The sequence below is a fragment of the Bufo bufo genome, chromosome 6, assembly GCF_905171765.1.
Source record: "Bufo bufo chromosome 6, aBufBuf1.1, whole genome shotgun sequence".
Taxonomy (NCBI): Eukaryota; Metazoa; Chordata; class Amphibia; order Anura; family Bufonidae; genus Bufo; species Bufo bufo.
In genome coordinates, this window is record NC_053394.1 from 119,720,822 (window position 1) to 119,865,000 (window position 144,179).

The window sequence follows — 144,179 nt, forward strand, 5'->3', positions numbered from 1 at the left end:
AGTGAGATATCTTGCAGAGGGATGCAGCACTCTTAAAATTGCAAAGCTTCTGAAGCGTGATCATCGAACAATCAAGCGTTTCATTCAAAATAGTCAACAGGGTCGCAAGAAGCGTGTGCAAAAACCAAGGCGCAAAATAACTGCCCATGAACTGAGAAAAGTCAAGCGTGCAGCTGCCAAGATGCCACTTGCCACCAGTTTGGCCATATTTCAGAGCTGCAACATCACTGGAGTGCCCAAAAGCACAAGGTGTGCAATACTCAGAGACATGGCCAAGGTAAGAAAGGCTGAAAGACGACCACCACTGAACAAGACACACAAGCTGAAACGTCAAGACTGGGCCAAGAAATATCTCAAGACTGATTTTTCTAAGGTTTTATGGACTGATGAAATGAGAGTGAGTCTTGATGGGCCAGATGGATGGGCCCGTGGCTGGATTGGTAAAGGGCAGAGAGCTCCAGTCTGACTCAGACCCCAGCAAGGTGGAGGTGGAGTACTGGTTTGGGCTGGTATCATGAAAGATGAGCTTGTGGGGCCTTTTCGGGTTGAGGATGGAGTCAAGCTCAACTCCCAGTCCTACTGCCAGTTTCTGGAAGACACCTTCTTCAAGCAGTGGTACAGGAAGAAGTCTGCATCCTTCAAGAAAAACATGATTTTCATGCAGGACAATGCTCCATCACACGCATCCAAGTACTCCACAGCGTGGCTGGCAAGAAAGGGTATAAAAGAAGAAAATCTAATGACATGGCCTCCTTGTTCACCTGATCTGAACCCCATTGAGAACCTGTGGTCCATCATCAAATGTGAGATTTACAAGGAGGGAAAACAGTACACCTCTCTGAACAGTGTCTGGGAGGCTGTGGTTGCTGCTGCACGCAATGTTGATGGTAAACAGATCAAAACACTGACAGAATCCATGGATGGCAGGCTTTTGAGTGTCCTTGCAAAGAAAGGTGGCTATATTGGTCACTGATTTGTTTTTGTTTTGTTTTTGAATGTCAGAAATGTATATTTGTGAATGTTGAGATGTTATATTGGTTTCACTGGTAAAAATAAATAATTGAAATGGGTATATATTTGTTTTTTGTTAAGTTGCCTAATAATTATGCACAGTAATAGTCACCTGCACACACAGATATCCCCCTAAAATAGCTAAAACTAAAAACAAACTAAAAACTACTTCCAAAAATATTCAGCTTTGATATTAATGAGTTTTTTGGGTTCATGGAGAACATGGTTGTTGTTCAATAATAAAATTAATCGTCAAAAATACAACTTGCCTAATAATTCTGCACTCCCTGTAGTCAGGAGTCTGTGGAGACAGAAGTGAGAAGGAACCAGCCAGAGATATGTTGAGGGCCTCCTCCTGACATGCAGCTTGATAGCCCTGGCTGCTAGCTACGTCCAGGAGGCTAGTGAAGAACCCTAGCCTGCCTGTAGATCAAGTGAGCCTCAGTTAGCTCAGAAGATTACCCCAGTAGTAGGAATGTACCTTCTGGGAGAAACCTGCAGCTCCCCTACCAAGTAAGGACAACACAGCAAGGTCAGATAAGTAACCTGATGGGCAGAAGTACTATAAAGTAAAGAGCAAGGGTCAATACTGGAGGAAGAATTTATATACCAAGGATTAAAGCCAGCAATTAGGCATCCAGGCCTTGGGATCCAGCCAGCTAGAATAGCTGAAGGGGATAGAGCAGCATTGTACTGCAAAGCATTAACTGTTTGCCCTCCAAGTATCTTGCATGATTAATACCTGCCATTATTGAAAGAGAACCTGCTTGTGGAGTATTGTTCAAGGGACTGCATCATCTTTATCAACTGTAACTGATTGTACAAAGTTGGACTGGTTTTCCACCAAGTAAAGCAACGTTTAGTTCACCAACTGTGTACTCATTTATTACTCCTATAAATCAATGTGCCACCGTTACAGGCACTGGCGTCACGATCCTTAAAGGGACCTTACCTAAGGCACCCAAAACACCTACAACATCCAGGGCACCTCACATACCATCAGGTCTGGTCCCTATCTACAGAGTGTGCCCCAGAGGAACTAGTGTCTGCCTCTCCTTTCACTGTTGCATGCCTGCCCAGGGTTCTCCTCAGAAAAGTGAGTAACCCTCGATTGCCCATACCGTGACCTCACTGTCGCTATATCCTGCAGGTCTGGCGTGCTGCACTTGGGGTTTTGACCCGTACTTCTGTTCCGCAAAAAGATAGGACATGTTCTATCTTTTTGCAAAATGGGCGGATCGCCGACCCATTAAAGTGAATGGGTCCGTGATCCACTGCATCTGCCCCATAGTCGGTGTTCGTGCATTGCGGCCCGCAATTTTCAGGCTGGAGCACGGCCACGGGGCGCACACAGGAGGCCTAAATCTTTTGTTTTGGCTGACAGCTACTCCTCCTTGCCCCTATACACATGCACACTCAACTTAGGCTACTTTCACACCAATGTTTCTATATTCCGGTATTGAGATCCATCATAGGGTCTCAATTCCAGAGAAAAACGTTTCCATTTTGCCCCCATTCATTGGCAATGGGGACAAAACGTAACTGAACATAACGGAATGCTCCAAAATGCATTCTGTTCCGTTTGGTTGCGTTTCCATACCTGAGAGCAAACCACAGCATGCTGCGGTTTGCTTTCCGTCCTGGGATGCGGAGTAAAACAATGCAAGTCAATGGGGACGGATCAGTTTTCTCTGACACAATCTGACACAATAGAAAACAGATCCATCCCCCATTGACTTTCAATGGAGTTCATGACGGATCCGTCTTGGCTATGTTAAGGATAATACAACCGGATCCGTTTATAACAGATGCATATGGTTGCATTATTAGTAACGGAAGCAATTTTGCCGAACCCTGCCGGATCCAGCAAAAACACTAGTGTAAAAGTAGCCTTAGTTGAAGGTGCATGGTTTTTAACGCAAGAGTGGGGGGAGGGGATAGATACCTCTGGGGGCCACTTATTGCCCCTGAAGACAAATAATTGGCATGTTGAAACACAGCATGCCTGATCCTTCTTTCCCTCTGACATCTGCTCCCCGGGGAGATTTGGATTACCCAGATATGTAACATCCCAGAGTTATGTTACTAAACTCTTTCTCCCCGCTACATCCTGTTAAGTGTATCTGCATTGTCATCCTGTGTAATTTAACATCACATCCTTAATAATGTGCATATTCTAAGCCTGTTACATGTAATTTGCTGTAATTTCCATGTACACCAGCAGGTGGCAGCAATGTGTTACCAGGGCCTTAGTAAACAGTTTAGCATATCTAGACTGGAATAGTTCATTCCAGTTTAGCTCCCCCTCTTTGAGGAGATGTGGAATGTTCCCACATCCTGCCTCATGGGGAGAAAAGGAAGTTACAGTTAGTGTGCCAGCCACCCCGGCTAGGGGAAGGCTGTGCTAGTAGGAGCTCCCAGTTCTAGGGATCCCAACCCAGGATCGAGTCTCGGCTGAGACCAAAGATCTTCATCCCCAGTCTGAGTCCTTCAGCCTCAACTGGTTGACAAGCAAGCAGCACCTACAGAACTCCAGGAAGAACCATTCCCTGTGAGCGAACTGTGAGTAACCATCCAGAGACCAGGAGAAGCCAAATTCCTCCTCAGCTAGTCATTCCCATACACAGCAGAAGATAGACAGAGCAGAAGATACATATTCCTGCCATATTCTCCAGGCATATGATAGAAGCAGAAGAGATATTGATCCCTGCCATACATTGTCAATACCTGCTGGGACCCAAGACTATTGCTGTAACTCATATGGATTAATGCTTCTTCCAGTAAAGAAAAGTTGAATTATATTCCAAGTCTTGATCTCATTTACTGCTACCAAAATCCCTCAATTACTCCTAAAAGCAATACACTCATTTATTGCAAGTGAGTCAGGATCCAGGAGTCCAGCCGTACCCAGGTAGGAGACACCGTTGACACTATACCTACTTCCACACAGAGACATTACACCACTCTGGCATTCCTAACCTGGTACGTGAGTTGCAACACCTTAAAGGGCCCTGAGACTGTACCCTGCGCACGCTGCAATTGGCGTCACGAAAAAAAAACAATAGACTTCTATATCCATATCCGGACCCACTGCATTATTTTGGCGTCCGCCTAACCGTACCACGGTCCGGCTCATTGCAGATACACATTAGATCAGCCAGCCCTGCCGACATTGGTGGGTTCAGCCAATGTTAATCTAATGTGCTTTGGCACCATTAGGATGGCATATCCCAATTAATTACCGACTATAAGATGCACCTAGGAAAATAAGAAAAAATATTTTTCATCAGACCCCCAATCCTCACCAGACCCCCAGGCTCCATCAGACCTCAAATCAGAAACCAAAAATCAGACCTCCAAGCTCCATCAGACCTCAGTTCAGACCCTCATCAGACCCCAAGCTCAATCAGCCTCAGATCAAAAACCCCAACCTCCATCAGCCTCAGATGAGACCCCCATCATACATTAAAACAATTAATAAACTTACCTTGCTTGCTGTGGACGGCGCTGCCTCCCTGCAGATCCAGGACTCACCACTCCCTGGTCTTTTTATGGCCTGCGCTGCACTGTGACCTGATGTCGTAGAGCATCAGATGATAATGCATGCCAATGTGCACTACATCCTGATGCTGTATGCAGTCAGAACAAAGTGCAGAGCGGGGCCCGGGAGAAGACCAGGGAGGGTGAGTGTCACGGAAGGTGAGGGAAGGAAAGCAAACTAAACACAACTAACAGGTAACAAAACACCAGGCTAGGCCCCACAGCTAGGGAATAGGAAAAGGTCACCACCTGACAATCCCTAAGCCTTTCCCTGACTGCTAACAACATGAACAAGTCCCGATAGTAGAAGTGTTCATGCACTGGAACCTAAGTCTTGCTGCAACTGACACAAACCCTCAGCTAGGGAGCAGGCGATAAGACAACCGGTTCCTTGCTTAAGATAAAGGAACTAAGGCCTAGCCAGGAAATACAACGAAAGGGAAGATATGAGGACTTATCTCAAGACGGACTGGGAGCAGGAGATGCACCAAGCACCAGCAGAGAACTCCAGAAGAAACTATAAACCGCAAGGGCTATAGTGAGAGGCGGGAATAAATAGCATCACTTAATAACTAATGAGCAGAACCTGTGAGGAGGTGTGATCCTGCCCAAAACCACAACAAAGCAAACTGTCAGATAGGCTCACGTGCTGCAAGTCTGACAGATCTTCTCAGATCACTCACAAGGCAGCGCGTGACAGTACCCCCCCCCCCCCCCCCGCCCCCTCCCTCTACTGGTGACCTCCGGGCACCCAGGACCAACTTTATCCGGGTGTGCCCTGTGAAAGGCCTTCACAAGGCGGCTAGCATTAACATCGGTAGCCGGAACCCACATTCTTTCCTTATCCGCTCCAATGCACAAGGTACTGAAGGGAGCCCCAAAGAACACGCGAGTTGCGTATTCTGGAGATCTGAAACTCCAGATATCGATCTACCAAAACCGGAGGAAGAGGCAAAGGAGATGGTTCAGCAGGTTCAACATACTTCTTCAACAAAGATCTGTGAAACACATTATGGATCTTCCATGCCTGCGGAAGTTCCAGATGAAACGCAACCGGATTAACAATGGCCGAGATTTTGTACAGACCAATAAATCTTGGGCCCAACTTCCAAGAGGGTACTTTCAGCTTAATGTTCTTAGTAGACAACCACACCAAATCACCCACACACAGGTCTGGACCAGTCATATGTCTCTTGTCAGCCATACGTTTGTATCTTTCGCCCAATTTTTTCAAATTAATTTGAATCTTCCACCAAATAGAAGACAACGAAGAAGAGAATCTCTCCTCTTCAGGTATACCAGAAGATTCAGTCCCAGAAAAGGTACCAAACTGAGGGTGAAAACCATATGCGCCAAAAAATGGTGACTTATCAGTTGACTCCTGTCTACGGTTATTCAAGGCAAACTCAGCCAAGGACAAAAACGAGGACCACTCCTCCTGATTCTCGGCGACAAAACACCTCAAATAAGTCTCCAGGTTCTGGTTAGTGCACTCAGTTTGTCCATTTGACTGAGGATGAAAAGCCGAAGAGAAAGACAACTGAATACCCAAACGAGTACAAAACGCCTTCCAAAACCTGGAAACAAATTGGGTCCCCCTATTAGACACCACATCAGAGGGAATGCCGTGTAATTTCACTATGTTATCAATAAACACCCGAGCGAGAGTTTTAGCATTGGGCAAACCAGATAATGGTACAAAGTGAGCCATCTTACTGAAGCGGTCCACCACCACCAAAATCACAGTTTTCCCAGAGGAACTTGGTAAATCAGTAATGCAGTCCATGGACAAATGTGTCCAAGGACAAGATGGAATGGACAAAGGAAGAAGAGATCCTGTGAGCCACCTTAGCGCATACACAGGTCTCGCAAGCTGCTACATAGCCCTCAACACATTTACGCAAACCTGGCCACCAGAATCTCCGGGAAATAAGATCCACTGTGGATCTACCTCCAGGGTGTCCCGCAAGAACAATATCATGATGTTCCTTGAACACCTTGTGTCGTAGTTCTGAAGGAACAAACAACTTACCTGGAGGACAGGAATCAGGTACCTCATCTTGAGCCCCCAACACTTCCGCCTCCAGCTCAGGATAAAGAGCGGATACCACCACCCCATCAGCCAAAATCGGAGCTGGATTCCGAATCTCCCCCCCCCCAGGAAAGCTACGTGACAAAGTATCCCAAATGATCCCAGGACGATAAGTGACCACAAAATTAAATCTGGTAAAAAACAATGACCACCTGGCCTGCCTAGGGTTCAGATGCTTTGCTGATTGCAAGTAAGCCAGATTCTTATGGTCAGTAATTACCATAATCGGGTCAATCGCTTCTTCTAGCCAATGACGCCATTCCTCAAAGGCCAATTTGATGGCCAACAACTCTCTATTCCCAACATCATAATTTCTTTCGGCAGCAGAGAGTATCTTTGAGAAAAAAGCACACGGGCGCCATTTGCTAGGAGAGGGACCCTGCGACAAAACTGCTCCGACTCCCACTTCTGACACGTCAACCTCCACAATGAAGGGTTGAGACACATCAGGTTGCATCAGAATGGGAGCGGAAGCAAAACATTCCTTTATAGCAGAAAAAGCCTGTAATGCCTCTTCCGACCAGACAGAAAAGTCAGCACCCTTCCTAGTCATATCAGTCAAAGGTTTGACAACAGTAGAATAATTCAGGATGAACTTTCTGTAGTAATTAGTAAATCCCAAAAACCGCATCAGAGCTTTCTGAATCTCCGGCCGGTCCCATTCCAGTACCGCACAGACCTTTTCGGGATCCATGCGAAAACCTAAGGCAGAAAGTAAGTAACGCAGAAACTGCAGCTCCTGAACAGCAAAGACAAATTTTTCCAACTTAGCATACAATTTATTCTCCCGAAGGATCAATAATACTTGTCTTAAATGATCCTGATGAGTCTCCATAAATTAGAATGTCATCGAGGTAAATAACAACAAACCTCCCCACCAAATGATGAAAAATGTAATTGATAAAGTGCTGGAAGACTGTCGGGGCATTAGTCAAACCAAAGGGCATACCCAGGTTTTCGAAGTGACCCTCAGGGGTATTGAAGGCCGTCTTCCATTCATCCCCTTCCTTGATTCTGATCAGATTATAAGCCCCTCCTAAATCCAACTTAGAAAACACCTTGGCACCAACAATCTGATCAAATAGATCCGGAATCAAGGGAAGGGGATAAGGGTCACGGACTGTAATGAGATTCAGTTCCTGGAAATCTAAACACGGTCTAAGGGACCCACTACCATAGGTGATTTAGATGGTCTAATAAGACCTTTTATCAAACTCTCGGCAATATACTCTCGCATAGCTACTCTTTCGGGTTGGGAAAGATTATATAACTAAGATTTTGGCAATTTAGCTCCAGGAATAAGATTGATCGGACAATCATACTCTCGGTGGGGGAACAACTCCTGATCTCCACCCTCCGAGAATATGTCTGAAAAATCAGAAAGAAACGGAGGTAACCATGGATACCATGGAAATAGATGCACCGAGACAGTTGTCCATACAAGAATCACTCCAATTACTGATTTGTCTAGTTTGCCAATCAATGATAGGATTATGTTTGATCAACCATGGTAAACCCAGAACCAGAGGGGCAGGCAAACCTTTCAGAACAAAACAAGAAATGGATTCAACATGAGAATCACCCACCCTCAAATGGATATCCTGCACAATATGAGTTAGACATTTTTGCGAGAGAGGAGCGGAATCAATAGAAAACACTGATATCCCTTTGTTTAATGCGCTAGTTATAAAACCATGACTCTGAAAATATTGATAATCAACAAGATTAACCCCTGTACCACTGTCAACAAATACCTCTAACTCAATATTTTCAGAGTCTAGTGCCACCATGGCAGGCAGGAGAAAACGGGTACTGCAGGTAGAATACAAATATCCCTGTTCTGACTCCCCATTCATGCTACAAAGAGTAAGGGAACTTGTTTTTCTTTTGAAAGAACCCCCCTTTTGTTTTTCAATACCACTATGAGGCTTAATAAAAGGAAACACATTAATGAAATGTCCTTCTTTACAACAGAAATAACACAGTCTTTTCTGTACTCTAGAGTTCCTATTACCAGGGTGAGAAGAGACCTCACCTGACTGCATAGGCTCATCTTCAGACCCTGTTTCAAGCATCACTGTACCCCGAGGGACAGGAGGGACAGATTCCCCACATGACAGTGCCTCCTGCCTGAGGGGAACCTTGCCCCTCTCCCTCAAACGTCTATCAATCTGTACGGCAAGAGACATGGCCGCCTCCAAAGAATCAGGGTTTTCATGAAATGCAAGGGCGTCTTTTAGTTTCTCAGATAGCCCCTGACAGAACTGACTATGGAGTGCAGGATCATTCCACTCCGAGTCAGTCACCCATCTAAATTCAACACAAAATGACTCAGCAGAACGTTCTCCCTGACACAAGCTACGCAGCTTAGATTTAGCCAGAGAGACCTGGTCTGGGTCATCAGATTTCCAGATGAAATCGGAAGCAGACGAAAATATAATTTACAAGATTCCCTGAACCGGACACAGGCCTGGGACAAGGTCCACCACCAACAGAGGCTGAGCTGCCCAAGTGCGCAATTTAGATATGTATGTTTGTTATTAATCAGACATCAGCGGCAGCAGCAGCGACGTGGTCAGTGGCCTGCCTGCCGCCCAGAGGCTGGGGAGCTGGCCTGCGCCCTGAGGCTGGAGCCTCCCCAGCCTCTGTGTCGGCCCGGCCCTGACCGGACAAAGTTATCCCTTCCCCGGAAAACCAATCCGGGAGAGCGACCTTTGGTTCAAGGGTAACCTGCTTCCCATCGGCAGCTACCTCCCAAGATAATTCCTGCACGCGATCCACCAGTGCATCAACAGCTTCCATTTCTCACAGACCAAGGGAAGAAAAAAATAAAATAAAATGACGGTATTGGCGGTTTATAATGTCACGGAAGGTGAGGGAAGGAAAGCAAACCAAACACAACTAACAGGTAACAAAAAACCAGGCTAGGCCCCACAGCTAGGGAATAGGGCAAGGTCACCACCTGACAATCCCTAAGCCTTTCCCTGACTGCTAACAACATGAACAAATCCCGATGGTAGAAGTGTTCATGCACTGGAACCTAATCCCTGTTGCGACTGACACAAACCCTCAGCTAGGGAGCAGACGACAAGACAACCGGTTCCTTGCTCAAGATGAAGGAACCAGTGTCTTCCTAAGGCCTAGCCAGGAAATAGAACAAATGGGAAGAAAGGAGGACTTATCTTAAGACAGACTGGGAGCAGGAGATCCACCAAGCACCAGCAGAGAACTCCAGAAGAAACTATAAACCGCAAGGGCTAAAGTGAGAGGCGGGAATAAATAGCATCACTAAATAACTAATGAGCAGAACCTGTGAGGAGGTGTGATCCTGCTCAAAACCACAACAAAGCAATCTGTCAGATAGGCTCATGTGCCGCAAGTCTGACAGATCTTCTCAGATCACTCACAGGGCAGGGCGTGACAGTGAGTACAGCCAGCGCAGCGCTTCCCTCTCTGCTCCCCGCGCCTCCTGCATACTAATGACTGCTTCCATAATAGAAGCACTCATTAGCATTCGGACTTTAAGATGCACTGCCCTTTTTCCCTCACTTTTAAGGGAACAAAGGTGCGTCTTATAGTCTGAAAAATTAGGTCTATAAGATCCACTGACAATCTAATGACAGCCTGGTAGGTGACTGATGGGGCTTGTTGTCCTGGAAATGACTAAGACATCTGCCAAAATACTGAACCAGCCTTCCCAGATAAAAGAGAAAGAAAGTGTGAGATGGGTTTCTTATGGGGGCATTTACGACAAGTATTTATAGGGGCATTTATCTTTTATGGATCTCATTAAAGGGGTTTTCCAAGTTCTTCATACTGATGGCCTATGATCAAATCAGCAGGGGTCCAACTCCCAGCACCCCCCACTGATCAGCTGTTTGGAGAGAACTCTTCCTAGGCCAGTCCAAGTTTATCAGTCACATGGCCTAGGGGCAGCTCACTCCCATTGAAGTAAATAGGCCTGAGCTCCGATACCAAGAACAACCGCTATACTATGTACAGCGCTGTGATTGATGAGCTACAATAAGGCCGCAGTTTCCTCTTCTAACAACTAATCAGCGGGGGTCCAAGTTTTGGACCGTTGCCAATCTGATATTGATGACATATCCTGAAGATAGGTTATCAAAATAAAAATCTCAGAAAACCCTTTTAAGGCCGCTTTCACAAGAGCATATTTGAAATCCGTATATGGCTTAGTAACATAGTACATAAGGCAGAAAAAAAGACATTTGTCCATCCAGTTCGGCCTGTCATCCTGCAAGTTGATCCAGAGGAAGGCAAAAAAAAAACCCTGTGAGGTAGAAGCCAATTTTCCCCACTTTAAGGGAATAAAAAATTCCTGTTACGCTGAGCGCTCCGGGTCCCCTGCTGGCCTCGGAGCGCTCACAGCGTATGCCCCCAGGCAGCACTCCAGCGTCTCGGCGTGTGCGTCCTCGCTCTCTAGGGTGCGCGCGCGCCGGGACTCTTAGATTCAAAGGACCAGTGCACCAGTGATTGGTGCCTGGTCCAAAGGGGTTATTAAGGGTTAAGGTTGTGAGAGGCAGTGCTGACTTAATTAGGCTGCACCTGTGCACTGCCCATTTATACCTTCTCCTCCCACAGCCTTCTGCCGGATCTTTGTGCCTTGTGCCTCAGAGAAAGCGTTCCCTACGATGTTAGTTTGCCTTACCTGTTGCCGTACCCGTTGCTACCGTCCACTCGCCTTTGAACCTTTGCCGCCTGCCCTGACTGCTGCTACGTCCGACTACGCTCTTACCTTCTCCCTGTGTACCACGCCTTATCAGCTGCCAGAGAGGTTGAGTTGTTACTAGGGGACACGACCTGGTAGTTACCGCCGCGGCAAATCCATCCCGCCTTGCGGCGGGCTCTGGTGAAGACCAGTAACTGCTTAGAACCGGTCCTCTAGTACAACCCGCGCCATCGCCTCTCTGGTCCAGAGGATTCACTACCTGTCCTGCCGGTTCGTGACAGTAAGATCCGGCCATGAATCCCGCTGATGTTCCCCTGCCAAGCCTGGAGGACCTCACCACCATTGTGGCCCAGCAGGGTCAACAGCTGGCCCAGTTGACCGCTATGTTGCAGCAGCTCCTGCCTTCTCTGCAACAGCCAGCTCCTCCGTCTGCTCCTGCTGCATCACCTCCGCCTGCCATTACCACCGGTTCCAGAATCCGTTTGTCCTTACCAGACAAATATGACGGAGATCCTAAGCAGTGCCGTGGGTTCTTGTCGCAGTGCTCTCTCCACCTAGAGCTTCTGTCCGACCAGTTTCCTTCTGAGCGAGCCAAGGTAGCCTTTATTCTCAGTTTACTGTCCGGGAAGGCCCTGGCCTGGGCTACACCACTATGGGACCGCGCAGATCCTGCCACCGCTTCCGTCCAGAGCTTCTGCCTAGAGTTCCGGAATGTTTTTGAGGAGCCTGCCGGGTTACCTCCGCAGAGACTGCCTTACTAAATTTGACCCAAGGAGGTTCTTCCGTGGGTGACTATGCCATTCAGTTCCGCACCCTGGCCTCTGAGCTGAACTGGAACAATGAAGCCCTTTGCGCCACCTTCAAGAAAGGACTTAACAGTGAAGTAAAGGACGTTCTGGCTGCACGTGAGCTTCCTTCCACTCTTAGTGACCTCATCTTGCTGGCCTCTAGGATAGACAAACGTTTCGCCGAAAGACAAGAGGAACTCCTCCTTGAAAAGGAAAAAGCTCGTCCTAGACGCTTTCCTCGTCTGGCTCCCGTTTTTCCGCATCCACCTAAACCCGCTACTGGGTTTTCCGCCGTGGAAGCCATGCAGGTGGATCGGTCACCCTTGACTTCGCAAGAACGAAGCCGCCGCAGAAACGAGAACCTGTGTCTGTACTGTGCCAGTACCGAGCACTTCCTTAGAGATTGTCCTCTCTGTCCACCGCGTTCGGGAAACGCTCGCACCTAGTAAGCGTGGGAGAGGCGTTGCTAGGTGTGGATTCTTCCTCTCCACGTCTCATCATACCCGTGCAGTTGATCATCTCTTCCAAGTCCTCTTTCTCCGCAGCCGCCTTCTTGGATTCCGGTTCAGCTGGCAACTTCATTCACGCCTTCTTGGTTGACAAATACCGTATTCCAGTAATCCATCTACCCAAGCAGTTTTTCATTTCTACTGTTAACGGTGAGAGACTCTCAGCCACCGTGCAGTTCCGTACCCAGCCTCTGCAGATGGACATCGGAATATTTCATACCGAGACTATAGAATTCTTTGTCCTTCCCTTCTGTTCCTCCGAACTCCTCCTGGGTCTGCCGTGGCTTCAACGTCATAGCCCTGTCCTGAATTGGTCCACCGGTGAGATCCTGCGTTGGGGCTCCTTCTGTTCGGACCGCTGTCTCAAGCCTGCTCTGGTCAAACAGAACCCGCAAGTTTCTCCGCCTTCTGGGCTGCCCAAGCCATACCATTCCTTCACGGATGTCTTCTGCAAGAAACAAGCTGAGGTTCTTCCTCCTCACCGATCCTATGATTGCCCGATCGATCTGATACTCAGTTCTACTCCACCTCGGGGCAGAATTTATCCTCTCTCACCTCCTGAGACTCTTGCCATGTCCGACTATATACGTGAGAACCTACAGAGAGGATTCATAAGAAAATCTTCTTCTCCTGCTGGGGCTGGTTTTTTCTTCGTGACTAAAAAAGACGGCTCCCTCCGCCCCTGCATTGACTACAGAGGTCTTAATAAAATTACCATCAAGAACCGTTAATCTCTGAGCTATTTGATCGTCTCCGAGGGGCTAAGATCTTCACTAAATTGGACCTTCGAGGGGCCTATAATCTGATCCGTATCCGTGAGGGAGACAAATGAAAGACCGCCTTTAACACAAGGGACGGCCATTTCGAGTATTTGGTGATGCCCTTCGGCCTCTGCAATGCACCTGCTGTCTTCCAGGAATTCGTCAATGATATTTTCAGGGACTTACTTTACACCTGCGTGGTCGTATACCTGGATGATATCCTCATCTTTTCCTCCAATTTGGATCTACACGGGGTCCATGTGCAACAAGTTCTTACTCGTCTTAGGTGAAATCGCCTGTACGCTAAACTTGAAAAATGTCTTTTTGAACGGACCTCCCTGCCTTTCCTGGGTTACATTATCTCAGCCCAAGGACTTCAAATGGACCCAGTCAAACTCTCGGCGGTTCTGGATTGGCCACGTCCCTCTGGTCTCCGAGCCATACAAAGATTTCTGGGCTTTGCGAATTACTACAGGCAATTCATCCCTCATTATTCCACTCTGGTAGCTCCTATCGTGGCCCTCACTAGAAAAGGAGCTAACCCCAAATCCTGGCCTTCCCAAGCCGAGGAAGCCTTCCAGTCCCTGAAATCCGCCTTTGCCTCTGCACCCGTTCTCTCTAGACCAGATTCCACCAAGCCCTTCTCTCTTGAAGTGGATGCCTCCTCGGTGGGAGCCGGAGCTGTCCTCACCCAGAAGTCTTCCCGGGGCAAGACTTCAACTTGTGGCTTCTTTTCTAAAACATTCTCTTCCGCAGAGAGAAATTACTCCATTGGGGACAGGGAACTGCTGGCTATTAAATTGGCATTGGAGGAATGGAGACATTTACTCGAGGGCGCCACACATCCTGTGTACATCTTCACGGACCACAAGAACCTGGCTTATCTCCAGTCTGCTCAGAGATTAAATCCCCGTCAGGCTCGTTGGTCTCTGTTCTTCGCCCGCTTTAACTTTGAGATCCATTTCCGTCCGGCGTGTAAGAACATTAGAGCAGATGCTCTGTCTCGCTCCTCTGATGTGGTGGGCGACGAGTTAACACCTCGATATATTATCCCTCCAGAACGCCTTATTACAGTCGCTCCCGTGGACCTGCGCCTTCTTTCTCCTGGCAAATCCTACGTACCTCCATGTCAGCGGCTGCGAATTCTCAAGTGGGGCCACGCCTCCCCTTTTGCCGGTCATCCAGGGGTGCTAATGTCTCTCCAACTAATCTCCCAAAGGTACTGGTGGTCTTCTCTGGAAAAAGATGTCTCGGACTTCGTCCAGGCCTGTACGATTTGCGCCCGGGATAAATCGCCTCGCCAGAAACCAGCGGGTCTTCTCTTGCCTCTACCTGTTCCTGAAGTTCCCTGGTCTCACATCGCCATGGACTTTATTACAGATCTTCCCTCCTCCCATGGCAAGTCCGTTATTTGGGTCGTGGTGGATCGCTTCTCCAAGATGGCTCACTTTGTACCCCTGCCCGGTCTACCCTCTGCACCCATGTTGGCCAAACAATTTTTCCAACACATCGTCCGTCTCCATGGCCTTCCCAAACATATTGTCTCGGATCGTGGGGTACAATTCGTCTCCAATTTCTGGAGGGCTCTATGTGCTCAGCTCGGGATCAAATTGGACTTTTCTTCTTCGTACCATCCTCAGTCTAACGGTCAAGTAGAACGGTTGAACCAGATTTTGGGTGACTATCTGCGTCACTTTGTATCCTCACGCCATGACGACTGGGCTGATCTACTTCCCTGGGCGGAGTTCTCCTACAACTACAAACAATCCTCTGCCTCTAACAAGTCTCCTTTCCTTGTAGTTTTTGGCCGTCATCCTCTTCCACCTCTGCCGCAGTCTCCCACTCCTTCTTCTGTACCTGCCGTTGACAGTCTTGTACAGGATTTTTCCTCCATCTGGCGAGAAACCCACGCTGCTCTCCTCAGGGCTTCCGCCCGTATGAAGGTTCAAGCTGACAAGAGACGCAGATCTCCACCGGAATTTCGCCCGGGTGACAAGGTGTGGCTCTCCTCTAGGTACATCCGATTTAGGGTCCCAAGTTACAAGTTGGGCCCTCGTTTCTTGGGACCCTATAAAATCAAGAGTCGTATTAATCAAGTTTCTTATCAGCTCCATCTTCCTCCCTCCCTCCGAATCCATAACTCCTTCCATGTCTCCCTTCTTAAACCTGCTGTCTTTAACCGTTTTGCTCCCAAGCTTGTTTCTCCCACCCCTGTCGCCGGTACCTCCGATATATTCTCTGTCAAGGAGATCTTGGCGACCAAGATCTCCCGGGGGAAAAGATTTTTTTTGGTCGACTGGGAGGGCTGCGGTCCTGAGGAGAGGTCATGGGAGCCGGAGGAGAACATCCTGGACCGCAGTCTCATCCGCAAGTTCTTCGGTACCAAAAAGGGAGGGAGACCAAAGGGGGGGGGGGGGTACTGTTACGCTGAGCGCTCCGGGTCCCCTGCTGGCCTCGGAGCGCTCACAGCGTATGCCCCCAGGCAGCACTCCAGCGTCTCGGCGTGTACGTCCTCGCTCTCTAGGGCGCGCGCGCGCCGGGACTCTTAGATTCAAAGGACCAGTGCACCAGTGATTGGTGCCTGGTCCAAAGGGGTTATTAAGGGTTAAGGTTGTGAGAGGCAGTGCTGACTTAATTAGGCTGCACCTGTGCACTGCCCATTTATACCTTCTCCTCCCACAGCCTTCTGCCGGATCTTTGTGCCTTGTGCCTCAGAGAAAGCGTTCTCTACGATGTTAGTTTGCCTTACCTGTTGCCGTACCCATTGCTACCGTCCACTCGCCTTTGAACCTTTGCCGCCTGCCCTGACCGCTGCTACGTCCAACTACGCTCTTACCTTCTCCCTGTGTACCACGCCTTATCAGCTGCCAGAGAGGTCGAGTTATTACTAGGGGACACGACCTGGTAGTTACCGCCGCGGCAAATCCATCCCGCCTTGCGGCGGGCTCTGATGAAGACCAGTAACTGCTTAGAACCGGTCCTCTAGTACAACCCGCGCCATCGCCTCTCTGGTCCAGAGGATTCATTACCTGTCCTGCCGGTTCGTGACAATTCCTTCCCGACTCCAATCAGGCAATCAGAATAACTCCCTGGATCAACGACCCCTCTCTAGTAGCCATAGCCTGTAATATTATTACGCTCCAGAAATACATCCAGGCCCCTCTTGAATTCCTTTATTGTACTCACCATCACCACCTCCTCAGGCAGAGATTTCCATAGTCTCACTGCTCTTACCGTAAAGAATCCTCTTCTATGTTTGTGTACAAACCTTCTTTCCTTCAGACGCAGAGGATGTCCCCTCGTCACAGTCACAGTCCTGGGGATAAATAGATGAAGGGAGAGATCTCTGTACTGACCCCTGATATACACTCACCTAAAGAATTATTAGGAACACCTGTTCTATTTCTCATTAATGCAATTATCTAGTCAACCAATCACATGGCAGTTGCTTCAATGCATTTAGGGGGGTGGTCCTGGTCAAGACAATCTCCTGAACTCCAAACTGCATGTCAGAATGGGAAAGAAAGGTGATTTAAGTCATTTTGAGCGTGGCATGGTTGTTGGTGCCAGACGGGCCAGTCTGAGTATTTCACAATCTGCTCAGTTACTGGGATTTTCACGCACAACCATTTCTAGGGTTTACAAAGAATGGTGTGAAAAGGGAAAAACATCCAGTATGCGGCAGTCCTGTGGGCAAAAATGCCTTGTGGATGCTAGAGGTCATAGGAGAATGGGCCGACTGATTCAAGCTGATAGAAGAGCAACGTTGACTGAAATAACCACTCGTTACAACCGAGGTATGCAGCAAAGCATTTGTGAAGCCACAACACGCACAACCTTGAGGCGGATGGGCTACAACAGCAGAAGACCCCACCGGGTACCACTCATCTCCACTACAAATAGGAAAAAGAGGCTACAATTTGCACGAGCTCACCAAAATTGGACTGTTGAAGACTGGAAAAATGTTGCCTGGTCTGATGAGTCTCGATTTCTGTTGAGACATTCAAATGGTAGAGTTCGAATTTGGCGTAAACAGAATGAGAACATGTATCCATCCTCTGATGGCTACTTCCAGCAGGATAATGCACCATGTCACAAAGCTCAAATCATTTCAAATTGGTTTCTTGAACATGACAATGAGTTCACTGTACTAAAATGGCCCCCACAGTCACCAGATCTCAACCCAATAGAGCATCTTTGGGATGTGGTGGAACGGGAGCTTCGTGCCCTGGATGTGCATCCCTCAAATCTCCATCAACTGCAAGATGCTATCCTATCAATATGGGCCAACATTTCTAAAGAATGCTATCAGCACCTTGTTGAATCAATGCCACGTAGAGTTAAAGGAACCTGTCACCAGGATTTTGTGCATAGAGCTGGGGACATGGGCTGCTAGATGGCCACTAGCTCATCTGCAATACCCAGTCCCCACAGCTCTCTGCGCTTTTATTGTGTTAAAAAACCTTTTTGATCAATATGCAAATGACCTGATATGAGTCCTGTGTCCGGAGATGAGTCAAGCGGAAAGGAGCCCAGCACCGCCCTGCGTCCTCCGAATCTCCTCCTTGCTGGCTGACGTCACAGAGCTGGAGCGCCGAAATCTCGCGATGCGCGAGCTAGCGCATGCGCAGTGTCGGCATCATGTTCATTCCCTGTGCTGGCATCAGCACAGGGAACGAACTAGGCATGCGCTAGCTCGCGCATCGCGAGATTTCGGCGCTCCAGCTCTGTGACGTCAGCCAGCAAGGAGGAGATTCGGAGGACGCGGGGCGGTGCTGGGCTCCTTTCCGCTTGACTCATCTCCGGACACAGGACTCATATCAGGTCATTTGCATATGGATCAAAAAGGTTTTTTAACACAATAAAAGCGCAGAGAGCTGTGGGGACTAGGTATTGCAGATGAGCTAGTGGCCATCTAGCAGCCCATGTCCCCAGCTCTATGCACAAAATCCTGGTGACAGGTTCCCTTTAAGGCAGTTCTGAAGGCAAAAGGGGGTCCAACACCGTATTACTATGGTGTTCCTAATAATTCTTTAGGTGAGTGTATGTATACATAGTAATTAGATCTCCCCTCAATCGTCTTTTTTATAAAGTGAATAACCCTAATGTTGATAATCTTTCAGGGTACTGTAGTTGCCCCATTCCAGTTATTACTTTAGTTGCCCTCCTCTGGACCCTCTCCAGCTCTGCTATGTCTGCCTTGTTTACAGGAGCCCAGAACTGTAAACAGTACTCCATGTGTGGTCTGACTAGCGATTTGTAAAGTGGTAGGACTATGTTCTCATCACGGGCATCTATGCCCCTTTTGATGCAACCCATTATCTTATTGGCCTTGGCAGCTGCTGCCTGACACTGGCTTTTGCTGTTTATTAAAATTCCTAGGTCCTTTTCCATGTCAGTGTTACCCAGTGTTTTACCATTTAGTATGTACGGGTGACTTGCATTATTCCTTCCCATGTGCATAACTTTACATTTGTCAGTGTTAAACCTCATCTGCCACTTCTCTGCCCAAGCCTCCAATCTATCCAGATCCCTCTGTAGTAGTATACTGTCCTCTTCAGTGTTAATTACTTTACACAGTTTAGTGTCATCTGCGAAAATTGATATTTTACTATGCAAGCCTTCTACAAGATCATTCATAAATATATTGAAGAGAATAGGGCCCAATACTGACCCCTGAGGTACTCCACTAGTGACAGTGACCCAGTGGCTTAGATTTTATGTACCAGAATCCGCTGCTAATGTTAATGAATAAAGCTATTCACACAGGCATATAATTTCCATCAGTATTTGAAATCCGTAGCATGTCTGAGTTTTGATATACGTAAATACTACCGGAGCATCAAAAATGCAGGGAGGAAAGAATACGTAAGTATATCCTGAAGCAATACTGATGGTATATCATCAGAAATCTGTGCGTAATCCGGAGCCAGAATACTTACGGATTTCAATACGCTCCATGTCGTAGAGGATAGGTCATCAGTATCAAAATCTCTGAAAACCTTTGAAGGGATTGTCCACAATTCCTATACTGATGACTTATCCTCAGCATAGGTTATCAATAGCAGATCGACGGGCTCCTGACTGCCGGCACCTCTGCCGATCAGCGGTGTGTCCTCTTTACAATTTTCCTGCTCGCTGTCGACATCGCAACTGCGAGCCATGTGGTTACAGCTCCAACCCATTCACTTCAATGGGACGACGCTGTGTTCTCCTCAAACAGCTGATCAGCGGGGGTGCCTGCAGTTGGGCCCCCGTCGATCTGATATCGATACAGGAAAAGAGGAGAAACCTTTTAAGGAAAATTTTGACATGTATTATGTTGGTGCCACAGAAAATGAACCAGGTATCCATGTTTTGCGGAAACGCAATTTGCGGACCGCAAAACAGTTGCGAACGTGTGAATGGACCCTAACTGTATCTGTAGTTCGATCCGCAAACCACGAATCCACAAAATATCTGCCATGTGCACTCCACATTTTTCTCACTCCCATCAATAACAATGGAATTCTCACACACAATACGGACCAGTTCTATACTTTGCTGAAGTCATGGATCCACAAAAATAGGGATATGTGCATGGCCCCATAGAAATGAATGGGCAGGGGTGGACTGGACATAGATCCTACAGGGAAATTTCCGAGTGGGCTGATGCCCAAGGGGCCACCCAAGTCCTCCTCATGGCCACTGGCCAGATACATAACGATCTGATGTTCTCATTAATTAATGCTAGGAGCATCAGGTACTTATGCACTTGGCCAGCCAGTACGGTGATAGGACAGTATTTTATACTTCACTGTGGTATTTGGTTTTGCTGGGCGTTATTTTGTGCTGCTCTATGGTATTGCTGGCCCTACCTACTTCTGTTGTCCCTGCCTACTTGTGCCTCGTGTTTGCCATGCCTTCCTGTGTTGCTCCACCTTCTGACAATTTGGACCTGCCTACAACATTGGGCCACTTTTAGCTTTTTTCCAGGGCCACTTCAAGTTTCCAGTCCGCCCCTGTGAATGGTTCAGTGTGCAATGCACAAAAAATGCATATAGCGCACAGAGGAACGATACAATTGTCTGCATTAGGCTTTATGACCTGTTCACACAGTGGATTTCGCAAAGGCAGTTTCTGTTGCGGTTTTTCAATTTCCATGCCACAGACCAGCTCACGGTTTAGCCCCACTGACTGGAACTAAACGACACCCACCGTGACTTATAGTGGCGACCGCTACAAAATATGTCCTTTCTTGCTGTGGTCGGTCGCAGTTTTAACTTTTTCGCTACCAGCGCTGTAGATATATGGGCATTATAGCCTTTAGATCCCCTGATCAAGTGTGATCAGGGCATCTAAAGGGTGATCGGGTATGCCAGTCATTAATTCTAATAGGCTGGGTTTCTCTGAAGAGACCCAGCGTATTAGAGATGCAGCTCCTATAGTCGCTGGCAGGTGGCAGCCCAACATAGGAAATCAACAATCCATGTATTACTATACTCCTTATGGGAGTATAGTAATATTCTATAAGAAACAAAGTAGTGGACATTGTAGCCTCTTGGAGGGGCTACAAAAAGCTGAAAAAAAATGTAAAAAACGATGTAAAATTTTTTGAAATCACCCCCTTTCCTTAGAATACAAATAATAAATACATAAATAATAACAATATAATCATCATGGGCATCACCACGTCTGAAAACGTCCATTCTATTAAAATATAAAAATATTTTTCCAATACGGCGAATGGCATAATGGGAAAAAAGTTTCAAAATGGCCATTTTTTCACCGCTTCTCTTATCCAAAAGAAATTTATAAAATGTGATCATAAAGTTACACACACTCCAAAATGGCATCAGTAAAAACTACAGATCGTCCCGCAAAAAATAAGCCTTCACACAGCTCAGTAGATATAACTTTTAAAAAAAGTTATAGGGGTCAGAATATGGTGATGCAAAAAAAAATGTTTTTTCAAAATTTTAATTTATTATTTCAGTATTTAGACATTGTAGGAAGGAACAAGGGGTCGTCATTGATGGGCGGTATGTGTCACCGAGGTTCCTGGCCTCGGTGAGGTAAGAGCCGTTTTTCCCCCTGAAATGTCAATATTACAGTATGTAGTACAGAAGAGAGAAAAAGAAAACAGAGTGTGTCAGTCAACCATATTGCCCCTTTTGGTAAATTACCTCCAAGGGGAACGTGAGTGAAGGGCACAGGAGGGCGCCAGAGATCGGACTAAGGTTTGGAAGAAAGTCTAGGAGAGGAAGGAGTAGTTCAGGAAGGAGAAAAGGAGCAGGCTGCCAATATTGGTTATCAGTGTGAAGTATAGATACTATCACAGTTAGTAGTAAAATTGGAAACAAGAAAAAATAACCAATTTATTATTTCAGTATTTAGGCATTGTAGGAAGGAACAAGGGGTCATCATTGATGGGCGGTATGTGTCACCGAGGTTCCTGGCCTCGGTTAGGTAAGAGACGTTTTTTTCCCTGAAATGTCAATATTGCAGTATGACACTTCAGCTGGTTAGAATGGCTGTAAAGCTGATCTGGGACGGCTCTTACTGGGAGTAGCCAAAGTGCTGGGTGGGTGGCTGCTCCCCACATTCCAGGCCAGGTCTTGGGAGGCTTATAAAAAGCAGTAAGCACTGTCAGGTGGGGTGGACTATCCTCCATCTCACAGTGAAGCTGTGGAGTCTTTGTGTTTTGGGATCTGAAGATGTGTGCTGTGAAAAAGGGCTGAGAGCCGCATGCTGGAAAACAGGCCCCTAAAGCCTGCTGGGGACCGCTGATGAAAAACTGCTAAAAAGGTAAATGTTTTTGTTCTTTGGACTTTCCATGGTGTGAAAGAACAGGACCTGTGGTGACGTCACTCTGGTCATCACATGATCCATCACATGATCTTTTACCATGGTGATGGATCATGTGATGGATCATGTGACGACCGGAGTGACGTCACCACAGGTCCTGTTGCTCCACACAGCTAAGATGAAGACAGAAGGAGATGCCGGCTCCGCGATCAAGTGGATTAAGGTGAGTTAAGCGCTATTTTACTATGCATTCTGTATTCAGAATGCTATTATTTTCCCTGTTATAAGGGAAAATAATAATGATCAGGTCTCCATCCCGATCATCTCCTAGCAACCGTGCGTGAAAAGCGCACCGCATCCGCACTTGCTTACGGATGCTTGCGATTTTCACGCAACCCTATTCACTTGGGGGCCTGCGTTGCGTGAAAAACGCAGAATATAGAGCATGCTGCGATTTTCACGCAACGCACAAGTGATGCGTGAAAATCACCGCTCATGTGAACAGTCCCATAGAAATGAATGGGTCGGTATTCAGTGCGGGTGCAATGCGTTCACCTCACGCATCGCATCCGCGCGGAATACTCGCCCGTGTGAAAGGGGCCTAAGTGTTTTTTTTTATATAGGTATATGGATCATGATGGGGGGCCTACTGGAACATGATAAGGGGGGGCTACTGGCACATAAGGGGGGCTACTGGCACATAAGGACGACTACTGGCACATAAGGGGGGCTACTGGCATATGATGGGGGGGCTACTGGCACATGATAAGGGGGGCTACTGGCACATAAGGGGGGCTGCTGGCACATGGGGGGGCTATTGGCACATGATAAGGGGGCTACTGGCACATGATAAGGGGGGCTACTGGCACATAAGGACGACTATTGGCACATGATAAGGGGGGCTACTGGCACATGATGGGGGGCTACTGGAACATGATAAGGGGGGTTACTGGCACATAAGGACGACTACTGGCAGATGGGGGGCTATTGGCACATGATAAGGGGGCTACTGGCACATAAGGGGGCTATTGGCACATGATAAGGGGGCTACTGGCACATAATAAGGGGGGCTACTGGCATATGAGGGCGGCTACTGGCACATGAGGGCGGATACTGGCACATAAGGGTGACTACTGGCATATAAGGGGGGGCTACTGGCACATAATAGGGGGCACTCTGGCTACTGGCACATGATATGGGGGGCTCTGGCTGCTGGCACATGATGGTGGAGGGGCTCTTATTACTGGCACATGATTGGGGGGCATCTATGGGGGCACATCTTACTGGCACATGATTGGGGGCATCTATTGGGGCACTTATTACTGGCAGATTATTGGGTGGCACTATAGGGGCATCTACTGAGGCTAAAAAGAAGGGGTATTTTATATGGGGGGCTCTGTATAGAGGCATTTTATACGGGGGAGGAGCACTATGGGGTCATCTACGGGGGCACTGAGAAGGGGTATTTTATATTGGCACATTATGGGAACATTAGCTCAACTGGGGGCATTACAAATGGGTTTGTTCTGCACATTATAAGGAGAATTATTACTACTGGGGGAGGGGGGGCATTATGGTGGGCTTCATTACTCCCCCATGGTATGACCCCCTAGTAGCAGCACCAGCCTCTCCCTGCTCTGCTATCCCTCTGCCCCTTCTCCAAATCCTTATTATGAAATCTTTCTCTTTAGGATAAAACACATCAGCTCCGCCGAGCCCCCCCCACCAGTAGCCCCCCTTATGCCCCGTTTTCATGTGGAATTTGTTTGTTTGTAGTTGATCTTTATTATCGATTTTACATTGCAGATTTTTTATTTTTTTTGCAGCATATGGGTTAGATTTTATAAATATATTTATTATTTGGTCGAAAGGCTCATTGGGGGGATTGTAACAGGACTGCCGTAGAATATCTAAAATAGCTGGTCAAGTAAAATGCTGCATACAACAATCCTTAAATAGGTGGCCACACGTGTTTTAAAATGAATGCAAAAAAACAAAACAAAACTCTGGTATCCTAAAAAAATAATTTCAGTTGGCTGCTGATTACGTTTTTTTGTGCATTTTTTTCCCTGAACGGGCCTAACTAGCCTGAAATGGCTAAGAACAGAATAACAGCCTGCAACCAGGGGCGTAACGATCGCGGTCGCAGGGAGGGGGCCCGCTGTACTAACATGTAATGAAGCGCTGTGACGGGGCCCGGCATGAAGTACAGTGACAATGCCGGGCCCCGTCAGGGCGCTCCATTACATGTTTAATATGAGGCAAGGTGGGGGAGGTTTGCGCAGAGGGGGTGGGAGGAAGAGAGAGGACGCGCGCACTCACTCACATACACTCGGCCCGGCAGTTCTTGTCACTGCCGGGCTGTCTCCAGATCATCAGTGAAGCAGGAGCTCTAGCGCTCCCTCTGCTGGCCGCACATCGGGCTGCTGGCTGTGGGAGGAGCTCTGAAGGCCCAGGAAACTGCCTTCAGTACAGCCAGCAGTGCGATGTCAGTGTGGCAGCGCAACATCAGGGAAGAGGGTAAGTATGTGTTTTTTTTTTATTTTCCTAACACTGCAGACTGGGGGCAAAGGGGAAGGGGGGGGGGTTGATGGGCACAACTAGAGTGAGGGGGCACAAAAGTGGGCATCTCTACTGAGGGGGCACCTAATCTGCCATAACTACTGTGAGGGGGGCACATAATCTGGCATAACCACTGTGAGGGGCACATATGTGGGCATATCTAATGTGAGGGGCACATAATCTGGCATAACCACTGTAGGGGGGCACATATCTGGCATAACTACTGTGAGTGGGGCACATATAAAGGCATAACTATGAGATGGCACATATGAAGGCATAACTACTGTGAGGGGGGCACATAATCTGGCATAACCACTGTGAGGGGCACATATGTGGGCATATTTAATGTGAGGGGCACATAATATGGCATAACCACTGTAGGGGGCACATATCTGGTCATAACTACTGTGAGGGGCACATAGTCTGGCATAACTACTGTGAGGGGGAACATATCTGGCCATATCCACTGTGAGGGGCACATATCTGGGCATAACTACTGTGAGTGGGCACATATCTGGGCATAACCACTGTGAGCGGGCACATATCTGGGCATATCCACTGTGAGGGGCACATATCTGGGCATATCCACTGTGAGGGGCACATATCTGGCATAAATACCGTGAGGGGGCATATATTTGGCATAACTACTGTTAGGGGGCACATATTTGGCATAACTACTGTGAGGGGCATATATCTGGGCATAACTACTGTGACAGGAACAAAGGTGGGCATAACTGCTGTGAGGGGCCACAAGAAGGACATAACTTTTGTGAAGGGACCACAAGGTGGGCTTAATTACTGTGAAAGGCCACAAGATGGGCATTAGTACTGTGAGGGGCCACAATGTGGACATTAGTACTGTGTGGTAGCACTTAGGGGAAATGTCCTAAATTACCCTGCTATACATTGGCATAGCTCAGTCTACCAGGCCAGCACAGCGCCCCCAGCTGGTAGTTTCACAGGGGCAGTCACCATCCCTTCCTTATATGATTATTCTTTTTTTCTCTATCACCACAGGGACCTTGTTCTGGATCCAGCGGACATCACACCGACGCCAGCGACACCCTGGATGAGGTAGGACCAGATTTTATTAGGACTGGGTGAGTGTAGCCATGCATTGGGCTCTTTCACACGAGCGGATCCCGTGTGGCTAATCTGCTGCGTGAAAGAGAGCCAAGCCCCGCTCCGGACAGCAGAGACACCGAGCAATAACATGATTGATAATGCTCCATGCCTCTCTATGATCGTTTTGCTCTAAAATCACGGTGACCACTTTATCTCACTGTGATTTTTTTGTAAAAAGGTCACAGAGAGGCACGGAACATTATCAATCATGTTACTGCTCCGTGTCTCTGCTGTCCGGAATGGGGCTTGGCCCTCATTCACGCAGCGGACTAGCCACACGGGAAAGCCATTAGTAAGGAAATCTGCCGCTTCTTTGTAAAAATCGGGGGGTAGGGGGGCCCCGATACAAAGTTTGCACTGGGGCCCATAACACTCTAGTTACGCCACTGCCTGCAACGTTAGAGCAAAAATAACAAGACAGACTTTAGGTACAAGCTCAGCGCACACTGACAGACGTCAACCATTCTCACACAAAACAAAAAAATCCCTAAAATAAAACAACGGCATAAACGGTTAACAAAGAAGTGCGCATGCGCATTAAAGACAAGACGCCGCCTTTAGAAATCCCCAGTCTCTCAGGGCTGCCGTGAAGTTCGCGCATGCGCAAGTCGAGTTCCTGCCTGGCGCTGCAGAAGAGGTGACGTCATTAGGCGGAGAAGTTCAGTGTCTGGGAAAGCAGGAAGGAGCGGACCGGGGACCGGCGGCGCTGAGCTGTAAACAAACGTCTTGCGGTCGCCGGAGGAGCTGCCTGTGCCATGGGGGGCGTCCTGGGGATCTGTTCTGTCGCCAGTTGGGTAAGGAAATGGCTGTCAGTCAGTGTCATGTAACAGCAAAGCTTTGTTCACCAGGGCAGTGGTCTTCAGGGTGATCTCTGTCCCATCAGGGCTCGCCTTGTAGTTTGTAGAGCCGCATGTTGGGGCAGACAGTCCTTGTAGTGGGCAGGGTGGCTCCCTGTTAATGGGGGGGGTATTTTTGGGCCCCCCCCATCACAACCTCATCTTGCAGAGCCTTCCCCAGGATGACTGCTCTTACAGTGAAGAATCCTTCCTATGTTCTCCATGGACATGGACGCCTCCCTCCTTAATCTGCAGTGACCTTCAGCACCAAAACTACAACCCCCCAACATGGCAGCACATAAACATTTTCAGTACTCTGTATGGTTTCTAAAGTCCACCTGGTTGCGACTGCCGAGGTACTAATTGCAGTATTAGGGGGTAATGATTTGGCAGACAGGGGCATAAACCTGCATTAGGGTACATTCACACAACTGTGCCGTGTAAATAGTGGATCCGCAAAACACGGATACCGGTCGGTTTTGCCGAACGCGCATGGCCGGCGCTATATAGAAAATGCCTATTCTTGTCCATGATTGCGGACAAGAATACAACATGCTCTCTATTTTTTGCAGGGCCGCAGAACGGAACTACGTCTAAATCTTTTGTAGCCCCCATTGAAATGAACGGGTCCGCTTTTGCAGAACGGATGCGGACCTGTCCATACGGTCATGTGAATGACCCCTTAAAAAGGACCTGTAACTTCTCGTGACGTGTCTGTCTCAGTGACTACTTGTATTCTCTGTGGAATAATAATTCTGGAGCACTGATAATATGACTCTCTGGGACCTTCTATTATTCCTACTAGAAGTTTATGAATAAAGGTACAACTGGGTGTAACCAGCTTGGGGGGGGGGGGCGGCACTGTCCAATCAGTGCTGCCTGTGTCACCCACAACTGATTGAACACAATTCATAAACATCTAGCAGGAATAATGAAGGGATGGCAAAACAGAGTTATATGAAGAGATGCTACATGGACACGACCGTATGTTTTGCGGTCCGCAAGAAAAAAACGGATAACGTCCGTATGGCATCTGTGTTTTTGTTTTTTTTCTTCTGATCAATTGTAATAATGCCTATACTTGTCCGCAAACTAGAAAAAAATAGGACATGCACTATTTATTTTATTTTTTTGCGGAGCTACCGAACTGAGTGCTGTCCGCATATTTTGCGGATCCATTGAAAATAAATGGGTCCGCATCCTATCCGCAAAAAAAAAACAGAGCGGACACAGAAACAAAGTTACTAAATCAGACATCCAATGAGTGCTGTCAGTCTTAAAGGGATGCTCTGGTTAGGAGAGGTTATCCCCTATGCACGGGATGCGGATTACTATTAGATCGGTGGGGGTCCTACTGCTGCGTCTCCTGCCATTCATGAGAACGGGGATCCCACACTCCTTGGGGCCCCTTGAAATGATTGTAGTGGCAGGCTGGGCATGCGCACTGCTGGTCCATTCATTTCTATGGCCCCATTTACACGGCCTCAGTGCTGCCGTGCCCGTGTTGCGAACTGCAAACCCCAAGTCTGCAAAACACAGGCCCCCGTACGTATTCACTCCACATCGTGGTTCGGACCTAGTCGCTTCAATCGGTCCGCAATCTGCCAGAAACGGCAAAAGATAGGACGTGCTATTTTTTGCGAAGTGTAGGGCACAGATTCGGAAGGCCACGTAAACACACCAAAGGGCTTCTGGGGTCCGTGCGTCCATTCCGCAAAAGATAGCACATGTCCTATCTTTTGCCGTATCTTGGGGACCCATTGAACACAATGGGCCCACACTGCAATGCGGAGTTCACTCAGCCTGTGCACATGTTTTGCGGACCAGTGGTTTGCTGTCTGCAACAACGGGTGCGGTGGCACTGTGGCCACGTGAATAGGGCCTTAAGGTGGTTCCAGAAATACTCAAGAGCTATACTCTGGAACTCTCGTAGAAATAAATGGAGCAGCAGTGTGCATGCCCAACCTGCCGCTGCATCCATTTCGAGGAGCCCTGAGGGGAGTAGGGGGTCTCCTTTCTCATGATTGGTGGGGGGCCACGTGAAAGGACCCTAACCGATCTAATAGTTATCCCCTATGCAGTCGATAAGCAAAAAGAATTCTTAGTGGGACAACCCATTTCAAGTGTCCTTCACCTGATCAAGTAGTGTCACTCACCACACATATATGAGCCCCCAATTTTCAGGGGAGGTGCGGAGTGTTACCCTGCATACACGGTGCCCCCTGAAGGCCTCTTAGAGATGGCGGATCCATGGCTTTGCTGCACATTGGATCCTCATGTGACTTGTACTCGGGGCTGATCGCGTCTTGTGTGTTCCACTTGTGACTGTCAGCTGACCCCATTAATCCCGTCTTTCGTTATTTGCAGATACCGTGCCTGTGTAGCAGTGCCACGTGTATACTATGCCGCTGCTGTCCCAACACCAGCAACTCCACCGTCACCCGTCTCATCTATGCCTTCATCATGTTCCTGGGGACGCTGCTCTCCATCGTAATGCTGTCTCCAGGAATATCCGACCAGTTAAAGAAGGTAGGTCTTATTAAAGCCTATTGCCATCCTCCACGCCTATATAAAGGGGTTCTACCTCTGGTAACTGGTTGGGGGGATGGGGACCTTTTCCTGGATCTCCCACAAATGACTAGAACTATAGGGCTGAAAAACACCAGTGGTCCCATTAATAACTGGTGTGATGTGTATGGACGTCAGGGCACTACAGTGCTGCCGGTACTAGTGGTAAGTCACCCATCACCCTATAGGTGCTGCCATATTGTCCAGTGCTGATTGGTGGATTATGTATCTATAGAGGATAGACGATGGTGGACACCCCTTTAAAGGGAATCGGCTCTACAGAAATTACATACATGGCTCTGAGTCCTGGCTCGTAGAGGGAGGTCCGGAGCATGGTACTCCCTCACACTCTTTGGCACCCATGCACACGGAAAGGGGTGGTCATCGTAAAAGTGCACCTACAATAGACAATAACCTGTATAAATGGATCTGATAATATGACAGGAGCGGGGGAGTATCTCAAGTAACATGATGTCAATTGAAGATCTGGGTCTGCGGGAGGTCAAAATAAAGAGTTTTTCTATACTTACCGTAGGGATTCCTCTCTGTTCAGGCGTTGCTGGGACTCCCTGGAGGCTGTGTACTCTGATGTCATCCATACTAATGACACGTTGCAGCACTACAACTCCTAAAATATCCTGACAGCCCAGGCTGTCAAGATATGCTGGGAGTTATCATTTTAAAATGGCTTATGAGCCATAGCTTGAGGAACACGGCAGTCTTGTATCAGTCTTGGTGAAGCTCTGCCGGGCATCTCCTCGAACCTGTCTATTGAGGAGTAGAAGAATGTGATGACGTCATTTCAGTTAATGAGCGGACAATCTACATACCCGTGACCTGATGCTCCTCTAACTCCCCAGGTTGGATCTGTGAGGCCAACCATTAGATGTGTGTGTCAGGTCCTGTTTCCTGTTATCAGATATTACGGTATTCAAAATCATAACTTTATTTTTTATTTTTTTATAGATCTCTGCATAGTGTCAGTGAATGAGATCATTATTTATTTTATTTTTTATATTGAGGGACTAAAAACCTGTACAGACCTCATCGTTCTCGCATCTTAGCGTTTGGCGCCATTGCATCCAGTCTAGACAATCCTGCGGGAGCGCACTACATCAGCAGCCTCTCCTGCTTGTCCAGATGGATTGTGTGAGAGTAATGGTCAATGCTAACCTTATATGTATACATAAATCATAGGTGGATAAGGTTAGCATTGGCCATTACTCCCCTCTTTTTATCATCATTCCACTGGCTGCAAGAAAATCCCTATCTCCCTACTAACGGAAGACCGTTTTTATAGGATCATCGTACACAAAGTACAGGAATACTGATTCTCATAGATTGTGGGATAACCAGTTCCAGATGATCCCACTTCTATACCCGGCGGTGAAATTATTTTTACGAATCCAGTGGATCTGCCCTTGAGCAGATCCACACTCACCCTCCTCCAGCTGATTCCGGCGCGGCCGCGTCACTTCCGGGTATAGCATTCTGCCAGGTATAGGAATCTGTCAGAACACCGGCAATGCCTGTAAGAAAGTGTAACTAACTGAGATCACATGGCGCAAGAGAACGTCTCGCCCGACGGTGGAACACAATATGTGCGGTCACATAGGAAACTGGGTAATATCGCGATATCTACATATCTGGAACGGAGATGTATGCAGCGCCGGCACAAAGCGCTAACGCACTGCCATCATAACTTCAAGACCAATCATGACATATTTTGCAGCGCTAACATGCATGCCAAGAAATGGGTATTCATTAGTGGGAAGTACATGCCTACTTTTTCTATCATCAGAGGTTCAGCATGATCCAATTTAGTGGGGCACTTAAAGGGTTTCTATCACTTGGGATCACATAATTTGATGTCAGACACTAGCGATTTGCTAGTGTCTGCTCTGGCCAACCAACCTAATATAACAGCTTTTGGCCCTGTGGTTTTGATAGAAAACGAACTTTTATAAATATGCTAATGAGCCTCTAGGTGCTATGTGGGCGTCATTAGCACCTAGAGGCTCCGTCTACCTTCATACACAGCGGCCGCCCAGCACGTCCCTCCAGCCCGCCCATGTCCTCCTCCGTGTGACGGAGCGGCCGAATTCTCGCGCATGCGCCGTGCGCGGCTGTATTCGGCGCATTAGAGATGTCTGAGCTCGGAGCGGTCAGACATTCAATGCGCATGCGCCGAATACAGCCGCGCACGGCGCATGCGCGGGAATTCGTACGCCGCGTCACACGGAGGATCGCATTCAGGAAGACATGGGCGGGCTGGAGGGACGAGCTGGGCGGCGGCTGTGTATGAAGGTAGACGGAGCCTCTAGGTGCTAATGACGCCCACATAGCACCTAGAGGCTCATTAGCATATTTATAAAAGTTCGTTTTCTATCAAAACCACAGGGCCAAAAGCTGTTATATTAGGTTGGTTGGCCAGAGCAGACACTAGCAAATCGCTAGTGTCTGACATCAAATTATGTGATCCCAAGTGATAGAAACCCTTTAAAAATGAGGTTGCTCGGGCATATCAGGTATAGTAGGCACATCCCTTTTTTACTAGCATATGGCCAGGTAAATGTTGGTAAGGGATGTCTTCAGGTTTCCATGTCCAAGTGGCCGGCTCAAGTCTAGCTAGAGTACAAGTTCCGCCTTATTTCCACCTATTATATACACATCATCGGGTAATTGAAACGGATCTCTCTTTAATTTAGTGCATCGACAATGGAAATCCACATTGTAGTATGGTAATACAAACACCAGGATTCAGGGTTATCCTCATTAGTGACGAGCTTGTGACTAGCTTGTTCCTTGGGATCTATGCTCATGTCTGCTGCTCCATCTCCCTTACTGCTTTCTGTTTCTTCCTCTGAATCTATTCCTGCTTCCGTCGGCTGGTAAAAAGCACCTAATCTTCCACCCAATTGGGAACTGTACTGTGTAATTCTAATTTGGATCATGTAATTCTTCTTGCTAAATGATATTTATGGTTCGTTTCGTAGTCGCTTTCCTTCACCTCCTGACTAGGTACTTTTCCCACTTCTATTAGAGCAACCTGTCTTTCCCTCTGCCCATCCTCTCGCTTGTCCTAATTATACCAGGTGCCCACCCTTGTTACATTCACTTGCCATCAAGGATACTTTATCCATCCCGTTACTGGTAAAGCTAGTGCTGTTTCTTTATGGGAAAATTCTAATCCCAAAGGGAGTAAGTCCCAACAGGGCAAAGACAGTAGCTCCTTTTTCTAAAAGGGAATTGGCAGAAATGGGTGAATGGTTACAAATCCAACAATCAGATAAATTTCTCATTTGGGCAACAATTTTATGGTACCTGATAAATGTAATTCCCATTCACTATTGTCGTCATCATATGCCTCGGAAGTGCAATGTAATACAATGCATGGGACTAGATAGAATAAAAACAAATACTTCCCCAGAGTCATAGTTCAAGCAACTTTTTGCAGTGGGAGGTGTGAATCCAGGTTGGCCTTCCTTCCAGCTTCAGAGGTTGGACCTGGAATGGACCATCAAATCAAGGTTCTAATGCCCTTCTTATGTGCCTTTTCACAGTGACCCAATCTCCAGGGTTTAGTCAACGAGTCCCTTCCAATGAAGAGGGATCTGGAATAGAACTAAGAACACGATTATGAATCTGCTGTAATCTCCTGTGCCATGCTGTATTAAATCTGAATGCATGGTCTGGAGCTGCTGGGGGAAAATACAGCCCTGTCCTTGGCGCAGTGCCAAACAGTATCTCATAGGGACTCGGCTGTGTTTTCCTATGAGGAGTTACTCTGTATAAAGCTGTAGGCAAACATTCTGTCCATGGCTTGCCAGTCTCTGCCATGGCTTTCTGCATTTTTAGCTTCAAGGTTCCATTCAGGCGTTCTACCTTTCCGCTGCTTTGTAGCCTATGGGGTGTGTGAAATGCCTGCTCTATGCCTAGAGCATGAAGTATCTCCTGTAACACTTCTGAAGTGAAATGAGTTCCTTTGTCACTTTCAATCACTTCAAGAACTCCAAATCTACACACCACTTCGGACAAAATTTTCTTGGCCACTGTTTTTGCATTAGCTTTGGCTGTAGGCCAGGCCTCTGGCCCACCTAAGAAGAGGTCCACAGGGTTGTCTCGATACCACAATTTTGATTAGTTTTCGATGCCATAAAAAAATATTGCGATACTCGATCCCTCGTGAAAAAAATAAAACCCAAGCAGCGTGCATTCCACATTTTATGGAACGTCCGGCCCATAATCAAACAGCCCTATCCTATTTATTTATTTTTTTTTTTTTTGGGGGGGGGACAAGGTGACTAAAAAAAATTGTGAATCGTGTGTTTATTTATTTTTCTGTTATGGCGTTAACTGCATAGGAGTTTTTTAAAATATTTTAATAGTTTGGACTTTTCAGAAGTGCCGATATGTAATATGTTTATTTATTGTTTATATATTTTATATGTAAAATTGGGAAACCTTTTTATTTAATAACTATTTCCCCTACCTTAGGGGCTAGAACCTGGACATCCCTTGTCCTATTCACCCTAATAAAGCTCTATTAGGGTGAATAGGACTTCACACTCTCCCTGCTGCCCTGTCTATAGTATACACAGCAGCAGGGAGATTACCATGGCAGCCAGGGCTTCAGTAGCATCCTGGCTGCCATGGTAATCGATCGGAGTCCCAGGATTACACTGCTGGGGCTCCGATCACAACTGCCTCTGTACCACCAATGAAGAGGGCAGAGGGGACCCTGTGGCCATTGCCACCATTGATTTTAATACGGGGGGGAGGGGGGTGCGCACTGCGCCACCAATGATTAACCTTTAATACAGATACAGGAGGCGGGTGCTGGCCTCTGACAGGGCGCTGCAGTCAGCGGCAGTTAACCCCTCAGGTGCCGGCTATGTGATTCTGCTGGCGGCACCCACCTCCTGTATCTGTATTAAAGGTTAATTATCATTGGTGGCACAGTGGCCAGGCTGGGTACCTGCTATGCTGGCTGCTTAACTCTGGGGCTCGGGCTGATGCTGGGGAGGACACAAAACACTCAGGAGGAGGAGGCTGCCATTCGCCAAGCTCACTAGCTCAGACGGCGCAGCAGTTTATTAACCCCCCCCCCCCCTTCCCCAGTCCCGCCTCCTGATTTAATTAGCCACACATTTATTGGTGGCAGTGGCGCGGGCAGCTTCAGAGCCCGCTCACTTCATTGGGCTCAGCAGCGGCCGCATAATAGGAGGGAGGGATTCCCTCCCTCCTTCTCCACTGTCTGGCCTGAGAGAACATAGCGCGCGACGAGCACGATGTTCTCTCATAAGAGGAGATGCTAGACTGCGCAGTAGCGCAGCCTAGTATCGAAAAATACCGAATCAATACTGGCATAAAAGTATTGAAATTTTGATACCCGAAAGAACCCTAGTCCACACATACCAGAACATACTCATATGTGCCTACCTTTAGAAGTTGAATGAAGTCAATCTGCTGTATCTGAAAAGGGTATAGTGGCTTTGGAGTGCACCTGGGGAGCACTTTGACAGTCCTTGCTATGAAATGGCAAGCACAGAGCATGCACCACTGGAACATACTTGGCAGCAGCAGCAGCATTGTTGAACCCCAGGGCCACCCATCCTTGACTTACCACACTTACCATCGCTTCCTTGGACTGGTGGGTTAGGCCATGTGATAAGGCACACATCAAAGGGTATAGTACCCTGGGAAGGCACATTTAGCATCTACGGCATATAGACCTTTCTTATTCTTCTCGGCCTTTCTTCTTACCCACTCTTCCTTTTCTTGTTTTAGGATTGCCTCCCCTTTTTGTGGTACTATGTCCACAGTATGACCTGTCATTGGGAGGGGTAGTAGGGTAGCCTGCTTTGCAGCTGCATCTGCCCTACGGTTCCCTTCTGCCTCCTTTGTTTGCTCTTTGGTATGGGCCTGTACCTTGACAATGGCCACCATCTTTGGTAATGTATATCAGTATAGCTGAACCTTAATTTTGTTCTATTTGAGTTCTGTATGAACTTTATCATCTATTCCACTGTTCCATAACAACTTGGCCTTAGAACACATTCTGTGAAGGTCATCTGTAATTGTGCTGTGACATGGATATTTGTAAGGAAAAGGGAGTATTTCACTCAATTCGGCACACAATGCGAAAGATGCAGTGTGACCAGTTATACAGGTGAAACTCGAAAAAATTAGAATATCGTGCAAAAGTCAATTTATTTCAGTAATGCAAGTAAAAAGGAATTGCATTAATGCAGCTTAAAATTAGAATTTTGTGAAAAGGTTCAATATTCTAGGCTCAAAGTGTCACATACTAGTCCGCTAATTAATCCATACCCCCTGAGCAAAGGGTACCTGAGATTGTGACTTTGGGGTTTCATAAGCTATAAGCCATAATCATCCAAATTATAACAAATAAAGGCTTGAAATATCTCGCTTTGCATGTAATGAGTCTATCTCATATGTTAGTTTCACCTTTTAAGTTGCATTACTGAAATAAATGAACTTTGTACGATATTCTAATTTTTCGAATTTCACCTGTATATCAATGTTCTCAGGGATTCTAGGAAATGTTTGTTGCTTTTCTGCAATTAATGGATCCAGATGGTCAGGTCCAGTATTAGACAAGTGAACTTTTACCTAGTTTTCAAACCACAAGATATTGCCAATATGCTATCATGTGTAATTATGTAATCTGCCGCGTCTAATTTTAAGTATTGTAACCGCCTTGAAACGCCCAGTTACTCCCGTTATTCTAAGGTATGTTAATAAAGATATTTGGTAGTGGTCTCTCAGATCTCCTTAGATACAGCAAGCATTGTCTGTGTCTGTTATCGGCCGATTTTAATTAATTTTTACCTGAAAATTGAACTACTCTGACAATTGCTACAGTGTATCGGTGCAGCTATAATGTATCGGTCTGGAGTCCAAGCTGTTTAGCTGATATGGATTGTCTAGATACGATTGTAACAAACCCTCAGCTGTGAGAGGTTGAGATATTGTATAAAGCCTCTTATTTAGTGACCACATTAATGACTGGCACACACATGGCAGCACCAGGATTTTCCTGAACATGGGGAAAATAATGATAGAAACATATTAGTAGATGGGAACAATTGACATATTTCACAATTCTATAACTCTTCCTATGAAACGTCTATCCCTTATCTCTATCCCCACCAGTACCAGGTTTATGGAAATACCTTGCAATTAACCCTTTCATCACCCTGAACTTTGCAACCAAGAAAACTAACACAAAGAAAAAAAAAATGATACAATGAACTTTTATTGTAAACTTTTTTTTTTTTTTTGCTAAAAATTTTCTTTTAATTTTTAAGTTTTATGACTTGTACGTCACATGGCAGCAAATATTTTGCGTCACTGTAACATCCTGGGCAATACAGAAGATGGATTTATTTATACGGCAGAGTACAGTGGCATATGGTTAAATAAAACATATGTCCCTGCTACTCGAGGCTCCCAACTAGCACCCCCCTGTAAGTTTCCACTTTGGTCAAAGCAGCAGAGCCTCTGCGCTTGCGCAACAACTTGGAGCAGCAGCGCAGGCGTGAGTTTGACAGGGGTGGTTGAGATATCCGGCCCTGTCAATCAAGCTGTGGGGGGGTCTCTTTTTACGGATCGATTTGCTCATCTCTGCGTGGTATACATTATTTTTTGCGGTAGCCATATATCGAAGCGCAGTCCACTGCTTTTTCTTATATACTGATAATTTGGAGAAAAAAAAACACACAAAAAAGGTAAGCTGTTGCATACCACCCTGTTGGATGCCTCAATTAGGGCAGTGGGGGCCTATGAATACATTTGGCTCATTTTTGATAATTACCCCGTGTAAAAATGCCACCGAGCACCCAACAAATAAGCAAAAACTCGCTGGTTGACTGATTGCGTCAGCAACATATCACCCTGTGTAAACATCTATTGGGGAAGATTCGGGTGCCCCTCCATATACATTAGTGTCGGCCGCACCCACTGTTCTTGGCGGGGTCGGCCAACAAAACAATGATGTTTGTGGTGGCCCTTAGTCCCGTGACTGCTGCTCCCAATCGAATGGTATGTTACTGTTGACTGGACCAAAAAACACCCTGGTCCTGCGGGGAGCAGAAGCGGGTGGGAACGGGGCACTTTAGTACCGCAGAAAGGTGAGTGTTGGTCAAACGTTAGAACCATAGGGGTGTCTGCTCCCCTTTGATAAATCATTGTGTATAATGGAAGGAAGATGCCTCTCGCTGCTTCCGGACTAATAATAATCTCAGGAGGTTCTCTTCTGAATCTTAAAGTGACTGTCAAGAACGACAAAGCGCATCTCCTGCTGAAGCTCGTAGCCGCCTGCAGCAGACTCTGCGTCAGGCGGATTGCTCTCACCGCATCTCACGCCACCAGTTGGTGACCTCTTACACACCACGGTTGTCAAGGGGAGGAGGGTGTTAATATTTAACCCCAGGAGAGCATGGCTGCACCCTGCAGATCATAAAGCTTTTATGGGTTTTTTCATATCTATTGATGGAATCTTGTTGAACTGGCTGCTATGACAGACTTGCCGCTCAGGAAGAGTTGGGGTGACAACCTGTAATAGTGACAGTTGTTTCTCCCAGCATTTCCTCCACTTACCTCAGGGCTTTATTCACACAACGTCTGTCTGCGTAAAACGGATCTGTGAAAAACGGATAGCACATGGATAACTTGCATGAGTTAATTGGAACAGGCGCGTGTATTTGTGGAAAAAAACCTGATGTTTGAATTGCCCAATTGACTTCTAGGGGTCCGTGCGGTCCGTCTTAAAAATGGACAGTGCCTAAAAGAGAGAACCTGTTATGTGTTGTAGCTCCCAGACCCCAAAATAACACTGTATTGTAACTTGCAGGGGCACGTAAGGCTCAGATATGGTTTCATTGCATGTTCTATGTTTTGCAGGTTCCAGGGTTTTGTGAAGGAGGGTTTGGCACACAGCTTCCCCATGTGAACGGATACGTGAACTGTAATGTGCTGGTTGGGTACAAGGCCGTCTATCGGGTCAGCTTTGCCATGTCCATATTCTTCCTGGTCTTTTCCTTGCTGATGATCGCCGTCAAGACGAGCAAAGACCCCCGGGCTGCTGTACATAATGGGTAAAGTGGAATTATTTTGGGGTGAACTAGGGTGGGTATAACAAAAGACCATTGTCTGCTCAGTCCTGAGCTTTTATGGACGTGGAGCTGTGACAATCTCCCATCCTTTTCATGTCATTACTCCGCAGCTCTGTGACATAACCTTAAAGGGGTTGTGCAAAATTAGGACCACTCTTGTCTGTGGGCTCTGGTATTGCAGATTAACCCCATTGAGTACTGCAATACCTAAACCAACCCATGGATAAGAGTGGCGCTATGCTGGAAGGAAGCAGCTATGGTTTCTATTCTCATTTAACCGATGGTTTACATGAATAATATCAGCCTGTGTGGTTATGACTTTTCATGACCACAATGAGAGTGTAACTTTCAATTATTATTTTTTTTTTTTGTCTTTTAGGTTTTGGTTCTTTAAGATATTGGCACTTGTCGGTATTATGGTGGGAGCTTTCTACATTCCAGAAGGACCTTTCACAAGAAGTAAGTGTGACAAACTTTAGTAGAGTGCATTATGATTCCTGTGTTCTTGACTAGTGTTGATCGAAACAACATCTGAAGTGGAATTCGGTCCGAAGTTTAGGAAAACTTTCATTCTAAACTAATCAGAATTTCCTGACGTTTCGTGGTAACTAATCAGTTTTCCTAAAATAGCGGCTGCACAGGTTAGGAAGTGAAATTAAGTAGAGGAGAGAAGCCCCTGAACGCAAGATCACTCATAATGCCGCGCAGCCAGCCAATCCGCAGGTATCCATCCCCCTGTGATGTCACAGCTATGCAGAGCCCTATAAAACCCTGATCCCGCGCAGTCTCTGCCATTTTCCTGTGAGCTGATCATAGATGTGGCTGCAAATTCTTAAGAGTGTAGGACCGTGATAGCCAACCGTTTAAGAGGCCGAGTGCCCAAACTGCAACCCAAAACTCACTTATTTATCACAACATGGCAATTTAACCTGAATACCGATATAGCATATCTTCCATGTACTTTATCATTTAGCTATAATAGCCTGCCTACATTTAATGTGCTGCCTGTGCTGCTCATAGTGCGCTCTGCGCTGATGAATGGCAGAAAAAGTCTAAGGCATATTGGTACACCATAGACTTTTTCCAGGGCGTGGGTGCTCACAGAGATATCTCCGATATCTCCCACTGGTGTAGTACAATATTGGAGAGGGAGAGTGTCCAGAGATCCCCCTTCCATCACGGTGCCGTCCAGAGATCCCCCTTCCATCACGGTGCCGTCCAGAGATCCCCCTTCCATCACGGTGCCGTCCAGAGATCCCCCTTCCATCACGGTGCCGTCCAGAGATCCCCCTTCCATCACGGTGCCGTCCAGAGATCCCCCTTCCATCACGGTGCCGTCCAGAGATCCCCCTTCCATCACGGTGCCGTCCAGAGATCCCCCTTCCATCACGGTGCCGTCCAGAGATCCCCCTTCCATCACGGTGCCGTCCAGAGATCCCCCTTCCATCACGGTGCCGTCCAGAGATCCCCCTTCCATCACGGTGCCGTCCAGAGATCCCCCTTCCATCACGGTGCCGTCCAGAGATCCCCCTTCCATCACGGTGCCGTCCAGAGATCCCCCTTCCATCACGGTGCCGTCCAGAGATCCCCCTTCCATCACGGTGCCGTCCAGAGATCCCCCTTCCATCACGGTGCCGTCCAGAGATCCCCCTTCCATCACGGTGCCGTCCAGAGATCCACCTTCCATCACGGTGCCGTCCAGAGATCCCCCTTCCATCACGGTGCCGTCCAGAGATCCCCCTTCCATCACGGTGCCGCCCAGAGATCCCCCTTCCATCACGGTGCCGCCCAGAGATCCCCCTTCCATCACGGTGCCGCCCAGAGATCCCCCTTCCATCACGGTGCCGCCCAGAGATCCCCCTTCCATCACGGTGCCGCCCAGAGATCCCCCTTCCATCACGGTGCCGCCCAGAGATCCCCCTTCCATCACGGTGCCGCCCAGAGATCCCCCTTCCATCACGGTGCCGCCCAGAGATCCCCCTTCCATCACGGTGCCGCCCAGAGATCCCCCTTCCATCACGGTGCCGCCCAGAGATCCCCCTTCCATCACGGTGCCGCCCAGAGATCCCCCTTCCATCACGGTGCCGCCCAGAGATCCCCCTTCCATCACGGTGCCGCCCAGAGATCCCCCTTCCATCACGGTGCCGCCCAGAGATCCCCCTTCCATCACGGTGCCGCCCAGAGATCCCCCTTCCATCACGGTGCCGCCCAGAGATCCCCCTTCCATCACGGTGCCGCCCAGAGATCCCCCTTCCATCACGGTGCCGCCCAGAGATCCCCCTTCCATCACGGTGCCGCCCAGAGATCCCCCTTCCATCACGGTGCCGCCCAGAGATCCCCCTTCCATCACGGTGCCGCCCAGAGATCCCCCTTCCATCACGGTGCCGCCCAGAGATCCCCCTTCCATCACGGTGCCGCCCAGAGATCCCCCTTCCATCACGGTGCCGCCCAGAGATCCCCCTTCCATCACGGTGCCGCCCAGAGATCCCCCTTCCATCACGGTGCCGCCCAGAGATCCCCCTTCCATCACGGTGCCGCCCAGAGATCCCCCTTCCATCACGGTGCCGCCCAGAGATCCCCCTTCCATCACGGTGCCGCCCAGAGATCCCCCTTCCATCACGGTGCCGCCCAGAGATCCCCCTTCCATCACGGTGCCGCCCAGAGATCCCCCTTCCATCACGGTGCCGCCCAGAGATCCCCCTTCCATCACGGTGCCGCCCAGAGATCCCCCTTCCATCACGGTGCCGCCCAGAGATCCCCCTTCCATCACGGTGCCGCCCAGAGATCCCCCTTCCATCACGGTGCCGCCCAGAGATCCCCCTTCCATCACGGTGCCGCCCAGAGATCCCCCTTCCATCACGGTGCCGCCCAGAGATCCCCCTTCCATCACGGTGCCGCCCAGAGATCCCCCTTCCATCACGGTGCCGCCCAGAGATCCCCCTTCCATCACGGTGCCGCCCAGAGATCCCCCTTCCATCACGGTGCCGCCCAGAGATCCCCCTTCCATCACGGTGCCGCCCAGAGATCCCCCTTCCATCACGGTGCCGCCCAGAGATCCCCCTTCCATCACGGTGCCGCCCAGAGATCCCCCTTCCATCACGGTGCCGCCCAGAGATCCCCCTTCCATCACGGTGCCGCCCAGAGATCCCCCTTCCATCACGGTGCCGCCCAGAGATCCCCCTTCCATCACGGTGCCGCCCAGAGATCCCCCTTCCATCACGGTGCCGCCCAGAGATCCCCCTTCCATCACGGTGCCGCCCAGAGATCCCCCTTCCATCACGGTGCCGCCCAGAGATCCCCCTTCCATCACGGTGCCGCCCAGAGATCCCCCTTCCATCACGGTGCCGCCCAGAGATCTCCCCCCCCCCCCCCCCCCCCTTCCATCACGGTGCCGCCCAGAGATCTCCCCCCCCCCCCCCCCCCCTTCCATCACGGTGCCGCCCAGAGATCTCCCCCCCCCCCCCCCCCCCTTCCATCACGGTGCCGCCCAGAGATCTCCCCCCCCCCCCCCCTTCCATCACGGTGCCGCCCAGAGATCTCCCCCCTTCCATCACGGTGCCGCCCAGAGATCCCCCTTCATCTGTTCTGTGCAGTGCTATTAAGAAAATAGCAAGTTATGTATTTTGTACTTTTGCAGTAATGCAATTATGTTATTTACTTTAGTAAAAGATGTTTTATTTTGAAAAACACTGTGCATTTCAGTTCTTGAGTTGAGCATAACTACATTTCAGCATTATCAGTAATTTGTGTGTGCTTTTGCCTTGAAAATCCAAGCAAATAGACCTCTAGCACAAAAAATATCGCATTGCATATTATCGCAATTTTTTGGGCCCTAATCGCAATCGCACAAGATTCCCATATCGTGCAGCCCTACTTCACGCTAAACTTTTAAAGGGGGTGTCTGAGATTATTTAAAGGAGTCTGCTTATTTTTTCCGAAAGGTCACCACCGTGGACAATTGTTTCTGGTATTGTGGCTCAGCCGTGACTGTGGCCGATCTCCAACAGCAGACACAGCCCGTGGACAAAAGTGGCGCTATACAATCAGTCAGTCCTGTGTGTGTGTGTGTGTGTGTGTGTGTATACACACTGGTCTAAACCTGTAAATGGAGTCATACAGTCGGGTGGTGTAGTAATCTGCTGAGGCATCACTGTTGTCACAGCCACATCAGGTGACATGCTTGCTGTGACTTGGTTGATTCCTATGGGACTGAATTAGGCACACTTTACACATGATGGCGCTGTTGATCTTACGGAACTTGGCGCAGCTGCTGTAGGTGAAACCTGTCGTAGGATCATCACTGCATTCTTTGATATTTTTTTTCAGCATGGTGGTGGATTGGACTTTTGGGGGCTGGCTGCTTCATCATCATCCAGCTGGTTCTGCTCATTGACTTTGCTCATTCAGTGAACGAGTTGTGGGTGGAGCGCATGGAGGAAGGGAATTCAAAATGCTGGTATGCAGGTAAGGAGTCCCGAAGGAGACGTTTGTAAGGACTGGACTGTATGTGATCTGTATGGCAGATCTAATTCTTGCCATTATTTTCTGTGCCTCTAGTTCTGCTGATTGTGACCAGCCTTCTGTACATCTTGTCGCTCGTCAGCGTCGTCCTCTTCTATGTGTTCTACACCATACCCGGCGGATGCAATGAGAACAAGTTCTTCATCAGTTTCAACATGATTCTGTGTGTGATAATATCCGTCATCTCCATTCTGCCCAGAGTACAGGTACAAGCTATGTCACTGAGACATTTTTTTGTGGGGGTATACCCACCACTGTTTTTTGCTTTTGTGTCAAAAAATAGTTTGAGATGAGGAAATCGCCATTGCTGCTTCAACCTAAATGCCCTACTTTCATGATATAATATCACTGGAGCGGGAACTTTTTACGTTTTCCATAAATTTCACCCCAAAGCCAAATATCCCTGACTTTTTGTGAAGTGTGTGTGTGTGTGTGTGTGTATATATAAAGATAGAGGTATGTATGTACAGTGGATATAAAAAGTCAACACACCCCTGTTAAAATGTCAGGTTTCTGTGATGTAAAAAAAATGAGGCAAAGATAAATCATTTCAGAACTTTTTCCACCTTTTTTTAATGTGACCTATAAACTGTACAACTCAATTGAAAAACAAACTGAAATCTTTTAGGTAGAGGGAAGAAAACAAAAAAAACTAAAATGTAACTGGGGATGTAGCTGTGTTCAGAATTAAGCAATCACATTCAAAATCATGTTAAATAGGAGTCAGCATACACCTGCCATCATTTAAAGTGCCTCTGATTAACCCCAAATAAAGTTCAGCTGCTCTAGTTGGTCTTTCCTGAAATTGTCTTAGTCGCATCCCACAGCAAAAGCCATGGTCCACAGAGAGCTTCCAAAGCATCAGAAGGATCTCATTGTTAAAAGGTATCAGTCAGGAGAAGGGTACAAAAGAATTTCCAAGGCATTCGATATACCATGGAACACAGTGAAGACAGTCATCATCAAGTGGAGAAAATATGGCACAACAGTGACATTACCAAGAACTGGACGTCCCTCCAAAATTGATGAAAAGATGAGAATAAAACTGGTCTGGGAGGCTACCAAGAGGCCTACAGCAACATTAAAGGAGCTGCAGGAATATCTGGCAAGTACTGGCTGTGTGGTACATGTGACAACAATCTCCCGTATTCTTCATATGTCTGGGCTATGGGGTAGAGTGGCAAGACGAAAGCCTTTTCTTACGAAGAAAAACATCCAAGCCAAGCTACATTTTGCAAAAACATATCTGAAGTCTCCCAAAAAGCATGTGGGAAAAGGTGTTATGGTCTGATGAAACCAAGGTTGAACTTTTTGGCCATAATTCCAAAAGATATGCTTGGCGCAAAAACAACACTGCACATCACCAAAAGAACACCATACCCACAGTGAAGCATGGTGGTGGCAGCATCATGCCAAGGGGCTGTTTTTCTTCAGCTGGAACTGGGGCCCTAGTTAAGATAGAGGGAATTATGAACAGTTCCAAATACCAGTCAACATTGGCACAAAACCTTCAGGCTTCTGCTAGAAAGCTGAACATGAAGAGGAACGTCCTCTTTCAGCATGACAACGACCCAAAGCATACATCTAAATCAACAAAGGAATGGCTTCACCAGAAGAAGATTAAAGTTTTGGAATGGCCCAGCCAGAGTCCAGACCGGAATCCGATTGAAAATCTGTGGGGTGATCTGAAGAGGGCTGTGCACAGGAGATGCCCTCGCAATCTGACAGATTTGGAGTGTTTTTGCAAAGAAGAGTGGGCAAATCAAAATGTGCCATGCTGATAGACTCATACCCAAAAAGACTGAGTGCTGTAATAAAATCAGAAGGTGCTTCAACAAAGTATTAGTTTAAGGGTGTGTGCACTTATGCAACCCTATTATTATTATTATTATTATTATTATTAATATAAATATATATATATATATATTTATATTCTTATATTTTTTATTTTTTTTTCTTCCCTCCACCTAAAAGATTTCAGTTTGTTTTTCAATTGAGTTGTACAGTTTATAGGTCACATTAAAGGTGGAAAAAGTTCTGAAATGATTTATCTTTGTCTCATATTTTTTTTACATCACAGAAACCTGACCTTTTAACAGGGGTGTGTAGACTTTTTATATCCACTGTATATACAATATCTCACAAAAGTGAGTACACCCCTTTGTAAATATAATAAAATATCTTTTCCTGGGACAACACTGAAGATCTGACACTTTGATACAATATATAGTAGTCAGTGTACAGCTTATATAACAGTGTAAATTTGGTGTGCCCTCAAAATAACACACGGCCATTAATGTCTAAACCAGTGGAAACAAAAGTGAATACACCCCTAAGGGAAAATGGCCAAATTGTGTCCAATTAGCTATTTTTCCTCCCTGGTGTCATGTGACTCGTTAGTGTTACAAGGTCTCAGGTGTGAGTGGGGAGCAGGTGTGATAAATTTGGTGTTATCGCTCTCACATTCTCTCATACTGGTCACTGGAAGTTCAACATGGCCTCTCATGGCAAAGAACTCTGAGGATCTGAAAAAAAGAATTGTTGCTCCACATAAAGATGGTCTAGGCCAGTGATGGCTAACCTCCGGCACTCCAGCTGTGGTGAAACTACGACTCCCACCATGCTCCATACATTTCTCCGTGCTCCAGCTCCGTGATGTCATCATGGAGGATGGAAGAGGAGTCCAGTGGCAACCTGTGAAGCTCTGGTGAACTCCATTCCCAAGAGAGTTAAGGCAGTGCTGGAAAATAATGGTGGCCACACAAAATATTGACACTTTGGGGACAATTTGGCCCTTTTTACTTAGGGGTGCACTCAATTTTGTTGCCAGTGGTTTAGACATTAATGGCTGTGTGAGTTATTTTGAGAATACACCAAATATACACTGTTATATAAGCTGTACACTGACTACTATATATTGTATCAAAGGGTCATATCTTCATATTTACAAAATGTGAGGGGTGTACTCACTTATGTCAGATACTGTGTGTAATATATAATTTTCTCATTCCATACAAACCAAGAAGAGGCACCCATCATTAGACTTAGTGGCCAGTGTGAAACTACTACTTTTGCTTTTCTATTGTTAAAAAAAAAGAAAAAAAAAAGAGAAGAAATTACTAGAACTGTGCTTTTTTTCTTTGTGTTGCAGGAATATCAGCCACGATCTGGCCTCCTTCAGTCCTCCATGATTACATTGTATACCTTGTACTTGACCTGGTCTGCTATGTCAAATGAGCCAGGTGAGTGAAAACATGTGAGATACTTCTCTGGACCCTTTGCTGAATCCAACCATTTTTAATAGCTGTCCTCCTATAGTTGGTGATGAAAGTTTATTTCGCGTTCTGGCGGTTCAGTGATAGAGGGACGTGGATTTTCCCCTGTGATAGGATCTGTTTCAGTTTTTGGTAATGATGGCTGGGAGAGCAGATCTTCTAAACATTAGTGTTTTTTATTGGTAATCTAAAGGGGTTGTTAATCCCCCGAGGGCTTTTCGGGCAGGCCTCCCAGCATGGCTGAATCTGCAGTGGGAATCATACTTACCTGATCTGTGCCATTGGGTTCTGGCTTCTTCGCTCCCCCACCACTGGTCCCACAGGTCCAGCCATGCTGTTTGGTCTGCCGGTGGTGAACAACCCCTTTTAAATCCACATTTTGCCCCTACGACAACACTGGAGAATACGAACAATAAGTATTATCATGGGAGCACATTTTTATTTTATTTTTTTCTGAGGTCCTTTTTTAAGCACTGACAAGACGTTGGGTATTAAAGATAGCTCAGAGTGACAACCTCTCCTTGTAGCCAGGAAATTTGTCAGTTCCTTCCTTATCACTTATACTTAGACTGGAGGAGTTGGATTCATGCTTGAAAATGTAATTGAATTGTAATGTTGTTCACCTCCCAGATCGTACTTGTAACCCAAGCTTGATAAGCATCCTGAACCACTTCACTTCTCCAACAATTAGTCCTGCCAATGTGTCCGCATTGCCGCATATTCCCACACCTGAGCCGCCCAAGTCTCTGCAGTGGTGGGACACGCAGAGCGTCATCGGTCTTGTCATGTTTGTGCTGTGTCTCCTGTATTCCAGGTGAGCTGTGCTGTCACTCTCATTGCTGGCGAAGGTTTATCCTTAGCATCATGAGAAAATTAAGTTTTCTGGGGAAGTTTTTTATTTTATTTTTGAAAATGCCAAAAGATTCCCCTCTGCCTCGGTCCCCGCTGTCTCCCACCTCCTGTCTTGCTCGATACAGCCAGGAACACTAGGAGAGCAGCGGAGGATCGGTGGAGGTGATTGTTTATTGTTAAAATATATATATATATATATATATATATATATATATATATATATATATATATATATATATATACACATATACACATACACATACACATATACACACACACACACACACATCTCCCTGGTAAACCCCTTTTAAGTAATTTGGATTGTAGTTACCGCCTTGTCAGCAGTATTATAGTAGTCCTATTCTAATACATAGGAGGCAGTATTATATTATATTCCTTTACATAGGGGGCGGTGTTATTGTACGTTAATATATTTTTGCACATAGCGTGCAGTAATATAGCAGTTATATTCTTGTGTGCATAGGGGGCAGTATTATAGTAGGTTAATAATATATTTTTGTACATAGGGGCAGTATTATAACAGTTCCATTCTTGTGCATGGGGGCAGTCTTATAGCAGATCTAATTAATTTTATTTTTTTCTATAAGGAACAGAAATAAAGTATTTTTAGTGGTAGGATAGTCAGTCTTTGTCAGGCCAATGAGTGAATGGGCTTAAGCCAGGAATATGCACACATCAACAGTCACTTCCCGGTCCCTACTCTATTCCGTGAGCGTACTTCTGTGCACTCTTATGAGACATGTACTCTCACTGACCGCATTGTATATGTCTGCCAATCTTTGTTCCCTTCAGTATTCGCAACTCCAGCAGCAGCCAAGTGAGGAAACTGACCCTTTCTGGCCATGACACCGCAATGCTGGATGACACAGCTGGCGGAGATGCTGAGGAAGGCGAGGTTCGGCGTGTTGTGGATAATGAGCAGGACGCAGTCCAGTACAGTTATTCCTTCTTCCATTTCATGCTGTGCCTTGCTTCCTTGTATGTTATGATGACCCTAACCAACTGGTACAGGTGAGAACTTTATATTTTGTTAGACATCAGCTAAACTTTACATTTTATGTGGCATGCAGCTTAATTTATTGGATGTTTGCTGTGTCGTCCCAATAATGTACATTGCACCACAAGCCTTTGTAGATTGTGTAATGTCCAGGCTGTTAACCCACAAGCTCCATAAGTTTCTTCAGGGTATGGCCGTGTGCGGTATAAAGGCTTTGGATTGTCCGTAGTGGAATTCCATATGGAAAATCTGCAGCATTTAGGCCCCTTTCACACGGCGAGAATTCCGCGCGGGTGCAATGCGTGAGGTTAACGCATTGCACCCACACTGAATCCGGACCCATTCACTTCAATGGGGCTGTTCAGATGAGCGATGATTTTCAAGCATTACTTGTGCGTTGCGTGAAAATCGCAGCATGCTCTATATTCTGTGTTTTTCACGCAATGCAGGCCCCATAGAAGTGAATTGGGATGCGTGAAAATCGCATAGCATCCGTAAGCAAGTGCGGATGCAATGCGATCTTCACGCATGGTTGCTAGGAGATGATGTTAGTAAATTGAGAAGTCAATTTACTGTATTTTCTCTTATAACATGGTTATAAAGGAAAATAATAGCATTCTTAATACAGAATCCTTACTAAAATGTTGCTTGAGGGGTTAAAAAAAATAATAATTAACTCACCTCATCCACTTGATCGCCTTTTCTTCTTTCAGGACCTGCAAAAGGACCTTTGACGTAATTGCGCTCACCACGTGGTGAGCGTGGTGACATCAGCGCAGGTCCTGCTGAATGAACATAGAAGATCCTTCTATCTTCATTCAGCAGGACCTGAGCACGATTACGTCATCAAAGGTCCTTCTGCAGTTTCCTGAAAGAAGACTATGCCGGCGGCGCGAACAAGTAGATGAAGTGAGCTAAAAAAAAAATGTATATATATTTTTTTTTAACCCCTCAATCCACATTTTAGTAAGCATTCTGTATTAAGAATGCTATTGTTGGAGTGGAGCGTAGCGGTATGACGTAGCGGAGTAGCTGCGTGGGCGTACCGCACGTCCGTATGGGTACCGCCCCCTCACCCACCTGCCTCGTCCCGGCGTCTCGGCACCCTCACCGCCTCGCTCTCTCCAGCGCGGTCTATTGGCGTTGGACTGATGCTGTGAATTACCGCCACGATATCGGGCTGTGTGCAGTGTGAGAGGCCAAACGACCGAGTAACGACCTAGGCACGACCTAGGCGCACACCTGCATGCTGCTGGGTAGAAGTCATGTTGCTGGGTAAAAGACCTGCTACGTCCTGGAAAAGGTCTGCTACGGATTGAGGCGAGAACATCGTGCCGTGTTGACGCGGCCTCACGACTGTCGGAATCCGCTACCTGTTATCTGCTGGACCCTTTCACCCACTATACACCCAACTGGCCCCCGGAAAGGTGCCTGACCTTCGGTTGCATCCAGGTGGCCCCCGGGAAGGTGCCTGACGTCCGCTTGATGTCCGCTCATGTCCAGGTGAACATGGGAAACCGTGGAGAGCCGGGACCGCAGAGTATAAGACCACCGACTGCGGATTGTTGTATACCGGAAATGTACACTGGCGGTGATACACCCTCCCCTGGCCGGCTGACTGAAAATTGGGGAGATTGCTCCTGTCTTAATATACCCACTGTCACCCCTCCTTATTAATTAAGTCTTATATACTAACCTTGTGTGAAAGGAGGGTTGCCGACCGATTGATCCGGTGTGGGCAGGTTATTACATCCGCGGTGGCCACGGCCCCGGTGTGCCACATTGAAATGGCTATGTAGGACTGTTCTATACCAGCCCCAGTGAAGCGGATAGCCGGAAAATGAGGGTTGGAACCCCCGGTACAGGGGTACGAGCTAGCTGGGTCCTATGTGACTCTCCTATTTCCCAACCGCCTTGCCCTCTAACGGCTAAAGTCCACACACATCCCTCACTGTGATGCAAAATTAACCACACGGTTGCAGGGGTTTGGAGCTTCACGGGATTATTGCTTGTTATTACCCCCCATATCAAGTCAACAGGGGCTCCTTTAAGCAGAAGGGCCAAGATTGGCTGGACTGTCCCTGCGACAATCCGTGTTGCGGACTATATCGAACTATATTGGAACTTTTAAGGGAGATCATTACCCGTTGATCCCAATTGGGGGTCCAAATTGTCAAAAGGTCAAATTGGGGACTCAAATTGTTATAAATAGAGGTGTACGCAGAGAGCGGCGAAGAGGACCGTGACCCACTTGAGTACCGACCCCACCTGTACCATTGCCGCGAACAAGTGTCTAACCCATGTCAGCACCCCCCTCTGCACATTATTGCTGGGCAGGGCTCTGACACCTATTGACTTTATGTTATATGCATACTTGCCTTTACTTTGGATATTTGTATGTGTTTCAGTCCGCTAGGTTCTGGCCGGTTGGAAGGGAGAGGGGACCCTTGGTATAGGTCGATGTAGGTATACCCCTCCTAGACCGGTTTGGAAAAATCAATGCTGGGTATATATATATAACTCCACTCTGTAATTGAGTATAATATTAGTTAGACAACCAGTGGTCGACCTGGTGCTGGGAAATTTGTGACGGGGGCGACATTGTGAGATCGGCCGCTCCTGGGGCACTCCACCTCCCTTATCCCCCCCCCCCCCCACTTGTTTTATACGGCACACCCCCGTTCGCTAGTTCTGAGACAATATGCCTCCTAAATATAATAGGAGATCTGGGGGCATGGGATCCCCTAAGGCGGGTGACGGTAATAGTCCACAGGCGAGAATGGACAAATATTTGAAATCGCCCCCACCCAAACACAGGGGGGGGGGGGGGGAAATGCCAGAGCCGGTGGAAGCGCAGGCAGACCCGCCGGCACAGATAGAACAACATATGGGACTCGATTGGGGTAGATTTGACACCATAGAGAATAAGTTGGCGGACATATTGTCGGTTGTTCAGATCACCAACCAATCAGTCTCAGATATCTCCACCACCGTACAGACACTACAGGCGGAGTTAACTCTTATTAGAGACAACATGAACAAAATCAGGGCCGGCATTACGCATGTAGAAACCGGGCTATCGAAGGTCCAAACAGAACAGCGACAGATGACTATAAAAATAGACGAATTGGAAAAAGATAATAAACGGATCAATGCGAGATTAACAGATATGGAGGATAGAGCACGTCGCAACAACCTGAGAATGGTGGGTTTTCCTGAGGGTGTAGAGGGGGGGAACCCCGTGGAGTTTATGCAAAAATGGCTGACTGAGACGTTGGGAACCCGTGGGGACCTTCCTGCACTCTGTGTGGAGAGAGCGCATAGAATCCCCGTTAAAAAACCCCCGCCGGGTGGCCCCCCTCGATCCCTCTTAATTAGAATATTATCCTCTAGTGATAGAGACTGGGTGCTTCGGCGTAAGAGGGAATTAAAAGAGATTGCCCTTAACGGACATTGGATACAGATATAACCCTAGAATGGTTAGACACGGTTAGGGATTAGACAGCAAGATGTTGGCTGACGTGGTAGGAGGTTGACCCGACGCAGGGAGTGGGGGGATATTGGGGGCGACCCATGGACGGATTGGCGAAAAGCAAGAGGTTGACAATGATGCTTGGCATCAGTGAACCAATAAGGGCTCTTTCACACCTGCGTTATTGTCTTCCGGCATAGAGTTCCGTCGTCGGGGCTCTATGCCGGAAGAATACTGATCAGGATTATCCTAATGCATTCTGAATGGAGTGAAATCCGTTCAGGATGCATCAGGATGTCTTCAGTTCCGGTACGGAACGTTTTTTGGCCGGAGAAAATACCGCAGCATGCTGCGCTTTTTGCCCCGGCCAAAAATCCTGAAGACTTGCCGCAAGGCCGGATCCGGGATCAATGCCCATTGAAAGGCATTGATCCGGATCCGGCTTTAAGCTAAACGTCGTTTCGGCGCATTGCCGGAGCCGACATTTAGCTTTTTCAGAGTGGTTACCATGGCTGCCGGGACGCTAAAGTCCTGGCAGCCATGGTAAATGTAGCGGGGAGCAGGGGAGCAGCATACTTACCGTCCGTGCGGCTCCCCGGGCGCTCCAGAGTGACGTCAGGGCGCCCCAAGCGCATGGATCACGTGATCACATGGATCACGTCATCCATGCGCATGGGGCGCTCTGACGTCACTCTGGAGCGCCCCGGGAGCCGCACGGACGGTAAGTATACCGCTCCCCCGCTCCCCACTACTACTATGGCAACCAGGACTTTAATAGCGTCCTGGGTGCCATAGTAACACTGAACGCATTTGGAAGACGGTTCCGTCTTCAAATGCTTTCAGTACACTTGCGTTGTTACGGATCCGGCAGGCACCTCCGGCAACGGAAGTGCATGCCGGATCCCAACAACGCAAGTGTGAAAGAGGCCTAAGGGGGATACGATGGGGTGGGTGTGAGGGGGTGGGATGTGGGGGTTTGGGGGGGGTGGGTTCTGGCCTGGTTGCGGCTGCCTTTGAGGGGCGACGGACGCCTCTCTTATAGCTCCATAACATGACGAATAGTAGAGTTATGATATGGAACGTGCGTGGACTGGGTGATAGAACAAAACGGGTTGTGGTTTTTGATTTGATTATTCGTCACCTCCCAGCAATAGTTGCCTTACTGGAAACGCACGCTACACCTGAGATCCCAGAATATCTAATAAAGAGATGGTCGGAGTTCCACTCCGGCTTTTCGTCATATTCCCGAGGGATCAGTGTATACGTACACCAAAGCATTGATTTTATCCTACTGGACCAGTCGATTGATAGAGATGGGAGATTTATCTTCCTCCACGCTCAATGGAATGGCAGAAAGTGTGTCCTAGCTTTCCTGTATATCCCTCCACCATTCGCAATGACAGTCCTAAATCAGCTGACGGTTTTCATGCATAATAGAGAGCGGTCCCCGGTACTAATATGTGGCGACTTTAACTGCGTACTGGACCCGGCGTTGGCTAGAATTTCAACCGCGGGGAAAAGTTCGCAGGGAAAGCACGCCCTACTTCGAGGGTTTTGTGAGGAGATAGGACTAATAGACGTCTGGCGATGGCTTTATGGTAACAAACAGGTGTTCTCTTGCTTCAGTAAAGCATATAGTGCTATGTCCAGGATTGATATTGCCTTGGCCAATGGTGAGATGCTCGACTCCATCTTAAAAATGACATATGAGATCCACGGCATCTCTGATCACTCACCGATTTTACTGGTGATGAAGACTGGGCAACAAGCTGGGACTATTAGACCGTTCAGATTGAACGAGCACTGGCTAACCATACTAAATGACTCCGTAGGGATTGACAAAGAACTCGTACAATTCTGGCAAGAGAACATTGGCACAACACATATTCATTTTGTTTGGGATGCCATGAAGGCGTTTATTCGTGGGCTATATTTCTGCAGAATTAAAAAGAAAAAAAATTAATTTTTTAAAGAGCAAAAAAATTTGGAAGCAAACATTGCATATTTGGAGGGTTGCATCCGAATACACAACGACGCGAGCACACGCACTAAGTTAAAATCCGCTAAAGACCACTATATAACCTTTATGAGGAAAAAAGCTCAGAATCAATTATTTTTTATGGGCTATAAACACTTTTGTGAGGGAGGTACTCCGGGTAAGCTATTGGTTTCTATTATAGCGAATCAAAAGCCCCCCCCAAAAAAAATTAGACAAATACTGACAGGTGACTGGCGCAGATTGGAAAGAGGAGTGGAGATGGAGGGAGAATTTTTAAAATACTTCAGTAACCTTTACTGTTCCGGAGCGGATAATACGGAGACTAAGATAGACGACTTTCTAAAACAGGTCAAGATCCCGGTGCTGTCGGACTCTGACTCGGCACCTTTGAGCGCCCCCATTTCTTTGGGTGAGCTACAGGCGGCCTTGCATGAGACCCGGGGCTCCTCGGTGCCCGGATCGGATGGACTCCCGTTTGGCATATACAAGAGCCATGGGGGGGTACTCCTGCCCGGGTTGCTGCAGGTCCTGAACGAATCTAGCAAATGTGGAAAGCTGCCCCCGTCTTTGACGGAGGCAACTGTTACGCTGATCCTGAAGAAAGGGAAAAATGGAAACAAAGTTGATGCTTATCGCCCTATATCGCTGCTTAATGCAGATTATAAAATAATTGCAAAAGTTCTCTCTAACAGACTAAAAAAAGTAATAGCTGGCCTAGTCCATACAGATCAGACAGGGTTTATCCCCGGGCGACAGATCCAGACCAATATACGCCGGACCATTCTCAATATCCAGATTGGAGGGGGGGAGGACCGCTCCATCCTGTCCTTGGACGCCGCTAAGGCGTTTGATTGGGTGGAGTGGTCCTTCCTCTGGCGCGTCATGCATAGGATGAATCTGGGTCAAGAATTTATTGGATGGGTCAAACTGCTATATAGTGGACCAACGGCCAGAATTAATGTTAACGGGGTGCTTACCCCTGCCGTTTCCCTAAAGCGGGGGACACGACAGGGATGCCCCCTCTCTCCACTCCTCTTTTCAATTTTTATGGAACCCCTCGCCTGCAGGATACGGGCCGAACCTAGTATAGTGGGGTTTGGGGGGAGAGGGACGGACGATAAGATCTGTCTGTATGCAGACGACTTATTGCTTTATCTGAATTACGGATGGAGAAGCGTCCCAGGTGTTATGCGGATAACAGAGGAATTTGGTAGAATTGCCGGATATGAGATAAATTGGGCAAAGTCTGTACTCTTCCCCCTTAACCGGATGCCCCCCTGAATGATCTCAGGGTCAGAATTATTGCCCCAACAGCGCACTTAGAATACTTAGGGATAAAAATTGGCAGTACCATCAGGGACTACAATACATTAAATGTCACCCCTCTAGTCGGGAAAATAAGGGAAAAAATTAGGGTTTGGCAGAAACTTCCGCTTTCGCAGATTAATAGAATTGCGCTGATTAAAATGGTTTTGTTGCCCTGGATATTGTACACGGTTAGCTCCTGCCCTGTCTGGATCAAGGATAGTGTTTTTAACTTGATTGATCGATTGATCAATGACCTGATATGGGGCAGAAAAAGGGTCCGCATCAAGCTACAATATTTGCGAATGGTTTCAAGTAATGGCGGCCTAGGCCTGCCCCACTTTCAAATCTATTACTTGTGTTCACAATTACAATGGTGTGTTAATACGGGGGATGGAATACTATTATCCCATATCTTAGGGCAACGCCAACAGCATACATACAATATATTCAGCATACTGGAATCCGGGCTTCTGGAGCGCGCGGATATTTTCTGCCCCATCGGGGCAGCACTACAGAAGACCTGGAATAAAATTAAGGTACTTACCCAGGCCCCTCAAGTTCTGGATTTTACCCCGCTATGGGACAACCCTGCGCTAACAGAGTTCTTGGCCCTTAATGAAAATGACTATTGGACTCGGAGAGGTATTACGTTATTTTCACATATATACACGAAAGGGAAAATTAAATTAATAGGGGAACTGTTTCAGCAGACACCAATAACTGCACTAGAACACTATAGATATTTCCAATTACAACATGCATTAGCATGCACGCTTAAAAAAATACCTTTGATAACAACCACTCAGAGGTTTTTATCATTTTGTTATAATATAGTAGGGAATAAAGTTAGGGTTTCACTAATCTATAGGAGATTTATCGAGGAACTAAGCACGGTCACTAAATTCAAAAGTGTAGATAAATGGAAGGTGGATATAGGGGAATGTAACCCTTCACAATGGCGGGAAATATATCAAAACATTAAGAAGGCTTCCGTCTCACGACAACACCGGCTGACGCAATTTAAAATAATACACAGCTTATATGTTACCCCGAGTCTCTTATCCAAAATGTATAGTAACAAGGGACAAGAATTTAGTTGCCTGAAATGCTCTCTTGTAGCTGCAGGGTATGTTCATATGCTGTGGGACTGCCCAGTCATTAAGATCTTTTGGGGTAGCATATATCAGGAGATGGCGGCACTAACTGGGAATAGCCCCCCCCTTAACCATCCAAGCAGCTGTGCTGCGAGAAATACCCAAAAGAGGGGCATGAGCGCCCTACCGCCCCTCGTGTCGGCCGTACCAGGCCAGGTATGTTGGGTGGGGGGAGTGGGGGGGGTTTTGGTTCTTGGGGGGATGGGGGGGGGGGGGGAGGAGATGGTTTAGTTTTGATATATGTGACAGAGAATCGACATTAATTTAGGGTGTCTTTTGATTTAGATGCCCTTGTATGTATGTACGTTGCCCGGCATCAAAGTAATATATTGCTTAAATGTACTTGTCATATGTGCCTATTCTCTGTGACCAGATATCTTTTTGCATTGTTTTTATTTAAGAAAAGCAATAAAGACATTTATAATAAAAAAAAAAAATAAAAAAAAATGAATGCTATTGTTTTCCCTTATAACCATGTTATAAGGGAAAATAATAAAATGAACAGAACACCTAACCCAACCCTGAACTTCAGTGAAGACGTTTGGGTCTGGGTACCACATTCAGTTTTTTCTCATCCGCGTGCAAACCGCATTGCACTCGCGTGGAAAAAACATCGGAACGCAATCTCAGTCAAAACTGACTGCAGTTGCGTGCCTACTCATGCGGGTTTCCCGCAATGCACACTCGACGCATCCGGAGCAAATCCGGGACGCCCGTGTAAAAGAGGCCTTACAGTAGGAGCACAGTGAATGAGATTTTAACAAGTGTCATCCACAGCCTGTGAAAAGTTTCCTCCGTGGTATCCGCACTTGACAAGCAGGTTGGATTTTAAATCCGCAGTATGTCCATTTATGGTACGGATTTCACCCTTTCTTCTGCGGACCTACCATGTGTGGCCGTAAAGTGGATCTGTCAGCCTACTACTAGCCCACATGGTACAAATATATTGTCATGGCTAATAGCATCAGGACAGGAATACAGCAGATGTAGTTATGAGCGTGCTGTATTAATGAGGGGACGCCCCCTTAAAGAGGGAAACATAGTATGGCGACACATTATCTTCAGTCATATGTTTGTGAATAGATGCCATACAACTCCCACTATTGCTGCATAGTCAGGCGTTTAGTAAAAGTGGGTGACATTTTTTGCAGGAGATTTAAAACTCGACATATCGGCTATCACCCGAATGTCCCATAAGCAGATCAAATGATGTAAAGGCTGAATGGGATTTTCAACACTGACAGAAAAGCAGAAGTCAATGGGGGGGAATTCATTACACCTTGAACGTCCGAATTCCGGATTTAAAAACTCGCAAAATAGGACTTTGCAACTTTTTGGGCTCACTTGCCCAGAATTTTTGCAACTTCTGTGCATTTTTACACCACTCACTGTGACTTGCTTAACCTCCTCAGGACCGCCGTACGCAGGATTGCGTCTTTGCGGCGGTCCTGTTGTTCTGGGTGGACGCGCCGGTGCGTCCTCTCGCGAGACGCGAGATTTCCTGTGAACGTGCGCACACAGGCGCGCGCGTTCACAGGATCGGAAGGTAAGCGAGTGGATCTCCAGCCTGCCAGCGGCGATCGTTCGCTGGCAGGCTGGAGATGTGATTTTTTTTAACCCCTAACAGGTATATTAGACGCTGTTTTGATAACAGCGTCTAATATACCTGCTACCTGGTCCTCTGGTGGTCCCCTTTGTTTGGATCGACCACCAGAGGACACAGGCAGCTCAGTAATATGTTGCACCAAGCACCACTACACTACACGGCCCCCCCCCCCCCCGTCACTTATTAACCCCTTATTAGCCCTTGATCACCCCAGATCACCCCATATAGACTCCCTGATCACCCCCCTGTCATTGATTACCCCCCTGTCATTGATTACCCCCCTGTCATTGATCACCCCCCTGTAAAGCTCCATTCAGATGTCCGCATGATTTTTACGGATCCACTGATAGACTGATCGGATCCGTAAAAATCATACGGACGTCTGAATGCAGCCTTACAGGGGAGTGATCAATGACTGTGGTGATCACCCCATATAGACTCCCTGATCACCCCCCTGTCATTGATTACCCCCCTGTCATTGATCACCCCCCTGTAAAGCTCCATTCAGATGTCCGCATGATTTTTACGGATCCACTGATAGACTGATCGGATCCGTAAAAATCATACGGACGTCTGAATGCAGCCTTACAGGGGAGTGATCAATGACTGTGGTGATCACCCCATATAGACTCCCTGATCACCCCCCTGTCATTGATTACCCCTCTGTCATTGATCACCCCCCTGTAAAGCTCCATTCAGATGTCCGCATGATTTTTACGGATCCACTGATAGACTGATCGGATCCGTAAAAATCATACGGACGTCTGAATGCAGCCTTACAGGGGAGTGATCAATGACTGTGGTGATCACCCCATATAGACTCCCTGATCACCCCCCTGTCATTGATTACCCCTCTGTCATTGATCACCCCCCCTCTGTAAGGCTGCATTCAGTCTTTTTTTTGGCCCAAGTTAGCGGAATTTTTTTTTTTTTCTTACAAAGTCACATATTCCACTAACTTGTGACAAAAAATAAAATCTCACATGAACTCGCCATACCCCTCACGGAATCCAAATGCGTAAAATTTTTTAGACATTTATATTCCAGACTTCTTCTCACGCTTTAGGGCCCCTAGAATGCCAGGGCAGTATAAATACCCCACATGTGACCCCATTTCGGAAAGAAGACACCCCCAGGTATTCCGTGAGGGGCATATTGAGTCCATGAAAGATTGAAATTTTTGTCCCAAGTTAGCGGAACGGGAGACTTTGTGAGAAAAAAATAAAAAATATCAATTTCCGCTAACTTGTGCCAAAAAAAAAAAAATTCTATGAACTCGCCATGCCCCTCATTGAATACCTTGGGGTGTCTTCTTTCCAAAATGGGGTCACATGTGGGGTATTTATACTGCCCTGGCATTCTAGGGGCCCCAAAGCGTGAGAAGAAGTCTGGTATCCAAATGTCTAAAAATGCCCTCCTAAAAGGAATTTGGGCCCCTTTGCGCATCTAGGCTGCAAAAAAGTGTCACACATCTGGTATCGCCGTACTCAGGAGAAGTTGGGCAATGTGTTTTGGGGTGTCATTTTACATATACCCATGCTGGGTGAGATAAATATCTTGGTCAAATGCCAACTTTGTATAAAAAAATGGAAAAAGTTGTCTTTTGCCAAGATATTTCTCTCACCCAGCATGGGTATATGTAAAAAGACACCCCAAAACACATTCCCCAACGTTTCCTGAATACGGCGATACCAGATGTGTGACACTTTTTTGCAGCCTAGGTGGGCAAAGGGGCCCACATTCCAAAGAGCACCTTTCGGATTTCACTGGTCATTTACCTACTTACCACACATTAGGGCCCCTGGAAAATGCCAGGGCAGTATAACTACCCCACAAGTGACCCCATTTTGGAAAGAAGACACCCCAAGGTATTCCGTGAGGGGCATGGCGAGTTCCTAGAATTTTTTTATTTTTTGTCACAAGTTAGTGGAAAATGATGATTATTTTTTTTTTTTTTTTTTTTTTTTTTTCATACAAAGTCTCATATTCCACTAACTTGTGACAAAAAATAAAAACTTCCATGAACTCACTATGCCCATCAGCGAATACCCTGGGGTCTCTTCTTTCCAAAATGGGGTCACTTGTGGGGTAGTTATACTGCCCTGGCATTCTAGGGGCCCAAATGTGTGGTAAGGAGTTTGAAATCAAATTCTGTAAAAAATGACGAGTGAAATCCGAAAGGTGCTCTTTGGAATATGGGCCCCTTTGCCCACCTAGGCTGCAAAAAAGTGTCACACATCTGGTATCTCCGTACTCAGGAGAAGGTGGGGAATGTGTTTTGGGGTGTCATTTTACATATACCCATGCTGGGTGAGAGAAATATCTTGGCAAAAGACAACTTTTCCCATTTTTTTATACAAAGTTGGCATTTGACCAAGATATTTATCTCACCCAGCATGGGTATATGTAAAAAGACACCCCAAAACACATTCCCTAACGTCTCCTGAATACGGCGATACCAGATGTGTGACACTTTTTTGCAGCCTAGGTGGGCAAAGGGGCCCACATTCCAAAGAGCACCTTTCGGATTTCACTCGTCATTTTTTACAGAATTTGATTTCAAACTCCTTACCACACATTTGGGCCCCTAGAATGCCAGGGCAGTATAACTACCCCACAAGTGACCCCATTTTGGAAAGAAGAGACCCCAAGGTATTTCGTGATGGGCATAGTGAGTTCATGGAAGTTTTTATTTTTTGTCACAAGTTAGTGGAATATGAGACTTTGTAAGAAAAAAAAAAAAAAAGAAAAAAATCATCATTTTCCGCTAACTTGTGACAAAAAATAAAAAGTTCTATGAACTCACTATGCCCATCAGCGAATACCTTAGGGTGTGTATTTTCCGAAATGGGGTCATTTGTGGGGTGTTTGTACTGTCTGGCCATTGTAGAACCTCAGGAAACATGACAGGTGCTCAGAAAGTCAGAGCTGCTTCAAAAAGCGGAAATTCACATTTTTGTACCATAGTTTGTAAACGCTATAACTTTTACCCAAACCATTTTTTTTTTTACCCAAACATTTTTTTTTAATCAAAGACATGTAGAACAATAAATTTAGAGCAAAATTTATATATGGATGTCGTTTTTTTTGCAAAATTTTACAACTGAAAGTGAAAAATGTCATTTTTTTGCAAAAAAATCGTTAAATTTCGATTAATAACAAAAAAAGTAAAAATGTCAGCAGCAATGAAATACCACCAAATGAAAGCTCTATTAGTGAGAAGAAAAGGAGGTAAAATTCATTTGGGTGGTAAGTTGCATGACCGAGCAATAAATGGTGAAAGTAGTGTAGGTCAGAAGTGTAAAAAGTGGCCTGGTCTTTCAGGGTGTTTAAGCCATGGGGGCTGAGGTGGTTAAAAGAGTTGCAGAAAGTCTAAAATCACTCCAGGGTGGCATAGGAAAAACTGGAGAAATATTTCTGGACAAAAGGGTTAAGCTTGACCCCTTTGCGCTACCCTGACGTAATAGCACGTCACCAGGGTGTCATAGGTTTATTTAGCGGGGTCATCGGCTGATCCTGCTCCATACATGGCGGATGCTGGCTGTGTATTACTTGTACATCCTGCACTCACTCATTTAACCTCTCATATGCTGCTGTCAATAGCGACCTACGGCATTTGGGGGGGTTAGACAGAGGGAGTCCGTCAATTGGAGCCACCATGTCAAAATTGCAGGGCTCTGATTGGTTGCTATGACAGCCTTGTGAAGTCTCCCAAGCCTTTCATAGTGAGCTGCCTGCGAAGCCGTGCCCATAACCTGAATCCCGTAACCATCAGAATCCCCTGCACTGCAATAGTATTCTATTGCAGGCTATGGTACAAGGAACCAGATCGCATATTCAAGTCCCCTAAACAGACTAAAGTACAGTGAAAAAAAAGGGCAAGTTTTTTTTAAAAAAAGTCAAAAAAAAAAATTCTATTTAAATAGCCTCTTTCCCAATTTTAGGGTACTTTCACACTAGCGTTTTTCTTTTCCGGTATTGAGTTCCGTCACAGGGGCTCAATATCGGAAAAAACTGATCAGTTTTATCCTAATGCATTCTGAATGGAGAGCATTCCGTTCAGGATGCATCAGTTCAGTCCCTCTTACGTTTTTTGGCCGGAGAAAATAGCGCAGCATGCTGCAGTTTTTTTCTCCGGCCAAAAATACTGAACACTTGCCGGAATGCCGGATCCGACATTAATTTCCATTGAAAAACGTTCTGGAAAAACTGAACCGGTTTTGCGGTTTGCGCATGCGCAGACCTTTTTAAAGATGAGAAAAAAATAAATACCGGATCCGTTTTTCTGGATGACAACCGGAAAGACGGATCCGGTATTGCAATGCATTTGTGAGACGGACCCGCATCCGGCTCTGGCTCACAAATGCATCAGTTTGCATCTGGATTGCCAGATCTGCCTGCCGGAATCCTCTGCCGCAAGTGTGAAAGTACCCTTACATGTAAGAAAGAATAAAAAAATAAAAAAAACATGGGTTTCGCCGCATCTGCATCTGAAAATGTCCGATTTATGGGGCGAATACTAATGAAGCGCTTCCATTATGGAAGTCCTCATTAGTACCAGAGGACCGGGAAGCGGTGAAGGCTCTGTACTCGGCGCTTTCTGGTCCTCGGCTGTGCAGGGCTGCGCACAGTGTGAGGGCGCTCTGTGACCTCACGCTGTACGCGCCAGTTCAGGGCACAGCTGGACAGTAGGATAAAGAGGATCGCGATTGTGATGAGCGGTGGCGTCCAGGAGCAGGAGAGGCAAGTGTGTGTTTTTTTTTTTTTTGTTTTTTATTTGCGCTGGTGGCTGACATGAGGGCTGATGGATGGTTGACCTGAGGCATTGGGGGTCTGATCTGAGGTCTGATTAACATTGGGGGTCTGATTGCTGGTCTGACCTGAGGTGTAATGGAAAATATATTTTTCTTATTGTCCTGCTCTAAAACGTCTTATGGGGCGAAAAATATGGTACAACTTGTCCCACAAACAATAAGCCTTAATAAGGCTGTATGAACAGAAAAGTGAAGTTATGGAGGGAAAAAAATTATAATTGTCCCAGTCCTTAACCACCTCCGGACCGCCGAACGCAGCGACGCGTCCTGGAGGTGGTTGTTTCATTCCGCCTGGACGCGCCGACGTGTCCTCTCGCGAGACGCGAGATTTCGGTCACAGCCGGCCCGCGCATGCGCATCGCGGGCCGGCAAAAGTTCGAGGAGAATTGCATCAGCAACCTGCCAGCCAATGATCGTCTCTGGCAGGTTGCTGATTTTTAAAAAATCGAATCACAAGCCATATAACAGATCATATTAGTAAATATGATCTGTTATATGGCTTCTCTGCTCCTCTGCTGGTCCTTTTTCGTCAGTTGGATCCAGCAGAGGAGCAGACTTCACAGTGAGTAGCACCAACACTACACCTTAGCCCCAGATCACCCCCCTGCACCCCAATTAACCCTTTGATCACCCCTTTGATCGCCCCTGTCAATCACTAATGAAAGACAAAAAGTGATCAGTGTAAACTGTCACTTTTTTTTTTTTTCACTAGTATTGGCTGTTAGGTTTTAGGGATAGTTTAGGCCCCTTGGTTAGGTAGTTAGCGTCAGTTAGCGCCCAGCCCACCGCACCGCAGTCACTTTTATTCGCTGATTAGCGAATTCGCTGATTACTTTTATAGTATCTGTAAGTGATCAAAACTGATCACGGTCAGATCTATAATTGTATTAGTGTCACCTTAGCTCGCCCTCCACCCAAAACGCAGTGTTTGCCCGATCATGCCTGATCGGTCGCCCACACGTTCGTTCACCCACGCCCGCCCCACCGCAGTGACAAAAAATTATTATTTTTTGATCACTGCACATTCACTTTGCACGCACTGCGGCGATAAAAAAATCAGTTTTGATATTTTTTATCAACCGCAGCGGCCTCCGGTACTTCGCTAGCCTCCCCTTTGTAAGACAGGCTTGCTTTTTTTCTTGGGTAGTCTCAGGGAATACCCCTAAATTTTGTAGTCCAAAATGTCAAACAGGGGGTATTCTTCTGAAGAGGCCTACAGGATTCTGACCCAGTCGGATGAGAAATGGGAACCCTCATCTGACGAATCTAGCGGGTCAGAATATGAACCTGTAGAAAGCAGTGGCTCTCTGACCCAAAGTTCTGACGAGGAGGTGGAGGTCCCTGATAGAACCAGGCGTACCCGGCCCCGTGTCGCTAGACCACAGGTTGCGCAGGATCCGCTTCAAGAGCAGCAGAGTGGGGCTGTCGCTGCTGGATCACGTGGTGAGGCAAACACCAGCAGCGCAGCCCTTCCTGGACCTAGTACCAGCACTGCCGTACAACCTGGTGAAGTAGCGAGCACCAGAAGGGCAGTTGAAGCTGGTACGGTGGCACGTGCACTAGTTACCCCGTCGCAGCCACCGCACAGACAGGCCCGTAGAGCCCCTAGAGTCCCTGAGGTGCTGGCAAACCCTAATTGGCAGTCACCAACTTCAGCCGCACCAGTAGTTCCCCCTTTCACCGCCCAGTCTGGAGTTCGGGTTGAGACAGCTCAGATCGGTTCGGCCCTGGGATTTTTTGAGCTGTTCTTGACTGCGGAGCTCTTGGACTTAGTCGTGGCAGAGACAAACCGGTATGCCACACAATTTATATCCGCCAACCCGGGAAGTTATTATGCCCAGCCTTTCCGGTGGAAACCAGCCCAAGTTTCCGAACTTAAAATTTTTCTGGGCCTTCTCCTCAACATGGGTCTAACTAAAAAGCATGAATTGCGGTCATATTGGTCCACGAACCCAATTCATCACATGCCCATGTTCTCTGCTGCTATGTCCAGGACACGATTTGAGACCATCCTGCGTTTTCTGCATTTTAGCGACAACACCACCTCCCGTCCCAGAGGCCACCCAGCTTTTGACCGGCTCCACAAAATTCAGCCCCTCATAGACCATTTCAACCAGAAATTTGCAGATTTGTATACCCCTGAGCAAAACATCTGCGTAGACGAGTCCCTAATACATTTTACCGGGCGCCTTGGCTTCAAACAATACATCCCAAGCAAGCGTGCCCGGTATGGGGTCAAATTGTATAAGCTCTGTGAAAGGGCCACAGGCTATACCCACAAATTTCGGATCTATGAGGGAAAAGATCAGACCCTGGAGCCGGTCGGTTGCCCTGACTACCTGGGGAGCAGTGGTGTCACCCTTATTCGGCAAGGGGTACCATCTTTATGTGGACAATTTTTACACAAGTGTGGCCCTCTTTAGGCATTTGTTTCTAGAACGGATTTGTTTCCCCCAACGGCTCGTTACCACCCGTCTTGCAAGGGGGGAGAGGGCTGCCTTGTGTAATGAAGAACTGCTCGCGGTGAAATGGAGAGACAAGCGTGACGTTTACATGCTCTCCTCTATTCACGCAGACACGACAATCCAAATTGAAAGGGCAACCCGTGTCATTGAAAAGCCCCTCTCAGTCCATGACTATAATGCGCTCATGGGAGGGGTGGACTTCAATGACCAGATGTTGGCTCCCTATTTAGTTTCCCGCAGAACCAGACGCTGGTATAAGAAGGTGTCTGTATATTTAATTCAATTGGCTCTGTATAATAGTTTTGTTCTCTACAGTAAGGCTGGGAGAACACGATCCTTCCTCAAATTCCAGGAAGAGATCATCGAGAACCTCCTGTATCCAGAAGGTTCCGTGGCCCCATCCACCAGTGTAGTTAGCTGTCTACACGAGCGACATTTCCCCAGTGTTGTTGCTGGTACCTCAACCCAACCGCCACCCCGAAAAAAATGTTGTGTCTGTAGCAGGAGTGGAATAAGGCGTGACACCCGCTATTTCTGTCCTGACTGTCCTGACCACCCTGCCCTATGCTTAGGAGAGTGTTTCTGGAAGTACCACACACAGGTACACCTAGCATAGGGATTGCATCTCACAGGACAGACACACAGGGCTATTAGGGCCCTTTTACTCACAGCTGCTGCAAACCTCTCCTTTCACCTGGGATAAAGTGCATAACGTACTTCGCCACATCTTTGGGCGATTTGCGCTTTGCACATTGTCCCATGGGGAAGGAGAGGTTTGTTCTATAAAGGTAAAAAAAATTACCGGTAAGTAAAAAAGTTAAAAAAAAGTTAATATGTTCTGTTGTAAAGTTAATAAATTTATTGCGTTGCGGCCTGGTTTTTTTCTTTTTGTTTTTTTTTTACCTTCCAGGTGGACCAACCGATCGACTAGCTGCAGCACTGATGTGCATTCTGACAGAAGCATTGCGCTGCTGTCAGATTACACGCAAGTCGGTGGATGCGGCGCTGCAAGACGAGATTTCTCCTCTGCAGTAAAAGATACGTTTGCCGAGGCATATGAGCTGAGGAGGTGGTGGTGTTCATATACTTTGGCAAACACTTTGTATGTGTGTGTGTGTGTATATATATATATATATATATATATATATATATATATAAATAAAAAATCCCGGAGAAATCTGGTTTGCCAGGGCATACGAGCTAAGTGGGAACGGAAAAAAAAAATATCATTACCCGTATGCTCAATATAAGGAGAATAGCAGAAACTCCTAATGCTGGGCATACATGTAATGATTGCGGAGACCCTCATATGCCAGGGCAGTACAAACACCCCACAAATAACACCATTTTGGAAAGAAGACACGCCAAGGTATTCGCTGAGGGGCATATTGAGTCCATGAAAGATTTAAATTTTTGTCCCAAGTTAGCGGAAAGGGAGACTTTGTGAGAAAAAAATCAATTTCCGCTAACTTGTGCCGAATTTTTTTTTTTTTCTATGAACTCGCCATGCCCCTCATTGAATACCTTGGGGTGTCTTCTTTCCAAAATGGGGTCACATGTGGGGTATTTATACTGCCCTGGCATTTTAGGGGCCCCAAAGCGTGAGAAGAAGTCTGGTATCCAAATGTCTAAAAATGCCCTCCTAAAAGGAATTTGGGCCCCTTTGCCCACCTAGGCTGCAAAAAAGTGTCACACACGTGGTATCTCCGTATTCAGGAGAAGTTGGGGAATGTGTTTTGGGGTGTCATTTTACATATACCCATGCTGGGTGAGATAAATATCTTGGTCAAATGCCAACTTTGTATAAAAAAATGGGAAAAGTTGTCTTTTGCCAAGATATTTGTCTCACCCAGCATGGGTATATGTAAAATGACACCCCAAAACACATTCCCCAAATATCTTGGCAAAAGACAACTTTTCCCATTTTTTTTATACAAACTTGGCATTTGACCAAGATATTTATCTCACCCAGCATGGGTATATGTAAAATGACACCCCAAAACACATTCCCCAACTTCTCCTGAATACGGAGATACCACGTGTGTGACACTTTTTTGCAGCCTAGGTGGGCAAAGGGGCCCACATTCCAAAGAGCACCTTTCGGATTTCACCGCCCATTTATTACAGAATTTGATTTCAAACTCCTTACCACACATTTGGGCCCCTAGAATGCCAGGGCAGTATAGCTACCCCACAAGTGACCCCATTTTGGAAAGACACCCCAATGTATTCGCTGATGGGCATAGTTAGTTCATAGAACTTTTTATTTTTTGTCACAAGTTAGTGGAATATGAGACTTTGTAAGAAAAAAAAAAAAATCATCATTTTCCGCTAACTTGTGACAAAAAAATAAAAAGTTCTATGAACTCACTATGCCCATCAGTGAATACCTTAGGGTGTCTACTTTCCGAAATGGGGTCATTTGTGGGGTGTTTGTACTGTCTGGCCATTGTAGAACCTCAGGAAACATGACAGGTGCTCAGAAAGTCAGAGCTGCTTCAAAAAGCGGAAATTCACTTTCACTTTTGTACCATGGTTTGTAAACGCTATAACTTTTACCCAAACCATTTTGTTTTTACCCAAACATTTTTTTTTTATCAAAGACATGTAGAACAATAAATTTAGAGCAAAATTTATATATGGATGTCGTTTTTTTTGCAAAATTTTACAACTGAAAGTGAAAAATGTCATTTTTTTGCAAAAAAATCGTTAAATTTCGATTAATAACAAAAAAAGTAAAAATGTCAGCAGCAATGAAATACCACCAAATGAAAGCTCTATTAGTGAGAAGAAAAGGAGGTAAAATTCATTTGGGTGGTAAGTTGCATGACCGAGCAATAAACGGTGAAAGTAGTGTAGGTCAGAAGTGTGAAAAGTGGCCTGGTCTTTCAGGGTGTTTAAGCTATAGGGGCTGAGGTGGTTAAAGGGGTTTTCTAAAAAAAAAAAAAATAATATTCTACAAATTTTCTAATCCGCTCCTGGATCGGAATACTTTTGTAATTGTGTTAAAGTCGCCCTAAATTAGAGCATTTAAGATGCACTCTGGTGCTCCAAATCAATGTACCCCCAGGGGGTTAATATCCACGCGTGGTTGAGAGACTGGACACTGACACAGAAGCTGGTCAAAGCAATCTCTATCTTTTATTACACAGAGTAAGCTGTATATACATCTTCAGAAGAGGGCAGTCCTCTCTGAGGCTTAAACATTGTTTCATTGGTCAAAAAGGAAAAAGAGATAAGAGAAACAGAACACTCCAACATCTGCGCAGTGTGTACCACTTTGGAATGTGAACTAATGTAAACATCTAAGTAGACGCCATGTTCTAATGGCGTCCATTCTAACAATAATACTGCATACGTCATATGTGACACTTCAAGGAGGTGCTTCTCTATAGGCAGTGAATAATATATACATATCATCAAGTCATATGATTGGCTTATGCATTCCTCCACAGTCTATACACCTTCCTTGGGACACCTGTACAAAGATGAGAAAACAGACACTTCCCACAGCACAGCTCTTTGCCCCCCCTCTCTTCTCCAGTCTTGAAACAAAGAGGGGGGTTGGAGGCACTTGGAGAAGAAAAAGTTAACTCATTACAGTCCTAGAGATATAAAATATAGAATAAAAATTCACACATCTTTAACAATTGCATGCAATTACAAATTTTGTATAGCCACTGAGTTATTCAATATAATGTGTTTGTATAGCGCCATCTGCTCTTTTTCTTATTTCTTTGACCTGCTCACTGAGAAGGCCGCACATGCTCAGTTTCATCATTTAACTGCCTCCCGAGCTGTGATAGGGAGAACATGGACACGCCCCCTTAGCTGCAGCAGAAAAGACACGCCCCCTGAGTTTCCATCTTTGATATAAATCTAGCCGAGCAATGAATGGGGAGATCTCTGGATCCGTGTGAGGTACAGGGCTGGTTCTAGCTTTGTTAGAAAGACATTGTCATGTACTGTATGATTTTCATTTTTTACATTATTCATGGGATAACGTAAGGGGTTGGTTAAAGGTGTACCAGATTTAACAAACGGTGTGTAACATTTGGAGCAAAGTACGCCATTTTGGTGTTTAAACTTCATGTCGGCACTAGGCCCAACAGTGTATAAGTTTGTTTTGGAATGTTCCTTTAGTAAATAGAAAAAATTCTACAAATCAGACATGTATTTTCTTTAATTACAGCCCGGATGCTGACTTGAACACCATAACGAGCAAGTGGCCCGCTGTCTGGGTGAAGATGGCATCCAGCTGGTTTTGTCTGCTCCTCTATACCTGGACGCTCATAGCTCCCTGTGTCCTTCCCAACAGGGACTTCAATTAGATGCTTCTGATCCCCCGTCTTTTTGGTAATATCTCCAGTTCCAAAATTCTGCTTAGACAATTCCATGAGCCTTTTACTGCTTTTCCTGACAAATCCTTTTAATTTGAAGCTTTATAATGTGTATGCTGCTGCTTTTTAATCTGCTTCAGTTGAGTTGATGCTTTGTATCAAGGAGCAGTTGAATGTACCTTCATGTCAGTAATATATTTGGCTAAATTTCCTATATAAAGAAATATGTATTCTTTATTTTTCAGGTTTTTATGCGCAGATTTTCTTTGTATTCAGTATTTAATAATAGGTTTATGTGTTGTGATGCAGAGCATCGCAGGCCTATCTGTCACTGGACACTTCCCAGCTGCCTCGCAAGGTCCATCTGACCCATGTTGTTATAGGGGTGAGTTCACTTGTGGCAGTCAAACTGCAGCTTTTGCAAAACCATGCTATGCCAGAAACTGCAATATGACCAATGTGTAGAATTGTCCAAAAGGAGTCTGTTGTGCCAGGTACACTCCTGTGTAGCTGTATGTTTAAAGGGGTTATCTGGGATTTTTATATTTATGTACTCGATGGTGGAGGTTCTGGAAGTCAGACCCCCCCCCCAATCAGTTGTTTGAGGAAGCCAGAGCTATGGTGAGTGCCGCGACCTTCTTCGCAGCTCACCAAGCACAGCGCCATACATCGTATTGTGGTTGTGTTTGGTACTGCAGCTCATTCACTTGAATGGGACTGAGCTGTGCCTATACGACGTGACTGCTGTACAGTGACGTCATTGGCCTAGGTGCTCAAGGAGGCACTGTGGCCTCTTCATACAGCTGATCGGCGGGGGTCCTGGATGTAAGCTTTCCGTCTCAGGATAGGTCATCAATATGAAATTCCCAGACGCCTGCTTTAAGATTGTGTCTTATAGGTTGCGGATCTTGGGCAGCCGTATATATCCCCTGTTTTTGGCAGGGAATATATGTATTTCACTGGGACCATAAATATGGCCGTGTATCGGCAGCCAAACGCTAGTTTCAGGCATTGGCAATACAGTTGCAAGACCCCACCACCATGGTTCTATGGAACCAAAGTTAGATTACTATAGGATTCTATGGTGATCCAAGTTGGGTTCAGTACAACCATGCAGTGTTACTGCCTTCATCCTGCTTACAAGACAGGGGCAAATGACCATCAGGCCAGAAAGGTCTAGGTTCTTGAGCTCCATAAATTCTTACCGCTCTACCCTTGACTTTCCAGACCCCAGGATCTTTCCTCCTCCACAGTTAATTGAGCCTTTCTGGTCTGAAGGTTCTCTGCTACTGTCTAGAAAATGTTATCAAGTGTGCACATGGCCTAGTAAGGTAACAATGCAGCTGGTTTCCCCAAGAGTAGCCATTCTAAGTGAATATTAATGCTGTCTAAATTTCAGATACAGGTTTAAGGTGGGCCCATAGTCTGTACACAGTGGCGGTAGCTCATATTTGGCTGAGATAATATAATGAGAACAAAGCCTACGGACAAGGAATTGTGGCATCACTCTTGCATGTACAGACTATGGGGTGGCTGCATCTGCTGTGTCTAGATCATCTTCAGCACTTTTGCACTGTATTGTATACACTGTTTAATAAAGGATTATTTAATAAAACTACCCTTTAACCAAGACTTGTCTCTCCTACCTGCAGGCTTCTGCTCTTTGTGGTCTGTTTTGTTTATTGCCTTCAAGTCAAAAGTCAAATTTATTCTTGGGTTACAGTCACACAGTCAGGGTTCCTGATGCAGTTTTGGAAGCCAAAATCAGGAGCAGATCATAAAAGGAAAGAAAGTATATAGGACAGATATTTTATATATTTTTTTATTTTGCTCCTGGTTTTGGCTTCCAAAAATGCATGCAGAAACCTGACAGTGAGGCCGTACCCTTAGGCCCCGAACTTGGACGTATTACAGCTTCGTACAAGCTCGGAGCTGAAATATGGCAGTCATTGGGCACGCCAAGTCATGAAATTCTCCTGTCTGGTTCGTATATAGAGTCACATGCCATGTCTATGGGCTCAGCAGTACTGCTATGAAAGGGCTGTAGGTCTGAATGATTCATCATATTGCTATCCAATGTACGTATTCGGAGGTGAAGGAGTTTTCTGGGAGTTCGATATTGATGGCCTATCCTCAGGATTAGTCATCAGTATCTGATCAATAGGGGCCCGACCCCCAGCACCCCTGCTGATCAGCTGTTTGAAGAAGCTGCGGCGCTCTGGTGAGTGCCACATCCTCTTCCTAGGTCAGTCATGTTATGTTCAATGGTCACATGGACTATTTGCAGCTCAATCCATTCAAGTGAATGGGCCTGGGTGGCAATACCAAGTACAACCACTGTACCAACTCTGTGCTTGGTAAGATGTGAAGGGGCGACAGCACTCACCAGAGAGCCGCGGCCTCTTCAAACAGCTGATCCGAGGTGCTGGTTGTTGTGCCCCCACCGTTCAGATATTGATGACCTAGGCCCTCAGTATCAAACTCCCAGACCATTCCTTTTAATTGGATAACTTTTGGATGTTCATGTGTTAGAGGGGTTGTCCGAGATTTATATCTGATTGGTGGGGGTTCGACACGGATCAGCTGTTTTAAAAAGGCAGTGGTGCTTGCAGCTTACCCGAGGCCATGTCATGTTGCATTCATCGATCACATGGCCTAGGTGTAGCTCAGCCCCACTGAAGTCATCATTTAAAAAAGTATCAGAAAACCCCTGTAAAATTGGAGTCCATGAAAGACAAAAAGCATATTGAGATTTCCAACTACATGCACCCCCACTAATGCAGATAATGATCTGTGGAGACCTAGCCATGGAGGTGTGTATGCTTTGTTAGAGTGCAGGGATGCTCAACCTATGGCCCTGCAGCTGTTGCAAAACTACAACTCCCATCATTCACTGCTGTAGGCTGTCTGGGAATGCTGAGAGTTGTAGTTTTGCAACAATTGGAGGGTTACTGGTTGGGCATTCCTGTTAGATTGTAGTGAAACTGCCAAGTGAGTGGGCTTTGGCCATCTCCATATCTTCCATGACTGGCACAGTTACCATACATTTGTGGCCTCCAGAAGACCTCCCGTCTCAGGATAATAAGGGCCCAGGAGCCTGGATCAGATGGATGTGTCTTTTTAATTTTTTTTATCAGAAATTAACTAGACCAGGGATGGGCAAACTCGGCCCTCCAGCTGTTGTAAAACTACAAATCCCAGCATGCTTAGTCTGCCTACAGCAGGGCATGATGGGATTTGTAGTTTTACAACAGCTGGAGGGCTGAGTTTGCCCATCCCTGAACTAGACCGTACAAGTTATTAAAATTACTTTCCAGCTGTTGAATAACAAAAAAATAAAAAATTAAGTACAAAGAAATAATAAGGGACAAAACACACTATGTGTATGGAGGTTTATTGATCCATGCATACAAGGAAACGCTTAAAATCAAAATGCACCATTGCTCCATTTATAAAATGTTAATGGATAAACCAGAATAGAAAAATGAACATTTCATTAAGCACAAAGGTTGCAACGAATCAATATATACTCTACCTAGAACAACGAACGCATCCAATAACCCCAGCATTGGGGATCGGGGCTGACGTTGGCCACAACTACCACATTTCATGTTCTCTCCTTTATGGTGATGTCATACACAGCTTTTTGTGGTGGGTTCTTGAGCCAAGGCCAGGAGTGGGTTGGAAGGAAATGAGAACTACAAAGGAGGACTTCTCCTTCCTGCTCCATTCACTTCTAGCTTTCACTCAAAAAACTGCATCAAAAACTTCCACCAAGAGCTGTGTGTGCGCCACCCCCCTTAGAAGAGTTTTCCACAGATCTGGTCCTGGTATAATAGTCAAGCTGCACTCCCTGTGTGCCAGGACTGTACATAACTAGAGATGAGCGAATTTCATATTTTGAAATTCGCTAATGCTTCGTTTGGTGGTAAAAGCAGAATTGCGTTATGGATTCCGTTACCACGGACCATAACGCAATTCAATGATGGAATGCCTTTAGAATTCATGTAATTGGGCAAATTTTGCTAGAAAAGCAACGAGAGAGCGCACCATAGGGTAGTATGTTCAAGATTCGCAGAACAATTGAGAGAGAATAAAAAGTGAAGGCTCCTCTGATAGAGTTGTGCTATAAATGGGCACAACTCTACTGTGCGTTTGTAGATAAGACGCGGCCGTTGTGTCCAAAGACTTCGGGAGATGAGGCCTTATCTTAACCAAAAGAGTTTGCAATGTATATGTAAAAGGACCACAGGGTGGCGCAACAACACCTTTACCAGGACACTTGTAGAAGGATAAAGAATTTTCTTCTTTATTAGATATTCTTTTTGCCAGTTAAAACAATGCGTTTCGGGGGTCTGGAACCCCCTTCATCAGGTTAAAAGGGCTCAATAAAACAATCATTTACACAGGTATTTAAACCCTAAAAAACCACGGAGCACAACGCAATTCTATGATGGAATGCCTTTAGAGGCATTCCGTCATAATAGAAGTCTATGACCTGCATAATGGACCCGTCCCGTTTCCGTTATGCAGGAGGCATTCCATCATTGAATTGCGTTATGGTCCGTGGTAACGGAATCCATAACGCAATTCTGCTTTTACCACCAATGAATTTCAAAATATGAAATTCGCTCATCTCTAATAATAATCTTTAGGCTGGTGTCACATATTTTTGAGGGGTTTTGTTTTTTTTGGGCATTTTAAGTAAAAAAATAAAATGCCAACTCCAGATACTCAGACATCTATGGGAAGTATTAAACGAAGCACCTACAAGCTGGTGTTTTTCAACCTAGTTACATTTTTGGGGGTCAATAGCTGTTTGTTTTTTTAGCCCCCTCACTGTCTGGTGTTTTTGTCCCATAGACATCCAGTGTGTGTTGCGTTAATTATTATTATTTTTTCTGTAACATTGTATTTTTTTACCCATTCTGCTTTATAGAAGAAGTGACATAAAAGGCGGTACGAAGATCACGGAAACCAGGTCACCTCCTTCAGCAGAAGAGGCAGCTGTCTGCAATCCAGACCAAACATGACAATGGGTCTAATTCGTAATCACGGTCACATTCAAGCCTCACACACAAAAACTATTTTTTGTACAAAAATATCCCTATAGACTGATCAAAATAGAACTATCCACATATTTGTCTATGGCAGTGGTCTTGTTTAACCTGCAGCCTTCCAGTTGCCGAGGGAAAAAAAAATAACTCCCACCATGGCCCGACAACCACGTGCTGTCAGAGCATAGTAGAGGTTGTAGTTGTGCAATAGCAGAAGAGCCACAGGTTGGAGACCACTGGTTCATGGTAATCTACCCCCCACCCCCCTAGAATACAGATGGACCTGATATGACTAGATTTACCCAACACCAAATGAAAATCCCTCATCATGGGATGGTAGAGGTTTCTATTAAGGTACATGCACACAACAGTGAAAAATAAAACAGACACTTGTTACTTTTTAACCTCAATTTTGCATGTATGTGTGTATCCATTTTCCGTCTGTTTTTTTAAGGACAACCTCTGCAATGCCCTTAGTATACATAATGCCCCCTGGACATCCGATGCCCACCCCCGATTGTGCAGACAGAGCTTTTTTCAGGTCAATGCATTGGAGGCAGCAGGACCTGATGTCACCATGCTGGGAGTATCAGGTCCTACTGCCTTCAGTGCAGAGCCAGTGTTCCCTTACGTGAAAGTAGTTTTTATTTTTTTAACCCCTGAAAGTTCCTTTTTAGTTTTTTAACATAGTGTACACATTTTTCTCTTGTCTAAATGTCCGTTAAAAACAGGCCCATTGATTTCAATGGGATCCCTCTGGCCATAAAGTCGGGCAAAATAGAACATGTCCTATTTTTTGGACACCTAATATTCACTGTTAAAAAGATGGCCATGTTAATAGCCCCATAGAGTGAGTTTAATTGGTTCTAAAAATGACCATGTGACTGACGTTTTCCACGCTTTCATGTGAATGTAGCCTGAACCAAATTACAAGTTTAACACTTTGTCACCTAATTACATACAACTAGATTCAATAACAGCACGATTAAAGCATACCTATTGTTAGAATATATACTCTAAAAAGGCCAGACACAGACACGTGAGTGCAATGTGAGAAACTCGCAGCGTGTGGCAGTGTTTGTTCCCGCTCAGCACGATGTCAATGTAATTTAATAGGTTCCTGGTCTCGCAGGGACACACAGCCTTATAAATCATTATAATAATGCTGTGGGATCTTGTCAGAGGAGCAGGGATCAGAACGAGAACACACTGCCACATGCAGCAAGTTTCTAGTATTGAACTTGCTCGACTGTCTGGCCTAAAGGTGGGGGGGAGAAGATACAGCAGTTTGCTTCCTTCCTCATGCAGTTTTCTTTGTATTAATGGGAAAGCTTTAATCTTTAGTCACCAGTTTTATTTTAAAGGACCTGTAACCTGTCTTGATATGTCTGTTTTTAGTAACTACTTGATCCCCTTTGTAATAACAATTCTGGAGCATCTATTCTTATGACTCTATGATGTGCCATTCCTTTATTATTCCTGCTAGAAGTTATGAATGAATTACTAGAAATTTGCATTGAAGGTCCAGATGGGTGGTACAAGTTTGAGGGTGTGTCCTTGCACAGTCTGGCACTATCCAATCAGTGCTACACGTGTCAGACTGTGCAGGGCACACCTCCATCTGGTAACACTCATCTGGACCTTCATTGTAAACTCTTACCAATTTGTCCATATCTTCTAGCAGGAATAATAAAGGAATGACACAATATACTCATGAGTAGATGCTCCAGAAATGGTTCTACATGACGAATGTAAGTAGTTACTAAAGGAGACATGTCAGAAAAGGTTACAGCGGATCCTCTTTAAACTTAGGTCACAATGGGCCACCTTGCTGTAGCAGCTCCCTGGATACAACTTTATGTACCTACCATCTTAAAGGAAAACACACCCACATTAGTATTTTGTGACAAGGATCACGGTTTACCCATATATTTGGCTTAGCAAGAAAACTACACTAGACTTGTTGACCTACCAGCTATTATACCTACAAGCACTGGCCCATGTCGATGGGACAGAAGGGCCTTAATACAATGTCATTGACATATAAACAACACTTAATATTCAGATACAATGTAAAATATGGCACAAAATCATCAGTAAATAATATGGAAGCGGCAACCCAAGAAACCTGGAACACCTGATATAGGAACACATTGGGCATCTTGACAAAACTGTAACAGAAGATATGGCCATACTGCCCACAATAAGCAATCAGTGCAAAACAGTAACATGAATTTTCATTTGTAGTAAACCTCAAAGCCACATGTAAAGGGGCGCATGGTACAATTAGCTCTCTAGCTGTGGTCCCGTGATCTTCAACCTGTGGTTTTCTGTCTGCCTCAAAATTACAACTCCCCTAAAAGATGCAGGGAGTTAGGGCCTGCCAGGAGTTATAGTTTTGGATCGGATGAAGAGCCACAGTTGCAGATATAAAATATACCTTTTTATCAGGGGCGTAGCTAAAGGATCATGGGCCCTGGTGCAAGAGTTCAGCTTGGGCCCCCCTTCCTTCAGTGCTTCATGGCCAGGGGAGCACATTGCCTTCGTGCTGCCTAAGGTAAACATTGAAACGGCACCCCCCTGTACAAATTCTTGCCATTACCCCTTTCCCTCCAGCCAGAGGTGTAACTTGACCAGCATGCACTTTCTATAATACTGGTGTCTTCTTAGGTGGCACAAGGGTCTTTGGGCCCCCTCAGGCTCCTGGGCCCGGTAGCGACTGCTACCTCTGCACCCCCTGTAGCTACGCCCCTGCTTTTTATGAGAAAAGAGCTTAACATCCCCTGCGTTTTGTCACACAGCTGTAGACTTCAAAGCTAAAATTCTGGTTGCTTGAAATCACCACTAGAGGGCACTTACAAGCTGAATGAGGACAGTTCAATGTACAAGTCGCATGCAGTGAGCTCCAAATGCCTTTACCCAGAGAACCAAACATCTCCCATAAGCAGTCCATATACCTAGCTCTACAGAAGGTAACAGCAGTAACTTTCCTGATAGGCTATTACGGCAGTTCCCATGATTTTGACCTTATCCTCTTAAATGACCTATGACAACATATATAACACAATAAAGTGAGTCCTTACTAAAGCCAAAGGCTGCATCCAACGCAGGCTCTGGGTACTAGAGGTGCTTGCACGTGGTACAGCATAGACACCCATACCTTACAGTGAGTATTTACACTGGTTAAAGGTTTAATATTGATAGATGATGCCCAATACAAGACTACCCCTTTAAATTTAAAGAACAGTGGTCAGCAGAATCAACCCAGGCATGATCACCATTCCAGTTGATCCTGCTGAGTAAAATTATACCTCGTTTAGGTTCCTTCCTTGTGCCGATCCTGAGAAAAATTACTTTTTATTAATGTGTAAATTAGGATTTTGGTGCATCATCACCCTATTACCCCTTGTCCTGCCCCCTCAAGAACCCCAATATTGTTCCAGATTGACCTCCACTGCATTGGAAACAGATCCTAATGCAGTGAAAAATCAGGGCAGGGTATGCTGTGGGTTGTAGGTATGCAACAGAGAGAGAGAGGGCTCTTAGTGCCGTAGCATGGCCCAATTTGTTTGTTTTAGGCAATAAAATCATTACAGATATTTAAAAAGAGAACAAGTGCTTAAAAGGTAAAGCTGCAAAATGGGAGGGGGGCACTTGGCAATGCTATAGTTAATTATTACACTTCAAAGAACCATAAGAATGAACACAGGTTAAGAGGAAGGAAAATTAAAATTCAAGGGGTTGACCACTTCCTGGCTACTTGTGACCAATGTGTATGTAAGATGACTATATAACATTTACTAATATTCTGTGCCGTTTGCTATATATTATAATCCATGTCCCCTTGCTGTGCTGTCCACATAGAGGTCCTGTCCATAAGATGGCCGCTGATGGAGGGTCATGTGACCAGACACATCACTCGGCCTCCTCGATTTAAACACACAGCACTGAACTCCCAACAGTACAAGTGAGGATGGCAGATCAGTGTATTTGAACACATGAGACATCACATGGAGGTGATTTGCCTGGTCACATGACCCTCCATCAGCGGCAATTTTATGGACAAGACCTCTGGGTAGACAGAACAAAAAGACTTGGCAAACAAGGGGGCATACCCAGGCATGGGATTCAGCCAGTTCTCCAGATCCGGTTGTTAAAATTACAACTGGATCGGAGAACCGTGTTACCGGCTGAGTCCCGATCCGGTGCTCTGGCGGCAGCAGCAGATGTTCATTTCCATTGCTTTGTGCGCCGTTAGATAGTTTAGCTCCTTAGTTGGGTGGTATGTGTGTAGTGTATATATAGTGTATTTATGTATGTGTGCCATGTATACAGTGTACTTATGTGTATGTGTGTTGCATATATATGGTGTATGTATATGTAAACATGTGTCGTGACGCCGCGTGTCCACCGTTGAGTAGGAAACCTGTTGTTAAAAATTTTAATCCCACCCCTGGGCATACCCTATGAGATATAGAAAATGGCGCAGCTAGATTATTGGATGCCATATAGTCAGTAACCAGAAAGTGGCCAACCCCTTTAACCTGTTCATGGACATTTATTCAAACGCTGGACCCAGGGTCTCGGCCACTGTTCCAGCACAGAACGGGGACGGCACAGGAATACTATTCAGTAACAGTAGAGCTGGGATTTAACCCCGCGTGCAGACTCCTCGCATTGCGCGTATTCCGAATCTGCGTCGTTCATTACAAACCCTTGGAGGGAGCCGTCTCGGGTGAGGTTTGCCTGGCAAAAGTCTTGTGCAAAGTCATTTTCGGACGCCAAGAGGATCTGGCTCCACGTGGAAATATCCAGCTTCCCGGCTGTGCCCCCATATTCCTCCGGCAAGATGGACTTCGGAATGTTGCTATGGAGGGAGCTCAGGTCTGACCCATGCAGGAATATCTATTTGGGGAAATTGAGAGACATGAAACTGATTCTGTGATTTCAATCTGCAGTTCAACAAAATTGATGAGGATTCATTTTATTCCCCCCTTGTTTTCTAAAAATAAGTCTTTAGAAAAGGGGTGGGGCTAAGAGGAAGACTCCTCCCCCTGCAGGTCAAACTTCAATTGACGGAAACCTAAAATAATCTTTGTGCGGTAGTGATCACAGATCGGAGCAGCCTGCCTGACTACTAGGGGGGGCAGTCGTGACTACTAGGGGGGACAGTCGTGACTACTGGGGGAAAGGAGCTCACTGGACAACTTTTAGGACATTACGTGAAGACTAGACTTACAGACTGCTGTGTGTACCTGGCCATTCAGCAGATCACTGCCGACTATTAACCTTTAGGCTGGGTTCAGACCTGAGCGTATTTGATATGCGCGTTTAACGCACGTTTTTGTCGCGCGTTTTTATGCACGTTTTTTGCATTAGTAAACGCGCGTTTGACGCGCGTTTGTGTGATTGACTGCAGTGTCCTATGGCCACAAACGCGCGTCAAAACGCCCCAAAGAAGCTCAAGAACTTGTTTGAGCGTAGGGCGTTTTTCAGCGCGTTCAAACGCGCTGTAAAACGCTCAAGTGAGAACCAGGGCCATAGGGAAGCATTGGTTTTCATGTGTTGAGAGTTTTACAGCGCGTTTGAACGCGCTGTAAAACGCTCAAGTGTGAACCCAGCCTTAGGGTGCCTGCACACGATGCAGATTACGCAGTTTAATACCCTACCTGTAGACTTTGCTTTTTAGCTTGGTGTGAAAATTGAAATCTGCAGCATGTCTATTGTTGTGTTTTTCTTGTGTGGATTCTAGGGTGAGATCTGTGGACAATCTGCATGAAATTCGAACCAAAAAACCACACAAAAATGCACCAAAAACAAAATAAATATTACAAATTTGTGCGTGTGTTTTTTGTGAGGTTTTGGTGCAGATCTCCTCCACACAAATTTGCACCTTGTGGAGCCACCCTTAAAAAGCATCTGTCAGCAGATCTGTCCTTATGAGACTGGCTGACCTGTTACATGGGCACTTGGCAGCTAAAGGGATCTGTGTTGGTCCCATGGTCATATGATTCCAAATTCATGAGAAAAATTATGTTTTAAAATATGCAAATGAGCCTCTAGGAGCAAGGGGGGCGTTGCCATTACACCTGGAGGCTCAGCTCTCTCTGCAACTGCCATGCTCTCTAAACTTTAAATTGACAGAGCCATGTGTATGACGTTTTCACTGCATTAGCGGTAAAGTCTGACCATGAACATGTCGCCATTGCCGTGGTACTATAAATCCCAGCACAAGGTGCATTTTTCAACATTCTGGACATGCACAGTGTAGACCAGGGATGCCCAACCTGCGGCCCTCCAGCTGTTGCAAAACTACAACTCCCAGCATGCCCAGACAGCCTACAGCTATCAGCCTACAGCAAGGCATGATGGGAGTTGTAGTTTTACAACAGCTGGAGGACCGCAGGTTGAGCATCCCTGGTGTAGACAGATTGACAGACAGTCCATATTGCACAGCAGCCATCTGTACATCAACACAATACTTCACTTACCCTCTTTACTATCTTCTCCTTCAGAAATGGCCTCAGTATGGCGTAAATACCTTTAAATATTCTGGGTTCATTGATTATGTTGACTGCTTTTATCCTAATTGGAAACCCGTCCTATTGAAATGAAACGCAATCAAAAGTAGTAGCACTGGAAACAATAGAACTGCTTTGTCAGATCATTTTTATATTACAGCATGCCGTTGTGCCCACTAAATACCAAATAGCACCCTCTTATTCCAGTGTTTAGGGCATCTATCTATAGGTACTTTCTGTGGTTAGGCTGCCTTTAATAAGGGCTGAGGATATTAGGATGTTAATGGTAGTATGTCACATCCAAAAATCTGTTCCAATATAAGCATGCCACCCCGCAGTGTAGGTGCCCTGATACGTAACCATAGCATTCATATCAAAATCTGGTCCTCTGATCCTGAGAAATGCTTCTTTTTATTTTTATGCAAATACGGTTTTCGGTGGACTGTGGGCAGGGTTGCTTTGTTCGGTGCCCCAGGCTTATCGCTACCGGCTCCGAAATTTTAGGGGCTGTCAATCAAACAAGAGGTAGAAGCAACTGGCAGAGTGATGGTGCGGCTTTGCCCGCTGTGCACCAAAAAACATATCATTTACTAAAAATGAACATCTCTTGGGAATAGAGGAGCAGATTTACACAAGAAAGGTATGATTATCTTCCAGGACACCAACATAGTGGTGGTATACTAACTCTGAAACTCTTTTAGGACAAGGCTCCCTTTAAGGAATTCTTTTTCGGTTTTGTGTCACCGCATACAGAAAGCCATCACTTTAACTTTTTACAGCAATTGAGCGAGTATGAGGGCTTTCTTTTTTTTGTCACCAGATCACCCCTATTAAAACCAGGCACATAGCCTGGTAGGGGCGATCCTGCAGGTTAAAATAGTATCTTTCTCCTCACTGTCGGCACCACGGTTGTTGATAAAATCCTACTTTTTTTCCTTTGCTGGCAGGCAATTTTGAGCACCAGGAGGCGGACGTTTTTCAGTACGAGCACCTCTATGTGGCACCTACCAAAGTCTAAACATACCCTTCTCCCCTTGATGGACAGCGCTAGAGTACGACTTCGACTAGCGCTTTCTATCAAAGGGGGAGGAGGTGTTTAGATATCCGTAGGTGCCGCATAGCGGTGCTCATACGGACAAAGCCCGTCTCCTGGTGCTCGAAATTGCCTGCCAGCAAAGGAATAAAAGTATGATTTTATCAACAACCGTGGTGCCAACAGTGAGGAGGAAGGTATTGTTTTAAACTGCAGGATCATCCCTACCAGGCTATGAGCCTGGTTTAATAGGGGTGATCTGGTGACACAGCCGCTTTAAAGAATGCATTGTATTGTTCAATGACAATTTTGGGCAGAATGAAATCATTTTCATTTATACTTACACTGTTCAACATGTGCCATAAATAACACGCTGCCTTTATTGTATGGGTTTGTAGGATTACAGAGATGGCAAATAGTTTTTATGTTTTACTGTCTTTTTTTTTTTAAATCAGATCATTTTTATTGTAAAAACGTACATCAATAGAACATTGTTGTAAATACAAGCATATTATATCCAATATTTTGATATACCAAGTCAATTCCACTGATGAGTATAATATAACAGGTATCCATATAAATGATAATATTACCACAACATATCCACTATTAAACGTAAGGACGCGTCTCTATGTATCTTGGTATTGTCATTTTTACGCATCTCATTAAATGCGCGCCTTATTTGTAAAAACTGATAAAAGCTGTTCTTTGGTATACCGTACTCCTCCTGTAGTTTAGTAAATGTTTTGAGTACCTCTTTCTCCATTATATCTCCAAATTTGGTCACCCCCCTATCCTGCCATTGCTTGGTAAATCCCCTGAGGTGTAAGAATTCAGGTACATTGCGATTGTTCCATAAAGGTGTAAGTTCCGTGATCCCGACTGCACCCCTCAGCTGCTTGACCTTCTCCCAAACCTTCCTCATCAGACACACCAAATGTGAGCGATTATCTACAAAGGGTGCTCCTGATCCCTCCAATATCCACAGTAACTCCTTCCCCCCCCAATGCATGTTTCAATATTTGACCTGTCATGTCCGTCATGTCACTATCTGTCCATCCCCTAAAGTGCTGACATTGTGCCGCCAGGTAATATAGCCATGGATTAGGCAATGCCAGACCCCCTGCTTCTTTTGGATATTGTAAGGTCTCTAATTTAATTCTGGATTGGCCTTTCTTCCATATCAGGTCCCTAAATATAGAATTGATTTTCCGAAATCTGTCAAGTGGGATCCACGTCGGGGCATTGTGTAGTACATATAATAACTGGGGCATCATAACCATCTTGATCAGGTTAACCCTGCCAATCACTGACAAAAACAGTTTGCACCATGTCTTGGAGCGAAGCCTGAATTTTATCAGTATTGGGGACAGGTTCAACTCCTCAAAGTCCGTCAGTTTAGGTGATATGTTGATCCCTAAATATTTAATAGTTTTAACGCAGGGGATATTGTTTAATGTAGCTATTGCCGAGGGTACCTGCCCATCTAAAAACATAAGAGCCGATTTGTGCCAGTTTATAGTCAGGCCTGACAGTCCTCCAAAGCGGCCAAGCAACGACATAGACTCAGCCAGGGATGTCGACGTGTCTCCCAGAAATAACAAGGTGTCATCAGCATACAAGGCCACCTTATTGTGAACAGAACCATATTTAAATCCCGCGATCGCCTGTGAACACCTGTTCGCAGCCGCTAGGGGCTCAATTGCAAGCGCAAACAACAAAAGGAGACAGTGGACATCCCTGCCGCGTCCCCCTAAACAGCTTGATGACAACTCCCCATTAACTCTAATAAGCGCCCTTGGCGTTTGTGCCCACTTAATGAAGCATTCCCCAAAGCCCATTGTCCGCAGTGTACACCATAGATAGCCCCACTCTATACTGTCAAACGCCTTGGCCGCGTCTAGTGATAGAATCGCTCTGTCCCCCCTCATTGTCTGCTGTACACTGTATACTAGCAAAGACTCTTCTTATGTTAATAGAGGTGGATTTCTGAGGCATAAAACCAGTCTGGTCAGGGTGCACTATTGTCAATATTACCTTTGATAATCTCATTGCCAAAACTTTAGCTAATATTTTAACGTCAGCTGCCAACAGTGAGATGGGCCTATAGGAATCCGGTAACTTGGGGTCCTTTCCTGGCTTAGGCAGTACCACTATAGGAGCATCTTGCATTGAAGCTGGGAGGGAACCTGCTTCTAGAGACTGTTGGAGAACCTTTAGTAGCTCCGGAAGCAGAACACCCCGAAATTTCTTGTATATCTCCGCAGGGAGCCCATCTGAGCCTGGGGCTTTGTCATTGGCCATGGAATCTAGTGCTACATCCAATTCCTCTAAACTAATAGGGGGATCTAACATTATCCTATTTTCAGGTGACAGCTTAGGGAGGTTAATGCCATCTAGGAAATCTATCATCTCTGACTCCACACTCCAAAGATCAGAATAAAAGTCTTCCATAACCTTCAGAATTTCCCCTGTAGTCCGTTTACTCTGACACTGCCCATTTACTAACTCTGTTATACACGTTGACCCCTGTTGAGCTTTTGAAATAACAGAGAGTAAATGTCCTACACTTTCCCCTTCTGCAAAGAACTGCTGTTTGTAGAACTGCCTCTTCCTATCTGCCACCTGAATCAGATGGCATCTTAAATCTTCCTGAGCTAACTTTAAGTTCCGGCTCGCCCCCTCTGACGGATCTAGTACATATGCCACCTCCGCGTCTTTGACAGCTGCATGCATACGAACATCAGTCTCCCTAGACTTAGTACACCTCGCAGGAACCCCTTCATGGCGTCCCAGACAGTGTGCAAAGGGGCTGTACCTGTGTTAAAACAAAAATACTCCTCCAATGCCCATTTCACATCTTCCAGCCCGCCTAGCGTCTGCAACCAAAAGGCATTACATTTCCACAGTTTGGAGCCCAGTCTAGCTTTTCTTACTAAAGCCAATTCTATTTTAAGAGGAGAATGATCTGAGAGGGATCTGGGGAGATACTCTGTGGAATGCACCAGAGGAAACGCAGCAGCGTTAATCAAGGCTAAATCTATCCTTGATAGCGATGCAAAAGTGGAGGAGTTGCAGGAATAGCTGCGAGACCCTGGGTGCTGTATCCTCCAGATGTCCAGCAGTCCCACCTCCGTCATTATGTTATTAAGAGAAGACGTTCTCTGATGACCGCCAATGTCGTGAACTCTGCATCTATCTATTCGTTCATCTGGAACATTATTGAAATCCCCAATTATTAACTAAGGGACACTAGCATATTGCGCTAGGATATCAAATATTTTCCTTAAAGGGACCACCGAAAATGGAGGAGGAATGTAAACTGATATCAGAACCATGCGCACTCCATCTATTTCACAAAATAAACATATAAATCTGCCCTCCTCATCGACATGCTCTTGTAAACATAAGAAACGGATACTTCTATGTACCATTAGGCTTACCCCCCTTGAATGTGAGGAGAACACTGCGTTAGACGAAAATCCTGCCCAGGCCTTACTTACAGTGTGCAATGATCCTTTAGTCAAATGAGTCTCCTGTAAACAGTATATAGCCGGGTGAAACCGCATCATATAATTAAACACACTTTGGCGTCCCCGCATATTCCAACTAATTATTTTAGTCACTTGAGTCATTGACAATTATGCTCCTATAATTATGCAACACATTTGTTTGAACTTGTAGGCTCACTGGTGTCTCTCCTCGCCGCCAGTGCCATTTAGTGCTGAAGCGTGATAACCCCCCCTCCCCCCTGTTAACTCCCCATACCAACAACAGGTAAATTGATTTCTTATATTGAACAACATTTCCCGCCCTGGGTGGGCGGCTACAGCAAACACTACCTAGCTTGCGATGCAGCATAGCCTAGCTCTGTGTTAGCACTCACACAGGCCAGAGTCCTTGGTAAGGTTATGCACGCACGCTGTTCGTGCTCCTGCTATCAAAATGACACCGTCACCATACATATAGTAATAATAAGAATTAACGTTAAAACGAAACAGGTTCCGCACTCCGGGCCGGTCAGAAGACTGTTCTCTCCATAACAAGTGCGGGTTCTCCCCAACCGTGGGGGGGGTTAAGGAAGGCAAACAAAAAGAATTGGACAACATTACCACCAGCATTGTCCACTTCAGGTGTCCGGGTCTTTATGCTTCAGACGCTTTTCATGTAGATCCAGCCACTTTAGTGCGTCTTCCGGATTTTCAAAGAAATGAGTGGCTCCCAAAGCTGCTACCCTCAACTTCGCCGGGAACAACATGGAGTATGGTACTTGAAGGATTCTCAGCCTTCGTTTTATATCCAGGAAGCGCGCCCTGCGCTTTTGAACCTCTGAGGAGTAATCCGGGTATATTGAGATCGTCGCTCCATTAATGGATAGCTCCGGAAGGTCCTGCGCTTTCTTCAAAATAGTGTCCCGATCTTTGTAGTGTAATATCTTAGCTAGGATCGGACGTGGGGGCCTCCCCGGAGGAAGCGGTCCAGTGGGCACTCTGTGTGCTCTTTCCACAGCATACAACGGAGACAGACCTTTATCTTGAAAGTTTTCCAGCAGCCACTTTTCAATAAAATCTGTGGAGTGAGCTCCCTCAGCTTTTTCAGGGACGCCCACAATTCTAATATTGTTGCATCGCGACTTATTTTCCAGGTCGTCCGTCTTAGCAAATAACTGTGCAATGTCCCGTCCATACGTCTTGGTAGCCATTTTAAGGGGTGTCATTTCATCCTCTAGGCCAGACACTCTTTTCTCCACCTCAGTGGTTCTTTCAGAGATCTTGTGCAGGTCATTTCTAATAATCCCCAAATCTTCTCTAAGTCCCCCCACTTGTAATGTCAGGGACTTGAGGGTTCTGCTGCACTGTGCCACTGCTCTCATGACATCCTGGAGTGTTGGCTCTTTATCAGGAGGCACTTTTCCCCCCTCAGCTGCATGGCTCTGCTTACGAGACCTCACAGATGCCCGGGCTCCCTCCAGACCGCTCTCCCTCCACCGAGGAGTCTCTCTCCCCATCTGAGGACACCTCCGTCTCCTCACGTTCCTTCAAGCCCGCTCGCGTCTCTCCCGAATCGCGGGCATATCTGCTGAGTCGTGCCTTGGTGACAGTTTTTATCAGGATAACCGGCAGGAGCTCTTCACATGTGCGCCTTACTCCATGCTGCGCTAGGCCATGCCCCATGTTTTACTGTCTTTACACAATAAAAGCACACAAATAAAAAAATAACCGGGTTAGAACCACAGTTTTGCATTGCCGGGTCCTGATGAGTTGACATATTAAGCCTTTTCCCCCTGCCTAAGCACTTAGATGCCGCAATCACTATTGAAAGCGACATATAAGGTGTTAAAATAGGCAAGAGTTTTCTGATCCCCTTCATTGCAGCTGTCACTCACCTCTGGACTCCCATGGTCACTGCACTGGCACATACATGTAAGTCATAACGCGTTAAGGCATTCTGTTATGAACATTTATGTTTTTTGTTTTTTTTTGCTAACCCCATTATGTAAATTTTAGGAGCAAAACACTATGGACACCTTTGTACTGAAACACTATGGGGGTCATTTGCTATACTGAAATACTCCTAAATTAGCCGTATTTCAGGTGCAGATGGCGGCGCAACTTTTAGTTGCACCGCTATCTGCAACTTCGCCCCGCTCACACCAGGTCTAAAATTGTGGGCGTGCCATGGGTGGGGAAGGGGACGGGCTGTCAGGCCCGTCTCATTTACCATTTTTTACACTTGTTTTAGGATCAGAAAATAGTCTAAATGTAAGGCAGCTAGGAAGCTGTCTTACATTTAGAACTGGCGCTGGATGCGCAGAAGTTATGGAGAGGCCGGCGCCTCTTCGTAACTTCAGCAGATCCACCACCAGCACAGGGGTTTATTAAGACCGCCAGTCTTAATAAATGTGCTCCTATGTGTTCGGTTCCTAAATGCATAACTGAGCAACTTTCTGAATATTCATCACTAAAAATGTCTCACCGTTTTGGTGCTGTGTAGCTTCTAACTCCTCCACTAAGCTGGTTTTCCCGCTGTTTCTTTACATAGATACAAAAGCACCCCTTACTGTGTAGGGACGAAAGCATCCAAGTCTTCAGGAAGGGCAAATTACACAGGGTATATATACTATGTCAGGGTGTAGCTAGGAAGCAACACGCAGGGGGAGGGAGGGGGAATTACATAGGCTGTCTATCGATGCATAGAGAGAGGAAAGCGCCCCCTACAGTCTCTGCAGGGGAGCGAGTGGTAAATGACACATTGCTCAGCATTTTCCCCATGTTAAAAGGTGTCCATAGCCTTTAACTAGTAAACTCACCAAAATTAATAAATTAGTGATAGATACATTCTGATTGGTTACAGTCAGCAACATCACCATTTTTGGCCCTAAGTCATGATCCTCCTTGCCATTACCCTATTAACAAAACAGACGGCACTTCTCTTACCTGAAGAATTCCGATGATCTTCTTGGCAATAAATGGTCCAAAATGAGACGCTTGGGACAATCCAACCCCCTCATAGTCTGCCAAGATCACAATACCATTCACTTGGGTTTCCTCGGCTTCTATTAGTTTTTCCAGAGACAGATACATGGCACGAAGGTTTTCAGTAATTGGGAAATTTCGGGGATTCCACTGACCTTACGGAAGGAAATTAAGAAGTAGTATGTAAATTATAGCAGTAATCAGCATGTACCAATCACTAAAAATGTCTACCGTGATAAACAAGGCCTTGGATTGCTTTTCATCTCTGCCTAAGCCTACTGTGAGTGTGTCCCCTGCCCTGCAGGAAGTGCAGCCGCATCCCCCTCCTCCTATAATTGCAGGCAAGATATAAATGTTTAAAGTGGTTCTCGGGGATAATTTAAGTATCAAGAATGGGATTTCACAGGTAAATAAAGTATATAACAAATAAATAGGTATAGAGAAAGCAAACCTACTGACCAATACTTAATTTAGTCGAGAGAAACCCTATAAAATATGCACAAAAAAACACATGTAAATTTCAGGCGTGAGGAGTAGTGGCTTCTGCCGTACAATGGATGTCAAAATGGACCTTTTAAAGGGGTTTTCTGACACCTTTTAACTGATGACCTATCCTGTGGATAGTTCATCAGTATCTGATCGAAGGCAAGGTCCTGGGGGTCCGACCTCCAATCAGCTGTTTGAGAAGGTACCAGCACTCCTGTGAGTGCCACCCCCTCCTTTGTACCCTAGGCCAGTGACATCATTTTCATCGGTCACAAGCGCCTAAGCGCAGCTCAGTCCCATTCAAGTAAATGTAACCGGCAATACAATGTACTGTACAGCGCTGTATGTTTTTGATAAGCTCCAATCAGTGGGCATCGATCATAAACTAATGATTTATCCGGAAGATAGGTCATCAGTTAGAGAAAACTCCCTTTAACGCCAAGCATGTTCATTTAAAGGGTTTCTATCACTTCGTATGACATAATTAGCTCTCAGACACAAGCGATCCGCTAGTGTCTGCTCTGGCCAACCATCCTAATATAACTGTTTATTGGGCAGCCGTTTTCCTAAAAAAATAACTTTTATAAATATGCTAATGAGCCTCTAGGTGCTATGTGGGCGTCATTAGCACCTAGAGGCTCCGTCTACCTTCATACACAGCCACCGCCCAGCGCGTCCCTCCAGCTCGCCCATCTCCTGCTGAATGCGATCCTCCGTGTGACGCAGCGGGCGAATTCTCGCGCATGCGCCGTGCGCGGCTGTATTCGGCGCATGCGCAGTGAATGTCTGACCGCTTCCCTGCTCAGACATCTCCACTGCGCCTGTTCCTTGGAGCACTATGACGTCATCGGCGCAGGCGCAGTGGAGATGTCTGAGCAGGGAAGCGTCAGACATTCACTGCGCATGCGCCGAATACAGCCGCGCACGGCGCATGCGCGAGAATTCGTCCGTTGCGTCACACGGAGGATCGCATTCAGCAGGAGATGGGCGGGCTGGAGGGACGCGCTGGGCGGTGGCTGTGTATGAAGGTAGACGGAGCCTCTAGGTGCTAATGACGCCCACATAGCACCTAGAGGCTCATTAGCATATTTATAAAAGTTATTTTTTTTAGCAAAACGGCTGCCCAATAAACAGTTATATTAGGATGGTTGGCCAGAGCAGACACTAGCGGATCGCTAGTGTCTGAGAGCTAATTATGGCATACGAAGTGATAGAAACCCTTTAAGATTCTACATATAAAAAATGTTTCATCATACCTGGGCGAATACAGACAATACGTCTTCCATCTGTGTCTGCATGAGGTAGCACAGTCAAGAACCCAGAGTCCAACACAGGCTTAATCGCAGAAGGTCTCAGATTGGTAAATACTTCTGGCCAACCTTTCCGGCAACTGTAATAATTAACCAATAGCTGTAGAGCTCGGTCATAGTCAAACTTGCGAGCCCTCAGGAAGCGGAGCAGGAAAGCGTCATCAACTCGTGTTCTTAGGTTAGGGTAGTCCTTCCATATCATGTCCCTCAGAGCCTGCACATCACGTAACCTCCATTCTGGCTTCTCCTGAAGTTCTTCCCTAGCCTTGAGGACCAGCTCTGGGATCAAGGTACAGACGTAGCCCTCGTAGAGAGTGGAGTCTACTTCCAGGGAAGATGACACAGAAGAACTTCCTACCGAGGTCTCATTGTCCTGTGCCATTGAACACGTGGCAGCTATAAATAAGAAGAAATCAGTTACTTTTCTTCAAGAAGGTTCTATAATCAAAATTCCATATTATATGCATATAAAAATAAGGCTACTTTCACACTGCCGTTTCTGGGTCCGCCTGTGAGATCCGTTTCAGGGCTCTCAACAAGCGGCCCAAAACGGATCAGTTCAGCCCCAATGCATTCTGAATGGATAAGGATCCATTCAGAATGCATCAGTTTGCCTCCGTTCAGCCTCCATTCCGCTCTGGAGGCGGACACCAAAATGCTGCTTGCAGCGTTTTGATGTCCGTTTGACAAAACTGAGCCAAACGGATCCGTCCTGATTTACAATGTAAGTCAATGGGGACACATCCGTTTTTAATGACACAATATGGTGCAATTGAAAACGGATCCGCCTCCCATTGCATTTTTTATTTTATTTTTTCATGGTAATGCAAACGGATCTGTTCTGAACGGATACAAGCGTTTGCATTATAGGTGCGGATACGTCTGTGCAGATACCAGACGGATCCGCACCTAAACGCAGGTGTGAAAGTAGCCTAAACTGCTGACATGATAAATTGGGGAGTTCAAAGTTGAACACACCCCTTACCATCTTTGAGCCTACTTCCAGATTATGACAAACAATCCACTTACAAGACTTTCCCTTCCTATCTTACTACAAATCTTAGAATTTTGCCAAGTGCCACTGCCACATTCCATTCACATTAGTCTAAAGTTGATCAGAATGGATGATTTTAACCAAAACGTTCAACCCATGATGGACCATTATCGTTTGAAAATAAGTCGGCCATGTTTAATAATTTCTTACGATGGTCGGACTAAACATCTTTCATTCCAAGAAAGATCATTCATAAACGAAAGAACTTTCTTTGAAAGAACGTTCCCAGAAAGGTCATTTGTCCATCTCCCGGTTACATGAAACATGTGTATGGCCGTGTCTTAGAAATGAACATTCACCAGATGTTTTCTATTCAATGTGTATGATCGCCTTTACACTGGTCAAAAACATAAGACAGCTGTTCAGCTTGGACATTATACTTTTATGGAGAGATATACAGTACAGACCAAATGTTTGGACACACCTTCTCATTCAAAGAGTTTTCTTTATTTTCATGACTATGAAAATTGTAGATTCACACTGAAGGCATCAAAACTATGAATTAACACATGTGGAATTATATACATAACAAACAAGTGTGAAACAACTGAAAATATGTCATATTCTAGGTTCTTCAAAGTAGCCACCTTTTGCTTTGATTACTGCTTTGCACACTCTTGGCATTCTCTTGATGAGCTTCAAGAGGTAGTCCCCTGAAATGGTTTTCACTTCACAGGTGTGCCCTGTCAGGTTTAATAAGTGGGATTTCTTGCCTTATAAATGGGGTTGGGACCATCAGTTGCGTAGAGGAGAAGTCAGGTGGATACACAGCTGATAGTCCTACTGAATAGACTGTTAGAATTTGTATTATGGCAAGAAAAAAGCAGCTAAGTAAAGAAAAACGAGTGGCCATCATTACTTTAAGAAATGAAGGTCAGTCAGTCAGCTGAAAAATTGGGAAAACTTTGAAAGTAAGGGCTATTTGACCATGAAGGAGAGTGATGGGGTGCTGCGCCAGATGACCTGGCCTCCACAGTCACCGGACCTGAACCCAATCGAGATGGTTTGGGGTGAGCTGGACCGCAGAGTGAAGGCAAAAGGGCCAACAAGTGCTAAGCATCTCTGGGAACTCCTTCAAGACTGTTGGAAGACCATTTCAGGGGACTACCTCTTGAAGCTCATCAAGAGAATGCCAAGAGTGTGCAAAGCAGTAATCAAAGCAAAAGGTGGCTACTTTGAAGAACCTAGAATATGGCATATTTTCAGTTGTTTCACACTTGTTTGTTATGTATATAATTCCACATGTGTTAATTCATAGTTTTGATGCCTTCATAGTCATGAAAATAAAGAAAACTCTTTGAATGAGAAGGTGTGTCCAAACTTTTGGTCTGTACTGTATATCCGACGCCGAGAAGAAACAAAGAAACAGTTTCTTGTTCTGTCTTTGTTGGAGACTATTCAGACTGCCCAAATATATAGTACATTAGATTCTTCTAATATCTATGACTACCTGTCAAGCAGAATCTCTAGCAGCTGACAGCAGGGATAGCAACAAATTGTCAGCAAGTGGTACCACGATCCCCAAAATAATTTTTAATAGCACAATATCCTTGATGTTTGGCATTGCAGGAAGCGATAAATGACTGGCATCTGAAATCATAGCCCCCACTCTATCACTCCAGAAAATAAAATAAAATGAAGTCTCTGTAGAAAATACTCGTCCTCTCTAGCGCTGCAAATCCAAAGACAATGTGGGAAAAGTCCGTTGTATAGGAGTATATAGAAGGATTGCGCTGCAGGAGAGAAATCTTATTTGTGTGAATAAATGTTCCTTTTATCAGTCTTCAACCAGTGTGAACACAGGCCAACCTCACAATCCGACACTGGTATGGAGACCTGTGGTGTAATAAAAAGCGCACTATGGTGTAGCAAATTCCAAGCACTTAACGCACCATGTGAATAGATTATACTCACAGGATTTCCAGTGGGTAAATGCGTGTAGAAAACTGGATGGTATCTTCAATTGGATTCTGCTAAAAGAAGAGAACTATAGCGTAGTATGTAGTGACACAATGCGCCTGCAACAAAATTCTACTCACAGAACTTCACTGGTAAAGTGCATGGAAAAATTCTCTGCGGAGTCTTCACAGACAGCTGGGCAAATGGAACAGGCACGAATCAGGACACTTAGGCATGAGAAATCCTAAAAACAGTCCAGCAGATGAAACGCTTCTACACCTAGATGGCAATGAACCACAGCTTCCAAAAAGGACTAGCAGGTAGGATGGATACGCACCAAAGGGTCATGAAAATCTCTGTAATGCCCGACCCGGGTTTCGCCGTGATGCTTCGTCTGGGGCGTTCATCAACGCCCCAGACGAAGCATCACGGCGAAACCCGGGTCGGGCATTACAGAGATTTTTAATATATGTTTTAAAGCTGTAATTTTTGGCTTTTATTAAATAATTTTTTATCTGACCCTTTGGTGCGTATCCATCCTACCTGCTAGTCCTTTTTGGAAGCTGTGGTTCATTGCCATCTAGGTGTAGAAGCGTTTCATCTGCTGGACTGTTTTTAGGATTTCTCATGTCTAAGTGTCCTGATTCGTGCCTGTTCCATTTGCCCAGCTGTCTGTGAAGACTCTGCAGAGAATTTTTCCATGCACTTTACCAGTGAAGTTCTGTGAGTAGAATTTTGTTGCAGGCGCATTAAGTGTCACTACATACTACGCTATAGTTCTCTTCTTTTAGCAGAATCCAATTGAAGATACCATCCAGTTTTCTACACGCATTTACCCACTGGAAATCCTGTGAGTATAATCTATTCACATGGTGCGTTAAGTGCTTGGAATTTGCTACACCATAGTGCGCTTTTTATTACACCACAGGTCTCCATACCAGTGTCGGATTGTGAGGTTGGCCTGTGTTCACACTGGTTGAAGACTGATAAAAGGAACATTTATTCACACAAATAAGATTTCTCTCCTCCAGCGCAATCCTTCTATATACTCCCACTCTATCACTGCCACTTTGGTGAACCCCTAAACATGCCTATACACATTAAATAGCCTAACAATCATTCAGCCAACATCTATCTCTCCCATACACAAATATTTGGCTCGGTCAAACGTGTGTATGTGTATTCTATGGGGAGAGCAGAGGACCCTGCTGCCAGTGGCTTATCTCCAAGAAGAACAAAAGGATCAGGTGAAAATATTCTTTTTGCCCGATCGTTGCCACCGTTCTCAGCAGGTTCGACCAACTAATGTGTATGGCCAGCTTTAGATGCTGTAATCACTATAGATCGCAGTATTAGCCATTCCAGAAATCTCGTCCTCACACTGGAGGGAAAACTTGCGTTGAAAACAGAGTTTACAATGCAGGTTTTCACTCCACAGCATGTCAATTTCTGCTGTGGGTTTTATCCGCGTAAGCAGAAAATCTGCAGTGGATGCCATGCCATGTGTGACCATATGCTTAGGGTACACCATAGGTGTGTTCCAGTATCTGACGTCTACAGACTGCTCCTTCCATAGTATCATCTCAGTCACATGAACCAAACAGACATACTCCCAGGTACACAGTTGATCATTTGACTGGCAGTTATTGAATGTGTTTGGCCAGCTTAAAGGGGTTTCCCAGTTTGTATCAACATCCTTTAAAATAATCATTTATGAAGTTTGCTGTAATTTTATAATGTATTTCTTTTACCTTTATTGCTTCTATCCTGTTCTGGGCTGTGGTCACATGACCATGTCCATGCAGCTCTTTCTTATTTCCTGTAATGTTATGTCCATGGGCAGGGCGGTGATAGGGGAGTGTCTATGCAACTATCTGGTGGGAGGGGCTATAAACTAGCTGGACATTGTTAGGAGCGGTGATGCAGCTGTGGCAGAGGAAGGAGAAGTGCATCATGGGTTTGGTTGGATATAGCAACAGAAAGTTCTACATACAGGATGGAAACAAACTAGAGTGAATTGTTTACATGGTGAAAACGGGTCAGGAGAGTCCAAATTGGATCATAAGATGCATTGGGGACACGTCACTACTGCAGCCAGCAACTAACTGTCATGGTACGTTCTGTGACAGAGGTTAGAAGATCGGAGAGACTGACTGCACGTGAGGTTAACTGACAGTCTCTTGATTCTCAGTGTTGTGGTTTGGTAATGACCACACCTCTTGTCAGGTGCAGCCCGTGGTCATTACTGCATTCCTTACTTAGTTTGGTCTCACACTTCATACCATGCGGTTGATATTCTATGCTTGTATTTGGAAGAGTTGGTGTGTGGACCTTACCCGTGTTCCTGCTCATCCATTTTCTATAAAATAAGTTGTACTGCTCTTTGTTTTTGGTTGTTCCCCTGTGCTTGTTGTTACTAGGCCTCAGGGAGACGCTGGTTTGTTCACCTGGGAACTACCTGACACTACCTCTAGGGCATTTCAGGGTTCCTAGGGTCTAGGTTACGGCGTATGTATTTTCCCACCTTCAGGGTCTATACATACTGACAGGAGTCAGGGCCAGGTTTAGGGGCTTCCTAAGAGGTGACCCTTTCCCTCTCCCTAGCCTTGAGGCCTAGTTCTGTGTCCCTCCCCTGTAATCATGACACTGACTGCACCGGCACACATGACCCCCGTCAAACCGGATGCTGATGAACAAGACTACAGCGCAGTTATGGGGGACCGAAGGAGTTGGAAACTAATGGCAAGGAGCAGGTTAAGTAGGCTTCCCTCCTTAGGTCCAGTGACATGGAGGAGTCTGGCTGAAAGGCTCTCCTAAGGTGGACAACCCCTTTAAGGGTGTATTCACACGGATGGTAGTTTCTGCAGCATAAATGAACATGCTTTACCATGAATTGGAGCGATCTTACAATTTGGTTTTTGGCTTTCGAGTCTATGATATTAAAGCGTTTCACCTGTTAAAACCTTGCAAAAAAATAATAACGCGACAATCTGTGGTAAAACCATGACACACTGCCGCCTTAGGCTACTTTCACACTTGCGTTAGGAGCGGATCCGTCTGGTGTCTGCACAGACGGATCCGCTCCTATAATGCAAACGCTTGCATCCGTTCAGAACGGATCCGTTTGCATAACCATGAACAAAAATATTTTTTTTTTGTTCATGATAATGCAAACGGATCCGTTTTGACTTTACATTGAAAGTCAATGGGGGACGGATCCGTTTGAAGATTGAGCCATATGGTGTCATCTTCAAACGGATCCTCCCCCATTGACTTACATTGAAAGTCTGGACGGATCCGTTTGCCTCCGCACGGCCAGGCGGACACCCGAGCGTTCAGGTATCCGCCTGCTGAGTGGAGCGGAGGCTGAACGGAGCCAGACTGATGCATTCTGAGCGGATCCGCGTCCACTCAAAATGCATTAGGGCTAGACGGATCCGTTCGGGGCCGCTTGTGAGAGCCTTTAAACGGAACTCACAAGCGGAGCCCCGAACGCTAGTGTGAAAGTAGCCTTAATTGTACACAGTCCAACGTGTTTCATTGCCCATGTCAACCAGAGGACTGCAGGGCAATGTCTGATCAGTATTATAAGACATGAAGGCTGCAGATTCATAAGGCACTTTTACCCCTGCGCAATGTCAGATCCGACCGGCCGGAAATGCAGCATTTACAGCTGGAGAGCCCTAGAAGGAACCAGAACAATTACACTGATGTGAGGTGACACAAGCTTCCTGTAAGTGTAACTGTCATCATGCTGCACAGGGTGAGTCACCACCAAACCGTGCCCTACACCTAATGGTACGGGTGGCGACAGCAGATACAATGGGAGATTTGTATGAGAACGAGAGGAGTAGCTGGCCGTGGCATCCAATCAGATTCCACCTCTTATTTAGGCCTCAAACATATTTTTGATCTGGATCCGATTCATTTGAATGCGGACATCCGTGCTGTCCGCATCCGTGTGTCCGTTCTGCCGGCCCACAAAAAAAAAATAGAACATGTCCCATTTTGAGGACAAGGATAGGAGAGTTCTAAAGGAGTTAAAAAAATTTAAAAAATTTAAAAAATGGCGGGATGCACAACTGTTTTGTGGATTGCAGACTGCAAAACAGATATGATTGTGTGCATGAGACCTTACAGAGACCTCTTGAAAAAGAAAAGCAGCAACCTGATTGGTTGTCCTGGTCATTCAGGCCACTATTAATTTGCCTTAGGCCTTATGCACACGGCCATAGTTTTGGTTCACATCTGACCCACGTTTTTTGTGGACCGTATGCGGACTCATTAATTTCAATGGGGCGCAAAAGATGCGGACAGCACACCTGACCCATCTGCTGTCTACGTCCGTAAGTCTGTTCCGTGGCCCTGCAAAAAAGATAGAAAATGCCCTATTCTTGTCCGTGCTCACAGCCGGGATCCGTGTTTTGCAGACCTCAAAACTCTTATGACCGTGTGCATGAGGCCTTAAGGGAAGATTTATCAAACTGGTGTAAAGTAGAACTGGCCTAATTGCCCAAAGCAACCAATCAGATTCCATCTTTCATTTTTCACAGCTCCTTTGGAAAATGAAGGGTGGAATCTGATTGGTTGCTATGGGCAACTAAGCCAGTTCTACTTTACACCAGTTTGATAAATCTTCCCCTTAGTGTTTATTTGTCACCCAATGTGAGGATTTTTTAAAAAGCATTATGGGAAAGTTACCGGGCGGCGCTGTAACCCATAGCAACAAGATTTACTGAAAGCGCAGAAAGTCTCCTGTTACATGTAGTACAACAATTAGAACAGCCATGACCCCAAGTCGTCCTCCTCTGTCAAGTGGTGAAAAACTGCAAAACGGTGGAAGCTGTAGTAGTGGTCATGTTAGGTGTCACCCACCTGAGCGTCAGACCTGCCTAGCTGTGAGCCAACACAGGAACGTAGAGGATATTTCAATACATGACAAAACAGGTTTGGCTCCATTCACATATCCGCATGCTGCGTTGTTCCTCCCCTCGAAATGACGGAAACCCAATGATCCGATTATAAGTAGGCACCGCTGGTGTCCGTCACAGGACAGGTCTCCGTTAGTTTTGTCTTACTACTCCTCCACACCAAACACAATACACAGCATACAATTAATCGAAAATAGTATTTTTATTGGTCACATAGCTTTTAAAAAATATATATATGTTAAAAAAAATAGCAGCGGCATACATATACAGGAAAGAAAAAGAACCACAAATACTATGTAAAATATCAAAAGTCCAAGCTTCTAAACATATGGTTCTGATGTGACATCACTATGACCTACAGTAACAAGTGCGCAAAGTACCATAGGTCACAAAAGGCGACCGTAATATACATTAACTCCAGATGGAGGAATATCCTCAATATCTCCTGAGGAAGCAACACGCGAATCGCGCGTAGGGGTCTGAACCACACTGGTTGGTATTATTTATTCCATGGCCTTGATGTAGGTTTTGGCACTAGGCACTTTATTTATATAGATTGTATGTGATTGTTGGATTTACTCCCACTACTAACTATTCCTCTATCTGGAGTTAATGTATATTGCGGTCGCCTTTTGTGACCTATGGTACTTTGCACACTTGTTACTGTGGGTCATAGTGATGTCACATCAGAACCATATATTTAGGAGCTTGGACTTTTGATATTTTACATAGTATTTGTGGTTCTTTTCCTTCCCTGTATATGTATGCCGCTGCCATTTTTTAACATATATATTTTTTAAAAACCATGTGATCAATAAAAAATACCTTTTTTAGATTAATTGTATGCTGTGTATAGTGTTTGGTGTGGAGGAATTCATTTATATATGCACAGTATTTACTTGATTTGGAGCTATTGTTATTTGGTGTTGTCTTACTACTTCTGTAGCAAAGCAGAAAAACTGAAATTTTAGCAGAAATGTGAACAGAGCCTTTGCCGATCAGGATTCTAAGAAAGCTGGGCGAGCTGAAATGGCGGCTCAACGAAGAAACAGAACAAGCGCGCCAGATGCATTTACTAAGAAGAACCGATTGTAAGAGGACAAAAGTTCTGATCTGTGACATCACAGCCAAATTACACTCTAAGGCTCTATTCGCACGTCCGTAACGCGTTTTGCGGATCCACGGATCCGCAAAATACGGACACGGCAATGTGCGTTTCCGCATTTTGCGGACCTCACATCGCCGGCACTAATAGAATATGCCTATTCTTGCAGACAAGAATAGGACATGTTCTATTTTTTTCAGGAACGGAAATGCGGACCCGGAATTGCGGGTCCGCATTTCCGGAGCCGGGCCGCACAACGTGCAGCCCCTTAGAAATGAATGGGTCCGTTTGTGGAACGAAATTGCGGACGTGTGAATGGGGCCTAAACATGTTACTATATGCAAAATTAAAGGGGTTGCCCAGGATTAGAAAAATATTGCAGCTTTCTTTCAAAAACAGCACCACGCCAGTCACCAGGTTGTGCCTGGTACTGCAGCTCTTCACATAATGTCTGACATAAGGGCTGGTTCACACCTGAGCGTTTTACAGCGCGTTCCTACGCGCTGTAAAACGCTCAACAGGCAAGAACCAATGATTCCCTATGGGAATGGTTCTCACCTGAGCGTTTTACAGCACGTACGAATGTGCTGTAAAACGCCCTACGCCCCAAGAAGTACAGGAGCTTCTTTGGGGCGTAGTGTCGCGCGTTCCTGTACATAGACTTCCGAGAACGCGCGACAATGGGCGTTTGCTTGTTTGCCGGCCGCGTAAGTAAACGCCCGAAATAATTGCGCATACAGAGCGCTCGTTCAGTACGCTTAGGTGTGAACCCAGCGTAACCCATGGACAGGTGTGGTGCTGTTCCCAGAAGAGGAAGACATTTCTTCTAATCCCGTGCCACCTAAACCCCTGGAGGAAGATGCTGATGTCACGACAAAGTGTGGGAGGGAACACCACACCAAACACAAGGGGGGGGGGGGGGGAGGTAGCTGGCCTAGAAGCTAGGGTGAGGAAAAGGTCACCACCTAATAAATCCGAAATCTAGCCCTGGCTGCTAACCGAATGAACGGATCTCAGCGGTAGGACCTAACTTACCCTGTAAAGCCCTGAGGTAGTGATAGGGCCCAAAGACGACCCTTTCCTTAAGAAGAAGGAACAGGAGTCTTGACTCAGACCAGATACCAGAAGGCAGGGGAAACACAAAACAAATACAAAGGAATGAGACACTTAACTCCTGAAGTAGAAGAAAGAGCAGGAACACCAGAGGAGACAACACACACCAGCTCTCCCACTGGCAAACGAAGCTATACACCGCAAGGAGTGAAGGGAGTAGCCAGACTTAAATAGTAATGACCACTATGCTGCACCTGACTAGAGGTGTGATCATTACCATCAACAACAAAGTGAAATTAAAAGAGGCTGTCAGATGACATTACGTGCAGACAGCCTCTCTGACCTTCTAACACCTAGCCTGGGAGTGACCGTGACAGCTGATCACACCCATCAGACTCATGAAGCGATCATTATCTGATGGGGTAACCTATGTACAGACTCATCCTACAAGCCGCTGCCGGAGACATCATATGGAAAAGCTCCATCGGTGGCCATATTGTTTACATACGGTATTTGTTCCCAACATCAATGAAGATATGGTCCCCTGCCGGTCAGACACTACACTACTGTGACACTGGAGAGCCAGTACTAATACATGTGCACAAGGGATATATACAGTGGCAAGAAAAAGTATGTGAACCCTTTGGAATAATATGGATTTCTGCACAAATTGGTCATAAAATGTGATCTGATCTTCATCTAAATCTCAACAATAGACAATCACAGTCTGCTTAAACTAATAACACACAAAGAATTAATTGTTACCATGTTTTTATTGAACACACCATGTAAACATTCACAGTGCAGGTGGAAAAAGTATGTGAACCCTTGGATTTAATAACTGGTTGAACCTCATTTGGCAGCAATAACTTCAACCAAACGTTTCCTGTAGTTGCAGATCAGACGTGCACAACGGTCAGGAGTAATTCTTGACCATTCCTCTTTACAGAACTGTTTCAGTTTAGCAATATTCTTGGGATGTCTGGTGTGAATCGCTTTCTTGAGGTCATGCCACAGTATCTCAATCGGGTTGAGGTCAGGACTCTAACTGGGCCACTCCAGAAGGCGTATTTTCTTCTGTTTAAAGAGGACCGTTCACTAGAATAAAAAAAATGTAAACTACGTATACAGACATGGAGAGCGGCGCCCCGGGATCTCCCTGCACTTACTATTATCCCTGGGTGCCGCTCCGTTCTCCCGGTATAGGCTCCAGTATCTTCATATGTTCGGCTCAACTGGGTGGAGCTTGCCGGCATCTCCTTCTCCCAGGCTGTAGCGCTGGCCAATCGCAGCACTCAGCTCATAGCCTGAGAGAAAAAAAAAACTCTCAGGCTATGAGCTGAGCGCTGCAATTGGACAGCGCTACAGCCTGGGAGAAGGAGATGCCGGCAAGCTCCACCCAGTTGAGCCGAACATATGAAGATACCGGAGCCTATACCGGGAGAATGGAGCGGCGCCCAGGGATAATAGTAGGTGCAGGGAGATCCCGGGGCGCCGCTCTCCATGTCTGTATGCTTAGTTTACATTTTTTATTCTAGTGAAAGGTCCTCTTTAAGCCATTCTGTCGTTGATTTACTTCTATGCTTTGGGTCGTTGTCCTGTTGCAACACCCATCTTCTGTTGAGCTTCAGCTGGTGGACAGATGGCCTTAAGTTCTCCTGCAAAATGTCTTGATAAACTTGGGAACTCATTTTTCCTTCGATGATAGCAATCTCTCCAGGCCCTGACGCAGCAAAGCAGCCCCAAACCCTGATGCCCCCACCACCATACTTCACAGTTGGCATGAGGTTTTGATGTTGGTGTGCTGTGCCTCTTTTTCGCCACACATAGTGTTGTGTGTTTCTTCCAAACAACTCAACTTTGGTTTCATCTGTCCACAGAATATTTTGCCAGTACTGCTGTGTAACATCCAGGTGCTCTTGTGCAAACTGTAAACGTGCAGCAATGTTTTTTTGGACAGCAGTGGCTTCCTCTGTGGTATCCTCCCATGAAATCCATTCTTGTTTAGTGTTTTACATATCGTAGATTCGCTAACAGGGATGGTTAGCATATGCCAGAGACTTCTGTAAGTCTTTAGCTGACATTCTAGGATTCTTCTTCATCTCATTGAGCAGTCTGCACTGCGCTCTTGCAGTCATCTTTACAGGACGGCCACTCCTAGGGAGAGTAGCAGCAGTGCAGAACTTTCTCCATTTATAGACAATTTGTCTTACCGTGGACTGATGAACAGCAAGGCTTTTGGAGATACTTTTATAATCCTTTCCAGCTTTATGCAAGTCAACAATTCTTAATCGTAGGTCTTCTGAGAGCTCTTTTGTGCGAGGCATCATTCACATCAGGCAATGCTTCTTGTGAAAAGCAAACCCAGAACTGGTGGGTGTTTTTTATAGGGCAGGGCAGCTGTAACCAACACGTCCAATCTCATCTCATTGATTAGACTCCAGTTGACACCTCACTCCAGTTAGCTCTTGTAGATGTCATTAGTCTAGGGGTTCACATACTTTTTCCACCTGCACTGTGAATGTTTACATGGTGTGTTCAATAAAAACATGGTAACATTTAATTCTTTGTGTGTTATTAGTTTAAGCAGACTGTGATTGTCTATTGTTGTGACTTAGATGAAGATCAGATCACATTTTATGACCAATTTGTGCAGAAATCCATATCATTCCAAAGAGTTCACATACTTTTTCTTGCAACTATATATACACTGAACAAAAATATAAATGCAACAATTTCGGTTTTGCTCCCATTTTGCATGAGCTCAAAGATCTGAAACATTTTCTTTTCTACATACACAAAAGACCCATTACTCTCAAATATTGTTCACAAATCTGTCTAAATCTGTGTTAGTGAGCACTTCTCCTTTGCCGAGATAATCCATCCCACCTCCCAGGTGTGGCATATCAAGGTGCTGATTAGACAGCATGAATATTGCACAGGTGTGCCTTAGACTGCCCACAATAAAAGTCTACTCTGAAATGTGCAGTTTGATCACACAGCACAATGCCACAGATGTCGCAACGTTTGAGGGAGCGTGCAATTGGCATGCTGACTGCAGGAATGTCTACCAGAGCTGTTGCCCGTGCAATGAATGTTCATTTCTCTACTATAAGCCATCTCCAAAGGCGTTTCAGAAAATTTGGCAGTACATCTAACCGGCCTCACAACCGCAGACCACGTGTAACCACACCAGCCCAGGACCTCCACATTCAGCATGTTCACCTCCATGATCATCTGAGACCAGCCACCCAGACAGCTGCGGCAACAGTCGGTTTGCCGATGGCGTCTGGCACGTTGGAGAGGCGTTCTGTTCACGGATGAATCCTGGTTTTCACTGTTCAGGGCAGATGGCAGACAGCGTGTGTGGTGTTGTGTGGGTGAGCAGTTTGCTGACATCAACGTTGTGGATTGAGTGGCCCATGGTGGAGGTGGGGTTATGGTATGGGCAGGCGTATGTTATGAACAACGAATACAGGTGCATTTTATTGATGGCATTTTGAATGCACAGAGATACCGTGACGAGATCTTGAGGCCCATTGTTGTGCCATTCATCCACGACCATCACCTCATGTTGGAGCATGATAATGCAAGGATCTGTACACAATTCCTGGAAGCTGAAAACTTCCCAGTTCTTGCATGGCCAGCATACTCACCGGACATGTCCCCCATTGAGCATGTTTGGGATGCTCTGGATCGGCGTATACGACAGTATGTTCCAGTTCCTGCCAATATTCTGCAACTTTGCACAGCTATTGAAGAGGAGTGGACCAACATTCCACAGGCCACAATCAACAACCTGATCAACTCAATGTGACGGAGATGTGCTGCACTGGGTGAGGCAAATGGTGGCCACACCAGATACTGACTGGTTTTCTGACCCCTCCGCCGTAAGGCAAAACTGTGCACATTTCAGAGTGGCTTTTTATTGTGGGCAGTCTAAGGCACACATATGCAATATTCATGCTGTCTAATCAGACAGTATAGTGTATATAGCTACTATGTGTATACAGACAGTATAGAGTATATAGCTACTATGTGTATACAGACAGTATAGAGTATATAGCTACTAGGTGTATACAGACAGTATAGAGTATATAGCTACTAGGTGTATACAGACAGTACAGTATGTATAGCTACTATGTGTATACAGACAGTATAGTATGTATAGCTACTATGTGTATACAGACAGTACAGTATGTATAGCTACTATGTGTATACAGACAGTATAGTATGTATAGCTACTATGTGTATACAGACAATATAGTGTGTATATAGCTACTATGTGTATACAGACAGTATAGTGTGTATATAGCTACTATGTGTGTACAGACAGTATAGTGTGTATATAGCTACTATGTGTATACAAACAGTATAGTGTGTATATAGCTACTATGTGTATACAAACAGTATAGTGTGTATACAGACAGTATAGTGTGTATATAGCTACTATGTGTATACAAACAGTATAGTGTGTATATAGCTACTATGTGTATACAAACAGTATAGTGTGTATATAGCTACTATGTGTATACAAACAGTATAGTGTGTATAGCTACTGTGTGTATACAGACAGTATAGTGTGTATAGCTACTATGTGTATACAGACAGTATAGTGTATATAGCTACTATGTGTATACAGACAGTATAGTGTGTATAGCTACTATGTGTATACAGACAGTATAGTGTGTATAGCTACTATGTGTATACAGACAGTATAGTGTGTATATAGCTACTATGTGTATACAGACAGTATAGTGTATATAGCTACTATGTGTATACAGACAGTATAGTATGTATAGCTACTATGTGTATACAGACAGTATATTATGTATAGCTACTATGTGTATACAGACAGTATAGTATGTATAGCTACTATGTGTATACAGACTGTATAGTGTATATAGCTACTATGTGTATACTACAGACTGTATAGTGTATATAGCTACTATGTGTATACAGACAGTATAGTGTGTATAGCTACTATGTGTATACAGACAGTATAGTGTGTATATAGCTACTATGTGTATACAGACAGTATAGTGTGTATATAGCTACTATGTGTATACAGACAGTATAGTGTGTATATAGCTACTATGTGTATACAGACAGTATAGTATGTATAGCTACTATGTGTATACAGACTGTATAGTGTATATAGCTACTATGTGTATACTACAGACTGTATAGTGTATATAGCTACTATGTGTATACAGACAGTATAGTGTGTATAGCTACTATGTGTATACAGACAGTATAGTGTGTATATAGCTACTATGTGTATACAGACAGTATAGTGTGTATATAGCTACTATGTGTATACAGACAGTATAGTGTATATAGCTACTATGTGTATACAGACAGTATAGTATGTATAGCTACTATGTGTATACAGACAGTATAGTGTGTATATAGCTACTATGTGTATACAGACAGTATAGTGTGTATATAGCTACTATGTGTATACAGACAGTATAGTGTGTATATAGCTACTATGTGTATACAGACAGTATAGTGTGTATATAGCTACTATGTGTATACAGACAATATAGTGTATATAGCTACTGTGTGTATACAGATGCTCTGTGATATACCATGCCAGAGTACATAATACAGTCTATACACAGACTCCATGAATGTATACGGGCACAGTATGGATGCAGGACGGTACTGCCCGCAGCAATCCCCTTCTCCCATGAAGGGCACATTACATCCGTCCACTCCTCATTATAACCCCAGTACCTGTCCTGATAGCTGAGCAGCAGGAGAGCGGACGGGTCCATTTACCTGCAGGCAGGGGGAGACGTCTCCAGGAATGCGAAATCCTGCAGCATTAGGCGGAGCAGCTCACTCTTTCTCCACCCCCGGGTCTCCCCACACAGGCTCTCACCTGCGCTAACATCCGATAGGCTCCCCGGATCACGTGTATGCGCATACGACATCCACCCACCTGTGCGGCGTTACGCTCTAGAGACCGAGAGGTGCGAGGGTTGGGGCGTGCTCGGCTTAACGACCGCTGACGTGCGCGTCCACGTCGGCTTGATGATATTTAGTTGCAGTGGCAGGGTGTTGTCGGTAGAGGGCGCGCCAGGATACATAACGATCCTTGTTCTGCGAATAAATAAAATGAATGTCATTGTTGCCTTTAGCAACCAGTCAGACCGCGCGGTATTGAAGATGCTGCGCGGCCATAAGCAATGCAGACCAACTACACAGTGTGGTCGCTATTAGTTTATTTAGCCACCTCAGCCCCCATAGCTTAAACACTCTGAAAGACCAGGCCACTTTTTACACTTCTGCACTACACTACTTTCACCGTTTATTGCTCGGTCATGCAACTTACCACCCAAATGAATTTTACCTCCTTTTCTTCTCACTAATAGAGCTTTCATTTGGTGGTATTTCATTGCTGCTGACATTTTAACTTTTTTTTGTTATTACCCCAAGGTATTCGCTGATGGGCATAGTGAGTTCATAGAAGTTTTTATTTTTTGTCACAAGTTAGTGGAATATGAGACTTTGTAAGAAAAAAAAAAAATCATCATATTCCACTAACTTGTGACAAAAAAATAAAAAATTCTAGGAACTCACTATGCCCCTCACGGAATACCTTGGGGTGTCTTCTTTCCAAAATGGGGTCACTTGTGGGGTAGTTATACTGCCCTGGCATTCTAGAGGCCCAAATGTGTGGTAAGGAGTTTGAAATCAAATTCTGTAAAAAATGGCCGGTGAAATCCGAAAGGTGCTCTTTGGAATGTGGGCCCCTTTGCCCACCTAGGCTGCAAAAAAGTGTCACACATCTGGTATCTCCGTATTCAGGAGAAGTTGGGGAATGTGTTTTGGGGTGTCTTTTTACATATACCCATGCTGGGTGAGAGAAATATCTTGGCAAAAGACAACTTTTCCCATTTTTTTATACAAAGTTGGCATTTGACCAAGATATTTCTCTCACCCAGCATGGGTATATGTAAAATGACACCCCAAAACACATTCCACAACTTCTCCTGAATACGGAGATACCACATGTATGACACTTTTTTGCAGCCTAGGTGGGCAAAGGGGCCCAAATTCCTTTTAGGAGGGCATTTTTAGACATTTGGATACCAGACTTCTTCTCACGCTTTGGGGCCCCTAAAATGCCAGGGCAGTATAAATACCCCACATGTGACCCCATTTTGGAAAGAAGACACCCCAAGGTATTCAATGAGGGGCATGGCGAGTTCATAGAAAAAAAATATTTTTGGCACAAGTTAGCGGAAATTGATTTTTTTAATTTTTTTCTCACAAAGTCTCCCTTTCCGCTAACTTGGGACAAAAATTTCAATCTTTAATGGACTCAATATGCCCCTCAGCGAATACCTTGGGGTGTCTTCTTTCCAAAATGGTGTTATTTGTGGGGTGTTTGTACTGCCCTGGCATTTGAGGGTCTCCGCAATCATTACATGTATGCCCAGCATTAGGAGTTTCTGCTATTCTCCTTATATTGAGCATACGGGTAATGAGATTTTTTTTTTCCGTTCAGCCTCTGGGCTGAAAGAAAAAAATGAACGGCACAGATTTCTTCATTCGCATCGATCAATGTGGATGAAAAAATCTCTGCCAAAAAAAGAAAAAGGAGGGGAAAGGCGTCTGCCAGGACATAGGAGCTCCGCCCAACATCCATACCCACTTAGCTCGTATGCCCTGGCAAACCAGATTTCTCCATTCACATCAATCGATGTGGATGAATAAATCCTTGCCAGGATTTTTTTTTTTATATATACAAAGTGTTTGCCAAAGTATATGAACACCGCCACCTCCTCAGCTCATATGCCTCGGCAAACGTATCTTTTACTGCAGAGGAGAAATCTCGTCTTGCAGCGCCGCATACACCGACTTGTGTGTAATCTGACAGCAGCGCAATGCTTCTGTCAGAATGCACATCAGTGCTGCAGCAAGTCGATCGGTTGGTCCACCTGGAAGGTAAAAAAAACAAAAAAGAAAAAACCAGGCCGCAACGCAATAAATTTATTAACTTTTGAACAGAACATATAAACTTTTTTTAAACTTTTTTAACTGAACGTTAACTTTTTTACTTACAGGTAATTTTTTTTTTGTTTAGTTTTTTTTTACCTTTATAGAACAAACCTCTCCTTCCCCATGGGACAATGTGCAAAGCACAAATCGCCCAAAGATGTGGCGAAGTACGTTATGCACTTTATCCCAGGTGAAAGGAGAGGTTTGCAGCAGCTGTGAGTAAAAGAGCCCTAATAGCCCTGTGTGCCTGTCCTGTGAGATGCAATCCCTATGCTAAGTGTACCTGTGTGTGGTACTTCCGGAAACACTCTCCAAAGCATAGGGCAGGGTGGTCAGGACAGTCAGGACAGAAATAGCGGGTGTCACGCCTTATTCCACTCCTGCTTCAGACACAACATCTTTTTCGGGGTGACGGTTGGGTTGAGGTACCAGGAACGACACTGGGGAAATGTCGCTCGTGTAGACGGCTAACTACACTGGTGGATGGGGCCACGGAACCTTCTGGATACAGGAGGTTCTCGATGATCTCTTCCTGGAATTTGAGGAATGATCCTGTTCTCCCAGCCTTACTGTAGAGAACAAAACTATTGTACAGAGCCAATTGAATTAAATATACAGACACCTTCTTATACCAGCGTCTGGTGCGTCGGGAAACTAAATACGGAGACAACATCTGGTCATTGAAGTCCACCCCTCCCATGAGCAAACTATAGTCGTGGACTGAGAGGGGCTTTTCAATGACACGGGTTGCTCGCTCAATTTGTATTGTCGTGTCTGCGTGAATGGAGGAGAGTATGTAAACGTCACGCTTGTCTCTCCATTTCACCGCGAGCAGTTCTTCGTTACACAAGGCAGCCCTCTCCCCCCTTGCAAGACGGGTGGTAACGAGCCGTTGGGGGAAGCCCACGCGACTAGTTCGCGCGGTGCCACAGGCACAAATCTGTTCTAGAAACAAATGCCTAAAGAGGGCCACACTTGTGTAGAAATTGTCCACATAAAGATAGTACCCCTTGCCAAATAAGGGTGACACCAAGTTCCAGACTGTCTTCCCACTGCTCCCCAGTTAGTCAGGGCAACCGACCGGCTCCAGGGTCTGATCTTTTCCCTCATAGATCCGAAATTTGTGGGTATAGCCTGTGGCCCTTTCACAGAGCTTATACAATTTGACCCCATACCGGGCACGCTTGCTTGGGATGTATTGTTTGAAGCCAAGGCGCCCGGTAAAATGTATTAGGGACTCGTCTACGCAGATGTTTTGCTCGGGGGTATACAAATCTGCAAATTTCTGGTTGAAGTGGTCTATGAGGGGCCGAATTTTGTGGAGCCGGTCAAAAGCTGGGTGGCCTCTGGGACGGGAGGTGGTGTTGTCGCTAAAATGCAGGAAACGGAGGATGGCCTCAAATCGTGCCCTGGACATAGCAGCAGAGAACATGGGCATGTGATGAATCGGGTTCGTGGACCAATATGACCGCAATTCATGCTTTTTAGTTAGACCCATGTTGAGGAGAAGGCCCAGAAAAAATTTAATTTCGGAAACTTGGACTGGTTTCCACCGGAAAGGCTGGGCATAATAGCTTCCCGGGTTGGCGGATATAAATTGTGTGGCATACCGGTTTGTCTCTGCCACGACTAAGTCCAAGAGCTCCGCAGTCAAGAACAGCTCAAAAAATCCCAGGGCCGAACCGATATGAGCCGTCTCAACCCGAACTCCAGACTGGGCGGTGAAAGGGGGAACTACAGGTGCGGCTGAAGTTGGTGACTGCCAATCAGGGTTTGCCAGCACCTCAGGGATTCTAGGGGCTCTACGGGCCTGTATGTGCGGTGGCTGCGACGGGGTAACTATTGCACGTGCCACCATACCAGCTTCAACTGCCCTTCTGGTGCTCGCCACGTCACCATGTTGTACGGCAGTGCTGGTACTAGGTCCAGGGAGGGCTGCGCTGCTGGTGTATGCCTCACCACGTGATCCGGCGGCGCCAGCCCCACTCTGCTGCTCTTGAAGCGGATCCTGCATAACCTGTGGTCTAGCGACACGGGGCCGGGTACGCCTGGTGCTATCAGGGACCTCCACCTCCTCGTCAGAACTTTGGGTCAGAGAGCCACTGCTTTCTACAGGTTCATATTCTGACCCGCTAGATTCGTCAGATGAGGGTTCCCATTCCTCATCCGACTGGGTCAGAATCCTGTAGGCCTCTTCAGAAGAATACCCCCTGTTTGACATTTTGGACTACTAAATTTAGGGGTATTCCCTGAGACTACCCAAGAAAAAAAGCAAGCCTGTCTTACAAAGGGGAGGCTAGCGAAGTACCGGAGGCCGCTGCGGTTGATAAAAAATATCAAAACTGATTTTTTTATCGCCGCAGTGCTTGTAAAGTGAATGTGCAGTGATCAAAAAAAAAATATTTTTTGTCACTGCGGTGGGGCGGGCGTGGGTGAACGCACGTGTGGGCGACCGATCAGGCCTGATCGGGCAAACACTGCGTTTTGGGTGGAGGGCGAACTAAAGTGACACTAATACTATTATAGATCTGACCGTGATCAGTTTTGATCACTTACAGATACTATAAAAGTACAAATGCTGATTAGCGATACGCTAATCAGAGAATCAGTGACTGCGGTGCAGTGGGCTGGGCGCTAACCGATCGCTAACTACCTAACCAAGGGGCCTAAACTATCCTAAAACCTAACAGCCAATACTAGTGAAAAAAAAAAGTGACAGTTTACACTGATCACTTTTTGTCTTTCACTAAGTGATTGACAGGGGCGATCAAATGGGTGATCAAAGGGTTAATTGTGGTGCAGGGGGGTGATCTGGGGCTAAAGTGTGGTGTTGGTGCTACTCACTGTGAAGTCTGCTCCTCTGCTGGATCGAAATCGACGAAAAGGACCAGCAGAGGAGCAGACAAGCCATATAACAGATCATATTTACTAATATGATCTGTTATATGGCTTGTGATTCGTTTTTTTGAAAATCGCCAGCCTGCCAGCCAATGATCGTTGCTGGCAGGCTGGTGACGAAATTGTTCTTTAACTTTTGCCGGCCCGCGATGCGCATGCGCGGGCCGGCTTTGAGCGAAATCTCGCGTCTCGCGAGATGACGCGTATATGCGTGACTCTGCGCAGCGCTGCCGCCTCCGGAACGCGATCCTGCGTTAGGCGGTCCGGAGGCGGTTAGAGCTCTCTGTGGCTTAAGGTACTACACTGCAGTGCGTCTGCATCGCAACCGCAGCACGACCGCACCATGTGGTCTACTCCAAGGATATGTTCAAACAGATTTTTGACCTGGATTTCGTGTCAAAATACCGCACCAAAAACTATACATACCTTTATTGACTGAAACAGGGAATGTGCAATTGAATTTAGGGCTTTTTTTTACCTCAAAAATAACAGATATCTGATGGAAATGGCCCAAACAGATGCTAAATGTGCATTACTGATGCTCAGGATTAGTGTTGAGCGAACTTGTGTTTTAAGTTCTGCGTCCAAAGTTGTGGTTATCCAAGAATCGCGTTATGGATTCCGCTACCACAGACCATAACGGAATTTGGAATCCATAACGGGATTCTTCGAAACCCGAACCCGAACTTTGGACGCCGAACTTAAAACACAAGTTCGCTCAACACTACTCAGGATCCATTTTTTTATTTTTACAGGATCCATTTTTTTCTTTATTTCTCAGTTCTTCTGACGGATCGCGCTGGCCATTGCACTACTACAGCTCCTCCCAGGCACCCATACCACCACCAACATCAAGGGTACCCCAAACTACCTCCAGAGCCCCAACCACAGGGAGTGCCCCGATGGAGGAAAGGGCGCATCCTCCTCTTGCTGCAGCGGTCCTAGGGAGCGACAGACTGAAGGAGACCTGCATCTAAAAACGCGTTAAAAACAACATCTGGATAAAAACCGCATACTAAAAAACTACGAGGAATCCTGAGGCAGATTCCACATCAGTTTTTTTTTAAATACCCAACAGTGATCTGCAGCGGAGGTATTAAAAAGAGTTGTCTTGCAGCTCAAAGTTGTCCATTGACCCCCTGGTAGCGGGAAAGAGGAGAGAGACTGAGACACAACTACTGAAGAAGAACTCCGCAGAGAGAGGAAAACTGGCCTCCAAACTTTGAAGAATGAGAAAAAAGCAGAAAACCAAATTGTGTGATGCCGTAGGGTGAACAATCGCCACCTCCTTAAATAGATACAGTGCCTTGAAAAAGTATTCATATCCCTTGAGATTTTCCAAATTTTTTTCACGTTACACCCACAAACTTAAAGGGGTTATTCAATAATGATCCCCCTTAATGCCCGGGCCCCTCATACAGGTTATAATTACCCCGCTCCCCAGCACCCGCATTGCACCTGCTCCCCGCACAGCCGCCGCTGCATCTCCCTGTTGCGCGGATTAAAACATCCGGAGATGGGGGCAGCCAATAGCAGGCCGCGACGGGGCTGAGATGGAATAAAATGTTTGCCCATTCTTTGCAAAATAGCTCAAGCTCAGTCACATTGGATGGAGAGCGTCTGTGAACAGCAATTTCTGGACTGTGACTGGGCCGTATTCACACAAACGTATTTTGTTTCCGCGTCCATTTCGTCTTTTTTTTGCTGATAGGATGCCGACCCATTAATTTCAACGGGTCCGCAAAAAGTCCGGACGGCACACCATGTGCTATCCACATCCGTATGTCTGTTCCGTAGCCCTGCAAAAAAAATAGAACATGTCCTATTCTTGTCCATTTTACAGACAAGGATAGGCATTGTTACAATGGATCGGCAAAAAAAAAAAACAGATGCCCTACGGACGTCATCCGTTTTATTTGCGGACCGCAAAACACATACGGTGGTGTGAATGTAGCCTAACACATGAATATGTTTCGATTTAAGCAATTCCATTGTAGCTCTGGCTGTATGTCTAGGGTTGTTGTCCTGCTGGAAGGTGAACCTCTGCCCCAGTCTCAAGTCTTTTGCAGCCTTTGCAGTACACCAGTCCTTCAGGGTGAGCGAATGTGAGGTCACGGGGGTCAGTTAACAGACCGAGGGTTGCTCTTTGTACTCACAGTTTGTAGTATACCCTGGGCAGGCGTACAGCAGTGATGAAGAGGCTGGCACGTAGATCCTCTGGGGCACTCTCTAGATATAGGAACCAGGCTGGGTGATTGGTGAGGTGCCCTGGGTGTTGAAAACTTAGCGTGCCTGTGGCAAGATCCCTTACAGTTCGTGACGCCAGTGCCGGTAACGGTGGCACACCGATTTGTTGGAGGAATAATTGAGGTACACACGATTATGGTGAACTAGAACTCCTCTTTACTGAACAGTTCAACTATATACAGGCTTCAGACAGTTCCATATGAAGTAGATTTGGTAACAGGCAGGCTTTACATTAATGGCAGGTAGAATCCTAGCAAGATAACTCAGAGGGAATAAACTCACAGATCAGGCTGTACTTTCTGCAGAATCCTGTCTGACTTTCTCCAAGGTCCGAATGCCTAATAGCTGGCTTTATCCTTGGGTAGGTAAACCTTCCTCTGGTATAAATCCACTTGCTGTCAATAAACTTCTGCCCTTCAGCTTTCTACTTGGCTGGATACAATTAGCACTGCTCTGTACTTTGCTAGATGCAGAATAACTTCAGGAGGAAACTTCTTCTCCTGGACTAACTTCTGAGCTTTGCTTACTCAGGACTTCAGGCAGGCTAGACTGAGCTACTTAGCCTCCTGGACTGGACTGAACTGAACTCTTTCCTGTCTGGGCCTAACTATATATACTAGGGGGTTCCCTAGCTCCCTCTACACCTTGGGAGGAGAAACTACACCCCTAGAAGGCCTGGTACACAGGAAATAACAGCTGGTAACTGTAACCTGAAAGACAAAAATGCAAAGCAGGCATATACGACAATCACTACATTTGCAATGAAATTAGCAAACAGCTCCGCTGGCAAAGGACAAGTGCGGTGAAAAGGGGCGTTGTTCTCTTCATAAGTTGGTACATGGAACGGGGGCGCTGACCTGGTACAGCGTATCAGGAGTAACCAGGATAGTCCATAATGATAAGAATGCCATAGTAACAAAAGTTCCTGGAGGCTCAAAAGAGAAACATGAGTCCGTACCCGGGTCTTATAGACAGTTAAACAGGAGTTTCCCGGGGTGGGTTACTTTGGTCAACAACGTAGTCTCCGAATCTCACAGGTGGGTGCCCCCTAGTAGGTCACGTGGACCTCCTTACTGGCAGAGACTCTTCTTGCCTTGGCTCAGGGGGGCCAGAGGGATCCACAGGCTCTAGAGCCCTTTCAGGTACACCCTGGGACAGGTCATCCTGGTGTCGAGGACTAGCAGAAACTGGAGCCGGTACCACCAAGTTCAACCAGGGTGTGAGGAACCAATGAAGTGGCTCCTTGTCATGTAACAAGTTCTCAACAGCCCGCATAGGATCAACAGGTTGGGCCGACGACTCTGGCTCAGGAGACTCTGGCTCAATGTCCCCTGCCGCAGTTTCTCCTTCTATGCAGGGCTTTAAACGATTCCTGTGTACGATCTGGGAGCCTTTACCTTCCCTGGAAATTTGGTAAACGTGGGTCTTAGCATTAGGAATAGCAGTTATGACGTAGGGAGTCCTCTCCCACTTACTGTCCAGCTTGCTGGTTCGGTGGTTATTCCTCAACCACACCACGTCTCCTATAGCAAGAGGTTCCGCATGAGCAGCCAGGTCATAGTCTCTCTGCTGCCGCTCCCGGGCACTTTCCATGCGCTCCTGAACAATCTCTTTGGCATTAAGAAGACGTCTTTGATGCTCCACCACCCAATCAGTCTTTGGTAGTGGGTTGATGACATCGGGTACTTGCACGTCCAGGGAGTGGTCGGCAGGCAGCCTCCCCTGACGGCCGAACATCAAATAGAAAGGCGTGTACCTGGTGGAGCAGTGAATTGTATTGTTGTACGTGTACATAAGCTGTGGCAGCAGAGTAGGCCAATTACCCCTTGTCTCAGTGGGTACTGCTCTCAACATTTCCATGAGAGTTTGATTCATTTTTTCACAGAGTCCGTTACCTTGCGGATGATAGGCTGTGGTCCGGACCTTCTGGCAATTGTGTAGCAGGCACAACTCCTGGAACAACTGTGATTCAAACGCAGACCCCTGGTCGGTGAGGATTCTCTCTGGGCAGCCGTAGGGCAGGAGGAAATGCTTCCAGAATGCTTCCGCCGCAGTTTTGGCTGTCAGGTCCTTCACGGGCACTGCTATAACAAACTTAGTGAAGTGATCAATAATGGTCATGGCATAAGTATAACCTGAGCGACTTGGTTCCAACTTCACATGATCAATGGCAACAAGCTCCAGGGGAGTTTTACTCACGATAGGATGGAGAGGCGCTCTCTGGTCATGGTGCTCACTTCTCCCGATGGCACAGGCAGTACATTCCCGGCACCATTTTTCAATGTCTTCCCTCATCCCAATCCAATAGAACCTTCTGCGAATGGTGGCCTCAGTTTTCTACACGCCGAAGTGTCCGGACCGGTTATGATACATCTCTAACACAAGACCGGCGTCTCGACGTGGTATGAGGATCTGGTACACCCTATCGCAGGACACTGGATCCAGGCTCCTTCTTAGCAACAGGCCTTTTTGAAGGAAGAGTTGGTGGTGATGTCTCCACAATTTCAATAGTTCTGGGTCTGCACTCTTCCTGCGGACTCTTTCAGGAGTTCTTCCACTAGTAAGGAAGTCGAGCAGTTCACCGAGGACTCTACTTTCTGACTGGAGCTTAATCCACCTTTCTTGTTCGCCCCTGGACTCAGGATTACTCGGTGGAGAGGGATTAGCAGCTGAATTATTTTCAGTGTGAACATTATCTTGCTGAGCAAACTTGTTGAAAAACGCCGGCATCTCCACTTCTTCCCAGGCATCCTTTGGTTCATCTGGTGCTTCTGTAGTGGGAAGCCGAGACAGGGCATCAGCATTCTCATTTGAGCGACCTGCCCGGTATTTCACAGTGAAGTCATAGTCATAGCGGGAGGCCCATCTTTGTTCCAGAGCCCCTAACTTGCCTGTATTCAGATGTGCCAGGGGATTGTTGTCAGTGAAGGCGACAAACGGAGTGGCAGCAAGGTAGTCCTTGAATTTTTCAGTCACAGCCCACACTAAAGCAAGGAATTCCAGCTTGAAGGAACTATAATTCTGATTGTTTTTCTCAGCTCCCCTTAGGGATCTGCTGGCGTAGGCAATCACCCTCTCTTTGTTGTCTTGCACCTGGGCCAACCCGGCTCCCAGGCCTCTTTTACTGGCATCCGTATAGAGGTGGAACGGCTTCTGATAATCCGGGTAACCCAGGACAGGGGGTTCGGTCAGCTTCTTCTTCAGGAGCTGGAAGGCAATCTCCCGTTCCTCATTCCATTCAACAGGAATAGGAGTCTTTGGACTCTTTTTGGGATGCCTCCTCAGGAGTTCCTGGATCGGATCCGCAATCTGTGCAAAATGCGGGATGAAGCGTCTGTAATATCCTGCAAAACTGAGGAAACTTCTCACCTCCTTCACGGTAGTAGGTGTAGGCCAATTACGGACAGCGGCAAGTTTATCAGGATCAAGCTGGACTCCTTCTGCACTAACAACATGGCCCAGGTACTTTACCGCTGGTTTCAGCAGATGGCACTTGGATGGCTTGACTTTGAGGCCATATTTAATGAGGACTTGAAACACTTCGGCCAGATGCTTTAAATGATCCTCATATGTCTTGGAGCAGATAATGACGTCATCCAAGTATAGCAGTACAGTCTCAAAGTTCTTATGGCCTAAACAACGCTCCATCAACCGCTGGAACGTCCCTGGAGCATTACACAGTCCGAAAGGCATGTAGTTGAATTCGAACAGGCCCATAGGCGTGGTGAAAGCGGTCTTTTCCCGGTCTTCCGGGGCCATAGGCACCTGCCAGTATCCACTGGTTAAGTCAAGAGTTGAGAAGCAGGCTGATTACCCTAGGGCAGTTAAAGACTTCAATGCGTGGCAATGGATAAGCGTCTTTGTGGGTGATTTGATAGATTTTTCTATAGTCCACACAGAACCTAATGCTGCCATCTTTTTTCCGAACAAGAACTAGGGGTGCAGCCCAGGGACTATGACTGTCCCGGATTATATTAGAGTCCTTCATTTCCCGTATCATCTCTTTTACAGACTGGTAGGTAGTAGGTGGTATGGGTCTGTATCTCTCCTTGATAGGAGGATGAGAGCCAGTGGGTATGGTATGTTTGATTACACTGACCTCTCCATAGTCCGTGGAGTGCTTGCTAAAGGCCTGGTGGTGCTCTTTCACCAGATTCAGGACTCCCTCCATTTGATCCTTCGGGTGGATTCGTTCCCCACATGAAGTTCCTCCCACCAGGATACTGAAGAGGCGCTGGCAGAGACGCTGCTCCTCTGTGCGGTTTGCGACATCTCCGGAGCAGGCAGACGGAATAACATCCTGGAAGGATACCTGGAAAAGCTGAGCAACAGGGCAGTGCTTAGAGAGAGCAACAGGGTGATCACTGAAATTAATCAAACGGACAGGCACTTTACCTTGAGATACAGTCACCAGGCTCTTGGCTGCTCGCACGAAGGGATGATTTTCAATTTGGACAGGCTCCACCAGGGCTTGATAGTCTTGGCCCTGGATCCCTAGTACAGCACGGCACCACAGAATGATCTGGGAATTCGGTTGCAGGATTACTGGCCGGTTATCCCGGATCCGGGCAGTACAGATTTCTCCTTTTCCATTCGCAAATTTTTGCTGAGCACACAGCACACTGATAGTCTTTTGAATGACTCTTTTAGAAGCAGATGAAGCTGAAGGTATGGATTGGTTCAGGGCCTCAAGTACCTCGGAGTAACAATTTTTAAAGACATTAGTCCCTAAGATCACGGGGTGTCCCCCTTTATCTCCGGCTTGCACCACAATCACACCTTGCTGTGGTAAGGTGGCTTCTCCCACCTGAAGGGTAGGTTCCCAGTACCCATGGACTTTCACCGGCTTGCCGTTGCTAGCAATGATATCCAGCCAAGATTCCGGTGGCTGGGTGAGGAGACTTGAATCCCAGAATTTGTCAAAGGTGGGTCGTTGGATGGTGGTGACCTGAGACCCAGTATCCAGCAGGGCTTCAAAAGGTATCCTGTTAATGCATATGTTAATTTTTGGACGAGATCCTACGTATCTGGGCATCCAACTTGGATCCTTTGGACCTACTGTTCTACCTCCCGAAGGGCGGTCCTCGGCCTCGGGGGTGGCCCGTTTAACTGCCAACACGTTGTCTCAGTATGGCCATATTTTTTACAATAGGTGCAGACGGGTTGCTTGCGATTCCTAGACCGGTAACTCAGTCGTCCATCGGGTTCTTTGGGGTAGACCTCTTTATATGCAGGCGGGAGGAGCCTTTGAGGTAGGGGGCTTTCGTCTTCCAATAACAATGGTCTTTCCCATTCCTCTATTTTACTGCACACCTTTTCCAGGCTCTTAGTGAGATGGTTAACTTGCGCCATTAACGCTGCCACCACATCTGTTACTGGGACCTGGGTGGCTTGACTGGCTCCGGACGGTTTCACATCAATAGTTTTTGGCTGTTAGGCCTGAGGTTCAAGGGAGGCCGCCGGCCCTGTGGGCGTGTTTTGACCCAGGATACTGATGGCCAGCTCTTTAAAGTCCAAAAACACACAATTGGGGTGTTGGGCCGACAACATCCTCAGCTGGCCCTTTAAGTGTTCAGCGTTTACACCCGCAATGAACTGCTCTCTCAGAGTCCGGTCCTGTTCCTCAGCCTCCCAGGGGTCCACCTGGACCACGGCCCTCAAGGTCTCTTGCAGGGAAAAGCAAAATCACGAAGTGACTCACCGGGCTGTTGCTTCCTGCTGAAAAATCGCATCTTAACTTCCGACACCGTCCTGGCTTCAAACGTGGTGCCGAGGCGATCAAAAATCTGTTCCATGTTATTTTTTTCAGAGCTGGGCCAGGACATGACCTCCCTGCGGGCGGCCCCTTCTAACTGCGCTAAGAGAATCTCCATCTGTTGCTCAGCGGAGATAGGATAAAGCCGGAATAAGGCCATGATCTGGTCTTTAAAGTCTTGCAGCGTTCGGGTGTCCGCCTGGCCGTGCGGAGGCGAGCGGATCCGTCCAGACTTATAATGGAAGTCAATAGGGACGGATCCGCTTGAAGATGACACTATATGGCTCAATCTTCAAGCGGATCCGTCCCCCATTGACTTTCAATGTAAAGTCTGAACGGATCCGCTCAGGCTACTTTCACACTTAGAAATTTTTCTAAGTTATAATGCAGACAGATCCGTTCTGGACGGATGCAAACGTCTGCATTATAGGAGCGGATCCGTCTGATGAAACATCAGACGGACCCGCTCCGAACGCTAGTGTGAAAGTAGCCTAAGGAGTTTGATATACCTGCTTCCACAAAATACTGATTAAGGAGTTTGATATACTGGCTTCCACAAAATACTGATTGAGGCCTGTGATACATCGGCTTCCACCAAATATTGATTAAGGGGCTTGATATACCAGCTTCCAGCAAATACTCATTAAGGGGTTCTATATACCTGTTTCCACAAAATACTGATAGTGGGGGTTAATACACGGGCTTCCGACAAATACTGATTGAGGCCTGCGATACACCAGCTTCCACCAAATATTGATTAAGGGGTTTGATATACCAGCTTCCAGCAAATACTTAATAAAAGTTCTATATACCTGTTTCCACAAAATACTGATAGAGGGGATTGATATACCGGATTCCACCAAATATTGATTGAGGCCTACGATACACCAGCTTCTACCAAATATTGATTAACCCCTCCGCGCATTATGGCGTACAGGTACGTCATTGCGTGACAGGGAATGTATGGTAAACAGGCTTGGTTTGTACTGTAATTAAACAGATGTGCGCACCGTAGGGTAATTGTGCGAGAACCAAAGGATAAATGAATAATAAATTGCAAGGCTCACCTTGTGAGGTTGTGCAAATGTTAGGCACAACTCTAGTATAAGCTAATCAGAAGGACCTGAACACCTGGAAATGGCGGTCTGCAGCCACGGGATCAAGAGGAATCTTCTTATCAGAGATGCCTGGAATCCCCAAGAAGGTAAGTAGTAAGTAGAAAACAAAACGTCCCGCAGCGCAAAAAAACGTCCACAGGTCACCAGGATCAAGAGTACAATATTTTATTGGAGCAATACGACGCGTTTCGGGGAATCACTCCCCTTCATCAGGTACAAGGGGCTGCACATGTACAAAGCACAGAAAACTACACACATTTATACATATAAGGACCACCTATTTGGGGGTCATGAGGTCAGAGGGAGTGTTCCCTGAATTAGCTTATATCGAACTGATATACATTTCAAGAAAATCTATATACAGGGAAATTGTTATCTAAAAGCTTGTCATTACTTGGTCATATAAGAAACAGATATATATTATAAAAATAAATAAAAATGAATATAAAATTCCTTCGGGGGGCTAATATATAATATATAAAAAACCAATTCAATGCCACATTAATTTGAATTGGTTTTTTATATATTATATATTAGCCCCCAGAAGGAATTTTATATTCATTTTTATTTATTTTTATAATATATATCTGTTTCTTTCTTTCAAGGCTGATCGCGGCACCTGTGACGTGATGCGCCTCCATCTTCCTTCCGATCGGAGCCCCCACAGTGAAATCGAGGGGATCCGATTGGTTGCCATGGCAGCCTGGACGCTGCTGAAGCGATCCACGCCTGCCATGGCTTTCTCCATACTGAGCTATGCACAAGGCAGAATGGAGTGTGTAAAAATCCTATTCACCATAATAGATCTCTATTATGGTGAATAGGAGAGGGGATCAAAAGATCCCATGTACGAGGCCCCTATGGGGGCTAATTGCTGTAAAAAAAAAGTTAAATAAAGTTTAAAAAAAACACCACTATATTAAAAGTTTGAATCACCACCCTTTCCCAATTTTACATATAAAACTACATAATAAAAAAAAAACATATTAGTTATCGCCGCGTCCGAAAATGTCTGAACTATTAAAATATTTTTTTTAAATTCTTGTACGGTGAACGCAGTAACCGAAAAAAAACAAAAAAAAACGCGATTTGCCATTTTTTGGTCATTTTGTCCCAAAAAACATTTGAATAACGGTGATCAAAACGTTGTATGTACTACAAAAATGGCATCAATGAAAAGTACAGTTCGTTACACACAAAAAAAGCCCTTATAAAGCTCTGTAGACAGCAATATAAAAAAGTTATGGCTGTTAGAATATAGCGATGCAAAGAAAATTTTGATTTTTCTGAAGATTATTTTTTTTTAAAGTAGTAAAACAAAAAGAAAATGTTCAAGTTTGGTATCGCCGCATTGGTATTGAGCCGCAGAATAAGAATGTCCGGTCATTTTTAGTGCATAGTGAACGCTGTGATGTCAAAACCCCAAAAACCTTGGTGGAATTTTGTATTTTTTTCAATTTTGCCACACAAATAATTTTTTTTACTTTTTTCTAAAACAAAACATGGTAAATTAAATGGTGGCATTAAAAAATGCATCTTGTCCCGCAAAAAATAAGCCGTCATATAGCTATGTGAACAGAAAAATAAAAAAGTTATGGATTTTGGAACATGAGGAGGACAAATCAAAAATGTAAAAATGAAAATAGGCCTGGTCTTGAAGGGGTTAAGGGGTTTGAGATACCGGCTTCCAGCAAATACTCAATAAGGGGTTCTATATACCTGTTTCCACAAAATACTGATAGAGGGGATTGATTTATCGCTTCCACCAAATATTGATTGAGGCCTGCGATACACCGGCTTCCACCAAATATTGATTAAGGGGTTTGATTTACCAGCTTCCAGCAAATAATCATTAAGGGGTTCTATATACCTGTTTCCACAAAATACTGATAGAGGGGATTGATATACCGGCTTCCACCAAATATTGATTGAGACCTGCAATATACCTGCTTCCACAAATACTGCTCTTCTATAGGGACTTTGTCACAGGGTCATTTTGAAAATGACAGGCAGAGGAAGAGGCAGGCCATTCCGCAGGGGTGGTAGGGGTCGACTAGGTTCACCAGCCTAAATAGGAAGTTGGAGAAGGTGCGTGCGATTACGTCAAAGGACGCACCAGAGTTGGTTGAGTGGCTCATTCAGCCTTCCGCTTCTGCACCCTCCTCATCCTCTGTATCTGCACCTTCCTCACTCTCTGCTGTGTGCACCACCAAAGACACCACCACCACCATAGCCCCTCCACTCAAATCAGAGGAATTATTTTCTCATCCATTCCCAGATCTTACCGATGTGCAGCCATTCTTGGCATCGGATCAGGAAGAGGAGGTAGCAACGGCCACCACCCAGCGGTCTGACGACAGTACCCAGATCAGCCCAAGGACGGAGGTCCCCGCTGTTGCTGCCTACTCCGAGATCTCTAATGTCAGTGGTGGTGAAGGTGACGGTGATGACTGGTCGATGGATATCACGTGGGTGCCCAGAAGAGAGGAAGAGGAGGGGAGTTCAGAGGGAGAGAGAGAGCAGCAGATAGGGGGTAGAAGGAGGAGAAGCAGGTAGAACTCGCAGTGCACAGGAGGCATAAAGCAGACTGCAAATGTATCAGGAACGAGCCATCCACCATGCACGGTTACATCTGGCACTCCCAGGACGCCGGCACATGGCTCCGCAGTGTGGGCTTTTTTTAACGTGTCAGCTGTTGACAATAGTGTTGCCATCTGCAGCCTGTGATGTCAACGCATAAGTCGTGGTAAGCCCAGCACTCACCTAGGGACAACCGACTTAAGAAGCCACCGACGACCGACTTAAAGGGTTTCTGTCACCCCACTAAAGTGATTTTTTTTTTTTGGGCTAGTTAAATTAGTTATATAGCGATATATTAAAATATAATAGTGTTCCTTACTTTGATCCAGCAGTTTAGTCAAAAAACGAAGTTTTATCATATGCAAATTCGGTCTCTACCAGCAAGTAGGGCGTCTACTTGCTGGTAGCTGCTGCAGAAATCCGCCCCCTCCTCTTGTTGATTGACAGGGCCAGCCGGGAGCCTCCTCATCTCAGAGCGCCTGCGCAGATTCAACTCGGGCGCGCGATTTTTGAAATGCCGACAGGGCTGGCCGGAGGAGGAGATCCCGGCTGGCCCTGTCAATCAACAAGAGGAGGGGGCGGATTTCTGCAGCAGCTACCAGCAAGTAGACGCCCTACTTGCTGGTAGAGACCGAATTTGCATATGATAAAACTTTGTTTTTTGACTAAACTGCTGGATCAAAGTAAGGAACACTATTATATTTTAATATATCGCTATATAACTAATTTATCTAGCCCAAAAAAAAAAAATCACTTTAGTGGGGTGACAGAAACCCTTTAAGAAGCCACCTGGCCTCCCATCACCAAGCCCAGTGGGAGCAACACCGTCAGAACACACAAAGCCACGCTCCCGGCACTCCACGTCCTGCCTCTTCTCCTTCTCCTCTCTCCTCCCATTTGTCCTCCACTCCACCTTCCACCCTGCCGTCGTCGCGTTCATCTGGCAAAAGGCAGGCCCCAATGTTCGAACGTAAAAAGTTGATGACGCCGGATAACCCTCTTGCCCAACGGCTGACCGCTGGCTTGTCGTTGCCATGCTGTGCTGCGGCTGTTGTGCCTGGAAGCCAAAAGCCACACCGGTCCTGCACTGCTTTCAGCTCTGCGATCACAGGCCATTCAGTGGCTAACCCTGTTCAATTTAACAGTTGGTAAAGTGGTGTGCGACAACGGTGCCAATCTGCTGAGCGCGCTGAAAAGGGGAAAAATGACACACATGCCGTGCATGGCACACGTCCTGAACTTAGTCGTGCAGCGATTTGTTGCCAAATACTCTGGGGTCCAGGACGTCTTGCGGCAGGCCAGGAAAATCTCTGGCCATTTTAGAAGATCTTACACGGCCATGGCTCGCCTTGCTGATGTTCAGAGGCTACACCACCTGCCCGTCAGACGTCTGATTTGTGACAGCCCGATGCACTGGAACTCCACCTTGTATATGCTTGATAGGCTGCTCCAGCAGCAACGTGCCGTTAACGACTACCTGTACGAACTCTGCAGCAGGACAGGTTCTGGGAGCTTGGTTTCTTTTCACCGCGCCAGTGGCTGCTCATGCGCGATGCATGCAGACTTCTGCGGCCATTAGATGAGATCACCAAACTGGTCAGTCGCAGCCAGGGCGCCATCAGTGACATTGTACCTTACGCCTTCTTTCTGGAGCGTGCATTGCGTCGTGTCATTGATCAAGCCATCGAGGAGCAGGAGCTGGAAGATGAGGATGTCACAATGCTTGGGGGAGGAGGAGGAGGAGAAAGAAGAGCAGGCTTTAAACTGGGATCCCTGGTGTTGTCCGTGGCTGGGGGGAGGAGACCGAGGACAACATTCTCCTGGGTGATGAACAGGAGCCAGAGCGCTCCACCGCTTCCAAGTTAGTGCAAATGGGGGCCTTCATGCTCCAGTTTTTGAAGAGGGACCCCCGTATAAAAAGCATAAAGGGCAAGGACCAGTACTGGGTGGCAACGTACTTAGACCCCTGGTACAAACACAGAGGAGCTGCATTCTGCTGTTGCGGGTGCTGGCAGAGGAATTTCCACCCACAGCGAAACAGGTGTGGGTACCAATCCTATCGCGCTTGCAAGAAGAGGGCGGTTTGAAGATGTGTTGGTTACTTCGGATATGAGATCATTCTTGCAGCCAACCGATCGACAGCCGCCCTCCGGATCCAGACTCAGGAAACGCCTAGACCGACAGCTGTCCGACTACATCGGGTTAATGGCCGATGTGGACGCTCTGAGAAGCGAGGAACCCCTGGACTACTGGGAGTGTAGGCTTGACCTGTGGCCAGAGCTGGCACAATTTGCCATGGAACTCTTGGCTTGCCCCTCGTCGAGTGTCCTGTCCGAAAGGACGTTCAGCGCAGCAGGGGGGATAGTGAACGACAAGCGCACTCGCCTAGCTCACGACAGTGTTGACTACCTCACATTTCTAAAAATTAATAAGGCATGGATCTCGGAGAAATTCAACCCATGTGACGACCACGTTTAATTGAATTTCCTCTTGCCAGCCCACACATATCCGCCACCACCCAGAGCAAAGAATGGTCCCTGTCTTATGTAAGTACAGCGGCATAAAAGACCTTTTCTGTCCGGTGAATGCCTAATGTTTGGGGCCTATACTGCACTGGCCTGCAGTAAAATTGTTATCCAATGACTGTCTAATATACCTCCAGCCACATAATCACTTGATCTTTTCTGTCCGGTGAATGCCTAATTGTTGGAGCCTCTGAGGAATTCAACACTTGACGACCACGTGTTATCGAATTTAACCTATTTTCATATGGGGTTTATTCAAGAGGGGGGATTTTGCCATGTTTTTAATCCAATTTTATATTTAGTTCTTTTAAACAAATGTATTTGACATGTATTTGTACTGGACTACAGTGAAATCGTTATTCAATGACCGTCTAATATACCTCCAGCCACATAATCACTTGATCTTTTCTGTCCGGTGAATGCCTAATGTTTGGGGCCTGTACTCCACTGGCCTGCAGTAAAATTGATATCCAATGACCGTCTAATGTACCTCCAGCCACATAATCACTTGATCTTTTCTGTCTTGTGAATGCCTAATGTTTGGAGCCTGTACTCCACTGGCCTACAGTAAAATTGTTATCCAATAACCATCTAATATACCTCCAGCCACATAATCACTTGATCTTTTCTGTATGGTGAATGCCTAATTGTTGGGTCCTCAGAGGAATTCCATACCTGTTACGACCGTGTGTTATAGAATTTCACCTATCATTTGGGGTTTATTCAAGAGGGGGGATTTCATTAGCCATGTTTTTAATCCAATTTTATATTTTTAGTTCTTTTAAACATATGCATTTGACATGTATTTGTACTGGACTACAGTAAAATCGTTATCCAATGACCGTCTAATATACCTCCATCCACATAATCACTTGATCTTTTCTGTACGGTGAATGCATAATGTTTGGAGCCTGTACTCCAATGGGCTACAGTAAAATTTGTATCCATTGACCGCATAATGTACTTTGAGCCACATAATCACTTGATCTTTTCTGTACAGTGAATGCATCATTTTTGGGGCCTGTAATCTAACTGGCCAACACTAAAATTGTTATACAGTGACCGCCTAATGTTCCTCCAGCCACATAATCACTTGATCTTTTCTGTGCGGTGAATGCCTAATGTTTGGGGCCTGTACTCCCCTGGCCTGCAATAAAATTGATATCCAATGACCGTCTAATATACCTCAGCCACATAATCACTTGATCTTTTCTGTCTGGTGAATGCCTAATGTTTGGGGCATGTACTCCACTGGCCTGCAATAAAATTGATATCCAGTGACCGTGTAATATACCTCCAGCCACATAATAACTTGATCTTTTCTGTCCGGTGAATGCCTAATGTTTGGGGCCTGTACTCCACTGGCCTGCAGTAAAATTGATATCCAATGACCATCTAATATACCTCCAGCCACATAATCACTTGATCTTTTCTGTACGGTAAAAGCATAATTTTTGGGGCCTGTAATCTAACTGGCAAACAGTAAAATTGTTATATGGTGACCGCCTAATATACCTACAGCCACATAATCACTTGTTCTTTTCTGTACAGTGAATGCCTAATGTTTGGAGCCTGTACTCCACTGACCTGCAGTAAAATTGTTATCCAATGACCGTCTAATATACCTCCAGCCACATAATCACTTGATCCTTTCTGTCTGGTGAATGCCTAATGTTTTGGGCATGTACTCCAGTGGGCTACAGTAAAATTTTTATCCATTGACCGCATAATGTACCTCAAGCCACATAATCACTTGTTCTTTTATGTCAGGTGAATACCTAATTTTTAGGGACCGTACTCCCGTGACCTAAAATACAATTTTTCTAGGCTCCAGCAGGGCACATTTTTGAGAATTTTCCTTTAAGATGCATAAAGATGGCCCATATTTTTGGTGGGAATTTTTGTCATTGATCCCCCTCAAGTATGTCACTGTCCATGATGTGGGACTATTTGTGCACTTTTAGTAAGTATTTGGTGGCTGCAAATATGACCTGAAGGTTTTCCAGGTTTACCTGCCATTAAAGGGAATGGGGCCCACCGCGAACTTGCTGTTTGCGAACATTTGATCGCGTTCGCAAACCATCCCAGCCGATGTTCGTCCATCACTAGCCATTACTCCAAAAGAAACATAAAAAAGCCAGATTAGTGTTTGCAAATGCACACAGGAACAAAGACCTACATTTTGGAGACATGTCCTGTGATCTGACAAAATGAAAATTGAACTTTTTGGCCATAGTGACCATAGTTACGTTTGGAGGAAAAAGGGAGACGCTTGGAAGCCTAAGAACACCATCCCAACTGTGAAACACGGGGGTGGCAGCATCATGTTTTGGGGTTGTTTTGCTGCAGGAGGGACTAGTGCACTTCACAAAATAGATGGCATCATGAGAAAAGAAGATTACCGTATTTTTCGCTTTATAAGACACACTTTCTTTCCACCAAAAGTGGGGGGAAAATGGCCTTGAATCTTATAAAGAAAATACTAATGAGCACTTCTATTATCCATTCCTGGGACCTTCTTTAGGTGCTGGGAGTAGGGAGTGAAAAGCTGCAAGCGCTTGTACTCACCCTCCTGGTCTTCATTCCTGGGGCCGGCGCTGCACTGTCCTGACCGCGTACAGCGTCAGGACGTAGTGCGCGCACTATGACCTGAAGCTGCATGCAGTCAGGTGACAGAGCAGCGCAGGCCGGGAATACAGGGGAGAGCGCGACTTCTGCCCCAGGACAGGTAAGAGATGTTTTTTATTTGAATCTGATCTGAGGTCTGATGGCGGTCTCACTATGGGCTGATATAAGGTCTGATGGGGGTCTCACTATGGGCTGATATAAGGTCTGATGGAGGTCTCACTATGTGGGCTGATCTGAGTTCTGATGGGGGTCTCACTATGGGGCTGATATGGTCTTTTTATATAGTGTATGTAAACTTCTGGTTTCAACTGTAGGTCCTGATTTATCATACCTTCACTCCAGAATTCTGGCATCAAAAAGTCGGAAAATAGGACTTTTGCGACTTTTTGTACTCGCTTGCACAAAATTTAAGCAATTGTGTCAAATCTTGCAACTTTTTTGCACTTGCACAATATTTTGTGATTTTTTGCATTTTTACACCGTAATGCGGACAAATGTTCAATTTTTTTGAGGAACGGAAATACAGACATACAGAAACGGAATACACACGGAGTAACTGAATGAATGGTTCTGCTTACGTTCATGTGCATGAGCCCTAAGGATAAGACAAATTTATTTTAAAAAATGAGGTATTTGATAAATGTGGCATAAAGTGCTCCAACGCAGACTCAAGCAAAACTGACTTCAAATATTCCTGTTATGATAAATTTCCCCCATAGCGTTTTGCATTTTGGCCAGAAAGTTCAGGTTTCGTGTCATCTGACTAGAGAACCTTCTTCCACATGTTTGCCGTGTCCCCTACATGGCTTGTGGCAAACTGCAAACTGGACTTCTTATGGCTTGCTTTCAAAAATGGCTTTCTTCTTGCCACTCTTCCATAAAGATTTGTGGAGTGCACAACTAATAGTTGCCTTGTGGACAGATTCTCCCACCTGAGCTGTGGGTCTCTGCAGCTCCTCCATGGACCTCTTAGCAGCTTCTCTAATTAGTGCTCTCCTTGCCTGGGCTGTCAGTTTCGGTGGGCAGACAAGTCTTTGTAGGTTTGCAGTTGTGCCATACTCCTTGGAGAAGATGGATTGAATAGTGCTTCGTGAGATGTTCAGAGCTTGGGATTTTTTTTTTTTTTAACCAAACCTTGCTTTACACTTCTCCACAACTTTATCCTTAACCTGTCTGTTGTGTTCCTTGGTTTTCATGACGCTGTTTGATCACTAATGTTCTCAGAGTATCAGAGTACAGGGTGCTGAATACCAATGCACGCCACACTATTCAGATTTTTATTTATAAAACATTTTCTTTTCACTTCACATATTCTTGCTACTTTGTGTTTGTCTATTACATAAAATCCCAATAAAAATGTAAGTTTGTGGGTGTGTTACGTGAAAAAATGGGGAAATGGTCAAGGGGTATAAATACTTTTTCAAGGCACATTCTACGTTGGACAATCTCATTCTGTGCCTCCCATACATCTTGCCAGGGAATTTATTTTAGCCCTACTGCATACCTGTGGTGCCAACCTAGACAGAAGCTTCACTTAGACTCCAGTGGTATTCAGAACCTCAACAACCAAGTTAGAGCGCCGTAATCTCGCGCATGCGCGAGTACGCGGCATGTCAGTGCCGGCGTAGTGTTCCTTCCCTGTGCTGGCATCAGCCTCAGGGAACGAACAGCGCATGCGCTAGCTGCGAGATTACGATGCTCTAAATTTGTGACGTCCGGGAGCAAGGAGGCGATTCGGAGGATGCGGGCGGTGCTGGGCTCCTTCACAGTGGGCGTGGCTGGGCTCCTGAAACGTTAGTAACAGCCCCTCGGGCTCCTTACTTGCCTCATTTACATATATATAAAATCGTTTTTTTTTGGCTAAATAAAAGCACTCACAGCTATGGGGAATGTATATTGCAGACGTGCTAGTGGCGATCTAGCAGCGCATGTCCACAGCTCTATAGGCAAAATCCAGGTGACAGAATCCCTTTAAAGTAGAGAATTTTTTGAGCAATTAGCAGTATTCTGGATTTGCCCCAAATTTACACGTGCAAGAGAGCCCATATAACAGGACTCCAATAATACAAATGACATGTGATGATTTGGGGGTCCTGTAACAGGCTCCTGCAGGTTACACCTCTGCCGTGAACGGAATGCGAGGAGCTCAGCATTCTGTAATAGCCATGAAACATTGTAGTGAACACGTTAATCCTCCACTTCGTTAACCATCTAACTCCGCCATGTTAATGTTTCTAGTACAATGAGCCGTTTTCATGCCCGGGGTGAGAAGAGTAAGATAACTTATTGACTTACACTGCTTGAGTCAGCACAATGGTTGTAGGACAACGTCTAATTAAATGCCTGACTTTAATTGAAAGCAACAGCAGAATTGGCAATGGTGATCGATGGGTATAATGGCACCAGATTCACAGTAATTTGATTCATGCGTGAGATTCAAAGATTAATAGTAGGAAATATTTTTATATTAATTCTGGATCAGTGTAGGCAAGAATTATGGGGGTCATTTATTAACAGCAATATGCCTAAATTAGTCGTATTTCTGCCGCAGATTGCTGCGCAAAGGTCCTTTGCGCCACAATCTGCAACTTCTTTCCACTCATGCCAGGTCTAAAAAAGTGGGCGTGGCATGGGTGTAGAAAATGGTCTAAATGTAAGACAGCTTCTTAGCTGAATCGGCCGAAGTTATGAAGACACTGACGCCTCTTCATAACTCCGACGGTTCCACCACCAGCACAGGGGTTTGCAGTCAGCAAACCGCAGATCCGCAAAACACAGATACCGGCACTGTAGAAATGCCTATTCTTGTCCACAATAAGGACAAGAATAGGACATGTTCTATCTTTTTGCGGAGCTGCAGGACGGACATATGGAAGTGGACAGCACATAGTTTGCTGTGCATATCTTTTGCAGTCCCATAGAAATTAATGGGTCCGCATCTGATCCGCAAAAATTGAGGATTAGATGCGGACAAAAAATGGGGCCTAAAACAGCAGGGAGATTTGTCGATTACAAATGATAAAAGTAGAATTAGGTCAGAAGTTTTCAGATCTGAGACATAATTTAAAATAAAACTGCAGGGCCTCAATGCAATTTTTTTTATCATGACCGCCAACTATGATATTTCATCGAGAATACTGTTGTCTTTTTATTAGGCACAGCCCAGGTGCCTTTGGACCCCATTAAGTACCAGGGCCGATGAGACTGCTACCTGTGAACCCGATCCGTTCCAGTGCAGAGGGTCCGGTCCATGATGTGTAAACTTCAACAAGCAGCTTGTCACTGTTGGGTCTTGTGCCGCTAGGGGACACATCACCGCTGAGGCCAAACAGTGCTGCAAGTGCCAGACTGCAGGAACACACCCATGACAGGTAACACCCATCTGGACCTTCAATGGAGCCAGCTGGCAATTCATTCATAACTTCTAGCAGGAATAATAAAGGAATGGCACAATATAGAGTCACAAGAATTGATGCTCCCGAAATGTTATTACATGGGGAATGCTAGTACCGGTAGTTACTAAAGCAGACATGTCAGGAGAGGTGAGGGGGTCCTCTTTAAGGGTTTGAAAACTCCTTGGCCAACCCTTTTAATAAATGACATCAGTGCATAGTGTTATAAACATCTATCCATTGATAAGGCAGCTTTTATTGCTACTTAGTAGTCACTATGCAGTTAAGATAACACTTGATCTGTGCTGCATCAGCATTGCCACGTCTCCATCGAGTCACATCTCTTTTTATGGCAGATTACACACAGGGAGGTTGTTTACAGCCGCATTGCATGCAGCGCTCACATCGCTCTCTGGGGCTGTAAAGATAATTCTTATTATTGTGTCAAAACCATGAGAAAATCCAGCCATTTTAGATGCTGAGTACAGTTGAGCGGACACCTGGAAGTTCGTGTTCGATGGATTCGGCCGAACTTTGCAAAAAAGTTCGAGTTCGGGACCCAAACTTGACCCCGAACCCCATTGAAGTCAATGGGGACCCGAACTTTGGAGAACTAAAATGGCTCTAAAAAAGTCATGGAAAGGGCTAGAGGACTGCAAAAGGCAGCAAAATGTGGTTAAGAGCATGGCAAGTGCTCTGCAAACAAATGTGGATAGGGAAATTACTTAAAATAACATAAAATACTTAAAAATAATAATCTTGATCTAGGAGGAGGAAGTCCATATGGAGTAGGTGGTTGATGAGGTGGTGGATGTGGCGGTGTAGGTGGAAGCGGCAGTGGAGGAGGTAGCCAACACTTGTTTTTGTTTTTGGTTTTTATTTTATTATTATTATTTATTTATTTATTTATTTTTTTAATTTGGGTAGACCCCAAAACATTGGGAAATATAAAAAATAAAACAAAGAGAAAGTGCGCTGGAGTACAACAATAGCTGGGTGAGGCCGGTATACATGCCTATTCTGAACAAGGTACGGACAAGTCCTGTGGGATCCATGCCTGGTTCATTTTAATGAACGTGAGCTTGTCCACATTTGCTGTGGACAGACGGCTGCGCTTGTCTGTGATAACCCCCTCCTATTGTGCTAAACAAACGTTCAGACAATACACTGGCTGCAGGGCATGCCAGCACCTCCAAGGCGTAAAGGGCAAGCTCCGGCCATGTGCCCAATTTGGAGACCCAGAAGTTGAAGGGGGCAGACCCATCATTCAGTACGTGTAGGCGTGTGCACACATACTGCTCCCCCATGTCGCACGTCCACGATCCAATTGGATATTTTCTCTATCAACTTTCGATGTTCTTTTATGCGCCTACCATGGTGATCCCGGGTAACGGGGAATCAGGGTTCCATGCCGGAGAGGGAGCCTGAGAAAGGGATACCACATCCAAGGGAGGCTAATGGCTGAAATCTGATTGGGTGGAGATGTGGGACAAGTTATTAAAGTGGAAGAATCGAAGGAAGGCAGGAGGCGCGCGGCAATTACCCACTCCCGATTCGGGGAGGTACTGACGATAAATAACAATACAGGACTCTTAAGATGCCCTGTTATTGGAATGAGTAATAAAAAATTACAGGGAATGTCACTGCGGTATTTTGGATGAGGAAACGTTATACAGGAGAGGCCCTGCTGCCGCTTTGTTGACTCTAGATAACTTCTGAACAAAAGGTGCGGGAACCGCGCTCTAAATGAACAGTTTATGTCAGTTATTGAATCCTACAAATACAGAGAACTGAAGTCTCATCCAGCTACCAGAGGCAGTATTCGCAGAGACGTAATGTTCATACGAAAAGGTTGTAATCCACCTCCTGCTGGTCCGCAGATCTCGTGATGAGTCACCAACCACTGAATCCAAACACCGGACCCGAATACCTTCAAGAAGGAATAGAACAGATGGTGCAATACCCTCGGTATCTTTAAAGGTAAGGGATTTATTGTACTTACAATTTTTAAGTTACAAGCATGCACATAGTATTGCCCGACCCGGGTTTCGCTATTAGCTTCTTCAGGGGCTGCGGTACAAACACCGCTGCAAGCCACGAGTGACGAGATCTGCGGACCAGCAGGAGGTGGATTACAACCTTTTCGTATGAACATTACGTCTCTGCGAATACTGCCTCTGGTAGCTGGATGAGACTTCAGTTCTCTGTATTTGTAGGATTCAATAACTGACATAAACTGTTTATTTAGAGCGCGGTTCCCGCACCTTTTGTTCTTTAGCTATTTAGGAGACCGAACCTACTCCCTTAAGGGTACCGCTGCTGTGGTCCATTACTTTTCACACCGGATAACATTATATATTTTTCTTTCTAGATAACTTCTGCCTGATTGCACGTCCCCGTGACGTCCACAATCCAATTGGATATATTACCTATCAACTTTCGATGTTCTTTTATGCGCCTACCATGGTGATCACGGGTAACGGGGAATCAGAGTTCCATGCTGGAGACGGAGCCTGAGAAAGGGATACCACATCCAAGGGAGGTCAATAGCTGAAATCTGATTGGGTGGAGAGGGTGGGTCAAGTTATTAAATTAAATTCAGCACATACTGTACGCCAGGCAAGGGATGTGCATCAAACCGGCTAGGCCCAGAGCTTCTACGAGATTTTGCCCATTATCGCACACCAGCAGTCCGGGCTTGAGGCTCACTGGCACCAACCACTCATCGGTCTGTTGTTCCATGCCCGTCCACAGCTCCTGCGCGGTTTGGGGTTTGTCCCCCAAACAGATAAGTTTTAAAACTGCCTGCTGTCGTTTACCCCTGGCTGTATGTCACCGCCAGTTCTGTGAGAAGGTCTGGCAGACGTCCTTCTCTACCTCTTGAATGATGTTCTTTTCTTTGGTTTCACTTTGTCATCTCCTTTCCTTCTCCCAGGTGTCACCTATTTAGACTAATTGTCTCCCTTTATATTCCCTCACATACTTCCTCACTTTGCGGTTTATACTACTTTCTGGATGAAGTGTTCACTGCTGGAGGCTGCTGCTGCTGTTTACTCAGATAAGTCTTTTCATGTATTGTGTTTCCTTGCTGGCTTGATTCTAGGTGACCCTGACTCCTTCCATATTAAGTGCAGGGAGCCGGTGGTCGTGTCCCCTCACTATTATAGGGTTTTCAGGTGTCACACAGCCTTAGGTACGTGGGCATGCAATCGTCTACCATTGAGACCCTTGCATGGGCATAGCAGTCAGGGAGAGCTCTTAGGGTTTTATAGGGCTCACCTATATGCTCCTTAGTTTAGGATCAAGCCAGTCGGACGTTTATTCATAAGTTCCAACTATCTGCAACATCATCCGTGACATTATAAACCGCCGTAACCGTCCTAAGCATGGATCCGGTTTCAGCCTTGATTGACCGCATGCAAGGTCTTTCGTTGGAGGTAGCAGATCTCCGTAAAACTGTATCTCAGTTTCAGGTGACCGGTTCTGCTGGTGTTCATGGAGTTTGTTCCGAGCCTAAGATCTCGCTTCCGGATACGTTCTCCGGGGGTAGTGAGAATTTTGTTCGCTTTAGAGAGGCTTCCAAACTCCATTTTCGCCTACTTCCCCATTCCTCTGGTGATGAGGAGCAGAGGGTGGGGATCATCATCTCGCTGCTCAGGGGTAACGCTCAGTCTCGGGCCTTTTCGCTGCCAGTGGGGGCACGGCCCCTCCGATCGGTGGATTAATTTTTTGTAGCCCTGGGGCAGATATATGATGACCCGGATCGTATTGCTCTGGCTGAATCTAAACTGCGTCTTTTATGCCAGGGTAAACAGTCCGCAGAGATATATTGTTCTGAATTTTGGAGATGGGCTGACTGGTTGGAATGATGCTGCACTCCGAAGTCAATTTTGCCATGGTCTTTCGGAAAGATTGAAAGATGCATTTGCTTTTCATGAGAGACCAGCCTCGTTAGAATCTGCCATGTTTCCAGCTGTTCTTATTGACAGGCTACTCTTTCCTCTCCTATTCAGCACAAGGACAGTGGAGCTGTCTCATTCAGTGTGCAGGGTCTCAGTCTCAGTCTCTCTCAATCCTCTCTGAGGAGGAGGCCATGCAGCTGGGTTTGCTTGCCTCTGATAGTAGAGGATTCAGCTCTCAGAGGAGGGTTTGTTTCTGTTGTGGGGGTATAAATCATTTGACTAATGTTTGCCCCTCTAGGAGATTCATGGAGTTTTCTGAGGGTAATAAAAAAAAAAAACTCTAAAAACTTTCCATTCGCTACTATTGGCAAGGTTGATGCGGAAATTGAAGGTTTGACGTTTGCTTGTAGTTCCCGTTTTCTCCTACCTGCCAGGGTGGCACTAGACAGCAAGAACATTGTTTGTGAGATTTTTGTACATAGTGGAGCAGCTGTCAATCTCATTGATAATCAATTTGCAACAACGCATGGTTTCCAGGTATGCACTTTGGAAAAGGATATACCTGTTTTTGCTATCGATTCCGCTCCACTTTCTCAAAGATCTTTAAGGGGCATAGTTCACAATATCAGTTTGACTGTGGGTGACGCTCATGTTGAGGATATTTCATGTTTCGTCCTAAGCGGATTACCTACTCCTCTAGTGTTGGGGCTACCCTGGCTCACTAAACATAACTCCATCATTGATTGGCAAGCAAGGCAAATAAATGGTTTTGCAGAGAGAATTGCCTCACGGCGTCTCTTTCAGAGGTTTCTACCAAGACTGTACCATCTTTTCTCTCAGAATTTTCGGATGTGTTTTCCGAGAGCGGTGTCCAGGAGTTGCCCCCTCACCGGGAGTACGACTGCCCTATTAATCTCATCCCAGGCGCCAAGCTGCCAAAATCACGATTATACAATCTCTCCCAACCTGAAAGAGTCGCTATGCGTACTTATATCTCTGAGAGCCTGAGAAAGGGAGACATCCGACCCTCGAAGTCACCTGTTGCCGCTGGGTTTTTTTTTGTTAAGAAAAAAGATGGTTCTTTAACCACCTCAGCTCCCCTAGCTTAAACCCCCTTAATGACCAGACCACTTTTTACAATTCTGCACTACACTACTTTCACGGTTTATTGCGCGGTCATACAACTTACCACCCAAATAATTTTACCTCCTTTTCTTCTCACTAAATAGAGCTTTCATTTGATGGTATTTCATTACTGCTGTCATTTTTGCTTTTTTTGTTATTAATCGAAATTGACTTTTTTAATTGAAATTTTTCAAACAAAACTACATTTCTATATAAATTTTTCTCTAAATTTATTGTTTTACATGTCTTTGATAAAAAAATGCAATAAGTGTATATTTATTGGTTTGCGCAAAAGTTATAGCGTTTACAAACTATGGTACAAAAATGTCAATTTCCGCATTTTGAAGCAGCTCTGACTTTCTGAGCACCTGTCATGTTTCCTGAGGTTCTACAATGCCCAGACAGTAGAAACACCCCACAAATGACCCCATTTCGGAAAGTAGACACCCTAAGGTATTCGCTGATGGCCATAGTGAGTTCATGGAAGATTTTATTTTTTGTCACAAGTTAGCGGAAAATGATTTTTTTATTTTTATTTTGTTCTTACAAAGTCTCATATTCCACTAACTTGTGACAAAAAATTTTTTTTTACATGAACTCACCATACCCCTCACAGAATACCTTGGGTATCTTCTTTCCAAAATGGGGTCACTTGTGGGGTATTTATACTGCCCTGGCATTTTAGGTGCCCTAAAGCGTGAGAAGAAGTTTGGAATCCAAATGCATACAAAATGCCCTGTGAAATCGCAAAGATAGTCTTTGGAATTTGGGCCCCTTTGCGCACCTAGGCTGCAAAAAAGTGTTACACATGTGGTATCGCCGTACTCAGGAGAAGTAGGGCAATGTGTTTTGGGGTGTATTTTTACATATACCCATGCTGGGTGAGATAAATTTTTTACGCATTTGGATTCCAAACTACTTCTCACGCTTTAGGGCCCCTAAAATGCCAGGGCAGTATAAATACCCCACAAGTGACCCCATTTTGGAAAGAAGACACCCCAAGGTATTCCGTGAGGGGCATTGCGAGTTCCTAGATTATATTTTTTTTGGCACAAGTTAGCGGAAAATGATAAATTTTTTTTTTTTTTTTTCTCTTACAAAGTCTCATATTCCACTAACTTGTGACAAATTTTTTTTTTTTTACATGAACTCGCCATGCCCCTCACAAAATACCTTGGGGTGACTTCTTTCCAAAATGTGGTCACATGTGGGGTATTTATACTGCCCTGGCATTTTAGGAGCCCTAAAGCGTGAGAAGAAGTCTGGAATATAAATCTCTAAAAAATTTTACGCATTTTGATTCCGTGAGGGGTATGGTGAGTTCATGTGAGATTTTATTTTTTGTCACAAGTTAGTGGAATATAAAACTTTGTAAGAAAAAAAACAAAAACAAAAAAAAATCAATTTCCGCTAACTTGTGCCATAAAAAAATAATCTTCTATGAACTCGCCATGCCCCTTAAAAGTTATCTTTATAGCGCCGCAGCGAATTTACGGTGTTTTTGCAGTGATCAGAAAAAAATTAATTCTGTCACTGCGGTGGGGCGGACTGAACGCAAGTGTGCGCACAAGATCAGGCCTGATCGGGCGAACACTGCGTTTTTTGTAGAGCCTATAGAACATAGTTCTGGCAATGTGCGGATCCGCAAAATGCGGAAAGCACATTGCCAGTGTCTGTGTTTTGCGGATCCGCGGTGTCCGTGTTTTACGGATCCGCAAAACACATACGGACGTCTGAATGGAGCCTTACAGGGGGGTGATCAATGACAGGGGGGTGATCAGGGAGTCTAATATGGGGTGATCAGGGGTTAATAAGGGGTTAATAAGTGACAGGGGGGGGTGTAGTGTAGTGGTGTTTGGTGCTACTTACAGAGCTGCCTGTGTCCTCTGGTGGTCGATCCAAGCAAAAGGGACCACCAGAGGACCAGGTAGCAGGTATATTAGACGCTGTTAACAAAACAGCGTCTAATATACCTTTTTGGGGTTAAGAAAATCGCATCTACAGCCTGCCAGCGAATGATCGCCGCTGGCAGGCTGTAGATCCACTCGTTTACCTTCCGATCCTGTGAACGCGCGCTCCTGTGTGCACGCGTTCACAGGAAATCTCGCCTCTCGTGAGATGACGCGCCGGCGCGTCCAGGAGGAACAAATCGACCGCCTCCGGAACGCAATCCGGTTAAGGCTACATTCACACGTCCGTGGTGTGTTGCGGACCCGCAAATTGCGGGTCCGCAACACACCAGCCCGTCACCCCCATAGAAATTCCTATTCTTGTCCGCAAGCTGCGGGTCCGCAACACACCACGGACGTGTGAATGTAGCCTTAACCGGATTGCGTTCCGGAGGCGGTCGATTTGTTCCTCCCGGCGCGTCATCTCACGAGAGGCGAGATTTCCTGTGAACTTTTTGCGGCGCTGCAGACCCAAAATCGGGGCCGCGCTCCGCAATTGCGGCTGCAGACAGCACACTGTGTGCTGTCCGCATCCATTCCGTTCCCATAGAGAATGAATGGGTCCACACCCATTCCGCAAAATTGCGGAAAGGATGCGGACCCATTTTGCGGACGTGTGAATGGAGCCTTAGACCTTGTCTGGATTTCAGGGAGCTGAACCGTATCACAATTCGTGACCCATATCCGCTTCCTCTGATCCCGGACCTGTTTAACCAGATTGTTGGGGCTAAAGTTTTTTCTAAGTTGGATTTAAGAGGGGCATACAACCTAGTCAGGGTCAGGGAAGGGGACAAATGGAAGACTGCCTTCAATACCCCTGAGGGTCAGTTCGAGAATTTGGTTATGCCCTTTGGTTTGATGAATGCTCCGGCCGTCTTCCAACATTTTGTGAACAGCATTTTTTATCATTTAATGGGGAAATTTGTTCTGGTGTATCTAGATGACATTTTAATTTTTTCTCCTGATTTCAAGACTCATCGGGATCACCTACGTCAGGTCTTGCTAATTCTGCGGGAGAACAAATTCTACGCTAAACTGGAAAAATGTGTGTTTGCGGTTCTGGAGATTCAATTTCTTGGTTTTCTTCTCTCCGCTTCTGGTTTTCGCATGGACCCTGAGAAGGTCCGCGCTGTGCTTGATTGGGAGCTTCCTGAGAATCAGAAGGCGCTGATGCGGTTTTTGGGTTTTGTCAATTATTACAGAAAGTTCATTTTGAATTATTACTCTGTTGTTAAGCCACTCACTGATATGACTAAAAAGGGGGTGGATTTTTCCTCGTGGTCGGTAGATGCGCTTAAAGCCTTTTCTAGCATCAAAGAGAGTTTTGCTTCCGCTCCCATTTTGGTACAACCTGATGTCTCTCTACCTTTTATTGTTGAGGTGGACGCTTCTGAGGTGGGTGCGTTCTTATCTCAGGGTCCCTGTCCTGCCAAATGGCGACCGTGTGCCTTTTTTTCAAGGAAACTCTCCTCTGCAGAGAGAAATTACGATGTGGAAGATAGGGAGTTGTTGGCCATCAAATTTGGAGAATGGCGCAATTGGTTAGAGGGAGCCAGACACCCTATTACCGTGTTTACCGACCATAAGAATCTGGCCTACTTGGAATCGGCCAAGCGTCTGAACCCGAGACAGGCCAGATGGTCTTTGTTCTTTTCTAGGTTTAATTTTGTTGTCACGTTCCGCCCTGGAGTTAAAAATGTGAAGGTGGATACCCTGTCACGTTGTTTTCCGGGAGGGGGAACTTTGAAGACCCGGGTCCCATTTTGGCTGAAGGGGTGGTCGTCTCTGCTCTTTATCCTGATTTGGAGGCAGAGGTTCGGGCAGAGGCTCCTGATCTTTGTCCTCCTGGGAGGTTGTTTGTGCCTCTCGCTTTACGACACAAGGTTTTTAAGGAGCACCTCGATACTGTCCTTGCTTGGCACCCGGGGAGTAGAGCCACAGTGGATCTCATTGCTCAGAGATTCTGGTGGCCGGCTCTTCGTAAGACGGTTGAGGGTTTTGTGGCAGCCTGCGAGACCTGCGCTCGTGCCAAGGTCCCTCATTCACGGCCTCCCGTTACCCATTCCTTCCCATCTGTCCATGGACTTCATTACGGACCTGCCTCGTTCCTCGGGGAAGACTGTGATTCTGGTGGTAGTGGACCGTTTTAGCAAAATGGCGCATTTCATTCCCTTTCCTGGGTTACCCAATGCTAAGGCTACTTTCACACTAGCGTTCGGGTGTCCGCTCGTGCGCACCGTTTGAAGGGGCTCACGAGCGGCCCCGAACGCATCCGTCTGGCCCCAATGCATTCTCAGTGGAGGCGGATCCACTGAGAATGCATCCGCCTGCCAGCGTTCAGCCTCCGCTCCGCTCAGTGAGCGGACACCTGAACGCTGCTTGCAGCGTTCGGGTGTCCGCCTGGCCGTGCGGAGGCGAGTGGATCCGTCCACACTTACAATGTAAGTCAATGGGGACGGATCCGCTTGAAGATGACACTATATGGCTCAATCTTCAAGCGGATCCGTTCCCCATTGACTTTCAATGTAAAGTCTGAACGGATCCGCTCAGGCTACTTTCAGACTTAGAAAATTTTCTAAGTAATAATGCAGACGGATCCGTTCTGAACGGATGCAAACGTCTGCATTATCGGAGCGGATCCGTCTGATGAAACATCAGACGGATCCGCTCCGAACACTAGTGTGAAAGTAGCCTAAGACGTTGGCGCAAGCGTTTGTTGATCACATTGTTAAATTGCATGGCATTCCTTTAGACATCGTTTCTGATAGGGGCACGCAATTTGTTTCCAGATTCTGGAAGGCCTTCTGTTCTCGCTTGGAGATTCGGTTGTCGTTCTCTTCTGCTTTTCACCCGCAGTCGACTGGTCAGACCGAACGCGTCAATCAGAATCTGGAGACATATCTGTGCTGTTTTGTGGCGGAGAATCAGGAGGATTGGTATTCTTTTTTGTCCCTTGCTGAGTTTGCTTTAAATAACCGTCACCAGGAGTCCTCTGATAAGTCACCATTTTTTTGTGCATATGGGTTTCATTCGCAGTTTGGGACATTCTCTGGAGAGGGGTCTTCTGGTTTACCTGATGAGGAGAGATTTTCCTCGTCTTTGTCATTTATTTGGCAAAAGATTCAGGGTAATCTGAAGAGGATGAGTGAGAGATATAAGCGTGTGGCGGATAAGAGACGTGTGCCTGGTCCGGACCTGAATGTGGGTGATCTGGTGTGGTTGTCAAAGAATATCAAACTGAAGGTTCCCTTTTGGAAGTTGGGTCCTAAGTTTATTGGGCCTTACAAGATCTTGTCCGTCATCAATCCCATTGCCTTCCGTCTTGATCTTCCTCAAACTTGGAAGATCCATAATGTTTTTCACAGGTCCCTATTAAAACCTTATGTCCAACCCACTGTACCCTCCTCTTTGCCTCCTCCTCCGATTGTTGTTGATGGTAATCTTGAATTTCAGGTCTCTAGGATTGTGGATTCTCGCATTATCCGCGGTTCTCTCCAGTACCTCGTTCATTGGGAGGGTTATGGTCCTGAGGAGAGGATGTGGGTCCCAGTGGCGGACATTAAGGCCACTCGTCTCATCAGGGCTTTCCATAGGTCTCATCCTGAGAAGGTGGGCTCTGAGTGTCCGGAGTCCACCCGTAGAGGGAGGGGTACTGTCACCGCCAGTTCTGTGAGAAGGTCTGGCAGACGTCCTTCTCTACCTCTTGCATGATGTTCTTTGTTTTGGTTTCACTTTGTCATCTCATTTCCTTCTCCCAGGTGTCACCTATTTAGACTAATTGTCTCCCTTTATATTCCCTCCCATACTGCCTCACTTTGCGGTTTATACTACTTCCTGGATGAAATGTTCACTGCTGGAGGCTGCTGCTGCTGTTTACTCAGATAAGTCTTTTCATGTATTGTGTTTCCTTGCTGGCTTGATTCTAGGTGACCCTGACTCCGTCCATATTAAGTGCAGGGAACCGGTGGTCATGTTCCCTCACTATTATAGGGTTTTCAGGTGTCACACAGCCTTAGGTACGTGAGCATGCAATCGTCTACCATTGAGACCCTTGCATGGGCATAGCAGTCAGGGAGAGCTCTTAGGGTTTTATAGGGCTCACCTATATGCTCCTTAGTTTGGGATCAAGCCAGTCGGACGTTTATTCATAAGTTACAGCTATCTGCAACATCATCCGTGACACTGTGATGAAGTTGGTGGTGAAGGTGTTACGCTGACTGGATGAGGAGGCGGTAGAGAATTGCAGTGTACTCAAGTTGTGCGTAGTAGGTGTTTCTGAGTGTAGTAGTGCAATATACACTAACCTGGTACAGCTGACTCTCTGCAAGGGCAGGTATAGGTAGGGATAGTTCGTGACGCCAGTGCCAAGTAAACGGTGGCACGCCGTTTGCGGATGCAGGAATAATTTGAGGAAACGTGGTGTTAAAACAGAACTTCAACTTTAGTAGTTTGCAGGCAGAGACAATATTGGAAACGCAGTTCCTCAGCATACAGTCGATTTTGCAATTCGGTCGATGCAGGCAATTCAGTACAGCAGGGTAATTACAGAGTGTTGAACACAGGATTTGCAGCAAAGGAGCTTGCACTCTAACTCTGTCTGATCCTGGAATGTAGCAATTCTTCACCAAGGCCCATTAACCTAAGTCTGGCTTTATATCCTTGATTATGGCTTAAATAAGTACCTCCTCTGTTTCTCTCAGTACCTCTGGCTCCTCTGATCTTTGCCTCAGTCTCTCCTAGCTTCTGAATGGTTCCTCAGGCCCTTAGGCTAAGATGTTCCTGCTTCTGCATATGGGTATTCAGGAGGGAATCTTCTCCTGAACAGCAGGCTTCAGGCCTGGACTTGTCTCAGACATTGTCTAATCTCCAACTGTAGCTTACTGAAACTAGACTCCGTCTCCCCTGCACTTCCTGGTCTGGCCTTATATAAACTAGGGCTCCCTAGCTCCCTCTATGGACTAGAAGTAGGAATGACACCCCTAGCAGGCCTGTAAGTGCAAGTTTCAGTGACAGGAAAATACACACATTACATTACATTTTATAAAACTGACATAAAGCAACTTCCCATAATTAGGAGGGACGACAGCACACCAAGTGACCTTTGGTAGTAACGGGTATTACAGTTCCCGTACACTACATACCCCACTGCTTTAAGGTGAGTACGGCCTCGTACTCCATCATGGGTCGCCCAACTGGAATCTCTACCTGAAACAGAAAATAGAGACATGCAGGCATACATACATGTAATTCATCTGCATTTACATTTACATCAGGTCCAATTGGCAAAGGTGCAGGGTAGTGACAAGGGGCGTCGTTCTCTTCTCTCAGGATAGTGAATGGAACGGGGGCGCTGACCTGGCACAGCGTAACATTATAACCAGGATAGTCCATGACAATGAATAAGTCCATGATAAAACAGTAGAAAACGGTATAAAAGTTCTTGGAGGCTCAAATAACAAACATGAGTCCGTACCCAGGTTTTTTCTTATTAATCACAGAGGCTCTCATGCGGTGGAGTCCATCTCTGGGCACATTACTTTTAAAAGAATAAGAATCTCAGAGGCTCAGGTACTTTTGAGTCTGTCTCCGGGCACGGTTCCTTAGTATGAAGTTGCACAATAAAAGGACAGCAAAGACAAGTGCTGTAACACCCCTGATCAACCTGAAAAGGGGGTGAAGGGTAAAAGGTGCAACAAAGGAACAGGCACAACTTGGCGTGGGTAACAAAAGCAGGCAGGAGGTCCTGGAAACAAACGTGGCCTTGCTGACTTTGTGATTTCAGTGGTCAACACCTACCACTGAGCCGTGGACAAACTGGCAGCTGCAACAAAGGACCAGCAACATAGGACTCCTGTCCTGGAAGGGTTAACATCACCTTCTGAAGAA

The 144,179-nt window shown here is 45.9% G+C and overlaps 2 protein-coding genes and 1 long non-coding RNA gene across 5 annotated transcripts; 1 reads left to right on the forward strand and 2 right to left on the reverse strand.

Annotated features, from left to right (window-relative positions):
• Nucleotides 1–26,488: 26,488 nt before the first annotated feature.
• SERINC3 (serine incorporator 3) lies at nt 26,489–69,470 on the forward strand. Its single transcript, XM_040436467.1, has 10 exons — nt 26,489–26,659; nt 29,069–29,230; nt 38,198–38,391; nt 38,789–38,868; nt 42,736–42,873; nt 42,967–43,136; nt 46,082–46,172; nt 46,836–47,019; nt 47,871–48,089; nt 69,086–69,470. The coding sequence occupies exons 1-10, from the start codon at nt 26,621–26,623 to the stop codon at nt 69,222–69,224; spliced, it is 1,416 nt and encodes a 471-aa protein (XP_040292401.1). The 5' UTR covers nt 26,489–26,620; the 3' UTR covers nt 69,225–69,470.
• LOC121004301 lies at nt 65,255–78,716 on the reverse strand. Its single transcript, XR_005779683.1, has 3 exons — nt 77,718–78,716; nt 72,279–72,287; nt 65,255–65,266 (listed from the first exon to the last, which is right to left on the reverse strand). It is a non-coding gene; the product is annotated as an uncharacterized LOC121004301 (long non-coding RNA).
• Nucleotides 78,717–78,745: 29 nt separating this feature from the next.
• Nucleotides 78,746–106,153, reverse strand: TTPAL (alpha tocopherol transfer protein like). Of its 3 annotated transcripts, none has more exons than XM_040436468.1 (5): nt 106,049–106,153; nt 90,063–90,512; nt 88,282–88,475; nt 80,782–80,892; nt 78,746–79,195 (listed from the first exon to the last, which is right to left on the reverse strand). In XM_040436468.1, exons 1-5 carry the CDS (start codon nt 106,098–106,100, stop codon nt 78,920–78,922), a joined length of 1,083 nt encoding a protein of 360 aa, XP_040292402.1. In that variant the 5' UTR covers nt 106,101–106,153; the 3' UTR covers nt 78,746–78,919. The 3 variants fall into 3 exon arrangements, with proteins under 3 accessions (XP_040292402.1, XP_040292403.1, XP_040292404.1); XM_040436469.1 differs by having other exon boundaries at nt 105,946–106,079; XM_040436470.1 differs by lacking the exon at nt 106,049–106,153 and adding an exon at nt 105,901–106,014.
• Nucleotides 106,154–144,179: the final 38,026 nt, after the last annotated feature.

Excerpts from the sequence above, each read along its gene's own strand:
- SERINC3 (XM_040436467.1), top strand. The coding sequence starts at position 26,621 with ATGGGGGGCGTCCTGGGGATCTGTTCTGTCGCCAGTTGG. Across the intron at positions 29,231-38,197 it reads TATCCGACCAGTTAAAGAAG|GTTCCAGGGTTTTGTGAAGG; the intron begins GTAGGTCTTATT and ends TATGTTTTGCAG. Across the intron at positions 47,020-47,870 it reads CTGTGTCTCCTGTATTCCAG|TATTCGCAACTCCAGCAGCA; the intron begins GTGAGCTGTGCT and ends TGTTCCCTTCAG.
- TTPAL (XM_040436468.1), bottom strand. The coding sequence starts at position 106,100 with ATGTCGTATGCGCATACACGTGATCCGGGGAGCCTATCGGATGTTAGC. Across the intron at positions 88,476-90,062 it reads TATTGTCTGTATTCGCCCAG|GTCAGTGGAATCCCCGAAAT; the intron begins GTATGATGAAAC and ends TCCTTCCGTAAG. Across the intron at positions 80,893-88,281 it reads AGATCATCGGAATTCTTCAG|GACGGGTTTCCAATTAGGAT; the intron begins GTAAGAGAAGTG and ends TCATTTCAATAG.